The 142,500-nt window shown below is 43.8% G+C and overlaps 3 protein-coding genes across 4 annotated transcripts; 2 read left to right on the plus strand and 1 right to left on the minus strand.

The window, feature by feature from the left end:
- Positions 1-16,128: 16,128 nt before the first annotated feature.
- Positions 16,129-18,150, plus strand: LOC139417408 (G-protein coupled receptor 61-like). Its single transcript, XM_071166682.1, has 2 exons — positions 16,129-16,303; positions 16,594-18,150. The coding sequence occupies exons 1-2, from the start codon at positions 16,234-16,236 to the stop codon at positions 18,099-18,101; spliced, it is 1,578 nt and encodes a 525-aa protein (XP_071022783.1). The 5' UTR covers positions 16,129-16,233; the 3' UTR covers positions 18,102-18,150.
- Positions 18,151-37,627: 19,477 nt separating this feature from the next.
- LOC139416941 (guanine nucleotide-binding protein G(i) subunit alpha-3-like) lies at positions 37,628-101,108 on the plus strand. 2 transcript variants are annotated; one of them, XM_071166128.1, is made up of 9 exons: positions 37,628-38,194; positions 54,934-54,976; positions 68,595-68,736; positions 72,826-72,983; positions 87,462-87,590; positions 90,313-90,442; positions 91,128-91,281; positions 97,504-97,712; positions 100,143-101,108. In XM_071166128.1, the coding sequence occupies exons 1-8, from the start codon at positions 38,077-38,079 to the stop codon at positions 97,692-97,694; spliced, it is 1,065 nt and encodes a 354-aa protein (XP_071022229.1). In that variant the 5' UTR covers positions 37,628-38,076; the 3' UTR covers positions 97,695-97,712; positions 100,143-101,108. The 2 variants fall into 2 exon arrangements, with proteins under 2 accessions (XP_071022229.1, XP_071022230.1); XM_071166129.1 differs by having other exon boundaries at positions 37,639-38,194; positions 97,504-97,695.
- Positions 101,109-102,440: 1,332 nt separating this feature from the next.
- On the minus strand, positions 102,441-117,073 carry LOC139417409 (guanine nucleotide-binding protein G(t) subunit alpha-2-like). Its single transcript, XM_071166683.1, has 9 exons — positions 116,726-117,073; positions 108,607-108,649; positions 108,276-108,417; positions 107,982-108,142; positions 107,560-107,688; positions 106,432-106,561; positions 105,592-105,745; positions 103,438-103,643; positions 102,441-102,811 (listed from the first exon to the last, which is right to left on the minus strand). The coding sequence occupies exons 1-8, from the start codon at positions 116,835-116,837 to the stop codon at positions 103,456-103,458; spliced, it is 1,059 nt and encodes a 352-aa protein (XP_071022784.1). The 5' UTR covers positions 116,838-117,073; the 3' UTR covers positions 102,441-102,811; positions 103,438-103,455.
- Positions 117,074-142,500: the final 25,427 nt, after the last annotated feature.

A 142,500-nucleotide genomic window follows, 5' to 3' on the forward strand; every position in this document is an offset into this window, starting at 1 on the left:
ATTGGTCACATACACATGTTTAGCAGATGGTACTGTGGGTGTAGCGAAATGCTTGTGTTCCTAGTTCCAACAGTATACAGGTGAAGTTTACTTACACCTTAGCCAAATACATTTAAACTCAGTTTTTCACAATTCCTGACATTTAATCCTAGTAAAAATTCCCTGTCTTAAGTCATTTAGGATCACCACTTTATTTTAAGAATGTGAAATAAATATTTTCAGAATGTCAGAATAATAGTAGAGAGAATTATATTTATTTCAGCTTTAATTTCTTTCATCATATTCCCAGTGGGTCAGAAGTTTACATACACTCAATTAGTATTTGGTAGCATTGCCTTTAAATTGTTTAACTTGGGTCAAACGTTTCAGGTAGCCTTCCACAAGTTTTCCACAAGAAGTTGGGTGAATTTTGGCCCATTCCTCCTGACAGAGCTGGTGTAACTGAGTCAGGTTTGTAGGCCTCCTTGCTTGCACACGCTTTATCAGTTCTGCCCACAAATGTTTGATAGGATTGAGGTTAAGGTTTTGTGATGGCCACTCCAATTCCTTGACTTTATTGTCTTGAAGCCATTTTGCCACAACTGGAAGTATGCTTGGGGTCATTGTCCATTTGGAAGACCCATTTGCAACCAAGCTTTAACGTCCTGACTGATGTCTTGAGATGTTGCTTCAATATATTCACATAATGTTCCTGCCTCATGATGCCATCTATTTTGTGAAGTGCACCAGTCCCTCCTGCAGCAAAGCACCCCCACAACATGATGCTGCCACCCCCGTGCTTCACGGTTGGGATGGTGTTCTTCGGCTTGCAAGCCTCCACCTTTTTCCTCCAAACATAACAATGGTCATTATGGCCAAACAGTTCTATTTTTGTTTCATCAGACCAGAGGACATTTCTCCAAAAAGTATGATCTTTGTCCCCATGTGCAGTTGCAAACCGTGGTAAAAAAAATGCTGTTTTTATGGAGGTTTTGGAGCAGTGGCTTCTTCCTTTGCTGAGTGGCCTTTCAGGTTATGTCGATATAGGACTCGTTTTACTGTGGATAAAGATACTTTTGTACCTGTTTCCTCCAGCATCTTCACAAGGTCCTGGGATTGTTCTGGGATTGATTTGCACTTATCGCACCACAGTACGTTCATCTCTAGGAGGCAGAACGCGTCTCCTTCCTGAGCGGTATGACGGCTGCGTGGTCCCATGGTGTTTATACTTATGTACTAATGTTTGTTCAGATGAACGTGGTACCTTCAGGCGTTTGGAAATTGCTCTCAAGGACGAACCAGACTTGTGGAGGTCTACAATTATTTTCTGAGGTGTTGGCTGATTTCTTTTGATTTTCCCATATTTTGATTTTCTCATGATGTCAAATTTTTTTTCCCCGTTGCTTGACATCATGGGAAAATCAAAATAGGCACTCGGTTTGAAGGTAGGCCTTGAAATACATCCACAGTTACACCTCTAATTGACTCAAATTTTGTCAATTAGCCTATCAGAAGCTTCTAAAGCCATGACATAATTTTCTGTTATTTTCCAAGCTGTTTAAAGGCACAGTCAACTTAGTGTATGTAAACTTCTGACCCACTGGAATTGTGATACAGTGAATTATAAGTGAAATAATCTGTCTGTAAACAATGTTAAATTACTTGTGTCATACACAAAGCAGATATCCAAACCGATTTGCCAAAACTATAGATTGTTAACAAGAAATTTGTGGAGTGGTTGAAAAACAAGTTTTTATGACTCCATCCTAAGTGTATGTAAACTTCAAACTTCAACTGTACATATCTATTCTACAGTATTACTGTATCTATACTACAGTATAACTGCATCTATACTACAGTATTACTGTATCTATTCTACATGTAAACTTCCGACTTCAACTGTATACACAGTACCAGTCAAAAGTTTAGACACACCTACTCATTCAATGGCTTTTCTTTATTTGTACTATTTTCTAGATTGTAGAATAATAGTAAAGACATCAAAACTATGGAATAACACACATGGAATCATGTAGTAAGTTAAATAAATCAAACTATATTTTATATTTGAGATGCTTCAAAGTTGCCACCCTTTGCCTTTGACAGCTTTGCATACTCTTGGCATTATCTCAACCAGCTTCATGAGGTAGTCACCTGGAATGAATTTCAATTAACAAGTGTGTCTTGTTAAAAGGTAATTTGTTGAATTTCTTTCTTTCTTAATGCGTTTGAGCCAATCAGATGTGTTGTGACGAGGTAGGGGTGGTATAAAGAAGATAGCCCTATTTGGTGAAAGACCACGTCCATATTAAGGCAAAAATCGCTCAAATAAGCAAAGAAAAACAACAGTCCATCATTACTTTAAGGCATGAAGGTCAGTCAATGCGGAACATTTCAAGACGTTTTCAAGTTTCTTCAAGTGCAGTCGCAAAAACCACCAAGCGCTATGATGAAACTGACTCTCATGAGGACCGCCACAGGAAAGGAAGACCCGGAGTTACCTCTGCTGCAGAGGATAAGTTCATTAGAGTTAACTGGCTCTCAGGAGGACCGCCACAGGAAAGGAAGACCCAGAGTTACCTCTGCTGCATAGGATAAGTTCATTAGAGTTAACTGCACCTCAGAAATTGCAGCCCAAATAAATGCTTCACAGAGTTCAAGTAACAAGAAACATCTCAACATCAACTGTTCAAAGGAGACTGCGTGAATCAGGCCTTCATGGTCGAATTGCTGCAAAGAAACCACAACTAAAGGATATGAAATGGGTAAAACAGTATGGAAGATTTTTAAAGTGACCCTTTTTCCATGTACATGGTGCAAGATTGAGTAACCGGATGGTAGCCGGTTAGTGACAGTGACTAAATTCAGGGCAGGGTATTGGGTGGAGGCCGGCAAATGATGGCTATTTAACAGTCTGATGGCCTTGAGATAGAAGCTGTTTTTCAGTCTCTCGGTCCCAGCTTTGATGCACCTGTACTGACCTCGCCTTCTGGATGATAGCGGGGTGAACAGGCCATGGCACGGGTGGTTGATGTCCTTGATGATCTTTTTTGTCATTCCATTCCAAAGACATATGGGATACATTATATGTATATGTGTTATACATGTCATTCAGATGACACCCTTCACCCAATGGATGAGAGGCAATGTAATGACAGTTTGTTTAGATGTTTAAAACAGCAATGTACCACATAATCTCGGTCATTATCTCGGTCAGTTCTGCGTGCCGTAGTCGTATGTTGTATAGAAGTCAGTAATGTAATTGTGACTAGGGTGGGCATTCTAGTTTCTTTATTTTTATGTTTTCTATTTATTTGTTTTTTGGCCGAGTGTGGTTCCCAATCAGAGGCAGCTGTCCATCGTTGTCTCTGATTGGGAATCATACTTAGGCAGTCCTTTTTCCCTCTTTCATTTGTGGGATCTTATTTTTTGCATTGGTTGTTATTTTGCCCTGCAGAACGTCACGTTCGCATTTGTTTTGTTGTTGTCGGTGTTCATTAAAGAAATAAATAGAATGAACACGTACCATGCTGCGATTTGGTCCACTTCTTCCCATGACGATCGTGACAGAAGATCCCACCACAAAAGGACCAAGCAGCGTGGCCAGGAGGAGAAGGGATCCTGGGCACGGGAAAGAAGGGTGTTTAGGACATCGTGGACATGGGAGGAGATCATGGCAGGCGACAAAAGCCTGCCATGGAAACAGGTAGAGGCATATAGAGAAGAGTGGAGAGATCAGGAGTTACAGCAGAGACGGGAGCACGAGAGGCACGGGGGGGGGCACACGGGTTGGCGAGCGGGGCTAGCGGCGTTGGTTACGGTTCCAGTGCCATGTTTTCCGGTTTTGTGTGCAGTACATGCTCGCCGTACCTGCTGCCTAAAGAGGGGTATCCAGCCCTAAAGAGGGGTATCCAGCCCTAAGGAGGGGTATCCAGCCCTAAAGAGGGGTATCCAGCCAGGAAGGTTGGTACCGGCTCAGCGCTCCTGGTCTCCAGTGCGCCTCCTCGGACCAGGATATCCTGCACCGCTCTGCACAAGGTGTCTCCAGTGCGCCTGCACAGCCCAGTGCGTCCTGTGTCAGCGCCTCGAATGTGCCGGGCTAAAGTGGTGATTCAGCCACGGGGGGTTGTGCTAGCTCTAAGCTCCAGACCTCCAGTGTGCTTTCACAGCCCAGTGCGTCCTGTGCTGGTGCCCAGCACTTGCTGGATTGAAGTGGGTATCCAGCAAGGACGGGTTGTGCCTGCTCCACGAACCAGGCCTCCAGTGTGTCTCTCCAGCCCGGTGAGTCCTGTACCTGCTCCACGAACCAGGCCTCCAGTGTGTCTCTCCAGCCCGGTGAGTCCTGTACCTGCTCCACGAACCAGGCCTCCAGTGTGTCTCTCCAGCCCGGTGAGTCCTGTGCCTGCTCCACGAACCAGGCCTCCAGTCCGGAGCTCCAGCGACGGTCCCCAGTCCGGAGCCTCCAGCGACGGTTCCCAGCCCGGAGCCTCCGGCGATGATCTGCGGCCCGGTTCCTCCAGTGAAGGTCCATGCACCAGGGCTGCCACCAAAGCGGAGGGATCTGCGGGCGAAGTGGGTTCTACGTCCCGCAACGGAGCCGCCGCCGTGAAGGGATGCCCACCCGGACCCTCCCCTTTAGAGTCAGGTTTTGCCAGACACCTAGGTATTTGTAGTTGTCCACATATTCTAAGTCAGAACCGTCCAGAGTAGTGATGCTTGACGGGCGGGCAGCGATCGGTTGAAGAGCATGCATTTATTTTTACTTGCATTTAAGAGCAGTTGGAGGCCATGTAAGGAGAGTTGTATGGCATTGAAGCTCGTCTGGAGGTTTGTTAACACAGTGTCCAAAGAAGGGCCAGAAGTATACAGAATGGTGTCGTCTGCGTAGAGGTGGATCAGAGAATCACCAGCAGCAAGAGCGACGTCATTGATATATACAGAGAAAAGAGTCGGCCCGAGAATTGAACCCTGTGGCACTCCCATAGAGACTCCCAGAGGTCCTGACAACAGGCCCTCTGATTTGACACGCTGAACTCTGTCTGAGAAGTAGTTGGTGAACCAGTCATTTGAGAAACCAAGGCTGTTGAGTTTGCCGATAATATTTTTTAAATTTTACCTTTATTTAACTTGGCAAGTCAGTTAAAGAACAAATTCTTATTTTCAGTGACGGCCTAGGAACAGTGGGTTAACTGCTTTGAATAAGATAGAATGTGTTGATTGACGGAGTCAAAAGCCTTGTCCAGGTCAATGAATACAGCTGTACAGTATTGTCTCTTATCGATGGCAGTTATGATATCGTTTAGGACCTTAAGCGTGGCTGTGGTGCATCCATGACCAGCTCGGAAACCAGATTGCATAACGGTGAAGGTGCGGTGGGATTCGAAATGGTCAGTGATCTGTTGGATCTAACTTGGCTTTCGAAGAGCTTAGAAAGTTCTGTAGCAGTTTGGGTCTAGAACATCTCCCCCTTTGAAGAGGGGGATGACCGCGGCAGCTTTCCAATCTTTTGGAATTAGACGATATGAAAGAGAGGTTGAACAGGCTAGTAATAGGGGTTGCAACAATATTGGCAGATTATTTTAGAAAGAGAGGGTCCAGATTGTCTAGCCCGGCTGGTTTGTAGGGCTCCCGTTTTTACATCTCTTTCAGAACATCAGCTATCTGGATTTGGATGAAGGAGAAATGGGGTTTGTCTTGGGTGAGTTGCTGTGGGGGGTGCAGGGCTGTTGACCGGGGTAGGGGTAGCCAGGTGGAAAGCATGGCCAGTCGTAGAAAAATGCTTATTGGAATTCTCAATTATCGTGGATTTATCGGTTGTGACAGTGTTTCCTAGCCTCAGTGCAGTGGGCAGCTGGGAGGAGGTGCTCTTATTCTCCATGGACTTTACAGTGTCTCAGAACTTTTTGGAGTTTGTGTTACAGGATGCAAATTTCTGTTTGAAAAAGCTAGCCTTTGCTTTCCTAACTGCCTGTCTATATTGGTTCCTAACTTCCCTGAAAAGTTGTATATCGCGGGGGCTATTCGATGCTAATGCAGTATGCCACAAGATGTTTTTTGTGCTGGTCAAGGGCAGTCAGGTCTGGAGTGAACCAAGGGCTATATCTGTTCCAGGTTCAAATTTTTTAAATGGGGCATGCTTATTTAAGATGGTGAGGGAAGAACTTTTAAAGAATAACCGTATAGTACTGTACTGTACTAGACAGTACGGCAGTCTGGGATTTAGTACAAATGTATCTCACTTTCACTTTTATTGTTCTGCATGAAATAATGAATTAAAGAGCCAGATATATGTACTGTAGCTGATCTACTACTATGGTCTGTAGACTATGTGCTATGTACTGGGTTTAGTCAACAATAATCTCATCTCATTACCATTAACCATTGTCATTTTGGCCTCACCAGCAGTTCAATAATCCTCCCCCCATCAGATCCCTAATCCTCTCCCCATCAGATCACTAATCCTCCCCCCATCAGATCTCTAATCCTCCCCCCATCAGATCTCTAATCCTCCCCCCATCAGATCACTAATCCTCCCCCCATCAGATCCCTAATCCTCTCCCCATCAGATCCCTAATCCTCTCCCCATCAGATCACTAATCCTCCCCCCATCAGATCACTAATCCTCCCCCCATCAGATCACTAATCCTCCCCCCATCAGATCCCTAATCCTCTCCCCATCAGATCACTAATCCTCCCCCCATCAGATCCCTAATCCTCCCCCCATCAGATCACTAAACCTCCCCCCATCAGATCACTAATCCTCCCCCCATCAGATCACTAATCCTCCCCCATCAGATCTCTAATCCTCCCCCCATCAGATCACTAATCCTCTCCCCATCAGATCACTAATCCTCCCCCCATCAGATCCCTAATCCTCTCCCCATCAGATCCCTAATCCTCCCCCCATCAGATCACTAATCCTCCCCCCATCAGATCCCTAATCCTCTCCCCATCAGATCCCTAATCCTCCCCCCATCAGATCACTAATCCTCTCCCCATCAGATCCCTAATCCTCTCCCCATCAGATCACTAATTCTCCCTTCATCAGATCAATAATTCTCATGAGAAGGATTGTAATGAACCAGGGAGATTTTCAGAGGGCTTTCCTTGGTTTGCAATGAAGTAGCGGGAGATCTTCAGAGGGCTTTCCTGTGATTTTAATGAACCAAGGAGATCATCTGAGGGATTTCCTGGGATTGTAATGAACCCGGGAGCTCTTCAGAGGGCTTTCCTGGGATTGTAATGAAGTAGCGGGAGAGATCTTGCCAACAAGCCCCCGTAAGGCGATGGAGAGAGAAAAAATTGAGAGCGATAAAAGAGAAACAGGTGATTTTTTTTTGCTCTGAGGTGACCTTTACTAAGGCTAGAGAAAAAGACTGTGTCCCAAAAGACTCCCTATTCCCTTCATTGTCTTTTGTCCCAGGTCAACGGTAGTGCACTACATAGGAAATAGGGTGCTATTTGGAACTCCACCAAACACAATAATCCCAATTCAACCCCTATAGCCTCTCTCCTCTACCCTCTCATGTATTTATTTACACCATGCGCTAAAATGTGAGTTTCATGATATGATCAATATGATCCAATCACTATCTGCTCAAGGTTTGTCACATCTTCATATTGTATTAAAATGTCTCTAAATCCTTCATTCTGTGTCCGCATTGTGACCAGATCAGCTGGTCAAATTACGTGACAGACGTTCTTTCAAAAATCATGTGAATTTATTTACTTTAAGACAACTACTGAAGCCGTAAGTCTATGGTTTGACCATCCAGATGTGTTTACAGGTGATTGATAACCAGACACAATGCGTGCCTGACCACATCCCGAGGTGGTCAGAAGGATCTGATCACAATCTGATCACAATGTGTATTTTAATCTTCTACGCCTGTCTGAAAATGTGGGCATAATTAGAATGTGGACAAGATCAAGACAAAAGGTGCATGTTAGCACCAGGTATAAACAGGGTTCAATGATAGGTTGAAGCCATATGGAAACTAATTAACCTTGCCTTTTGATAGGCTGGGTGGAATTTGGACCATATTGCTTCCTATCATCAATCACCCATCCTTTCAGATATACGCAAGAGCTTACCCACTGGGAACACACTGGTGTGGAATAGATGTTGAATTGACGTCTGTGCCCGGTGGGTAGTGGGTAGGGGCTAGGGGCTAGGAGTTTGTTTTGGACATTCAGGCAGATAGAGAGAGATAGGGAAACATCTAGAAGGAGCCAGTCATCCATCCAGCCATAACAGGATGTGAGCACTAAGACCCAGCGGAGAAGCACCGAGGCTGGGTGCTGCCTGCCTCCCTACCCCTCACTGCCTCACTGCTCTGCAGTTACCCTGAGCCCTGAACGCATGCCGGAGTGAGCGCATGTGTGTGAGTGTGGTGTGGTTTGGTGTGTTAGTGTGTGTGTGTGTGTGTGTGTGTGTGTGTGTGTGTGTGTGTGTGTGTGTGTGTGTGTGTGTGTGTGTGTGTGTGTGTGTGTGTGTGTGCGTGGTGTGTGTGTGTGTGTGTGTGTGTGTGTGTGTGTGTGTGTGTGTGTGTGTGTGTGTGTGTGTGTGTGTGTGTGTGTGTGTGTGTGTGTGTGTGTGTGTGGAGTGTGTGTGTGCGTGTCCTGCTCTCGCTTTTTCTTCCATTCTGCTGTTGCTCTGCCGTGGACACCTGAACAAGACAAGAACTGAGGGGAGTGGAGTGTGTGTGTGTGTTGTGGGGGTGGGTGGGTCAGGCAGGGAAAGATGAGATCAAAGAGCCAGGTGAGGAGGAGACACAGGAACGTCTGTTTCTTTCTCTCTCTCTCTCTCTCTCTCTCTCTCTCTCTCTCTCTTCTCTCTCTCTCTCTCTCTCTCTCTCTCTCTCTGACGCGCTGTAGCTGTGAGTGAGTGTTTGTGTGAGGGAGAGATCCAGCCAAATCGGTCCACTTCCCTCATCCAAGCAGACAGTGAACCTGGAGTGGAAGGAGCAGCCCGTCTCCACACTAACTATTTAAGGTATGTTGTTCTCACCGCTCTGCTTTTTATTTTTTTACAAGTCTGCACACTACTAAGTCTGTAGAGTCTGTATCACAACGTGACTATAGGTCATGACGACATTTATACTTACCAGTGCTTGAGCGCTAGGCTACTTACCTCTCCTCTAGTGTCAAACAACATATCCACTGAACGCTAGAATCTGTCTGTGCATGACAGAGGAGTCACTGAGAGAGCAGGGGGTCAGGAGAAGTTCAAAAAGAAGACAATTGGAGTGGGACATATTGTATTAGGAGTCAGGTGTGATCAGAGAGAGGAGGTTGACATGGGGGGTGTAAAGGTGCTGGACAGGGCAGTTCTAGCTGGCTAGCTGAGGGACCATTTATATATCTATACAGTAGGGTAGATAAATATGTTATGGGCATCCAACTTTAACATTCATCTCTACATTCTACCTATGGTTCTCATTTGGTTTTCAAACCTCTACTCCTTTTGGTGCAGCAGGTAGCCTAGTGGTCAGAGCATTGGGTCAGTAACTGAAAGGTTGCTGGATTGAATCCCGAGCTGACGAGGTAAAAATCTGTCGTTCTCCCCCTGAACAAGGCAGTTAACCCCACTGTTCCACGGTAGCCTGTGATTGTAAATAATAATTTGTTCTTTAACTGACTTGCCTGGTTACATTTTTTAATAAATGTTTAATGGCCCAGCGTCGTCTGAGTTAGGGGAGAGTTTGGCCGGGGTAGACCGTCATTGTAAAATAAGAATTTGTTCTTAACTGACTTGCCTAGTTAAATAAAGGTTAAAAAAAATAATAATAATTTACATTGGGATGGTGAAACCATCTAGAGTTTACTTTTAGACCTCTCTCAATGGACAAACAAGCTGAGCTGTTGCTAAAACAATAAACAACTATTGTTTAGTTCTCCTTCTAGCAGTAAACACACAGATAGTCATGCGTTGGGAGGGTCATATGGTTCTCAATTAGCCATGGCCTGAAGGCAAATTCTTATTTCTTTCACATGAATGCTTGGAGCTCCTTGCTGGGACAGTGAGGTAGTGTTTCAAGACTATTTTAACTTTTAATTTTACAGTACTCCTGATCTTATTAAAAATGGGAGATTCGGCCTCCCGGGTGGCGCAGTGGTTAAGGGCGCTGTACTGCAGCGCCAGCTGTGCCATCAGAGTCCCTGGGTTCTGTGCCTAGCGTCGTCCGGGTTAGGGAGGGCTTGGTCGGTAGGGATGTCCTTGTCTCATCGCGCACCAGCGACTCCTGTGGCGGGCCGGGCGCAGTGTCCGCTAACCAAGGTTGCCAGGTGCACGGTGTAGCCTCCGACACATTGGTGCGGCTGACTTCCGGGTTGGAGGCGCACTGTGTTAAGAAGCAGTGCGGCTTGGTTGGGTTGTGTATCGGAGGACGCATGACTTTCAACCTTCGGGTTGTAGCGATGAGACAAGATAGTAGCTACTACAACAATTGGATACCACGGAATTGGGGAGAAAAAAGGGGTAAAAAAAAAATTATAATAAAAAAAAAATGGGAGATTCTGTTCTGTAAAAATACAAGCAAAAATACAATATAGAGAAAAAAAACATATTTTACTAAATTATATTGCTAATTCTATACAATGCTTTCAACAAGTATTCATGTTTGTTGTGTTACAGAGTGGGACTAAAATGGATTCAATTGTCTTTTTGTTTGATCTACACAAAATACTCTGTAATGTCAACGTGGATTTGTAAAATGTTTTATGAAAAATAAAACACTAATATATCTTGATTAGATAAGTATTCAACTCCCTGAGTCAATACATGTTAGTATCACCTTTGGCAACAATTACAGCTGTGAGTCTTTCTGGTTAAGTCTTTAAGAGCTTTATACACCTGGATTTTGCAACATTTTTCAATCATTATTTTCAGAATTCTATGCTTGAAAATATATAATGTATATAATGTGTAGGATATACAGTATACAAAGGCTTCCTAGTTTTCACTCTGTCAGTTAGGTCAGTATGTGTATGGAGTGACTACAATGTGGTTGATCCATCCTCAGTTTTCTCCTATCAAAGCCATTCAACTCCATAAACTGTTTTAAAGTCACCACTGGCCTCCTGATGAAATCCCTGAGCGGTTTCCTTCCTCTCCGGCAACTGAGTTAGGAAGGAGGCCTGTATCTTTGTAGTGACTGGGTGTATTGATACACCACCTGAAGGGTAATAAATAACTTCACCATGCTCAAAGGGGGTATTCAATGCCAGCTATTTTTTTTTTTTACCCATCTACCAATAGGTGCCCTTCTTCGCAAGCCTGTATTCAAACCAGGGACTGTAGTGATGCCTCTTGCACTGAGACGTGGTGCTGATGCATTTCGAACCATACTTCCTTCAGATTGATATATTATTACAAATCAGTCCAAAAAAAACTTTTTTTCACATGGTGGGGTCACAATTTTTTATTATATCAAAATGGGGTCACAGGACAAACAGTTTGATAACCCCTGCTGTAGGAGAACCCTTTTTGGTTCCAGGTAGAACCCTTTTTGGTTCCAGGTAGAACCCTTTTTGGTTCCAGGTAGAACCCTTTTTATTTATTTATTTTGTTACATTTTTTTATTTAACTTTTTTTTTTTTTTACTAGGAAGAACTATTTTGGGTTCCATGTAGAACCCTCTGTGAAAAGGGTTTTTACATGGAACTCAAAAGGGTTCTACCTGGAACCTAAAAGGGTTCCTTAAAGGGTTCTCCTATAGCTCCAACTAGCGGTCCAACCAACTTCTCCAACTAGCGGTCCGACATTTTTGCCCAAGGGTGATTTTATTTGGCCCGCCAAGTTTTCTGAACAACATTTGTGTGTGTGTGTGTGTGTGTGTGTGTGTGTGTGTGTGTGTGTGTGTGTGTGTGTGTGCGAGTGTGTGTGTGTGTGTGTGTGTGTGTGCGTGTGTGTGTGTTGGACATAAAAGATTGTAAAAACACCAGCAAATCAGCTCCAAGTGATTTCAATTTAGGAGACCTGTTCCAATGTATTCCCACACATAATAGAGAGATAGAAACTGAGTGTACAATACACTCTCTTTCTATGACATAGACTGACCAGGTGAAACTGAGTGTACAAAACACTCTCTTTCTATAACATAGACTGACCAGGTGAAACTGAGTGTACAAAACACTCTCTTTCTATGACATAGACTGACCAGGTGAAACCAGGAGAAGCCATGATCCCTTATTGATGTCACTTGTTAAATTCACTTAATTCAGTGTAGATTAAGGGGAGGAGACAGGTGGTTAAATAATGATTTTTAAGCCTTGAGACAATTGAGAAATGGATTGTGTATGTGTGCCATTCAGAGGATGAATGGGCAAGACAAAAGATTTAAGTGTCGTTGAACGGGGTTTGGTAGTAGGTGCCAGAGGCACCGGTTTGTGTCAAGAACTGCAACGCTGCTGGGTTTTTCACGCTCAACAGTTTCCCTTGTGCATCAAGAATGGCCCACCACCCAGAGGACATCCAACCAACTTGACACAACTGTGGGAAGCATTGGAGTCAACGTGGGCCAGCATCCCTGTGGAACGCTTTCGACACCTTGTAGAGTCCATGCCCTGACAAATTGAGACTGTTCTGAGGGCAAATGGGGGAGGTGCAACTCAATGTTTTGTACACTCAGTGTATGTGATTGTATACAAATGTAAGCAAGGTTTGCAATTGTTATGTTTTAATCAAATGTTATATCTGGATTGGCCTTCGATCAATTTTACAGTCTACAAATGATTTGTAATTATGTTCCAGCCCCCTGACCATCCACTCAAAAAAAATCTTCCTGCGGCTGAATTTAGTCGATGATCCCTGTCCTATCGGGACAGCCGAAGAACCCTTTAAGGATCAAGAAAGCACTTTTACATTTAAAAAAATATAGATATAAGAGCGTAGAGTGTCGGTTTCTGAGGAAGCCTGTGTTTTTTACAGGCTGTAAACCTATTGATGCTGATAGGTTATGCTGATAGGTTATGCTGATAGGTTGTGCTGATGGGTTATGCTGATAGGTTGTGCTGATGGGTTATGCTGATAGGTTGTGCTGATAGGTTGTGCTGATAGGATAGTGTCTCTGAGGGGTTGCGTATCCATTGGACGACAGTAAGACATCACAGCTAAGAAAGACCACGTTAATTATTTTCAAAATTATCCGGTGGAAAGTTATACTGACACAAAGACCCCAGGAGCAAAAGTCAGATAGTGTACCAAAATGGCACCATGTTCCCTGTATAGGTACTACTTTCGACAAGAGCCCTATGACAATTGAGATACATCCGCAGTCAGTGATTCGTCCGTGATGTGAATGCGTGGCGGCCATTGGTGACGAGCTGGAAAAGAATCAGCTATATGAGTGAAACAAAGTTTTTGTTCGTCACAACTTGCGACATGGAAGAATTGCACATGCAGGTGTGAACAAGTAGCAACAGCCTGTGCGGTTGGTTGTTTTCTTTCTCGTGATGCTGTGTGTGTTCCATCACTGTGACACTGTGTGTGATGCTGTGTGTGTTCCATCACTGTGACAGTGTGTGTGATGCTGTGTGTGTTCCATCACTGTGACAGTGTGTGTGTGATGCTGTGTGTGTTCCATCACTGTGACACTGTGTGTGATGCTGTGTGTGTTCCATCACTGTGACACTGTGTGTGATGCTGTGTGTGTTCCATCACTGTGACACTGTGTGTGATGCTGTGTGTGTTCCATCACTGTGACACTGTGTGTGATGCTGTGTGTGTTCCATCACTGTGACACTGTGTGTGATGGTGTGAGTGGGGTTGACAGTAAACATCAGAACAGGCCTCACAGTTTTGCACACACACACACACACACACACACACATGCACACACAAACCCCCACACACATAAGAACACAGATACACCCTCAGAGGGCTGGAGAGAAAGAAAGGGCTTTGACAACACTACTCCTCCTAGACTAGCATTACAACACCATGTTTCATTACAGCTACTCCTCCTAGACTAGCATTACAACACCATGTTTCATTACAGCTACTCCTCCCTAGACTAGCATTACAACACCATGTTTCATTACAGCTACTCCTCCTAGACTAGCATTACAACACCATGTTTCATTACAGCTACTCCCCCTAGACTATCATTACAACACCATGTTTCATTACAGCTACTCCTCTTAGACTATCATTACAACACCATGTTTCATTACAGCTACTCCTCCCTAGACTAGCATTACAACACCATGTTTCATTACAGCTACTCCTCCCTAGACTAGCATTACAACAACATGTTTCATTACAGCTACTCCTCCTAGACTAGCATTACAACACCATGTTTCATTACAGCTACACCTCCTAGACTAGCATTACAACACCATGTTTCATGACAGCTACTCCTCCCTAGACTAGCATTACAACACCATGTTTCACTACTCATTGGCCCACTTTAATAGTATTAGCTTTAATAACCCAGAATGACACAGTTCGTATTTATAGTACATAAACATTTGCTTACTGATTCTGTGATACTAGATAGTGTGGCCTGACATTTCCAAATAGCCTAGTTTGAATCCACAAAACTCCCATGGATAGATGCTCCTGTCCATGCAGTGACTCAGTAATCTCTCTATATTTCATACTTTTACAGATACCATTAATCATTTCTGCTTAATTTCACATTACTGTAAATGATGAATTCAGTTATATGACCACAGCTGACACATTCTCTTAACACTATGTATTTTCTGTCTCTGAAGACATATGGTGGACTGCATCCTCCGTGTCTTTAGCTTCTCCCCGGCAGGGCTGGCTGTTCTGGAAAAACAAGCTGTGGAAAACGCAGATGTCACATTATGGGACAAATTAAGAAATGGCTGTATATATGTGACTGTACATGAGGACTGTGGCCTAATTATAAACACAGGGGTGAAATGAACCGCTGCCCCAGATGAGGATTACTACTATGACAGCCATAATAACATGCGTATGTGTATATGTTATACATGATCTACAATAACACAACGAGTGTTAAAATGTGAGTTTTTAAGTTTTTAAATTCAAGTGTTTGAATTTGAGTGTTGTTCTACATTTTATAATTACAAACAGAAAAGGAGGAAGTTGTATTTTGCCCCTGCTTCGTAGGAGAATCCTTCTCTTTGATTTCTTAGAAGGCTGTTGATGTTGATTTGTAGCTTTGTAATGTTTAAATTACATTATTTGAAGTAGGTCAGAACAGTGAAGTGAATCACATTCAAAACTTTATTGTAGTGAAGCTCTTTCTTCGTGCAGATGCAGACATAGTGGATTTCAACAAAGGCTTAACCTCGCAGTTCATAACAGCTGTGTTTTTTAATGCCTGCATTTAAAACGCCTATTTATTTATTTTTACCAGTAATGTTTCTTCTCCTTCGTTTCAGAGTCCAACCCCTCCAACCAGAAACCTCTCAACATCATTAAGAATGCATCATTCTGTGGGAGGAGAAAGATAAAGTGTTGTACCTTCACCTGGATCGTCATCGAGTGAGGCCTTCTCTTACCACTCCAGAGACCCATTCCATCCCTTCTCCTACCACTCCAGAGGTCCATCCCATCCCTTCTCCTACCACTCCAGAGACCCATTCCATCCCTTCTCCTACCACTCCAGAGGTCCATTCCATCCCTTCTCCTACCACTACAGAGGTCCATCCCATCCCGTCTCCTACCACTCCAGAGGTCCATCCCATCCCTTCTCCTACCACTCCAGAGACCCATTCCATCCCTTCTCCTACCACTCCAGAGGTCCATTCCATCCCTTCTCCTACCACTCCAGAGACCCATTCCATCCCTTCTCCTACCACTCCAGAGGCCTATCTCATCCACAGTCCAGACTTCCACCATCTAGTCTGGTTACCAGGTGCACGACCAGACTTCATCTCTAGAATGATAGTGGGATTTTGCCAGACCTCCACCTGTCCAGGGTGACCTGTCCATGACCTGTCCAGCTCTACCTGCCCTGATAGACAGTACCCCCGCCACCTGAGCCTCTGTTCCTCATCCCTAGCCCACCCCCCAAACCCACCAGTCCCCGGGTTCCTTAGCCCCAACCCACCCCCCAAACACTCCCAGTCCCCTGGTTCCTCATCCCAACCCACCCCCCAAATCCCCCCGGTCCCCCGGTTCCTCAGCCCCAACCCACCCCCCAAACCCCTCCATTCCCCCTGTTCCTCAGCAACCAGCCCGAAGCAGGGGAGGATGGGTGATGGGCCTGTGAGTCTCCTTGGTCTCACTCCTTCCTTCTCTCTCATCCTCTCATGGAGCCTCCTGTTGACAGCTCCACTTCCCCCTGGAACTCTTCCCAGTCCTCTCTCTCCGGACTTCCAGGTCGGTACCAACTAAGGTTGTAAAATTCTGGTAACTTTCTATCTTTTAGAAGATTAATAATCAGGAAAACTGGAATCCTCAAACCAGGATTTCTGGAAAACCCGTGAGTTTTGGGACAGTTACCCTAATTTTGCTGCCTGAGTACTGACTTTAACTTAACTTAACTTGGTTAAAGACAATACTTTGGACTTTAATGTGTTCATGAGCTTTGATAATTTTGTATGTATTTATAGGCAACTCTATATGTATTTTAAATGTGTGTAATACAATGCATTCATTATTTCATTTAGGTCCCTGGCTCCCAGCCTTCCCAGCCTCGCTGCACCCCAATGCCTCTAAAGTGAGTCTTCCCGTGGACACCGGCGCCAGCAGAGCCCCCCTGGCCCAGTCCCTGGCCCTGTGTGTGATGCTTCTCATGGACCTCTTAGCGGTCGTAGGCAACCTAGCCGTCATGGCTGTCATCACCAAGACGCCGCAGCTGAGGAAGTTCGCCTTCGTGTTCCACCTGTGTCTGGTTGACCTGCTGGCGGCTCTGGTCCTGATGCCTCTGGGCATGCTGCCGGACCGGGTTTTGGCGCACGACGAGGCACTGTGCCGGAGCTACCTCTGTCTTAGCGTGGGTCTGGTCAGTGCCGCCATCTTATCTATCTCTGCCATCAACGTGGAGAGGTACTATTATATTGTCCACCCCATGCGCCATGAGGTCAAGATGACCGTGGGGGTGGTTGTGACGGTGTTGGTCGGGATCTGGATCAAAGCTATTGTAACGTCAGCAATGCCACTCCTGGGCTGGGTCTTCCAGGGGAGCCAGGGGGTAGGGGTCGAACTCGGAGGGGGACTAGAGGATCCCATGATCCCGAGTCATCCAAGCCAGAGACGTTGCTCCCTACACTGGACCGGAGGAGGAGGGACCACACGGTTAATATTCATGCTCTTCTTCACCTTTGTCTACTTCCTGTGTCCAGTGCTGATCATCCTTGTTGTGTACTGTAACATGTTTAAAGTAGCCAGGGTGGCAGCCATGCAGCATGGCCCCTTACCTACCGGGATGGACACACCTGGGCCCCGCCCTCACCGCTCTGAGTCCCTCAGCAGCCAATCCACCATGGCTGCCAGCCTGGGAGGCCCCGGAGGTGGCCCTGGGGGCCCATGTCCTCCACTCCGCACCCCCAGTCAGAGGACCTTCAACGGGGGTAAAGCTGCGGCAGTCCTGGTGGCGGTTGGAGGCCAGTTCCTATGCTGCTGGCTGCCTTACTTCTCCTTTCACCTGTATGCCGCCCTGGTCTCCACCCCCCCGGCCTCCCTGGCTTCGGACCAGATGGAGGAAGTCGTGACCTGGATCGGTTACTTCTGCTTCACCTCTAACCCCTTATTCTACGGCTGTCTGAACCGGCAGATCCGCACGGAGCTGGGCCGAAGCCTGGCCTGTATCTTTAAGCGGGCGGGGCCGGGCAACGGGGATCAGCTGGCCAGCCGAGAGGCCTCCATCGAGGAGAACTTCCTCCAGTTCCTCCAGGGGACAGGGTGCAATCTGGAGCCCTGCGAATCTCAGGCACACAGCAGGGCTAGCAGGCCAGAGGAGCTGGAGGAGGCGGGGGAGAGGGGCCCTCTTCAAGATGGACCTTGTCAGGAGAACACGCTGGTCCAGGAACACACGCCTGTTGACTTCCACATCCCTGGACAGATTATCGAGGAGACCTCTGAGTTCTTGGAGCAGCAGCATCTGAATCTGAACAATGACATCAACCTAGCAGACAACTGCTGCAGGGTACACAGAACATTGCTGGACAGCGCCTGAGCTGTAGCTGACACCGGCCACTCATGTGTACAGTAGGCCTTTTTTTGGGGGGGGGGGGGGGGGGGGGGGGGCAGGCCTCAGAGGTGGAAACACTAAAGTCTTAGTCTGTAGAACAAACACCGGTGTAGAGTCCTATGGTGGAAACGGCAGATAGATGCCATGTTCTTTAGTATGTCTGAGGATTCCATCTGATGCTGGACTTGTTGGTGTTGTGTCCACATTTGCTACAGTGTGATTATGGAACATGACGTGTACATAGCAAGTAGTTACTACTACAACTCTAATGTACAGAGTTGCTATCTTCTTTTGAAGATATCATGTTGTTATTATCAGTCTAAATCTCTATGTTCATTCTTCTGTCACTAGAATCAGGGTTCCTTTACGGGAAGGTTAGGAGGTATGATACAGGGTGGGAGGAAATTCCATTTAAATTCAGTAAACTCCAGGAATAAACAGACATTTTAATTCCAATCAATCCTCCATGCTTTTCTATGAGGTTTAGTTCCTGAATTGACTGAATGGAATTGTAATTTACCCTAACCCTGGTATGATGACATTGCTACCCATTTTCTATTAAGACCAAAACTCCTTACATTAAATATATTTACTGCCAGTCTACCTCCCATGTGTCCTTCAGTCAATCAATGTCTTTTTTGGTACTGAATTATTATTTTGGTCTGGGAAAGAGTGGGAGAACATCTCACATATTAGCAATCTTTGTTTTGGTGTGAATCGCACAAATCATTTTTGTCAAAGTCTGAAAGAATACCCTAAGACAACCAGTTAGACAAATGTAAAATGACAATCCTATAGACATATACAGTACACACAGTAGCAGGCGAAAGGTTAATAACCAGATCAACACACTGATCACAGCAGAGAACAGGATAGTGCTGATCCCCCATTCCAGTCCCATAATTCAACCAAGAAATGAATGCAGATTTAGATGTTTTTCTCGGGTAGGACATTAAAAAAATAAACAATTTCAGAGCCATTTCTGATTGCACTCAGTCTGAAACACTATGTGCCCTGGTCAAAAGTAGTGCATTATGTAGGGAATAGGGAGCAATTTGGGATGTAGCCAACGTGTTAACAGGATCATTTCACAACTGATCCTTGCCAATGGTATTTATAGCTAGCATATACATATACATGAGCATATCCACTAGGTTATTTATTTGACTCCACACTGAATACATGATGTTATTATTTGACTCCACACTGAATGAGGTTATTATTTGACTCCACACTGAATACATGATGTTATTATTTGACTCCACACTGAATGAGGTTATTATTTGACTCCACACTGAATACATGATGTTATTATTTGACTCCACACTGAATACATGAGGTTATTATTTGACTCCACACTGAATGAGGTTATTATTTGACTCCACACTGAATGAGGTTATTATTTGACTCCACACTGAATGAGGTTATTTATTTGACGCCACCCCGAATGAGGTTATTATTTGACTCCACACTGAATGAGGTTATTATTTGACTACACACTGAATGAGGTTATTATTTGACCCACCCTGAATGGGGTTATTATTTGACTCCACACTGAATACATGATGTTATTATTTGACTCCACACTGAATGAGGTTATTATTTGACTTGACATGATGTTATTATTTGACTCCACACTGAATACATGATGTTATTATTTGACTGAATACCACACTGAATAAGGTTATTATTTTTGACTGAATGGGGTTATTATTTGACTCCACACTGAATACATGATGTTATTATTTGACTCCACACTGAATGAGGTTATTATTTGACTCCACACTGAATACATGATGTTATTATTTGACTCCACACTGAATACATGATGTTATTATTTGACTCCACACTGAATAAGGTTATTATTTGACTCCACACTGAATGGTGTTATTATTTGACTACACACTGAATGGGGTTATTATTTGACTCCACACTGAATGAGGTTATTATTTGACTACACACTGAATGAGGTCATTATTTGACTACACACTGAATGAGGTCATTATTTGACTCCACACTGAATGGGGTTATTATTTTACTCCACACTGAATGAGGTCATTATTTGACTCCACACTGAATGGGGTTATTATTTGACTCCACACTGAATACATGAGGTTATTATTTGACTCCACACTGAATGAGGTTATTATTTGACTCCACACTGAATGAGGTTATTTATTTGACTCCACCCCGAATGAGGTTATTATTTGACTCCACACTGAATGAGGTTATTATTTGACCCACCCTGAATGGGGTTATTATTTGACTCCACACTGAATACATTATGTTATTATTTGACTCCACACTGAATGAGGTTATTATTTGACTCCACAATGAATACATGATGTTATTATTTGACTCCACACTGAATGAGGTTATTATTTGACTCCACACTGAATGAGGTTATTATTTGACTCCACACTGAATGAGGTTATTTATTTGACGCCACCCCGAATGAGGTTATTATTTGACTCCACACTGAATGAGGTTATTATTTGACTACACACTGAATGAGGTTATTATTTGACTCCACACTGAATGAATGGGGTTATTATTTGACTCCACACTGAATACATGATGTTATTATTTGACTCCACACTGAATGAGGTTATTATTTGACTCCACACTGAATGGTGTTATTATTTGACTACACACTGAATGGGGTTATTATTTGACTCCACACTGAATGAGGTTATTATTTGACTACACACTGAATGAGGTCATTATTTGACTACACACTGAATGAGGTCATTATTTGACTCCACACTGAATGGGGTTATTATTTTACTCCACACTGAATGAGGTCATTATTTGACTCCACACTGAATGGGGTTATTATTTGACTCCACACTGAATACATGAGGTCATTATTTGACTCCACACTGAATACATGAGGTCATTATTTGACTCCACACTAAATACATGAGGTCATTATTTGACTCCACACTGAATGAGGTCATTATTTGACTCCACACTGAATGGGGTTATTATTTTACTCCACACTGAATGAGGTCATTATTTGACTACACACTGAATGGGGTTATTATTTTACTCCACACTGAATGAGGTCATTATTTGACTCCACACTGAATGAGTTCATTATTTGACTCCACACTGAATGAGGTTATTATTTGACTCCACACTGAATACATGAGGTCATTATTTGACTCCACACTGAATGAGGTTATTATTTGACTCCACACTGAATGAGGTTATTATTTGACTCCACACTGAATACATGAGGTTATTATTTGGTGTATTTATTTTAGCATGTACCTGTCATATCACACAGAGACCACTTCTTAATCACATTTTGACTCATTTGGGAGTCATCTCACCATCCCATATTTATTTTATGTGAAACAAATGCTAGAAATTGAAACAGCCGAACTTAAAAACAACAGTCAGCACTGACGTCATTACACAAGATCAGCAATGAGAGAGAGAGAGAGAGAGAGAGAGAGAGAGAGACAGACAGAGAGAGACAGACATAGAGAGACAGAGACAGAGAGACAGAGAGAGAGACAGAGACAGAGACAGAGAGAGCGAGAGAGACAGAGAGAGAGAGAGGGGGGGAGACAGAGACACAGAGAGAGGGAGAGACAGAGAGAGACAGAGATAGAGAGAGGGGGAGACAGAGACAGAGAGAGAGACAGAGATAGAGAGAGGGAGAGACAGAGAGAGAAGGAGACAGAGAGAGACAGACATAGAGAGACAGAGACAGAGAGACAGAGACAGAGACAGAGAGACAGAGAGAGAGACAAAGACAGAGAGAGCGAGAGAGACAGAGAGAAAGACAGAGAGAGAGAGAGAGAGAGAGAGACAGAGAGACAGAGAGAGAAGGAGAAAAAATGCAGTTTATGAGGAGAAAAGATGGCAAAGCGTGCCATGTGCCATGTGTCAGCATCATTCATCACACCTGTCTGTCTATCACCTGTGTTGTGTAGCCACAACAAGCCGTGGTTGTTTCTGGGTAAACACCACAGAACACTTAGCCTGTACTGTCTGGCACTCGCCAGCGTTTACCTGTAAACACAAGGGACATTGGTGGAGGCTGGCAATTGGTGCTCGGATATTCCTCATAGGGCTCTGGTCAAAAGTAGTGCACTATACAGGGAATAGGGTTGTATTTGGCAGGGACACCTAATATTTAGAATCTGTCCCTATTACCCCTGATTCTAAGCGACTTCAACAGCTGTCCGATGACATCTTTGCACACTTTTGGCATTCTCTCAACCAGCTTCATGAGGTAGTCACCCGGAATGCATTTCAATTAACAGGTCTGCCTTGTTAAAAGTTAATTTGTGGAATGTCTTTCCTTCTTAAAGCATTTTAGGCAATAAGTTGTGATGTGATGAGGTAGGGGTGGTATAAAGAAGATAGCCCTATTTGGTTAAAGACCAAGTCCATATTATGGCATGAACAGCTCAAATAAGCAAAGAGAAATGACAGTCCATCACTACTTTAAGACATAAAGGTCAGTCAATGCGTAAAATGTCAAGAACTTTGAACATTTCTTCAAGTGCAGTCGCAAAAACCATTAAGCGCTATGATGAAACTGGCTCTTACGAGGACCGCCACAGGAAAGGAAGACCCAGAGTTACCTCTGCTGCAAAGGATAAGTTCATTAGAGTTACCAGCCTCAGAAATCGCAGCCCAAATAAATGCTTCACAGAGTTCAAGTAACAGAAGCATCTCAACATCTACTGTTCAGAGGAGACTGCATGAATCAGGCCTTCATGGTCGAATTGCTGCAAAGAAACCACTACTAAAGGACACCAATAAGAAGAAGACTTGCTTGGGCCAAGAAACATGAGCAATGGACATTAGACCGGTGGAAATCTGTTCCAACCGTTGTGTCTTTGTGAGACGCGGAGTAGGTGAACGGATGATCTCTGCATGTGTGGTTCCCACCGTGAAGCATGGAGGAGGAGGTGTGATGGTGTGGGGGTGCTTAGCTGGTGACACTGTCAATGATTTATTTAGAATTCAAGGCACACTTTACCAGCATGGCTACCACAGCATTCTGCAGCGATATGCCATCCCATCTGGTTTGCACTTAGTGGGACTATCCTTTGTTTCTCAACAGGACAATGACCCAACACCTCCAGGCTGTGTAAGGGCTATTTGACCAAGAAGGGGAGTGATAGAGTGCTTCATCAGATGACCTGGCCTCCACAACCACCTGACCTCAACCCAATTGAGATGGCTTGGGATGAGTTGGACCGCAGAGTGAAGAAAAAGCAGCCAACAAGTGCTCAGCATATGTGGGAACTCCTTCAAGACTTTTGGAAAAGCTGTCATCAAGACTGTAACGTTTGTCGCTACTTTGAAGAATCTCAAATATAAAATATATTTTGATTTGTTTAGCACTTTTTTGAATACTACATGATTCGGGGCGGCAGGGTAGCCTAGTGGTTAGAGTATTGGACAAGTAACCGGAAGGTTGCAAGTTCAAACCCCCGAGCTGTCAAGGTACAAATCTGTCGTTCTGCCCCTGAACAGGCAGTTAACCCACTGTTCCTAGGCCGTCATTGAAAATAAGAATTTGTTCTTAACTGACTTGCCTAGTTAAATAAATGTCATAGCTTTGATGTCTTCACTATTATTTTACAATGTAGAGTAAAAATAAAGAAAAACCCTGGAATGAGTAGGTGTGTCCAAACCTTTGACTGGTACTGTACATACACTTGAAGTCAGAAGTTTACATACACTTATGTTGGAGTCATTAAAACTCGAATTTCAACCACTACACACATTTCTTGATAATAAACTATAGTTTTAGCAAGTCGGTTAGGACATCTACTTTGTGCATGACACAAGTAATTCTTCCAACAATTGTTTACAGACAGATTCACTAATTCACTGTATCACAATTCCAGTGGGTCAGAAGTTTACATACACTAAGTTGACTGTGCCTTTAAACAGCTTGGAAAATTCCAGAAATGATGTTATGGCTTTAGAAGCTTCTGATAGGCTAATTGGCATCATTTGAGTCAATTGGAGGTGTACCTGTGGATGTATTTCAAGGCCTATCTTCAAACTCAGTGCCTCTTTGCTTGACATCATGGGAAAATCAAAAGAAATCAGCCAAAATTGTAGACCACCACAAGTCTGGTTCATCCTAGGCAGCAATTTCCAAACGCCTGAAGGTACCACATTCATCTGTACAAACAATAGTAGGCAAGTATAAACACCATGGGACCACGCAGCCGTCATATCGCTCAGGAAGGAGACAGGTTCTGTCTCCTAGAGATGAGCGTACCTTGGTGTGAAAATTGCATATCTATCCCAGAACAACAGCAAAGGACCTTGTGAAGATACTGGAGGAAACAGGTACAAAGTATCTATATCCACAGTAAAACGGGTCCTATATCAACATAACCTGAAAGGCCGCTCAGCAAGGAAGAAGCCACTGCTCTAAAACCATTGTAATGACCATTGTTTTGTTTGGAGGAAAAAGGGGGAGGCTTGGAAGCCGAAGAACACCATCCCAACCGTGAAGCATGGGGGTGGCAGCATCGTGTTGTGGGGGTGATTTGCTGCAGGAGGGACTGGTGCACTTCACAAAATAGATGGCATCATGAGGCAGAAAAATTCTGTGGATATATCTGTCACTCTCCTTGGTTCTTTCCTCAGGTGTTATTGACTCTGTCTCATGACACTCACCTGGACTCCATCACCTCCTTGATTGTCTTCCCTATATCTGTCACTCCCTTTGGTTCTTTCCTCAGGTGTTATTGACTCTGTTTTCATGTCGGTGCGTTGTTTGTGTTTCGTGTTTATTGTTTTGTTTATTGTTTTGTTTATTGTTTTGTTTATTTTATTAAAACACTCACTGCCTGTACTTGCTTCCCAACTCTCAGCGCACATCGTTACAAAAGCAGTATTTAAACATTATTTAAACATTACTTAAACATTATTAAAGTGGCCAGTGACTCCAAGTCGATGTATATAGGGAACAAGCCTCTAAGGTGCAGGGTTGCGTAACTGGGTGGAAACTGCCTAGTGATGGCTATTTAACAGTCTGATGGCCTCGAGATAGAATTTGTTTTTCAGTCTCTCAGTCCCCGCTTTGATGCACCTGTACTGAACTCGCCTTCTGGATGATAGCGGGGTAAAGAAGCCGTAGCTTGAGTGGTTGATGTTCTTGATGATCTTTTTGGCCTTCCTGTGACATCGGGTGCGGTAGGTGTCCTGGAGGGCAGGTAGTTTGACCCCGGTGATGCATTGGGCAAACCGCACCACCCTCTGGAGAGCCCTGTTGTTGAGGGCAGTGCAGTTGCCGTACCAGGCGTGATACAGCCCGACAGGATATTCTCAATTGTACATTTGTAAAAGTTTGTGAGGGTTTTAGTGGACAAGACAAATTTCTTCAGCCTCCTGAGGTTGAAGAGGCTCTGTTACGCCTTCTTCACCACACTGTCTATGAGGATGGACCACTTCAGATCGTCAGTGATGTGTACGCCGAGGAACTTGAAGCACAAAAAATATTCTGGGCTAATAATGGAAGAAATAACACACACACACAAAAAAAAATACTGCAAAGTTGATCTAGAAGCAGAGCGGCCATATCTGTCGGCCTCATCTTTTTGGGGGCTCCTGAGTGGCGCAGCGGTCTAAGGCACTGCATCTCAGTGCCCTGGTTTGATTCCAGGTTGTATCACAACCGTCTGTGATTGGGAGTCCCAAGGGGTGGCGCTCAATTGACCCAGCGTCATCTGGGTTAGGGTTTGGCCCGGGTAGGCCGTCATTGTAAATAAGAATTTGTTCTTAACTGAATTGCCTAGTTAAATAAAGGTGAACACAATATATAGTCATCTTTTTTTTTACCCAACCCCTCTGCATCAGAGGACAAATACTTCGAAACCTTTCTACTTCTAATTTTAAAAAGTGACTCTCTCTTTTGCCATTTATGAATGTGTTATTCAAAGCATTTCTATGGCCTATATTCAATATAAATTCAATATTTTAACATGTAAAGGGGTCCTAAAATTCCAAATAAATTACCTAAATGATCCATGGCATGACCATCTTAAAACAATTCCATGTGTTAGCTTAGTATCCCCCCCCCCCTCCCCAAATGGACATGGAAAAAATATATTAAAAAAATCTCTATTTTTGCTATTCAAATTATAACAAATTATAACGGTGACCGCAGTCATTTGGCTGACCAATAGCCGTCATCCAAAATTCCATGACCGTCACAGCCCAAACTCTGACCAATGGCTGATCGCTCGCTCGGAACCTATAGGAATCCCCACCCCGTTGACTACTTTAAATGGTGGAAGCCCTCAATGGCATTGTCCGTGCTAAAAAACTGGTTATATCTATCTAGAACCCTCTTTCTACCTCTATGAACCTATAACCTCCACCCTCACTGACCTTAACCATTTTGTCCTGTCAACAGACAGCGGTTGTATCTCTTAGGTGTAGTTCTCCTCTCCCTCTATCAGTCAATTGATTACTTTCTCTCCCCCTTTTTCCCTGTCTAGTTTCTCTCTCTCTCTTGTGCTGCAGCTTAATAAAAGGGCCAATCTGTGACATGTACAGCTGTTTTTGATCGTCAGCTTCATAGCAAACCAAGTTGGGCGGCTGCCGTTTTGTGTTCCTTTCAAATTATGGATGGATCCTTTATCAACGAGTGACTCAGTGCTTTAATGTTGGGCTGGAGGGAGGGAGGGAGGGAGGGAGAGAGAGAGAGAGAGAGAGAGAGAGAGAGAGAGAGAGAGAGAGAGAGAGAGAGAGAGAGAGAGAGAGAGAGAGAGAGAGAGAGAGAGAGAGAGAGAGGGAGAGAGAGAGAGAGAGAGAGAGAGAGAGAGAGAGAGAGAGAGAGAGAGAGAGAGAGAGAGAGAGAGAGAGAGAGAGAGAGAGAGAGAGGGAGGGAGGGAGGGAGGGAGGGAGGGAGGGAGGGAGGGAGAGAGCCTCCTGAAGGTTGGTGCAGCAGTTCAAACGCTCTCTGACCTTTCAACTGCAGTGGGATCAAAAAGCTGTGAAGTGACTTCTGTCTCCATTTAGGAGTCTGTTGAATAGAAGGAGGCATAGTACCATTATACCTGGTTATCAGGTAAGGAATGATGTCAGTATGGCTGATACCTGGTTGTCAGGTAAGGAATGATGTCAGTATGGCTGATACCTGGTTATCAGGTAAGGAATGATGTCAGTGTGACTGATACCTGGTTATCAGGTAAGTAATGATATCAGTGTGGCTTAAACCTGGTTATCAGGTAAGGAATGATGTCAGTGTGGCTTATACCTGGTTATCGGGTAAGGAATGATGTCAGTGTGGCTGATACCTGGTAATCAAGTAAGGAATGATATCAGTATGGCTTAAACCTGGTTATCAGGAAAGGAATGATGTCAGTATGGCTGATACCTGGTTGTCAGGAAAGGAATGATGTCAGTATGGCAAGAATTATGTCAGTATGGCTGATACCTGGTTCCCAGGTAAGGAATGATGTCAGTATGGCTTATACCTGGTTTCCAGGTAAGTATTTGCAAGCAATACAAATGTTTCCTATTGTAGTTGCAAGGTCCAAACAAGGTCACCATCTGCAGAAGGTTCCATTTCAAGTTCTAGGATGGAGGAGGCACATTTACCTGACCTCTGAGTGTCTTACTCTGTATATACAGTGGGGCAAAAAAGTATTTAGTCAGCCACCAATTGTGCAAGTTCTCCCACTTAAAAAGATGAGAGAGGCCTGTAATTTTCATTATAGGTACACTTCAACTATGACAGACAAAATGAAAAATAAAAATCCAGAAAATCACATTGTAGGATTTTTTATTAATTTATTTGCAAATTATGGTGGAAAATAAGTATTTGGTCAATAACAAAAGTTTATCTCAATACTTTGTTATATACCCTTTGTTGGCAATGACAGAGGTCAAACATTTTATGTAAGTCTTCACAAGGTTTTCACAAACTGTTGCTGGTATTTTGGCCCATTCCTCCATGCAGATCTCCTCTAGAGCAGTGATGTTTTGGGGTTGTTGCTGGGCAACATGGACTTTCAACTCCCTCCAAAGATTTCCTATGGGGTTGAGATCTGGAGACTGGCTAGGCCACTCCAGGACCTTGAAATGCTTCTTACGAAGCCCCTCCTTCGTTGCCCGAGTGGTGTGTTTGGGATCATTGTCATGCTGAAAGTTTCATTTTCAATGCCCTTGCTGATGGAAGGAGGTTTTCACTCAAAATCTCACGATACATGGCCCCATTCATTCTTTCCTTTACACGGATCAGTCGTCCTGGTCCCTTTGCAGAAAAACAGCCACAAAGCATGATGTTTCCACCCCCATGCTTCACAGTAGGTATGGTGTTCTTTGGATGCAACTCAGCATTCTTTGTCCTCCAAACACGACGAGTTTGAGTTTTTACCAAAAAGTTATATTTTGGTTTCATCTGACCATATGACATTCTCCCAATCTTCTTCTGGATCATCCAAATGCTCTCTAGCTAACTTCAGATGGGCCTGGACATGTACTGGCTTAAGCAGGATTTGAGTCCCTGGTGGCGTAGTGTGTTACTGATGGTAGGCTTTGTTACTTTGGTCCCAGCTCTCTGCAGGTCATTCACTAGGTCCCCCCGTGTGGTTCTGGGATTTTTGCTCACCGTTCTTGTGATCATTTTGACCCCACGGAGTGAGATCTTGCGTGGAGCCCCAGATCGAGGGAGATTATCAGTGGTCTTGTATGTCTTCCATTTCCTAATAATTGCTCCCACAGTGGATTTCTTCAAACCTCTGACTGTCTTTCTCTGTATATAACTGACCTCTGACTGTCTTTCTCTGTATGTGCATACTAGTAGGACAATGTTGTATCTTGTACTGTAGGCTGAGTTTACCTCACTGGTTGGGTGAATCCAGTCCTCACTGGCTGAGGTGAATCCAGTCCTCACTGACTGGGGTGAATCTAGTCCTCACTGACTGGGGTGAATCTAGTCCTCACTGACTGGGGTGAATCCAGTCCTCACTGGCTGGGGTGAATCTAGTCCTCACTGACTGGGGTGAATCCAGTCCTCACTGGCTGGGGTGAATCTAGTCCTCACTGACTGGGGTGAATACAGTACTCACTGACTGGGGTGAGTCCAGTCCTCACTGGCTGGGGTGAATCTAGTCCTCACTGGCTGGGGTGAATCCAGTCCTCACTGGCTGGGGTGAATCTAGTCCTCACTGACTGGGGTGAATCCAGTCCTCACTGGCTGGGGTGAATCTAGTCCTCACTGACTGGGGTGAATCCAGTCCTCACTGGCTGGGGTGAATCTAGTCCTCACTGACTGGGGTGAATCCAGTCCTCACTGACTGGGGTGAATCTAGTCCTCACTGGCTGGGGTGAATCTAGTCCTCACTGACTGGGGTGAATACAGTACTCACTGACTGGGGTGAGTCCAGTCCTCACTGGCAGGGGTGAATCAAGTCCTCACTGGCTGGGGTGAATCCAGTCCTCACTGGCTGGGGTGAATCCAGTCCCCACTGACTGGGGTGAATCCAGTCCTCACTGACTGGGGTGAATCCAGTCCTCACTGACTGGGGTGAATCCAGTCCTCACTGACTGGGGTGAATCCAGTCCACACTGACTGGGGTGAATCCAGTCCTCACTGACTGGGGTGAATCCAGTCCTCACTGGTTGGGGTGAATCCAGTCCTCACTGGTTGGGGTGAATCAAGTCCACACTGACTGGGGTGAATCCAGTCCTCACTGGCTGGGGTGAATCCAGTCCTCACTGGTTGGGTGAATCCAGTCCTCACTGACTGGGGTGAATCCAGTCCTCACTGGTTGGGGTGAATCCAGGCCTCACTGGTTGGGGTGAATCCAGTCCTCACTGGTTGGGGTGAATCTAGTCCTCACTGGCTGGGGTGAATCCAGTCAACATGGGCTTCCTCACTTAATTTTTGACTTATTTGCGCATATCCACCCACTGTTTCCATGGCAACCTGTCACCAATGACAGCTCAGAGGGAGCGGGTAGGAGGAGCAAGAGGACGAGAGGACGAGAGGATCCTGATATGCTCTCTCTCTCCTCTCTCATCCCATCAGTTCATCCCACCACCCCCCTCTACAGAGGATCAATTGAGTCAGCCTCTCTTATTCTCAATAGACATCTACAGCTCATCTACAGTCTGTGTAGACATGTTATAACATCTACAGCTCAGGTCTGTGTAGACATGATATAACATCTTCTAAAAAATGACAATACATAGGAATTCATTTCTTGTTTTTGTAAGGAGATAGTAATTTTTGTTCATTTCAAATTAAATGTTTATTTTAATGTTTTATTTTAGAAGGGAGCCCTGCACACAATCGTACGAATTCACAATATTTAAAATTCAAACGGAATAAAAACATACAATATTTACAAGCAATTTAAGATTTAAAAAAAAAAGTAGCTTATAGTACAAAACACAATCATGAAAAACAAACAGATTATTTTTGTTCTGGAGATCATTCCACAAGTAAGGTGCAAATAAACTTAACGCAGATGTAGCTATCTGTAGGTGCCCTTCTCTGTGTGTTACACCCTGATCTGTTTCACCTGTCTTTCTGATTGTCTCCACCCCGCTCCAGGTGTCGCACGTCTTCCCCATTATCCCCTGTGTATTTATACCTGTGCTCTCTGTTTGTCTGTTTTCAGTTTGTCAGATGATGCAATCTCAATCGCACTCCACACTGCCCTTTCTGACCTGGACAAAAGGAACACCTATGTGAGAATGCTGTTCATTGACTACAGCTCAGCATTCAACACCATAGTGCCCACAAAGCACATCACTAAGCTAAGGACTCTGGGACTAATCACTTCCCTCTGCAACAGGATCCTGGACTTCCTGACGGGCCGCCCCCAGGTGGTAAGAGTAGGCAAGATCTGCCACGCTGATCCTTAACACTGGGGACCCTCAGGGGTGTGTACTTAGTCCCCACTTGTATTTCCTGTTCACCCACGACTGCGTGGCCAAACACGACTCCAACACAATCATTAAGTTTGCTGACGAAACAACAGTGGTAGGCCTGATCGAGACGGCATACAGGGAGGAGGTCAGAGAACTAGCAGTGTGGTGCCAGGACAACAACCTCTCCCTCAATGTGAGCAAGACAAAGGAGCTGATCGTGGACTACAGGAAAAGGTGGGCAGAACAGGTCCCCATTAACCTCGACGGGGCTGTAGTGGAGCGGGCCGAGAGTTTCAAGTTCTTTGGTGTCCACATCCCCAACGAACTATTATGGTCCAAACACACCAAGACAGTCGTGAAGAGGGCACAACAACACCTTTTCCCCCTCAGGAGACTGGATTCATCCTCAAAAGGTTCTACAGCTGCACCATCGAGAACATGTTGCATCACCGCCTGGTATGGCAACTGCTCGGCATCTGACTGTAAGGTTCTACAGAGGGTAGCGCGAACGGCCCAGTACATCACTGAGGCCAAGCTTCCTGCAATCCAGAGCCTCTATACCAGGCGGTGTCAGAGGAAAGCCCATAAAATTGTCAGAGACTCTGTCTAGTCTAAGGCCAAAAGACTCCTCAACAGCTTCCACCCCCAAGCCATAAGACTGTTGAACAATTCATAAAATCGCCACCGGATTATTTACATTGACCCCCCCCCCCCCCCCCCCCGCCCCCTCCCTTTTGTACACTGCTGCTACTTGCAGTTTGTGTGTTTGTTACCTATGCATAGTCACTTCGCCCCCACCTACATGTACAGATGACCTCAACTAGCCTGTCCCCCTGCACACTGACTCGGTACTGGTGTCCCCTGTATATAGCCTCGTTATTGTTATTCTTATTATGTTACTTTTTATAATTACTTTTTATTTGAGTCTACTTAGTAAATATTTTCTTCTTCTTGAACTGCACTGTTGGTTAAGGGCTTGTAAGAAGCATTTCACGGTAAAGTCTACACTTGTATTCGGAACATGCAACAAATAAATTTTTATTTGATTTTATTTGTTTGTTTAAGTCAACCAGCGTTTTGTGTCTCAGCTCCTGCTTTTTCCAGTCTCTCTTTTCTCGCCCTACCGGTTTTGACCCTTTCCTGTCCTGACTCCGAGCCTGCCTGCCTGCCTGACCACTCTGCCTGCCCCTGACCCTGAGCCTTCCTGCCAACCTGTACCTTTGCCCTACCTCTGGTTTACTGACCGCTGCCTGCCTTGACCTGTCTATTGCCTGCCCCTGTTTTAATATTAAACTATTGTTTATTTGACGTGGTCTGCATCTGGGTCTTACCTTCATACCTGATACTGTGAGTCATTGGAAAACCTCGCTGGTCTTTGTGGTTGAATCTGTGTTTGAAATGTACTGCTTGACTGAGGGACATTACAGATAATTGAATGTGTTGGGTACAGAGTTGAGGTAGTCATTCAAAAACACACAGCTTATTATGCGATCTGTTAAGCACATTTTTACTCTGGAACTTAGATACAACGATAGACAGCTGTCCCTGATTGAGAACCATACCCGGCCAAAAGATAGAAACACAAAACATAGAAATCAGAACATAGAATGCCCACCCAAATCACACCCTGACCAAACCAAAATAGAGACATCAAAATACTCTCTAAGGTCAGGGCGTGACAATTATTAAGATTCAACATTTCAACAAAATAATTTTCAGCTTTTCATTTATAATTAATTTGTAAAAAAAAAAAAAAAAAAAAAAAACATAATTCCACGTTGCATTTTACAATGTCATTTAACACCAAAAAAGCACAGGGGCAGCCTTCCAGACCCTGGGGATGGCACCCCAGTTAATTGTCAGGTTAAAAATATGTGTCAGTGATTCCACAATTAGGATAGCAGAAAGCTGCGGCAAGAGAGGATCAAGCAAATCAGTCCCAGTGGACTTTTTTCTATATCAATCTTAAGCAGGGCATCTAGCACATCACAAGTAGAAAGTTGTTGAAGTGAAAACAAAGATTCACTAGAAATTGACTGATCAGTAGTGCTGAGCGATTAATCATCATTTTGTTATTTCCTCGGTTGCACCTTGTCTATTCTACTATTCTATTCTATTCTATTCTATTCTATTCTATTCTAACTTGCAACAGACAGTGAGTTAAAAAAAACATCATAATTAACAACAATTACTCATCCATGCTCGAGAAATCAAGTCAGGAACTATGTGGGACGCTGGGCCGAAGGGAGTTGTAGTTTTCATTAAGCAAATATTCAACCTAGTTCAGCGCAGAAACGTGGTAAATAACTAAAAGAAAGAATGTGTGGTATCGGTGGAGAGGGTTGTGTGTGTTGCGGGGATGATCATGGGGCTGTAGATGGGAGGGGTCTGGTGAGAGAAAGGCAGATTGAGGTTGCAGGGGTTACAGTAGTACAGAAAGCGTTGTATGCCGAAGCAGTGAAGAGAGTGATAGAGGAAGATGGGTACAGGGTGAGGAATCCTGAGAGGATTCCTGTGAGTAGCAGAGACCAAGAGAGAGTGATGGGAAGAGTATGTGCTTCAGTAAGGCAGACTTTGTAGCATTCATAGCCATGGTTGTCAGTTGTACTGTAGAAATGTATTGAAAGTCACAGAAAATAGAGGTTGTGGAGGCAGCGGCAGAGAAATACTTGGAATTGCGAGGATTTACTGCAGAACAGCTTCAGGTGGTGTTGAGTGGTAATGATATGTCCTCTCAGAATGTTGATCTGGAATAGGACTAGGTAGGGTTAAATAGCGGAATGGGTGGTGGGTTTATAGAGGGCTAATAGGTGGTAGGGTTAAATAGTGGAATGGGTGGTGGGTTTATAGAGGGCTAATAGGTGGTAGGGTTAAATAGTGGAATGGGTGGTGGGTTTATAGAGGGCTAATAGGTGGTAGGGTTAAATTGTGGAATGGGTGGAGGTTTATAGAGGGCTAATAGGTGGTAGGGTTAAATTGTGGAATGGGTGGAGGTTTATAGAGGGCTAATAGGTGGTAGGGTTAAATAGTGGACTGGGTGGTGGGTTTATAGAGGGCTAATAGGTGGTAGGGTTAAATTGTGGAATGGGTGGAGGTTTATAGAGGGCTAATAGGTGGTAGGGTTAAATTGTGGAATGGGTGGAGGTTTATAGAGGGCTAATAGGTGGTAGGGTTAAATAGTGGACTGGGTGGTGGGTTTATAGAGGGCTAATAGGTGGTAGGGTTAAATAGTGGAATGGGTGGAGGTTTATAGAGGGCTAATAGGTGGTAGGGTTAAATAGTGGACTGGGTGGAGGTTTATAGAGGGCTAATAGGTGGTAGGGTTAAATAGTGGACTGGGTGGTGGGTTTATAGAGGGCTAATAGGTGGTAGGGTTAAATAGTGGACTGGGTGGAGGTTTATAGAGGGCTAATAGGTGGTAGGGTTAAATTGTGGAATGGGTGGAGGTTTATAGAGGGCTAATAGGTGGTAGGGTTAAATTGTGGAATGGGTGGAGGTTTATAGAGGGCTAATAGGTGGTAGGGTTAAATAGTGGACTGGGTGGAGGTTTATAGAGGGCTAATAGGTGGTAGGGTTAAATAGTGGACTGGGTGGTGGGTTTATAGAGGGCTAATAGGTGGTAGGGTTAAATAGTGGACTGGGTGGAGGTTTATAGAGGGCTAATAGGTGGTAGGGTTAAATTGTGGAATGGGTGGAGGTTTATAGAGGGCTAATAGGTGGTAGGGTTAAATTGTGGAATGGGTGGAGGTTTATAGAGGGCTAATAGGTGGTAGGGTTAAATAGTGGAATGGGTGGTGGGTTTATAGAGGGCTAATAGGTGGTAGGGTTAAATAGTGGACTGGGTGGAGGTTTATAGAGGGCTAATAGGTGGTAGGGTTAAATAGTGGACTGGGTGGTGGGTTTATAGAGGGCTAATAGGTGGTAGGGTTAAATAGTGGAATGGGTGGTGGGTTTATAGAGGGCTAATAGGTGGTAGGGTTAAATAGTGGACTGGGTGGAGGTTTATAGAGGGCTAATAGGTGGTAGGGTTAAATAGTGGAATGGGTGGTGGGTTTATAGAGGGCTAATAGGTGGTAAATTTAAGTAAGGGAATGAAGAATATTTTCTCGGTCCAGACACAGATCTCTGGACAGATACACCTGCTATCTTCGATTAGATACACATACACAGACCGCATGAGAGAGTAATGTGCACATCACAATGACAAGAGGGACAGAGACAGTTTGTGAAAGTACGCCTTATCTATTTTGAAAAACTAGTAAAAAAGATTTTGTCAGACAGCATATTCAGGCAGGCTAGTATCATGACTCTCCCGGTCGAGGATCCAAGGGCCTCAAATCAGCTTGGCAAATGGCTGACAGATAGCCAGACCCCCCCCCCCCCCCCCCCTCTCTAACCACAGGAGAGGAGAGGGGGGCCTTGGCTGGTTTTATGACACCTCACGCCTATCGTAAATATTATGCAGCAGAGAACCCTCTCTTCCTCTTCAGTTCCAACCAAAGGAATGCCTTTGTCCTCCAGGAAACCTTTGCCGCCAAAACTATAACGTTCAAAAAAAGTGAATATTGGAACAATATTTGTAAGATAGGAATGGTCAGTGGGGATCTAAAGAATAATCATGTCATATTGCTTTTTAATTGTGTGATATTAGAATCTGTATGAACAAAAACTGTAACTTGTTAAAGTTTCCATCCAATACAATGTTAATACAATATGAAGAACAATGAAACTATTTTTGTTAAGATAAGAATATACTTTTTGTTTTCTAACGAGATCATAGTTTTCATGTCCCTTGCACATTAACTAAGTGCGATGGAACCACCCTTTTTTACCAGAGTGCTTAAAAGGACTTGCTAAGAATTAACATGCAGACCAGCAGACGTGAAGCCGTGGCCACACATCGAAATGGTTGGAAACTCTGAAACTCAACATGAAGTGAAGAAAAACTCACTAGACCAAAACATTGACAGTCTGCAGCCGTGCATGTAAAGGGATCTAGAACTTTGACTAAAGACACAAGGTGGGAAGGAAGGAATTCCCATCTCAGAAAATCACTGAGTATCTGTTCTATTTGAACACTCCACTACAAGACCAAAATTAAGAAGGGCATTGTGACCTCTGGTGGACAACTAGAGCCTTACACCCATCGAGACATTCCCCAGAGAAGGATCGATTGGTTTCAACAGAGACACGGCAGATAAAGACATCTACATGTAAATACATGGCATTTCTTTTCCCACCCCCTTCTCCATCTCTATCTCTGTGTAATAAGCCGTCAGTCCACTAGGGACTTTTGTCTCACGTAAGTGTGTATGTATATTAGGTGTAATTATTTAGTTAGTTAGTAAATAATTAAATCAATTTGTGTAGAACTGAATGACCAGAAAAGGCTGGGGTTCTTGCGGATTCAAGAGGTCTGCAATGTTCAGAATGAGACTGATATGCAGTAATGATTAGTAAGGGAAAGGGGGATGCACACTTGGCATTTTATGGTAGAAATTGATTGCAGTGTCTTTCAGTGCTAAACCACACTTGGTTTGCTGGCGTTAGTTTACCAGCATCTCTGTCTGTTTGTTGTCGAGACAAGAGGAGTGCCAACGCCTTTTTCTGTCTTTCTGCCTGGGCGAAAATTATCTTGAAAGCACCCGAACGTTTTGTCCCCCCCCCAAATTTGGACTCATCAGACCAAAGGAAAACTTTCCACCGGTCTAACGTCCATTGCTTGTGTTTCTTGGCCCAAGCAAGTCTCTTCCTCTTATTGGTGTTTTTTAGTAGTGGTTTAGTAGTAATTTTCTGCACTGACTGACCTTCGTGTCTTAAAGTAATGATGGACTGTCGTTTCTCTTTGCTTATTTGAGCTGTTCTTGCCATAATATGGGCTTGGTCTTTTATGAAATAGGGCTATCTTCTGTATACCACCCCTACCTTGACACAACACAACTGATTGGCTCAAACGCATTAAGAAATTCCACAAATGACCTTTTATCAAGGCACACCTGTTAATTGACATCCATTCCAGGTGGATACATCATGAAGCTGGTTGAGAAAATGCCAAGTGTGCAAAACTGTGGCTGCTTTGAAGAATCTCAAGTGTAAAATATATTTTGATTTGTTTAACACTTTTGGTTATTACATGATTCCAAATGTGTTATTTCATAGTTTTGATGTCTTCACTATTATTCTACAATGTAGATAATAGTACAAATAAAGAAAAACCCCGGATTGAGTCGGTGTGTCCAAACTTTTGACTGGTAACGTATGTATGAAGATACCTGTCATCATGTTTACGGCATGCAGATGTGATCTCTCATAAATCTGAGCTGCCTCTGATATAATTCCACTGGTGGGCGCTCATTCCAAAGAAAAAGTTCCTCTGACCCCCAAAACTAAATGATTTTTAGTATTCTCTCAGAGGCTCCCGGATTGCTGCAAAAAATATTTGTCAAAAGTGAGCATTAAGCTCTTCTGAGCATATGCTTATGAGAGTTGAAGAATTTAGGCCGATGTTATTTACATTTCAGAGAAGCAATAGCAAATGTACTGTGGGTTTAGACTACATTTCCCATCCATCCACAAAATATAGATTACATTTTTTTCTTTGCGTTCCAGCGTGTGGTGACGTGAATGACAGTTCCGATGCGTATTTTACACGTGCCTTCATGCAACAACAAGCAACATCAAGACGAATTGATAGTTAAATTGATATTCTATGCCCCAATTCCTCGGTAGCTTTGAGTTTTAATAAGAGATAGTGAATTGCTTTTTTTTTTTTTTAATTGGAGGACTGCGACAACATTTATAATAGAAAAGTAATATTGTGTTACTTTCTTTGCAAGCTAGCCTAGCTTGGTAGAAATTGATTGCAGTGTCTTTCAGTGCTAAACCACACTTGGTTTGTTGGCGTGAGTTTACCAGCATCTCTGTCTGTTTGTTGTCGTGACAAGAGGAGTGCCAACGCCTTTTTCTGTCTTTCTGCCTGGGTGAAAATTATCTTGAAAGCACCCCCCCCCCAACAACTTATGAACGGTAGCTGCCATTCAAACCAGATCTTGAAGAAACCTCAAGTAAGTGGTTAAAAATGGGTTGCACGATCAGCCAAGAGGACAAAGCGGCGATGGAAAGGAGTAAAATGATTGATCGGAACCTACGAGAAGACAGAGACAAAGCGTCCAGGGAAGTGAAACTTCTGCTACTTGGTAAGTCATAGCTATTGTTACATTGTTGGAAAACTTTTATTTTCTCCTACTAAAAAGGAGTGACAATATAGCATCAGAATCTACAGGGAGAAAATGCTTTGTTTGCTCTTTCATAAGTGTTGCAATTGTAACTAGACATCACTTGATGCTACGTTGGTTAATTTGATCTTGCTTTGCTTGCTTTTGTTTGATCGGATCTCTGATTACCTCCTACAACATTATTTATTTTAGGTAACATCTGAATTAGATGTAGCTGAGGATATTTCTCCACTTGTTCAATAAACTCTCTTATGTAGCCCTATATTAACTTGTTTTCTATTGATTAGGCTCTAGTCTTTATTGGCATTGCTAATCCTATAACTAACACACACACACACAGTTAAATACAGATGTTGTATTATGATCATTGCCTAAGCTTAGACATGCTGCTGTGTTTGTATCAATCGTAAAATAACGCTCTTGGCAGTTTCCGTTGGCACAACGTGTGGGTCTTTGCGTGTCAAAAAAATATACACTTAAAACAAAAAAACATTATTTGACCCGTTAAATAAGCTTGTAATTTGACGCGTCAAATAACACAATTATATTAAAGAATGGTGTATGTGCGGAATTTGAATGTCCAAGCCAAGCGCCACCACTACGACCAATAGCACTGTCAAAGTTGTACAACAAAAATAAAGCGCAAACACTGGCCATGATCTGTTTACAATACTGCGTTGGTAATAAGGTATTATTTGTTCGACCGAATGGGAAAACGTCTATGTGAGGATTTGAAATAAAAGCAGGATGAAAAATGTTTGCAAATATCGTTGATACAAGATGTTTATTCGAAACTTCTGGGGTATCTAGCGTGGTACGGTCCTAGCACCAATGCAAGCAGCCTGAAAACAAATACCAGTATTAACTGCAGGCATTTTCAATATTCTTAGCAAAATATTTAGGAATAAATGTGAGTAAGTATTAGCTAGGTAGCCACTTGTTGTTCTCCTATGGAAATCGAACTTAAGTTCGTGAAAATATCTATTTAGCCACCTACTAAAACCCTGTTGCCCAAAGCTAACGTTATAAGCAGCCAGGTGGCTTCAGTGACGCTTGACCGGACCGGGTTATGTGTTGTGAAGGCAGCCACAAGAGTAGAATTTCCTGTTCGCCTTCAAAATAGAGGTCCTTATTTGAAAGTGACGCAAATGGTTACTATTGGTGGAATCAAATCAAACGTTATTTGTCACATGCGCCGAATTCAACCGCGGTAGGACCTTACCGTGAAATGCTTACAAGCCCTTAACCAACATTGCAGTTCAAGAAACAAGAGTTAAAAAAACATTGACTAAATAACCGGAAGTAAAAAGTAACAATAAAATAACAATTATTTATTTATACAGGGGGGTCCTGGTACTGAGTCAATGTGTGGGGGTACAGGTTAGTTGAGGTAATTTGTACATGTAGGTAGGGGTGAAGGTACTATGCAGACTCCAGTCAACCAAGTCATAGACTGTTCTCTCAGCTACCGTACGGCAAGCAGTACCGGAGCGCCAAGTCTAGGACCAAAAGGCTCCTTTACAGCTTCTATCGTCAAGCCATAAGACTGCTGAACAATTAATCAAATGGCCACCCGGACTATTTACATTGACCCCCCCCCCCTTTGTTTTTAATAAACAGAGAGTAGCAGCAGTGTAAAAACAAAGGGGGGGGGGGGGTCAATGTAAATAGTCCGGGTGGCCATTTGATTAATTGTTCAGCAGTCTTATGGCTTGACGATAGAAGCTGTTAAGGAGCCTTTTGGTCCTAGACTTGGCGCTCCGGTACTGCTTGCCGTACGGTAGCAGAGAGAACAGTCTATGACTTGGTTGACTGGAGTCTGTGACAACCTCAGGGAGCAGTTATTTTATACCTTTACGGTTTGCCGGGGATCAGGTAAACAGGTGACAGGTTTTACTTTAATCTTCAAAACATAATACCTGCTAAGGAAGACATGATGTCAAGAAGAAACATGTTGTTGCCAATTGGTGCCATTATAGTAGAAATATAGCTAGGATATCACACTAGATCCCATATGAGAGAACGACTTCTCTGTTTTATTAAATAGTGTGAAACGTTATACAGTAAATGGTGTGAAACGTTATACAGTACAGTCTATGGTTACAGTCTAGGCACAATGCAGTTAGGGGTTAAATAGGCCTGCTACACATCTAGTGTAAACTTTTATCATTTTATTTGGAGCTCTCTCTACTGACCAACCACACAGCTACTCTCCACTGACCAACCACACAGCTCTTTCTACTGACCAACCACACAGCTACTCTCTACTGACCAACCACGCAGCTCTCTCTACTGACCAACCACACAGCTCTCTCTACTGACCAACCACACAGCTCTCTCTACTGACCAACCACACAGCTCTCTCTACTGACCAACCACACAGCTACTCTCTACTGACCAACCACACAGCTACTCTCTACTGACCAACCACACAGCTACTCTCTACTGACCAACCACACAGCTACTCTCTACTGACCAACCACACAGCTACTCTCTACTGACCAACCACACAGCTACTCTCTACTGACCAACCACACAGCTCTTTCTACTGACCAACCACACAGCTACTCTCTACTAACTAGGGTTGAATATTTCCCCAGTATTTTACACATGTTCCATCCCGAGAATAAACCACTTCTCCCGGGTAACCTGGTATTTCCCGCCAAAACCGGAAATGTCATTCAAAAGCGTCATTATAAAGCATATAAATAGGCTCATGTTTGGATTTGATTAGAGCTTTGATCCAAAGTTCTAGTGTGATATCCTAACGCAAAGATAATTACATAACAGTATCGAGGCTTTATTCAGGTGTACCGGTACCTAGTCAATGTGCACCTGTTAGTTGAGGTCATTTGTAAAGTGACTGCGTAGATAGTAAACGGCGAGTAGCAGCAGTGTAAAAACAAAGGGAAGGGGTGTCAACGTAAGTAGTCCCGGTAGACAATTGATGAATTGTTCAGCAGTCTTATGGCTTGGGGGGGGTAGAAGCTGTTAAGGAGCCTTTTGGTCCTAGACTTGGTGCCCCAGTACCGCTTGCTGTGCGGTAGCAGAGAGAACAGTCTATACTCTCTGAGATGGGCTGTCTGTCCCTACCCTCAGCGTTAATGATTCATCATGCAGAGGTCGTGGAGAAGACAGATTTAGACATTGCATATAATTTAACAGTTAACATTTCACGCCATGCTGGTCATATAAATAATGTATTATAATTTACCCGTTTCTCGCAGTTATTTATCCCTTGAAAAGGGAGTGGTTTTGGATGGTAAATCTCGGTAACCGGGTTCCCACCATTCAACCCTAGTACTGACTAACCGCACAGCTCTCTCTAAAGACCAACCACACAGCTCTCTCTACTGACCAACCACACAGCTCTCTCTACTGACCAACCACACAGCTCTCTCTACTGACCAACCACACAGCTCTCTCTACTGACCAACCACACAGCTCTCTCTACTGACCAACCACACAGCTCTCTCTACTGACGAAAACCCCCAGCTCTCTCTACTGACGAAACCGCCCAGCTCTCTCTACTGACGAAACCGCCCAGCTCTCTCTACTGACGAAACCGCCCAGCTCTCTCTACTGACGAAACCGCCCAGCTCTCTCTACTGACGAAACCGCCCAGCTCTCTCTACTGACGAAACCGCCCAGCTCTCTCTACTGACGAAACCGCCCAGCTCTCTCTACTGACGAAACCGCACAGCTCTCTCTACTGGCCAACCGCACAGCTCTCTCTACTGACCAACCGCACAGCTCTCTCTACTGACCAACCGCACAGCTCTCTCTACTGACCAACCGCACAGCTCTCTCTACTGACCAACCGCACAGCTCTCTCTACTGACCAACCGCACACTGCCGACCAACCGCACAGCTCTCTCTGCCGACCAACCGCACAGCTCTCTCTGCCGACCAACCGCACAGCTCTCTCTGCCGACCAACCGCACAGCTCTCTCTGCCGACCAACCGCACAGCTCTCTCTGCCGACCAACCGCACAGCTCTCTCTGCCGACCAACCGCACAGCTCTCTCTGCCGACCAACCGCACAGCTGCCGACCAACCGCACAGCTCTCTCTGCCGACCAACCGCACAGCTCTCTCTGCCGACCAACCGCACAGCTCTCTCTGCCGACCAACCGCACAGCTCTCTCTGCCGACCAACCGCACAGCTCTCTCTGCCGACCAACCGCACAGCTCTCTTTGCCGACCAACCGCACAGAAAAGTGGTTTTCCATGTCCAGACTCAGCCCTCATTTCTCTCTCCCAGGCCTGGCATGGAATAAAGGGAATTTATTGTGGGGGGGGGGGGGGGCTGTTAGAATTTATAGCGTGGTCCCAGATCTGTTTGTGTGATCTTGCCAAACGACCATGGAAGTTGGCTATACAGTATTAGGCCTTGGCTAATAACTGATCTGGGACCAGGCAATTAGGATTATAGTGCACTGCATCCCTCGGGTGCCATTTTGGTGTCCAGTTAAATTCATCCTTGTATATACCACATGAATGTGAGTCATGAATAAATTCCTCCGTTCAAAAGTCCTACTAACTGAGTCTCAGGCCTACAAGTGAAATGATGTTGCATGTGAAAAGTCTCCTAGATTCTGTAGGTTTGGATGTAGTGCACTGCATCCCTAGGGTGTCATTTTGGTTTGGATGGTGAAGGCTACAACTTCTCTGCGTTGGAATCCTTTGTGTTTAAAAAAAAAAAAATTAAATGTCGTCTTGTTATTGCACGTTGAAAACTCCTGCTAACTGAGGCTTGTTCTGAGACTGAGGTTTTTCTTGGGAACATGTGAAAGGTCCCCTAGAGACTGTGTAAGTATAGATGGTGAAGTCTGAAATGCACTGGAGAATCCATACATTTTAATGTGATCACGTAGTCCTGACAGCGGAAGCACTTTGCAGTCCAAATAGAATTCTGTCACACACACACACACACACACACACACACGCACGCCATGTCTAATCTGGCGAATGTTGCTATTTCAAGGGAAGCCATTTTGTTTGGAGGCAAATTTGTTATAATATTAGAAGGTTAGTGAATGAGAAAGTTTAGGAAAAGAGGATTCATCAAAACCAAGCGTCTATCTTTTCCTGTCTAATAATCTCCGTGACGGACTAAAATTGTTTTTTGTTGTTGTTGGTTTACATCCACCGTCTGAGTTGTCCTGACTCGCATCAAAGATGTCCTCAGTAGCTGGTATAAGACCTTCATTCTTTAAACTGTTTTGGAAGGAAACATATCATAAACAGATTGTTTAGATGTTGATTCCTTAGCTGAAAGACGAGCGGTTGTTATTATTATTATTATTGATTTCCCATTCCCAACCTTTTTTAAATGGTAGCCAGTCTAACCACTGTAGTTCTGTCGACTTCCACTGTGCCGTGCCTCCCTGTCTAAGGAAAGCTACTCTAATTAGTGTCGTTCTCTAGTAGAAACGCTTTCAAACTATGCTCTACCCACACTGATTTAATCCTCCATGCATGTTTATGGAAATGAATGTCTCCCTGTGGTGATTTGTGCTCTGTTTAGGAGTCGCGTGTGGTCATGTTCTTCTATCCTCATGGGTTAGGGTTAGGGTTATTTCCATTCAAAATCCTATTTTCCCTAACCCCTAACCCCTAAACCTAATCTTAACACTAACCATAAACCTAACCCCTAATGCTAACCCTAATTCTAACCCTAACCACTAAGCTTAAAATAGCCTTTTTTCGTTAACCCGTAACCCTAACACACCATCTAAACCCTAACCTGTAACCCTAACACACCACCTGAACCCTAACCCTAACACATCATCTAAACCCTAACCCTAACCCTAACACACAACCTAAACCCTAACCCTAACACACAACCTAAACCCTAACCCTAACACACAACCTAAACCCTAACCCTAACACACAACCTTAACCCTAACACACAACCTAAACCCTAACCCTAACACACAACCTAAACCCTAACCCTAACACACAACCTAAACCCTAACCCTAACCCTAACACACAACCTAAACCCTAACACACAACCTAAACCATAACCCTAACACACCCTAACCTGTAACCCTAACACACCACTTGAACCCTAACCCTAACACACAACCTGAACCCTAACCTTTAACCCTAACACACAACCTGTAACCCTAACCCTAATTTTAACCCAAAACCCTAAGATTAAAATAGCCTTTGGGAAATGTCCCCACCATGGATAATTTCTTATTTGACTGTCCTTGAAGGGATTTTTGGGGATTTTAGGTCTCTAAGAGCATAGAAGAACAAGATCATACACACGAGCACTCACACGCAACACACACACATTTTGTTAACAATATAGTTAGTTCTACAGTAGTGGGCTCGGTCAGCTAATCCTCGTGTCAATATAGTTAGTTCTATGGTAGTTGGCTCGGACAGCTAATCCTCGTGTCAATATAGTTAGTTCTACAGTAGTGGGCTCGGACAGCTAATCCTTGTGTCAATATAGTTAGTTCTATGGTAGTGGGCTCGGACAGCTAATCCTCGTGTCAATATAGTTAGTTCTACAGTAGTGGGCTCGGACAGCTAATCCTCATGTCAATATAGTTAGTTCTATGGTAGTGGGCTCGGACAGCTAATCCTCATGTCAATATAGTTAGTTCTACATTAGTGGGCTCGGACAGCTAATCCTCCTGTCAATATAGTTAGTTCTATGGTAGTTGCATCGGACAGCTAATCCTCGTGTCAATATAGTTAGTTCTACGGTAGTTGCATCGGACAGCTAATCCTCGTGTCAATATAGTTAGTTCTATGGTAGTTGCCTCGGACAGCTAATCCTCATGTCAATATAGTTCTACAGTAGTTGCCTCGGACAGCTAATCCTCATGTCAATATAGTTAGTTCTACAGTAGTGGGCTCGGACAGCTAATCCTCATGTCAATATAGTTAGTTCTACAGTAGTGGGCTCGGACAGCTAATCCTCGTGTCAATATAGTTCTACAGTAGTGGGCTCGGACAGCTAATCCTCGTGTCAATATAGTTAGTTCTACAGTAGTGGGCTCGGACAGCTAATCCTCGTGTCAATATAGTTAGTTCTACAGTAGTGGGCTCGGACAGCTAATCCTCGTGTCAATATATAGTTCTACAGTAGTTCTACAGTAGTAGTTCTACATTAGTGGGCTCGGACAGCTAATCCTCATGTCAATATAGTTAGTTCTACAGTAGTGGGCTCGGACAGCTAATCCTCATGTCAATATAGTTAGTTCTACATTAGTGGGCTCGGACAGCTAATCCTCCTGTCAATATAGTTAGTTCTATGGTAGTTGCATCGGACAGCTAATCCTCGTGTCAATATAGTTAGTTCTACGGTAGTTGCATCGGACAGTTAATCCTCGTGTCAATATAGTTAGTTCTATGGTAGTTGCATCGGACAGCTAATCCTCATGTCAATATAGTTAGTTCTACGGTAGTTGCATCGGACAGCTAATCCTCGTGTCAATATAGTTAGTTCTATGGTAGTTGCATCGGACAGCTAATTCTCGTGTCAATATAGTTAGTTCTATGGTAGTTGCATCGGACAGCTAATCCTCGTGTCAATATAGTTAGTTCTATGGTAGTTGCCTCGGACAGCTAATTCTCGTGTCAATATAGTTAGTTCTATGGTAGTTGCCTCGGACAGCTAATCCTCGTTCTACAGTACAGCTAATCCTCATGTCAATATAGTTAGTTCTACAGTTCTTAGTGGGCTCGGACAGCTAATCCTCGTGTCAATATAGTTAGTTCTACAGTAGTGGGCTCGGACAGCTAATCCTCGTGTCAATATAGTTAGTTCTACATTAGTGGGCTCGGACAGCTAATCCTCATGTCAATATAGTTAGTTCTACAGTAGTGGGCTCGGACAGCTAATCCTCATGTCAATATAGTTAGTTCTACAGTAGTGGGCTCGGACAGCTAATCCTCATGTCAATATAGTTAGTTCTATCCTCGTGTCAATATAGTTAGTTCTACAGTAGTGGGCTCGGATCCTCGTGTCAATATAGTTAGCTAATCCTCATGTCAATATAGTTAGTTCTATGGTAGTTGCCTCGGATAGCTAATCCTCATGTCAATATAGTTAGTTCTACGGTAGTTGCCTCGGACAGCTAATCCTCATGTCAATATAGTTAGTTCTATGGTAGTTGCCTCGGATAGCTAATCCTCATGTCAATATAGTTAGTTCTATGGTAGTTGCCTCGGATAGCTAATCCTCATGTCAATATAGTTAGTTCTACAGTAGTTGCCTCGGACAGCTAATCCTCATGTCAATATAGTTAGTTCTACAGTAGTGGGCTCGGACAGCTAATCCTCATGTCAATATAGTTAGTTCTACAGTAGTTGCCTCGGACAGCTAATCCTCATGTCAATATAGTTAGTTCTACAGTAGTGGGCTCGGACAGCTAATCCTCATGTCAATATAGTTAGTTCTACTAATCCTCGTGTAGTTAGTTCTACCTCGGACAGCTAATCCTCATGTCAATATAGTTAGTTCTACATCCTCGTGTAGTTGCCTCGGACAGCTAATCCTCATGTCAATATAGTTAGTTCTACGGTAGTTGCCTCGGACAGCTAATCCTCATGTCAATATAGTTAGTTCTACGGTAGTTGCCTCAGACAGCTAATCCTCATGTCAATATAGTTCTACTGTATGTTTCCTCTATCAGGGTTTGTTTACATTTCAAACAGACCTTTGATAGTATGGTTGAGTTGTTTTTGTGTCCTCTGTACTTTGTAATTCCCATGCAGTACAACATGACATCTGGGATTGTCTCTTGTGTGGCAATGAATGGAGAAAATAGCATTTCCTTTTCATAAATAATATTCTTGGCTAGATATTTTACTGTTGTTCATGGAAGGAATACAATATTGGAGTACTCAACTAATGTTGTTTTTCTTGTCGTGATGTGTGTTTTGTTCTGTATTTTTAATTAATTATTTTTAATTTATTTAATCCCAGCCCCCGTCCCTGCAAATAGGCCTTATACCTTTTGGTAGGCCGTCATTGTAAATAAGAATTTGTTCTTAACGGACTTGCCTAGTTTTTAAATAAAGGTTAAATAAAATAAACCTGACATGTACACAGTATTGATATGTCCTATACTACCTCAGTGAAGTGATTTTCATTAGGCCATTCCTATTATACTGTAGGGCCAGGATGATACCAGCATGACCATTTATTTATACTTTGATTTTTTATTCCATGGCAAAAATGAAAACACAAAGCAGACCAAACTCTTTGGTCCTTTTTAAAAAAACCTGCTGTGTGTAAAACATTGCTTATAGCTTGGAAAATAAATACGTGACTCTGAATGACAACATAATGATGGTTTGTTTCCAACATTAAGGTTGTATTCTTAAAGAAGTGAAATCATCTTTGTGTTTTGTTTCCTTGCTGCAATACTGATATGGTCCTTGCCCTAGTGTACAGAAAGGCTCCACTTCTGACTCCTCTTTTAATGGATGTTCCTCGTTGATATCTAACTGACACTACCCAACCTTTCCCTTAGTGCCTGGCAACTTTTACTGCAGTGTCCCATCCCAGGCTGCATCGTACTATTGTACTGTCTATGAGGATTCTGCTATATGATACTTAGTAGCCTGTGTCTTTTCTTATAGCCCACACACACTGCGCCGCTATAAATATGGGCCAATGAGAGAGAGTCTGATTTCACAGGCAGAATATAGCTAGCTACCGTCTCCTCCTAGCAGCACACATCTCTGCCCAGCTGGTGGCATCAAATACACCATCCGTGTCTCTGCTAGATGATACACCCTCATTCTGCTTTAACACAAACAACTGCATAAATACATTTCACGGGCCTCCCGGGTGGCGCAAGGGTCTACGGCACTGCATCGCAGTTCTAGCTGTGCCACCAGAGACTCGCAGTCGGCCGCGACCGGGAGGTCCATGGGGCGACGCACAATTGGCCTAGCGTCGTCCGGGTTAGGGAGGGTTTGGCCGGTAGGAAATCCTTGTCTCATCGCGCACTGGCGACTCCTGTGGCGGGTCGGGCGCAGTGCACGCTGACCAGGTCGCTAGGTGTACGGTGTTTACTCCGACACATTGGTGTGGCTGGCTTCCGGGTTGGAAGCGCGCTGTGTTAAGAAGCAGTGCGGCTTGGTTGGGTTGTGTTTCGGAGGACACATGGCTCTCGACCTTCGTCTCTCCCGAGCCCGTATGGGATTTGTAGCGATGAGACAAGATAGTAACTACTAAAAACAATTGGATACTAAAAAAAATGTTTAAAAAATAATTGTTGTTTTATATACATTTCTTTGTCATATAAACCCCAGCTCAGTGTCCAGATATGAAAATGTAGATTAGCCTAAAACAAATTATTCTTGGACTATTGCTATTTTTCAGTCCAATAGAAAGTTTGACTATGCTAAAACATCATCACATTGAGCTCATTGGCTGTGCTTCACAAGACCCTCCATCCTCCCATTCACCATCACCTTGGCTGTGCCGAACCATATAATTAAGAATTAGAATGTCATTTTAATAGGATCTCCATGTACAGAGCACCCAGACAGGTTGATGACAGCATCATCTTTCATTTGTATTTAATCTCTCTTCAGAAGTCTTAAAATAGACACACAGCATGCTCCAATCAGAGATGGAGAGAATCACACGCTCCTATCAGAGAGGGAGACAGACAGCACGCTCCTGTCAGAGAGAGCGAGAGACATGAGGTGGAAACTGACCTGCACTTCCTAACCTCCTGCCAAATGTGTGAACATATTAGAGACACATATTTCCCTCAGATTGCACAGATCCACAAAGAATTTGAAAACAAAAAAACTCCCATATCTACTGGGTGGCGTCACAGCAGCAAGATATGTGACCTGTTGCCACAAGAAAAGGGCAACCAGTGAAGAACAAACACCATTGTAAATACAACCCATTTTTATGCTTATTAATTTTATCCGTATTTGTTTATTTATTTTTGTACATAATAGGACATTTGAAATGTCTTTATTCTTTTGGAACTTTTGTGAGTGTAATGTTTAACGTTAATTTTTATTGTTTAGTTCTCTTTTGTTTATTATCTACTTCACTTGCAAATTTAACACGTTTGCCATGCCAAAAAATCAAATCAAGTTGTATTGGTAACATACACGTGATTAGCAGATGTTATTGGTCACATACACGTGATTAGCGAAATGCTTGTGCTTCTAGCTCCGACAGTGCAGTAATATCTAACAAATTACACAACATATACCCAGGTTTGCACATTTTGGGGAATATTTAAGAGGTGGAAACTTTCCATGGGAATATATGGGAATTAACGGGAATATATGGGAATTAACGGGAATATATGGGAATTAACGGGAATATATGGGAATTAACGTGAATATATGGGAATTAACGTGAATATATGGGAATTAACGGGAATATATGGGAATTAACGGGAATATATGGGAATTAACGTGAATATATGGGAATTAACGTGAATATATGGGAATTAACGGGAATATATGGGAATTAACGGGAATATATGGGAATTAACGGGAATATATGGGAATTAACGTGAATATATGGGAATTAACGGGAATATATGGGAATTAACGTGAATATATGGGAATTAACGGGAATATATGGGAATTAACGTGAATATATGGGAATTAACGGGAATATATGGGAATTAACAGGAATCCTTCCAATATAAATACAAAAAAAAACATTTTAGTTACGAATTGACTCTCCACATGGAAGGATTTCACAGAAAAACAAAAGAAATTAAATGATCCCCAATGATCCATCGCATCTCCCAAAAACGTTTTCAACATACATCTGTAAAATGATAGTCTAGAAACTAAAGCTAAAGGTTGTCTTCCTCTCAGGTGTCCATATCTTCTCCCTGGACCTCCTCAATGTCCACCTCTTGAACATCAGACTCTGAGGCCTCATCTTCACTGTCACTTTCCAACCTTGTTGAGGATGGCTTTGTTTGTCTCAAAAAGCCTCACATTTTCCCGGATGGCCACCAATTTTTCAACCTTTTGTATTGGTCAGCCTGTTGCGTGCTTTGGTGTGTGTGTTCCCAAACAAGGACCAGTTGCGCTCTGAGGCAGCTGATGTTGATGGGATTTCCTTGGCTCTCTTGTAGAGTGTATCTAGTGTTTTCAGTGCCATGATGTCCTTGAGGAGCAGATTCAATGCATGAGCAGCACAGCCAATGGGTGTGATGTGAGGGTAGGACTCCACTTTAGACCAAGCAGCCTTCATGTTTGCAGCATTGTCTGTCACCAGCGCAAATACCTTCTGTTATCCAAGGTCATTGACTGCCTTCAGCTCATCTGCAATGTAGAGACTGGTGTGTCTGTTGTCCCTTGTGTCTGTGCTTTTGTGGAGATGATGTAGTTAATTATACCTTGCCCACGAACATTCGACCACCCATCAGAGAGGATTGCAATACAGTCTGCTTTCTCTATGATTTGCTTGTCCTTCACTTGAACTCTGAACTCTGCATCCAGCAAATGAGTAGATAAAGCATGTCTGGTTGGATGGGTGTATGCTGGGCAAAGAACATTCAGAAATCTCTTCCAATACACATTGCCTGTGAGCATCAGAGGGGAATCAGTTGCATACGCAGCTCAAGCAAGACATTCATCAGCATTTCTCTGACTATGTTCCTCCATTGAGTCAAAAAAACTTCTGATTCCAGGAGGACCATGAGCTGTGGCTATCGATAAGGTGTCTGATTCATCATTTTCACCTAGAATAGAAGTAGAGGGACATTTGTCAGAGGTTGCTTGTTGTGAGCGCTGAGGGAACTTTATGCACTTGGACAGATGATTCTGCATCTTTGTTGAATTCTTCACATGATTTGGCACAGTATTTGCAAATGTACACAGCTTTTCCTTCTACATTAGCTGCAGTGAAATGTCTCAACTCATCAGATAGTGCCTGTGCCATTTTCCTGTAAAGATTAGAAAACATTTGTAAAATAAAATACAATTCCATGTACAGAGAAGTAGTTAAGCAGTTAGATTAAACAACTCCTTTGTAAGGTACATGTTTTAAAATGAAACCGCGATGGAAACGGCTGAATTAACACTCAGTTAGCAGGCTCAAGCAAGCTAAAACCCACATGGTAGCAAAAACTAACTAGCAGTAATTGTTTAAAAGTTAGAAATGATTAAATGCACTTTGATGTAGGCTACTATTTACTAATTAACAAAAAATCATGTATGTCATATAAAATATATTCATCTCATTAGTGTGCCCAGCTGTACATGTGATGGAAGAATACAGTATTTTAATCAAAATTTATGCCACACCGAGAATTGCCTTAAAGAAAATAAGGTTCACTGTCATAAGCTAACTTTTTGGATGAATTTAAGCAATATTCCCAAAATTGCAACCCTAGTCAGGACATAAGTATACCCCGACATAAAGTCTCATAACATTGCTGAAAATGTTCCTATCGACACTTTTTATCAAAGTATTCTCTATCCCCTAAATACATGCGTTTGGCCTATAGTGTATAGCCCTTAGTCTATAGTGTAGAGCCTAGAGCAGTCTATAGTGTATAGCCCTTATAGTCTATAGTGTATAGCCTACAGCAGTCTATAGTGTATAGCCTACAGCAGTCTATAGTGTATAGCCTACAGCAGTCTATAGTGTAGAGCCTACAGCAGTCTATAGAGTAGAGCCTACAGCAGTCTATAGAGTAGAGCCTACAGCAGTCTATAGAGTAGAGCCTACAGCAGTCTATAGTGTAGAGCCTACAGCAGTCTATAGTGTAGAGCCTACAGCAGTCTATAGTGTAGAGCCTACAGCAGTCTATAGTGTAGAGCCTACAGCAGTCTATAGTGTAGAGCCTACAGCAGTCTATAGTGTAGAGCCTACAGCAGTCTATAGTGTAGAGCCTACAGCAGTCTATAGTGTAGAGCCTACAGCAGTCTATAGTGTAGAGCCTACAGCAGTCTATAGTGTAGAGCCTACAGCAGTCTATATACATATATGGACGAGCGGTGTCAGAGCGGAACGGACTAAGATACCGTAGAATAGTATTCAGTATATACATAAACTCAGCAAAAAAAAGAAACGTCCTCTCACTGCATTTATTTTCAGCAAACTTAACATGTAAATATTTGTATGAACATAAGATTCAACTGAGACACAAACTGAACAAGTTCCACAGACATGTGACTAACAGAAATGGAATAATGTGTCCCTATACAAAGTGGAGGTCAAAAACAAAATAAGTCAGTATCTCGTGTGGCCACCAGCTGCATTAAGTACTGCAGTGCATCTCCTCCTCATGGACTGCACCAGATTTGCCAGTTCTTGCTGTGAGATGTTACCCCACTCTTCCACCAAGGCACCTGCAAGTTCCCGAACATTTCTGGGGGGGAATGGCCCTAGCCCTCACCCTCCGATCCAACAGGTCCCATACGTGCTCAATGGGATTAAGATCCGGGCTCTTCGCTGGCCATGACAGAACACTGACATTCCTGTCTTGCAGGAAATCACGCACAGAACGAGCAGTATGGCTGGTGGCATTGTCATACTGGAGGGTCATGTCAGGATGAGCCTGCAGGAAGGGTACCACATGAGGGAGGGGGATGTCTTCCCTGTAACGCACAGCGTTGCGATTGCCTGCAATGACAACAAGCTCAGTCCGATGATGCTGTGACACACCGCCCCGGACCATGACTCCACCATGAAGGACCATGACTCCACCATGACTCCACCATGACTCCACCAAATCGATCCCGCTCCAGAGTACAGGCCTCGGTGTAATGCTCATTCCTTCGACGATAAATGCAAATCCGACCATCACCCCATGTGAGACAAAACCCCAACTTGTCAGTAAAGAGTCCAGTCACGGTTAGTTTGTGCACCTAGGAAACGTTGTTGCCGGTGAGGACCTTGCTTACAACAGGCCTACAAGCCCTCAGTCCAGCCTCTCTCAGCCTATTGCGTTTATACAAGCCCTTGTCAGCCTATTGCGTTTATACAAGAGTCCAGTCAGCCTACGTTTATACAAGCCCTTCCAGCCTTTCAGCCTATTGCGTTTATACACCTCCAGCCTCTCTCAGCCTAAACGTTGTTCAGCCTATTGGTGAGGCCTCTCTCAGCCTATTGCGTTTATACAACAGGCCTACAAGCCCTCAGTCCAGCCTCTCTCAGCCTATTGCGTTTATACAAGCCCTCAGTCCAGCCTCTCTCAGCCTATTATTACAAGCCCTCAGTCCAGCCTCTCTCAGCCTAGTCTGTCCAGCAGCCTATTGCGTTTATACAAGCCCTGTCCAGAGGGATTGTCCGTTCCTGGTGTAACTCCTGGTGTAACTCTGGCAGTTGTTGTTGCCATCCTGTACCTGTCCCGCAGGTGTGATGTTCGGATGTACCGATCCTGTGCAGGTGTTGTTACACGTGGTCTGCCACTGCGAGGACAATCAGCTGTCCGTCCTGTCTCCCTGTAGCACTGTCTTAGATGTCTCACAGCACTGACATTGTAATGTATTACTCGGTACCGGAGCCCTGGCGACATCTGCAGTCCTCATACCTCCTTGCAGCATGCCTAAGGCATGTTCACGTAGATGAACAGGGACCCTGGGCATCTTTCTTTTGGTGTTTTTCAGAGTCCGTAGAAAGGCCTCTTTTAGTGTCCTAGTTTTTCCTAACTGTGACCTTAATTGCCTACTGTCTGTAAGCTGTTAGTGTCTTAACGACCGTTCCACAGGTGCATGTTCATTAATTGTTTATGGTTCATTGAATGAGCATGGGAAACAGTGTTTAAACCCTTTACAATGAAGATCTGTGAAGTTATTTGGATTTTTACGAATTATCTTTGAATGACAGGGTCCTGAAAAGGGACGTTTCTTTTTTTTGCTGAGTTTGTGATGAGTAATGCCAGATTTGTAAACTTTATTAAAGTGACTAGTGTTCTATTCCTTAAAGTGGCCAGTGATTTATAGTCTATGCCTATAGGCAGCATCCTCTAATGTGCTAGTGATGGCTGTTTAACAGTCTGATGGCCTTGAGATAGAAGCTGTTTTCAGTCTCTCTGTCCCAGCTTTGATGCACCTGTACTGACCTCTCTTTCTGCATGATGGCATGGTAAACAGGCAGTGGCTCGGGTGGTTGATGTCCTTGATGATATTTTTGGCCTTCCTGTGACATCGGGTTCTGTAGGTGTCCTGGAGGGTGGGTAGTTTGCCCCTGGTAATGCGTTGGGCAGACCGCTCCACCCTCTGGAGAGCCTTGCGGTTGCGGGCTGTGCAGTTGCCGTACCAGGCAGTGATACAGCCCGACAGGATACTTTCAATTGTGCATCTGTAAAAGTTTGTGAGGGTTTCAGGTGACAAGCCACATTTCTTTAGCTCTTGAGGTTTGAAGAGGCGCTGTTGCCAAAAGTCCACGTTCATCTCCTCTGCTGTTTCCAGAAGTCCACATTCATCTCCTTTGTTTTGTTGACGTTGAGTGAGAGGTTGTTTTCCAGGCACCACACTCCCAGAGCCCTCACCTCCTCCTTGTAGGCCGTCTCGTCATCGTTGGTAATCAAGCCTACTACTGTTGTGTCGTCTGCAAACTTGATGATTGAGTTGGAGGCGTGCTTGGCCACGCAGTCATAGGTGAACAGGGAGTACAGGAGGGGGCTGAGAGTGAGTGAGAGAGAGAACCAACTGTTGTAGGCTAACAAATGTAGGCCTAGTTCTCCTGTAATTGATGTCTCTTTTCTTATTTTCAGGTGCTGGGGAGTCTGGGAAAAGTACAATAGTGAAACAGATGAAGTAAGTTCAACCACTTCACGATGTGAGCACTTTGCAGTCCAAACTGCATTCTATGACACGCTCACTCTCTTTGATGGAAGCAGCACAGAACTAGAATGAGATGGTGATGAGATTCCAAGCCTGTTCTATTCATTATGTTTTCATGGGTAGAATGTTGCAGCGATTAGTGCTTTTTGAGGTAGATTTTTTTTGTAAACAATTTTTTTAATGATCATGTTTTATTTTACTAGATGGGCGTTATGAAATATGAACTTGAAATTATTAGAGCTTTTTAGTTGAGATCCCAAAGCCAAATATTGCTAACAATCAGCTGGCAAAACATTGAAAACATTCCATTGTCTCTATAAAGAGCCCCATGACGGTAGTGACTGCTAATTACTGGTTATCACTTATTAACCATAATTTATTCGGCTTAAATAAAATATTTCAGTTGTGTGTGTGTGTGTGTGTGTATACACGGGCCAGTTTATTAGGTACACCACCCCTTTCATGAAAATGGATTGCTCTTAGAGACAGTGAGTCATGTGGCCGTGTCTTGCCACAGTTGAAGTCGGAAGTTTACATACACTTAGGTTGGAGTCATTAAAACTCGTTTTTCAACCACTTCACAAATTTCTTGTTAACAAACTATGGTTTTGGCAAGTCGGTTAGGACATCTACTTTGTGCATGACACAAGTAATTTTTCCAACAATTGTTTACAGACAGATTATTTCACTTATAATTCACTGTATCACAATTCCAGTGGATCAGAAGTTTACATACACTAAGTTGACTGCCTTTAAACAGATTGGAAAATTCCAGAAAATGATGTAATGGCTTTAGAAGCTTCTGATAGGCTAATTAACATAAATTGGAGGTGTACCTGTGGATGTATTTCAAGGCCTACCTTCAAACTCCCTGCCTCTTTGCTTAACATCCTGGGAAAATCAAAAGAAATCAGCGAAGACCTCAGGAAAAAAATTGTAGTCTGGTTCTTCCTTGGGAGCAATTCCCAAATGCCTGAAGGTACCACGTTCATCTGTGCAAACAAAAGTACCCAAGTATAAACACCATGGGACCACGCAGTTGTCATACTGCTCAGGAAGGAGGATGCTTGCAAGCTGAAGAACACCATCCCAAACATGAAGCACGTGGGTGCCAGCCTCATGTTGTGGGGGTGCTTTGCTGCAGGAGGGACTGGTGCACTTCACAAAATAGATGGCATCATGAGGCAGGAACATTATGTGGATATATTGAAGCAACATCTCAAGACATCAGTCAGGAAGTTAAAGCTTGGTCGGAAATGGGTCTTCCAAATGGACAATGACCCCAAGCATACTTCTAAAGTTGTGGCAAAATGGCTTAAGGACAAGAAAGTCAAGGTATTGGAGTGGCCATCACAAAGCCCTGACCTCAATCCTGTCACATTTGTGGGAAGAACCGAAAAAGTGTAGGCCTCCTTGCTCGCACACAAACCTGACTCAGATGCACCAGCTCTGTCAGGAGGAATATGCCAAAATTATTTGGCTTATTGTGGGAAGCTTGTGGAAGGCTTCCCGAAACGTTTGACCCAAGTTAAACAATTTAAAGGCAATGCTACCAAATACTAATTGAGTGTATGTAAACTTCTGACCCACTGGGAATGTGATGAAAATAAATAAAAGTTGAAATAAATCCTTCTCTCTGCTATTATTCTGACATTTCACATTCTTAAAATAGTGGTGATCCTAACTGACCTAAGACAGGGAATTTTTATTTAGATTCAATGTCAGGAATTGTGAAAAACTGAATTTAAATGTTTTTTGGCTAAGGTGTATGTAAACTTCCGACTTCAACTGTATATAAATCAGGCAGACAGGCATCGAGGCATTCAGTTACTGTTTGTTTGAACATTAGAATGGGCAAAACTAGTTACCTAAGCGTCTTTGAGCGTGGAATTATCGTCGGTGCCAGTAGTTTAGAAATATCCGGCCTCCTGGGCTCTTCATGCACGACTGTCTAGGGTGAATGTGTGAATGGTGCAACAAACAAAAAAGCATCCAGTCAGCGGCAGTCCTGTGGGCGAAAACAGCTCATTGATGGGAGGTCGAAGGAGATATGGCAAGAATCGTACAAGCTAACAGGCATGCACACAAATAACGGCGCAGTACCACAGTGGTGTGCAGAACGGCATCCCGGAAGCCACAACTAGTCGATCCTTGTCATGGATGGGCTTTTGCAGCAGACGACCACACCGGGTTCCACTCCCATCAGCTAAAAACAAGAAGCAGCAGTTCCAGTGGGTACACGAGTGGGAGTGGGAAAAACATTGCCTTGTTTGACGAATTCCAGTTCCTGTTGTGTCATGCTGATGACAGGATTTGGAATAAACAGCATGAGTCCATGGCCCCATCCTGTCTAGTGTCTGCGGTACAGGCTGTTTGTGTAATGGTGTGGGGAATGTTTTCCTGGCACACGAGAGGTCCCTTGATACAAATTGAGCTACGTTTCCATGTTGTTCTGGAGGTTAAAGTGGGGGGGTCCGACCTGTTACTGGATGGATGTACCTAATATATTCGCCACTGAGTGTGTATATTTTGTTTGACTTTACTATTCAATATCTTAGACAACCATCTAATACAGTGGTATTTAAACTTTTTCAGCGGTGACCCCATTTTTTTTCCCGCCAGAATTTCTTAGGACCCCATTTTGTTTTTACCCCTTAAATGTCTTGCGATCCCACCCCAAATCTAATGACACAAACCTTAAAATCGCTACATTTTAAGATATTTACATAAACAAATGAACTTTAATTCATTCGTTTCTCAATATATATATATATATATATATTTATGTTTAAAAATATCTTTCTCAAAAACGTTTGTGCGCTAGGAACACCGTCTCTATCCTACTGTATAATGAACAAAAATATAAATATAAACACAACATGCAACTATTTCAAGTATTTGATTGGTTTACAGTTCATATAAGGAAATCAGTTCATTTAAATGCATTCATTAGGCGTAATCTATGGATTTCACATGACTGGGAATGCAGATATGCTTCTGTCGGTCACAGATAACTGTTTAAAAAAAAGGGGAAAAAAAGGTAGGGTCGTGGATCAGAAAACCAGTCAGTATCTGGTGTTGCCACCATTTGCCTCATACAGCGTGACACATCTCCTTCACATGGAGTTGATCAGCCTGTTGATTGTGGCCTGTGGAATGTTGCCCCACTCCTCACATATCTGGTGAGTATGCAGGCCATGGAAGAACTGTGACATTTTCAGCTTCCAGGAATTGGGGCTGTGCGTTATCGTGCTGAAACATGAGGTGATGGCGGCGGATGAATGGCAGGACAATGGGCCTCAGGATCTTGTCACTGTATATCTGTGCATTCAAATAGCCATCAATAAAATTCAATTGTGTTTGTTGTTCATAGCTTATGCCTGCCCATACCATAACCCCACCACCACCATGGGGCATGATCATGCTGTTTAATCGCCTGTCAGGTGGATGATTATCTTGGCATAGGAGAAACGTGAACTAACAGGAATGTAAAAACATGTTTGAGAAATAAGCTTTTTGTGCATATGGAACATTTCTGGGATCTTTTATTTCAGTTCATGAAACATGGGACCAACACCTGTTGTTCAGTGTAATATTAAGTTGCACCCCCGTTTGCCCTCAGAACAGCTTCAATTGGTCGGTGCATGGGACTCGACAAGGTTTCTCGAGCATCCCTGTGAAATGCTTACCCAAAGCTTCCCACAGTTGTCTGGATGTACAGGACCTGTCAACAGTTTGGACACGTACTCATTCAAGGTTTTTTCTTTCTTTTGAAGATTTCCTACGTTGTGGAATAATAGTGAAGACATAAACTATGAAATAACACATGGATTCAGTCAGTAACCATTTTTTTTTTTAAACAAATCAATATATATTTTATATCTGATATTCTTCAAAGTAGGCACCTTTGGCCTTAATGACAGCTTTGCACATTCTTGGAATTTTCTCAACGAGCTTGATCTGGAATGCTTTTACAACAGTCTTGAAGGAGTTCCCACATATGCTGAACTTGTTGGCTTCTTTTTCTTCACTCAAACTCATCCTGAACCATCTCAATTGGGTTGAGGTTGATTGTGGAGGCCAGGTGATCAGGTCATCTGATGCAGCACTCGATTTTCCTTCTTGGTCAAATAGCCTTTACACAGCCCTTACACAGCCTGGAGGTGTGTTGGGTCATTGTCCTGTTGAAAAACAAATGATTGTTCCACTAAGCGCAAACCAGATGGGATGGCGTATCGCTGCAAAATGTTTTGGTAGCCTTGCTGGTTAAGTGTGTCTTGAATTCTAAATAAATCACTGACAGTGTCACCAGCAAAGCACCATCACACCACCTCCTCCATGCTTCATGGTGGGAACCACACATACATCCATTCACCTACTCTGTGTCTCACAAAGACGGTTGGAACCAAAAATCTCAAATTTGGACAGATTTCCACTGGTCGTGTTTCTTGGTCCAAGCAAGTCTCTTATTATTATTGGTGTCCTTTAGTAGTGGTTTCTTTGCAGCAATTCGACCATGAAGGCCTGATTCACGCAGTCTCCTCTGAGTGGATTTTGAAATGTGTTTGTTACTTGAACTCTGAAGCATTTATTTGGGCTGCAATTTCTGAGGCTGGTAACTCTAATGAACTTACCCTCTGCAGCACAGGTAACTCTGGGTCTTCCTTTCCTGTGGCAGTCCTCATGAGAGCCAGTTCCATCATAGTGCTTGATGGTTCTTGTGACTGCACTTGAAGAAACTTTCAAAGTTCTTGAAATTTTCCGCATTGACTGACCTTCATGTCTTAAAGTAATGATGGACTGTAATTTCTCTTTGCTTATTTGAGCTGTTCTTGCCATAATATGGACTTGGTCTTTTACCAGATAGGGCTATCTTCTGTATACCACCCCTACCTTGTCACAACACAACGGATTGGCTCAAACACTTTAAGAAAGAAAGAAATTCCACAAATTTACTTTTAACAAGGCACACCTGTTAATTGATATGCATTCCATGTAACTACCTCATGAAGCTGGTTGAGAGAATGCAAAGTGTGTGCAAAGCTGTCATCAAGGCAAAGGGTGGCTACTTTGAAGAATCTTAAACTTATTTTGTTACTACATGATTCCATATGTGTTATTTCCTCGTTTTGATGGTTTCACTATTATTCTACTATTTAGAGATTAGTAAAAACAAAACCCTTTTTATTTTTTTAAACATTTGTTTATTTCACCTTTATTTAACCAGGTAGGCCAGTTGAGAACAAGTTCTCATTTACAACTGTGACCTGGCCAAGATAAAGCAAAGCAGTGTGACAAAAACAACGACACATAGTTACATATCAACAAATGTACAGTCAATAACACAATTTGTGCAAATGTAGAAGAGTAGGGAGGTATGGCAATAAGTAGGCCATAGAGGCGGAATAATTACAATTTAGCATTAACACTGGAGTGATGGATGTGCAGATGATGATGTGCAAGTAGAGTTACTTGGGTGCAAAAGAGCAAGAGGATAAATAACAATATGGGGATGAGGTAGTTGGGTGTGCTATTTACAGATTGGCTGTGTACAGGTACAGTGATCGGTAAGCTGCTCTGACAGCTGAGGCTTAAAGTTAGAGAGGGAGATATAAGACTCCGGCTTCAGTGATTTTTGCAATTCGTTCCAGTCATTGGCAGCACTGGAAGGAAAGGCGACCAAAGGCAGTGTTGGCTTTAGGGATGACCAGTAAAATATACCTGCTGGAGCGCGTGCTACGTGTGGGTGTTGCTATGGTGATCAGTGAGCTGAGATAAGGCGGGGCTTTACCTAGCAAAGACTTGTAGATGACCTGGAGCCAGTGGGTTTGGCGATAAATATGTAGTGAGGGTCAGCTAATGAGAGCATACAGGTTGCAGTGGTGAGTAGTATATGGGGATTTGGTGACAAAACAGATGACATTGTGATAGACTACATCCAGTTTGCTGAGTAGAGTGTTGGAGGCTATTTTGTAAATGGCATCGCCAAAGTCGAGGATCGGTAGGATAGTAAGTTTTACGAGGGTATGTTTGGCAGCATGAGTGAAGGATGCTTTGTTGCAAAATAGGAATCCGATTCTAGATTTAATTTTGGATTGGATGTTTAATGTGAGTCTGGAAGGAGAGTTTACAGTCTGACCAGACACCTAGGTATTTGTGGTTGTCCACATATTCCAAGTCAGAACCGTCCAGAGTAGTGATGCTGGACGGGCGGGCGGGTGCGGGCGACAATCGGTTGATGAGCATACATTTTAGTTTTACTAGCATTTTAAAGCAGTTGGAAGCCACCGAAGGATAATTGTATGGCGTTGAAGCTCGTCTGGAGGTTTGTTAACAGTGTCCAAAGAAGGGCCAGATGTATACAGAATGTCGTCTGTGTGGAGGTGGATCAGAGAATCACCAGCAGCAAGAGCAACATCATTGATATATACAGAGAAAAGAGTCGGCCCGAGAATTGAACCCTGTGGCACCCCCATAGAGACTGCCAGAAGTCCGGACAACAGGCCCTCCGATTTGACACGCTGAAGTCTATCTGATAATTAATTGGTGAACCAGGCGAGGCAGTCACTTGAGAAACCAAGGCTATTGAGTCTGCGGATATGAATGCAGTGATTGACATAGTCGAAAGCCTTGGCCAGGTCGATGAATACAGCTGCACAGTATTGTCTCTTATCAATGGCAGTTATGATATCGTTTAGGACATTGAGCGTTGAGGTGCACCCATGACCAACTCGGAAACCAGAGTCCATAGTGGAGAAGGTACAGTGGGATTTGAAATGGTTGATTGTTGTTTGTTAACTTGGCTTTCGAAGATTTTAGAAATACAGGGCAGGATGGATGTAGGTCTATAACAGATTGGGTCTAGAGTGTCTCCCCCTTTGAAGAGGGGGTTGACCGCTGCAGCTTTCCAATCGTCGGATCTCAGACGATACAAAAGAGTGGTTGAATAGGCTAGTAATAGGGGTTGCAACAATTCCGGCGGATAATTTTAGAAAGAGAGGGTCCAGATTGTCTAGCCCAGCTGATTTGTAGGGATACAGATTTTGCAGCTCTTTCAGGTCATCAGCTGTCTGGTTTTGGGTGAAAGAGAAGCGGGGAGGGCTTGGGCAAGTTGCTGCAGGGGTTGCTGATGATGTTGGCTGGGGTAGCCAGGTTGAAAGCGTGGCCAGCCATAGAAAAATGCTTATTGAAATGACCGATTATTGTAGATCTATTGGTGGTGACAGTGTTTCCTAGCCTCAGTGCAGTGGGCAGCTGGGAGGAGGTGCTCTTATCTTCCATGGACTTGAGTGTCCAAAAACTTTTTAGAATTAGTGCTACAGGATGCAAATTTCTGTTTGATCTAACTGACTGAGTATATTGGTTCCTGACTTCCCTGAAAAGTTGCATATCGCGGGGGCTATTCGACGTGAATGCAGAACGCCACAGGATGTTTTTGTGCTGGTCAAGGGCAGTCAAGTCTGGGGTGAACCAAGGTTTATATCTGTTCTCAGTTCTTCACATTTTGAACGGGGCATGCTTATTTAAGATGGTGAGGAAAGCACTTTTGAAGAGCAAACAGGAATCCTCAACTGACGGGATGAGGTCAATATCCTTCCAGGATTCCCGGGCCAAGTCGATTAGAAAGGCCTGCTCGCTGAAGTGTTTTAGGGAGCGTTTGACAGTGATGAGAGGTGGCCGTTTGACTGTGGACCCATCACGCAGGCAGGCAATGAGGCAGTGATCGCTGAGATCCTGGTTGAAGACAGCAGAGGTGTATTTAAAGGGCAAGTTGGTCAGGATGATATCTAAGAGGGTGCCCATGGTTACGGATTTAGGGTTGTACCTGGTAGGTTCCTTAATAATTTGTGTGAGATTGAGGGCATCTAGCTTAGATTGTAGAATGGCCGGGGTGTTAAGCATATCCCAGTTTAGGTCACCTAACAGAACGAACTCTGCCCCCCATCTTTCTTCAATCAATTCACATCTGGTGTCCAGGGCACAGCTGTAGGCTGAAGGGGGTCTATAACAAGCGGCAACAGTGAGCGACTTGTTTCTGGAAAGTAGTTTTTTTTTTAAGTAGAAGCTCGAATTGTTTGGGCACAAAACTGGATAGTGTGACAGAACTCTGCACGCTATCTCTGTAGTAGATTGCAACTCTGCCCCCTTTGGCAGTTCTATCTTGTCGAAGAAGTTGTATTTGGGGATGGACATTTTTAGTGGCCTTCCTAAGCCAGGATTCAGACATGGCTAGGACATCAAGGTTGATGGAGTGTGCTAAAGCAGTGAATAAAACAAACTTAGGGAGGAGGCTTCTGATGTTAACATGCATAAAACCAAGGCTTTTATGTTTACAGAAGTCAACAAATGAGAGCGTCTGGGGAATGGGAGTGGTGCTGGGGGCTGCAAGGCCTGTGTTAACCTCTACATCACAAGAGGAACAGAGGAGGAGTAGGATAAGGGTATGGCTAAAGCAGTGGTTCTTAACCTGGGTTCGATCGAACCCCAGGGGTTCAGTGAGTCAGTCTCAGGGGTTCGGCGGAGGTCAAGACACACATCCGACTCATATGATTCGTGATGACACACCTTGCCTCCAAAACTGGTAGAATTATTACAAATTGTAGTGGAATGCGTGAACTATGTGCCAACTAGTGCTCTGAGGCACCGCATCTTCAGTGAGCTGTGTAAAGAAATGGGCTCTGAATTCGAGGTACTTCTGTACCATTCTAACATTCGGTGGTTATCCCGGGGACAGGTGCTGAATCGTGTTTTTGCCGTGCGTGTGGAATTAGCCCTGTTTTTGCAAGAGCACCAACATTGTCATGCATATTGCTTCAAAGATTCTGAGGTCATTCTCATTTTAGCGTACATGGCTGATACCTTCGCAGCTCTCAATCAAAAGATGGCGATGGAGTCAACATCATCGAAGCGGAGGAAAAGCTGAAGGCTTTTTAAAAAAAAGCTACCGTTATGGAAACGACGAACAGAGAACGATAACTTCGCAAACTTTCCCCTGCTGGACGACTGTAAGTAAGATCGAAGATGTATCTGGAATCGGAGACATTTCTGTACCCGCGGAACTGAAGCAAGCAATTGCCACGCACTCGACTGATACTTCCCTACGAGAGTCATATCCAGCATGGGTGAGACAGCCGTTCACGTTTAGTGTTGAGACAACAGATGTCAATGATGAATACCTCGATAAAATCATTGAAATTCAGCAGAGCCAGGTTCAACAGCAACTCTTCAGAACAACAACACTTTCAACGTTTTGGTGTCAACAAATGGTAACGTACCCTGTTATTGCTAAGAAAGCTCTGGAGATTTTCATACCGTTTGTTACAACATATCTTTGCGAGCAATCCTTTTCGAGGATGCTGGACATAAAAACGAAGAAAAGGAACAGACTTTGTTGCGAAAATGACATGAGAGAGGCACTTGCCAAGGTGAAGCCGCGCATTTCTGAACTGGTCTCTGAAAGGCAACAGCAGAAGTCACACTGATTTGCAGTAAATATTCATTATTATGTTTTTGTTTTTGTGTGAAAATCATGTTTTGATGATTTTGTTCTTTGAACACAGTGATGTTGATGCACGGTTCATTTTGTGCACCAGTAAAATATATACCTATGTTTTGAATTAGAAAAAATCATATTTTATTTTTCCAATTTAAGAAGGGTTCGGTGAATGCGCATATGAAACTGGTGGGGTTCAGTACCTCCAACAAGGTTAAGAACCACTGGGCTAAAGGCTATAAGAACTGGTCGTCTTGTGCGTTCGGAACAGAGCGTAAAGGAGCAGATTTCTGGGCGCGGAAGAATAGATTCAAGGCATAATGTACAGACAAGGGTATGGTAGGATGTGAATACAGCGGAGGTAAACCTAGGCATTGAGTGACGATGAGAGGTTTTGTCTCTAGAGGCACCGGTTAAGCCAGGTGAGGTCACCGTGTAGGTGTGTCCACATTTTTGACTGGTACTGTACTTTGGGTGGTAGACCATTCTTGATACATTCTTGATACACACAGGAATCTGTTGAGCGTGAAAAAACCCAGTAGCGTTGCAGTTCTTGACTCAAACCCCTGTGTCTGACACCTACATACTACCATTCCCCGTTCAAAGGCAACTTACATTTTTTTTGTCTTGCCCATTTACTCTCTTAATAGTATTTACCTGGATTCACCTGGTCAGTCTGTCATGGAAGTAGTAGATAATGGTCAGTCTGTCACGGAAGTAGTAGATGATGGTCAGTCTGTCATGGAAGTAGTAGATAATGGCCAGTCTGTCACGGAAGTAGTAGATGATGGCCAGTCTGTCATGGAAGTAGTAGATAATGGCCAGTCTGTCACGGAAGTAGTAGATGATGGTCAGTCTGTCACGGAAGTAGTAGATAATGGCCAGTCTGTCACGGAAGTAGTAGATGATGGTCAGTCTGTCACGGAAGTAGTAGATGATGGCCAGTCTGTCACGGAAGTAGTAGATGATGGTCAGTCTGTCACGGAAGTAGTAGATGATGGTCAGTCTGTCACGGAAGTAGTAGATGATGGTCAGTCTGTCATGGAAGTAGTAGATGATGGTCAGTCTGTCATGGAAGTAGTAGATGATGGTCAGTCTGTCACGGAAGTAGTAGATGATGGTCAGTCTGTCATGGATGTGTTCTTAATGTTTTTCCCCATTTCAATAATCTGTTCTCATAATGTTTAATACTGGTCAAACTTTCTCTGTGGTCCCCAACTATCCAAGCTCATCTTGGCTAGTGAAAAGGCTAGCCCGTGATCTTTGGGTTGTCACAGCGGCCCGTGATCTTTGGGTTGTCACAGCGGCCCGTGATCTTTGGGTTGTCACAGCGGCCCTGTGATCTTTGGGTTGTCACAGCGGCCCTGTGATCTTTGGGTTGTCACAGCGGCCCGTGATCATTGGGTTGTCACAGCGGTCCTGTGATCTTTGGATTGTCACAGCGGCCCGTGATCGTTGGGTTGTCACAGCGGCCCGTGATCGTTGGGTTGTCACAGCGGCCCGTGATCGTTGGGTTGTCACAGCGGCCCGTGATCGTTGGGTTGTCACAGCGGCCCGTGATCGTTGGGTTGTCACAGCGGCCCGTGATCGTTGGGTTGTCACAGCGGCCCGTGATCGTTGGGTTGTCACAGCGGCCCGTGATCGTTGGGTTGTCACAGCGGCCCGTGATCGTTGGGTTGTCACAGCGGCCCGTGATCGTTGGGTTGTCACAGCGGCCCGTGATCTTTGGGTTGTCACAGCGGCCCGTGATCTTTGGGTTGTCACAGCGGCCCGTGATCTTTGGGTTGTCACAGCGGCCCGTGATCTTTGGGTTGTCACAGCGGCCCGTGATCATTGGGTTGTCACAGCGGCCCGTGATCATTGGGTTGTCACAGCGGCCCATGCTGCAGACCTGTTTGATGAAATCACCATTTTAATAGTTCTTAAAAGTAGGTTAGACATAGTTTCAAGACTGCTACAACTATCAATCGGTTAGTAGAGCTATACCTCCTGAACTGTCTCTATCCCTCTCGTTTGCTGGGTTGTGTACATTCCTCTCTCATGTGGTCTTTGTGCTGTGCCGGGAAGAATAAGCGCAATGGATCCTGCTCATTGTTGTTAATTACAATGTTTTCTGCGCTGAACTAGGTTGAGTATTTTGCCTATTGAAAACTACAACTCCCTACAACGTCCCACAGTTCATTCTTGATGTGATGTCTCTCGTGCTTGATAGGATTTGCCTTTAGAGAAACGGTGCGTTGAGCTCACACAAAAATGAACTAAATGGAATTCAACTAATTGAATCGGTCACTTAATTAAACAACTATCAGGGAGGGAGGGGGGGGGGATATTGTTAATCGTTCAGCTCTAGTTGCAGCCCAAATGGAATTCTATCAAACTCACATACACCAGGATGGTTGGTGGTATGTTTCAGTCCAAACTGGATTCTGACAAACTCACATACACCAGGATGGTTGGTGGTATGTTTCAGTCCAAACTGGGTTCTGACAAACTCACATACACCAGGATGGTTGGTGGTATGTTTCAGTCCAAACTGGGTTCTGACAAACTCACATACACCAGGATGGTTGGTGGTATGTTTCAGTCCAAACTGGGTTCTGACAAACTCACATACACCAGGATGGTTGGTGGTATGTTTCAGTCCAAACTGGATTCTGACAAACTCACATACACCAGGATGGTTGGTGGTATGTTTCAGTCCAAACTGGGTTCTGACAAACTCACATACACCAGGATGGTTGGTGGTATGTTTCAGTCCAAACTGGGTTCTGACAAACTCACATACACCAGGATGGTTGGTGGTATGTTTCAGTCCAAACTGGGTTCTGACAAACTTGTATGAACAAAATCAAAGGTTACTGTTACCATTTCTGGTGATGACATTTTAATAAGTTGTGTAATTGATCATTTTAACTTATCAAACAGTTGACTGATAAAAAAAAAATGGCATTCGGAATATGTTGTACAGTATTTTCTAAGGGCTTAATGGTTCAGGGAGAATCGGCATCGACAGCTGAGTTCAGCTCTGTCAGTCTGTGTGTTTTGTGTGTGCGTGTTTGTGCGTGCGCGTGACCGTGTTTTGTGTATGCATATAGAGACGCTAGCCTCATTTTAGCATGGCACTGCTCAGGCAGAGCGAGGATGGAGGAAGCACCCATTACATAACAAACTAAACAATGGCCACAGATGCTGGCCTGGAATGGCCTGAATAGACTCCCAACCCTGGATTCCCACATTAAGAAAGCCCACGCCTCGTCACTCATGCACAATTCACCATGCTATTAAAAGTTGATTGGTTTTTGCAATGTCTTGTCCTAAATGTCCACACATCCAGGAACATTTCAGTTAGCCCTTAGACTAGAGACTTCTGTGAAGCCAAATCATGTAGCTTTATTTCCAGAAACCTTCCCTAAAATGACTAGGTTTATTTCCAGAAACCTTCCCTAAAATGACTAGGTTTATTTCCAGAAACCTTCCCTAAAATGACTAGCTTTATTTCCAGAAACCTTCCCTAAAATGACTAGCTTTATTTCCAGAAACCTTCCCTAAAATGACTAGGTTTTATTTCCAGATATCCCAGTTGAAGAATTACTGGAATAAGAAGAGAATTCACCAACCAAGATTTCCGTAAACCAGGAACTTTGGAAAAGTCTCTACCTGTCTACTTGTTTTGATCTGAAATCTAAAAGATCATCCTGAGTGTTGTCCTGTTCTTGATCAGCCTTATTAGAGATGGGCTGTGATCCAACGTCCTCACCACATAGTGTGAGCGCCTAATACATTGCTTCATGCTAAGTGGATATTGACATTGGAAAACACCCAGTGACTTCTGTGAAGCATTACATGTTACTTGGGTTGATCTGAAACAGATCTGAGCTCAAATATTTGAAAAATATCCTTTCAAATACTTTAAGTGTTTTCTTGAGTCTGCCAGATGGGAAGTTTTTGCAGTTTTGAGACTTTTTCTATTGGTTTATTAAGCCAACTCAACAGAGGCGGGGGGGGAGTATTTAAAAATATATATATATTTCATGTTTTAGAAACCCGGGTCTGATCTGAAAATGTAAAAAAGATCAACCTCTATGTTCTCCCATTCAGGATCATCCATGAGGCCGGCTACTCTGAGGAGGAGTGTAAACAGTACAGAGTGGTGGTGTACAGCAACACAATCCAGTCTATCATCGCCATCATCAGAGCCATGGGACGCCTAAAGATAGACTTTGGGGACGCCACACGAGCGGTAGGCATATTGTTCTGTCTATGTTCTATGTATTCTAGACTAGCTGATAGAACTAATCAAGGGGTTGGGTTTGTTCACTGGACATGGGTGAGCTGGTGCTAGCATAAGAACTGGGCAGGTCTGCGTCTGAGCTCGTGCTAGGCAGGGCTGGAATGGTGCTGGTGCCTGGCAGGGCTGCAATGGTGCTGGGGCCTGGCAGGGCTGGAATGGTGCTGGGGCCTGGCAGGGCTGGAATGGTGCTGGGGCCTGGCAGGGCTGGAATGGTGCTGGGGCCTGGCAGGCTGGAATGGTGCTGGGGCCTGGCAGGGCTGGAATGGTGCCGGGGCCTGGCAGGGCTGGAATGGTGCCGGGGCCTGGCAGGGCTGGAATGGTGCCGGGGCCTGGCAGGGCTGGAATGGTGCCGGGGCCTGGCAGGGCTGGAATGGTGCCGGGGCCTGGCAGGGCTGGAATGGTGCCGGGGCCTGGCAGGGCTGGAATGGTGCTGGGGCCTGGCAGGGCTGGAATGGTGCCGGGGCCTGGCAGGGCTGGAATGGTGCCGGGCCCTGGCAGGGCTGGAATGGTGCCGGGCCCTGGCAGGGCTGGAATGGTGCCTGGCAGAGCTGGAATTGTGCCTGGCAAGGCTGGAATGGTGCCGGTGCCTGGCAGGGCTGGAATGGTGCCGGGGCCTGGCAGGGCTGGAATGGTGCCGGGGCCTGGCAGGGCTGGAATGGTGCCGGGGCCTGGCAGGGCTGGAATGGTGCCGGGGCCTGGCAGGGCTGGAATGGTGCCGGGGCCTGGCAGGGCTGGAATGGTGCCGGGGCCTGGCAGGGCTGGAATGGTGCCGGGGCCTGGCAGGGCTGGAATGGTGTCGGGCCCTGGCAGGGCTGGAATGGTGCCTGGCAGAGCTGGACTGGTGCTGGTGCCTGGCAGAGCTGGACTGGTGCTGGTGCCTGGCAGAGCTGGAATTGTGCCTGGCAGGGCTGGAATGGTGCTGGTGCCTGGCAGGGCTGGAATTGTGCCTGGCAGGGCTGGACTGGTGCTGGCAGGGCTGGAATGGTGCTGGCAGGGCTGGACTGGTGCTGGCAGGGCTGGAATCACTGTGTTGATGTGCCTCTAGCGTCCCGTAGACAGACCTGTCTAAGGGTTGAAGCCGATGAGAGCAATGGGGTGGGAATGACAGCATAATTACGCCATTTTCTTTGGCATAATTGAGTCCATCAATGGACAGATGAGACTCGTGGTTTTGTCTAAAAGGAGTAAAACGGGGCTTCTCCTTTGAGTACTTCGTATGCTCGACAAAATGTTTCAGGAAGTCAACAAAGTGCACATCTTTCATCCACCCGGAGGGATTTTCCCTTCCTTTTTGGGCCAGGTGTCCCGTTGATCAGGAAATGATTGTGAACGTTGACACGGGAATATAAAATATGGAGGTATACTATTCCTTGTGGCTGAGACGGCACAGACCAGTGTGACGAAGGTTCCCCTTTCAGCGGAGGTCAGTGACCCTGCTTGTTTGAATCCACGTCTGCCCACCACTCTGTCAGGTTTATGTACAGCGGTCACCCCAGTTTCACCGACATTCCGTATGTCTCCTGGTCCAAAATGATATCTCTGTATCACTTATGCTACATTGTCGAAGAAGCTACTTGTCCTGCCAAGGCTAGTTGCCTCCTTCTTTCTCAGCGACAGCATTGGGTGCTGCTTTAAGAAGCCTGTAAGCCACTCTGAGCTGGCCTTTCACTGCCCACTTTGGCGCCAACTACAGTTGGTGTGCCACAGCAAACTGGTAGGCAAGTCTTCTGCCTCACTTGGCAACAGACCAAAGTAAATGTCAGCTGACCTAGTCATATACAAGCTGCATCTCTATATCAGGTGGAAGAAACCTGCTGAGTTTTTGTATAGCCAAACGTTGTTGGCTTGGCTGTCTGACTTTCAACTGCTTCTCTGGTAACCGTTTGACAATACCGAGTCAGAGTACGGTAATTTATGTCAAAATCCTATGCTGTAATCCTGATTTAGATTTTGTTCTGCAACTTCACCTGCCTCACTGCTTTTAACATTATGCCCTTCCTTCCTTCCTTCCTTCCTTCCTTACTTCCTTTCTTTATTTCTACATACATACATACATACATACATACATACATACATACATACATACATACATACATACATACATACATACATACATACATACATACATACATACATACATACAGTGCCTTGCGAAAGTATTCGGCCCCCTTGAACTTTGCGACCTTTTGCCACATTTCAGGCTTCAAACATAAAGATATAAAACTGTATTTTTTTGTGAAGAATCAACAACAAGTGGGACACATTCATGAAGTGGAACGACATTTATTGGATATTTCAAACTTTTTTAACAAATCAAAAACTGAAGAATTGGGCGTGCAAAATTATTCAGCCCCCTTAAGTTAATACTTTGTAGCGCCACCTTTTGCTGCGATTACAGCTGTAAGTCGCTTGGGGTATGTCTCTATCAGTTTTGCACATCGAGAGACTGAACATTTTTCCCATTCCTCCTTGCAAAACAGCTCGAGCTCAGTGAGGTTGGATGGAGAGCATTTGTGAACAGCAGTTTTCAGTTCTTTCCACAGATTCTCGATTGGATTCAGGTCTGGACTTTGACTTGGCCATTCTAACACCTGGATATGTTTATTTTTGAACCATTCCATTGTAGATTTTGCTTTATGTTTTGGATCATTGTCTTGTTGGAAGACAAAACTCCGTCCCAGTCTCAGGTCTTTTGCAGACTACATCAGGTTTTCTTCCAGAATGGTCCTGTATTTGGCTCCATCCATCTTCCCATCAATTTTAACCATCTTCCCTGTCCCTGCTGAAGAAAAGCAGGCCCAAACCATGATGCTGCCACCACCATGTTTGACAGTGGGGATGGTGTGTTCAGCTGTGTTGCTTTTACGCCAAACATAACGTTTTGCATTGTTGCCAAAAAGTTCAATTTTGGTTTCATCTGACCAGAGCACCTTCTTCCACATGTTTGGTGTGTCTCCCAGGTGGCTTGTGGCAAACTTTAAACAACACTTTTTATGGATATCTTTAAGAAATGGCTTTCTTCTTGCCACTCTTCCATAAAGGCCAGATTTGTGCAATATACGACTGATTGTTGTCCTATGGACAGAGTCTCCCACCTCAGCTGTAGATCTCTGCAGTTCATCCAGAGTGATCATGGGCCTCTTGGCTGCATCTCTGATCAGTCTTCTCCTTGTATGAGCTGAAAGTTTAGAGGGACGGCCAGGTCTTGGTAGATTTGCAGTGGTCTGATACTCCTTCCATTTCAATATTATCGCTTGCACAGTGCTCCTTGGGATGTTTAAAGCTTGGGAAATCTTTTTGTATCCAAATCCGGCTTTAAACTTCTTCACAACAGTATTTCGGACCTGCCTGGTGTGTTCCTTGTTCTTCATGATGCTCTCTGCGCTTTTAACGGACCTCTGAGACTATCACAGTGCAGGTGCATTTATACGGAGACTTGATTACACACAGGTGGATTGTATTTATCATCATTAGTCATTTAGGTCAACATTGGATCATTCAGAGATCCTCACTGAACTTCTGGAGAGAGTTTGCTGCACTGAAAGTAAAGGGGCTGAATAATTTTGCACGCCCAATTTTTCAGTTTTTGATTTGTTAAAAAAGTTTGAAATATCCAATAAATGTCGTTCCACTTCATGATTGTGTCCCACTTGTTGTTGATTCTTCACAAAAAAATACAGTTTTATATCTTTATGTTTGAAGCCTGAAATGTGGCAAAAGGTCGCAAAGTTCAAGGGGGCCGAATACTTTTGCAAGGCACTGTACATACATACATACATACATACATACATACATACATACATACATACATACATACATACATACATACATACATACATAATCATCATCATCATCATCATCACTCCGGTATCCCTGTTTTTTCCTATTCTTATTTCTCGTGTGTTTTTTTTCTAGTAGTACATTGTTATTGATTATTTAATGTTTTAGTTTGCAAGAGGCATTTCACTGTACTTGTGCACGTGACATTAAAACTTAATCAACCAATCAGTGTTCTAATGGGGATGTGTCTGTTGCCAGGACGATGCCCGTCAGCTGTTTGTATTGGCTGGTACAACGGCAGAGGGTGTGATCTCATCAGATCTGACCGGCGTGATACGGAGACTGTGGACGGACAGCGGTGTCCAGACCTGCTTCCTGCGCTCCAGAGAGTACCAGCTCAACGACTCTGCCTCCTAGTAAGACACACACGGACAGACAGACAGAGTACACACACATTTTAAAAAAAATAAAACATTTTAGTCAATTAGCAGACGCTCTTATCCGGAGTGCATTTATTAGTGCATTTATCGTAACATAGCTATGTGAGACAAGCAATCGTATGTTGTACATTTTCCCTCAACAAAGGTATTTATCAGCAAAGTCCCTTCTTGTAGGGAGGAGAGTCGAGGTGACCTGAGAGTTATTTTAAGAAACTCTTCAAAGTGGTAGGGGTATGAGACGTTTTTCGAAAGATGGGTCAAGGGACTCCGCTGTCCCGACTTTAGGGGGAAACTTGTTCCACCAACATTGGGGTGGCAGGACAGAGAAGAGCTTTGGCTGGGCTAAGCGGGAGCTGCCTTACCGTAGGGGTGGAAGGGCCAAGAGACCAGAGGTGGTGGAAAGGAATGCTAATGTTGGGATGTAGGGTTTTAACACACACACACATACACACATACACATACACATACACACGCTCACACATACACATACACACACACACACACCTCTTCCACTTGTCATGCCTATAAACTGGTTTAATGTACACATAATCAAAGATACACACTGGCAGTTTACAATGCAGGAAGTAGGAACTGAATTGCAGCTTGTTCTTTACACAGAGGGAGAGAGCGAGCATGATGCGGGTGAATTTGCACGTCCCATGTAATGTAAGTGGTAAGGATGAGTCAAAAATCCACTTAGCCAAATAATTTTTTCTGGGACATTAATTTATTTTCTCTCACGTGTTTCACATAGCCAGCCACGTGGAGTCGTAGCGCATAGGCTATTTACTTTGATTGACAACTGAACAGCAAGTGTTGACTACTTTTATAAAATGTGTCGAACTGACTGAATAATGTCGATCTCCTGTATCCCTTTGCCATTCGTAAATCAATGCAACGTGGTCATCTGTCCATGGTATCCAATGGATTTCCTAGGTTTTCTTTCCTAGGATGCCGGGGCTTGCTAGACAGTGACTCTGAAGTGAGTGTGTCCTCACCTCGTCAGTCAGTGTAGTCTACCGAATCGCACCGGTGAGAGTAGTTCAAGTTGGCTCCCTCAATTTCATAGGCTTCTGGTTGGCCTAGGCTTTTTGACGACTATCTGCAGATAAATGAAAACATTTGAGGTAGATGGTAGTGGATAATATTATAATTAGGGCCCTCGGAATTCAGGCATTAAAACGCAGTTCCACAATATAAGAAAAGGTAGTGACCTTTTATTTTAGTAGGGAATCAACTAAATTCATTTGTTCAAGTTCATGACAAGTGATTTGTATGTCCTGCAACTTTTCTGAAGAGGCAACGAGTGTGTGTGTGTGTGTGTGTGTGTGTGTGTGTGTGTGTGTGTGTGTGTGTGTGTGTGTGTGTGTGTGTGTGTGTGTGTGTGTGTGTGTGTGTGTGTGTGTGTGTGTGTACCACTTTGTGTAGCTGTTAGCATTGATGCTAATGAAGACCGGCTTCTAGTAGATGGAAAGGCTTTCCTAAAAACCTTCTCAATTAAATGTTAACTACAAAGTAGCCTATGCTTACCTGGAGAATGAAATCGTGATAATTTGAGTCAATCCATTATTATTTATGTATTTATTTATTATATCATTATTATCTTTAGCAAACTAAAAAAAAAAAAACGCATGCGCTGAACAACGGTCTCTCTCACTATAATAAAAAATAAAAAAAACACCTAAAAATCTAAATTTCGCGGATTTTTTCCCCCCAGACCTCAAATGTGGTCTCTAATGTGTTTTTAAGCATTGTTGTGGACTTACAACATCCAATTAAGTTGTTTTTCAATAATAATAAAAAACAAGGTGGTTTCTGAGTGTGATAACCTGAAATAAATGGGATAAACGGAAACTTGGAAAATCTGAAGGGAATTTGGGAAGGAACAAAATAACATGTTATAGAGCCCTACCTAATGGTCATTTTGGATTAATTTAGGCTATGTAAAATCTGAACGATATAATAGTTCATATTGATATAACCTTTTTTATTTATTCAATTGAACCTTTTTTCAATTAATTTTTCTATTTTAATAAAATAATTACAAGGCCTTCAGAAAGCACTGTCCCCTTTTACATTAGTCTTATTCTAAAATTGATTAAATAGCTTTTTCCCTCATCAATCTACTCACAATACCCCATAATGACAAGGCAAAAACAGGTTTATAGAAATGTTTGCAAATGTAGTGATTTTTTGGGGGACATTTCACATTAACATAAGTATTCAGACCCTTTACTCAGTACTTTGTTGAAGCACCTTTGGCAGCGATTACAGCCTAGAGTCTTGGGTATGACGATACAAGCTTGCCACACCTGTATTTGGGGAGTTTCTCCCATCCTTCTCTGCAGATCCTCTCAAGCTCTATCACATTGGATAGGGAGCGTCGCTGCGCAGCTATTTTCAGGTCTCTCCAGAAATGTTAGATCAGGTTCAAGTCCGGGCTCTGGCTGGGCCACTCAACAACATTCAGAGACTTGTCCCAGAACCACTCCTGTGTTGTCTTGGCTGTGTGCTTAGGGTTGTTGTCCTGTTGGAAGGTGAACCTTCGCTCCAGTCTGAGGTCCTGAGCGCTCTGGAGCAGGTTTTCATCAAGGATTTCTCTGTACTTTTCTCTGTTCATCTTTCCCTCGATCCTTTCCCTCGATCCTGACTAGTCTCCCAGTCACTGTTGCTGAAAAACATCCCCATAGCATGATGCTGCTACCCCCATGCTTCACCGTAAGGATGGTGCCAGGATTCCTCCAATCGTCACGATTGGCATTCAGGCCAAAGAGTTTAATCTTGGTTTAATCAGCCCAATCCAAGTGGGCTGTCATGTGTCTTTTACTGAGGAGTGGCTTCCATCTGGCCACTCTATCATAAAGGCCTGATTTGTGGAGTGTTGCAGAGATGGTTGTCCTTCTGGAAGGTTCTCCCCTCTCCACAGAGGAGCTCTGTCAGAGTGACCATTGGGTTCTTGGCCCTTCTCCCCTGATTGCTCAGTTTGGCCGGGTGGCCAGCTCTAGGAAGAGTCTTGGTGGTTCCAAACCTCTTCCATTTCAAAATGGAGGCCACTATGTTCTTGGGGACCTTCATTGCTGCGGACATTTTTTGCTGCCCTACCCCAGATTTGTGCCTCGACACAATCCTGTCTCTGAGCTCTACAGACAATTCCTTCGACCTCATGGCTTGTTTTGCTCTGACATGCACTGTCAACTGTGACCTTATACAGACTGGTGTGTTGCCTTTCCAAATCATGTCCAATCAACCTGTTTTCTTTGTCATAATGGGGTATTGTGTGTAAATAGATGAGGGGGGAAATATTGTTTTTTTTAATAGATTTTAGAAGGCTGTAACGTAACACTGTGGAAAAAGTCAATGGGTCTGAATACATTCCGAATGCACTTTGTAATTTGAAGAACAAACATCTTGCAGTTAAACTGTCAATAAAACTTTTATAATCTCAAGAGAAGACCGGTTTAATGTTCTCTTACTTGAAAATGGTCCTTGTCATATAGTCTTAGACCAATGTTACCCAACCTCGGGACGCCTAGGGACCCTGGGGGCACCTCAACTACTACTTTTACTATTTGGCTGGCCACTCTACGTACTTGTGGACAACACGGTCTCCGAGAGGTTAAATTGTGTTTATTTCTAAACCTCAGAGGAGGGACAGAAACAGGTTCGGAAGAGAGAGACGAGATGTGTCTTGTTCTCCTCTGTCTTGTACGAGCTTGTTTACGATGCAGCTTTTTTTTTGAGAATACAAGCCTAGCTACCTGATAGCTGATTTGCATTCCACAATGCAGTGGGAGATAAACAATGATAAATAATAAACAATGTCAACACTAACATTTACTCAGCTGTTATCATTTCAGTTATGAAATATCAGTTGGTCTATTGTGTACATTTAATTTATTACACTGTGGATTGACGAGTTAAGGTATTGTAATTTATACACCGAGTCGGTATTCATATCATAAGAAGAAATTCCCCTCGACCACTCCCACAAATTGGGGAAACCAAACATTATTTTCCATTGACCCCCATTGTAAAATAGCCAACTTTGTTGTTATGCAAAACATGCCTAAAAGCTGCTGTGTTTTTCAATGAAAGTACCCCTCACACCCCTTGACTTTTTCCACATTTTGTTGTGTTACAGCCTCAATTTAAAATGTATTAAATTGAGTTTTTTTGTTGTTACTGGTCTACTACACACAATACCCATAATGTATATCGAATTTATCATAATTAATGAAAAGCTGGAATGTCTTCAGTTGATAAATAGTTAACCTAAATAAATTCAGGAGTAAAAAAAAATGTGCTTAAGTCACAATAAGTTGCATGGACTCACTCTGCAATAATAATGTTTAATGTGATTTTTGAATGACTATCTCGTCTCTGTACCCCACATATACAAATATCTGTAAGGTCCCTCAGTCGAACAGTGAATTTCAAACACATATTCAACCACAAAGACCAGGGAGGTTTTCCAATGGTTTGCAGAGAAAGGAACCTATTGCTAGATGGGCAAAAATTTATAAAAGCAGTCATTGAATATCCCTTTGAGCACGGTGAAGTAATTTATTACACTTCAGATGGTGTATCAATACACCCAGTCACTACAAAGATACAGGCGTCCATCCTAACTCAGTTGCCGGAGAGGAAGGAAACCGCTCAGGGATTTCACCGTGAAGCCAATGGTGACTTTAAAACAGTTTATAGAGTTGAATGGCTGTGATAGGAGGAAACTGAGGATGGATCAACAACATTGTACTTACTCCACAATACTAACTGAATTGACAGAATGAAAAGATGGAAGCTTGTACATTTTATAAAAAATATTCCAAAACATGCATCCTGTTAATGACCTGGAGCCAGTGAGTCTGGCCTAGTGGTTAGAGTGTAGGGGCAGCAGGGTAGCCTAGTGGTTAGAGTGTAGAGGGGGCAGGTAGCCTAGTGGTTAGAGTGTAGGGGCAGCAGGGTAGCCTAGTGGTTAGAGTGTAGGGGCAGCAGGGTAGCCTAGTGGTTAGAGTGTAGGGGCAGCAGGGTAGCCTAGTGGTTAGAGTGTAGGGGCAGCAGGGTAGCTTAGTGGTTAGAGTGTAGGGGCAGCAGGGTAGCCTAGTGGTTAGAGTGTAGGGGCAGCAGGGTAGCCTAGTGGTTAGAGTGTAGGGGCAGCAGGGTAGCCTAGTGGTTAGAGTGTAGGGGCAGCAGGGTAGCCTAGTGGTTAGTGTGTTGGGGCAGCAGGGTAGCCTAGTGGTTAGAGTGTAGGGGCAGCAGGGTAGCCTAGTGGTTAGTGTGTTGGGGCAGCAGGTAGCCTAGTGGTTAGTGTGTTGGGGCAGCAGGTAGCCTAGTGGTTAGAGCGTTGGACTAGTAACCGAAAGGTTGCAAGATCAAATCCCTGAGCTGACAAGGTAAAAATCTGTCGTTCTGCCCCTGAACAAGGCAGTTAAGTCACTGTAGGCCGTCATTGTAAATAATTGTAAATAATAATTTATTCTTAACCGACTTGCCTAGTTAAAGGTAAAATAAATAAAACAAATAAGATGGAGAGTTTCAAAGTGTCTGAAGTTGAGGGACCTAAAAGGAGTCGTGTGGAATAAGGGGTAGCTAGAGATGGTTGGCTGTGGAATAAACAGCCGCAGTAGGAGCAAGGACCGGGCCAGGGACCGGGAGAGAGACCGAGACCGCAGTAGCAGGAGTCACAGCATGAGCCACTCCAAGAGCAGAGGTGAGAGGGGAGACCGACAGAACAACTCTGGTTGTGTGCAGGTTTATGTTCCTGGTTTAGACAGAAGACTTATGATTGGTTGATTTGCTTCTGCATCCCTTTTTAGGTCGTTGTCACAAATATCTGGCCCATGTCCAGTCACACTCGGGGTCTCCACGTGTGTCCTTCGATGTCATTCTGTCTCAGTTGCAGCAGTCACATTGTGGTCATCATGTGTCTGTGAATCACATCATTAAAGTGAACACAGCATTTCCACAATTTGAGCCATAGACAATACAACTTAAGCGTTGAGGACAGTGGTTTGTTGACAACATGGTGTTTTTATTCTATGTCTATTGTGTGTGAATGATGGAAGAATCTAATATATATATCTAAAATGTTTATTTAATCTAGCCAAGTCAGTAAAAAAAATATTATTTACAATGACGGCCTACACCGGCCATACCCGGACGACGCTGGGCCTATTGTGCGCAAGCCCCTATCGGACTCCCAATCACGGCCGGGTTGTGATACAGCCTGGATTCGAACCAGGGTGTCACCTGGACACCTCAAGCACTGAGATGCAGTGCCTTAGACCGCTGCTCCACTTGGGAGGTCCAATCTCACCTCAGCTGTAGGTCCATTTGAGTGTGTGGTCACTTAGGCCTGCACATCAACCAGTACTGGGACCATTGGAGACGTGGGATACTAGGTCTCAAAGAGCTGCTTGAATGTCTTCTGATCTGTGTCTAGAGATATATAAGCTGTTTTTTCAATCTCAAGGCCATCAGATTGCTTAACAACAATCACTAACTCAGAGAGGCTGCTGCCTACATTGAGACCCAATCACTGGACACTTTAATAAATATATCACTCGTCACTTTAAACAATTCCACTTTTAAATAATACCACTTTAATAATGTTTACATTCTTATTTTACTCATATCATCTGTCTATACTGTATTTTATACCATCTACTGCACCTTGTCTATGCCTCTCGGCCATCCCTCATCCATATACTTACATGTACATATTCTCATTCACCCTTTAGATTTGTGTGTATTAGGTAGTTGGGGAATTGTTAGATATTACTGCACTGTCGGAACTAGAAGCACAAGCATTTCCATGTGTATGTGACCAATAAAATTTGATTTGATTAGATTTTTAAAAAGGTCAATTACAAAATCGAGGAAATTAATCTGTGGTTTAGATCGAATTCAAAGTTGGCACAAATGATAAACTAAGCAATACGATACAACAAACTACTACACATATGAAAGTCTGTACCACACAAGCCAGTACAATAGCTTACGTATGGAGAGGAACCTAAAGGCACATACATAACCAACCAATACTACTCACCTGACAGACAGGGCAGGTGTTGACCAGTGCTGCCTTCTGCTTCTCAGCTTGGCCCTTCTTCTTAGCAGCCGCCACCATGGCATCAGTCAACAACTTCAACTTGAGAGTGGAGCATTGCGTTCTATATCAAAGCATAGCCTATCACCGTGATTCAGTATGTTGATTATTTAAGTCAGGTGTTCGAGCTGGGCTCTTCTGGACACACCTGCTCTTCCAGGTTGAACCAGCTGACCTAGTTGAGAGGTGACGAGTCTCAGAATAGTGTTCCAGATTGAACCAGCTGACCTAGTTGAGAGGTGACGAGTCTCAGAATAGTGTTCCAGGTTGAACCAGCTGACCTAGTTGAGAGGTGATGAGACTCAGAATAGTGTTCCAGGTTGAACCAGCTGACCTAGTTGAGAGGTGATGAGACTCAGAATAGTGTTCCAGGTTGAACCAGCTGACCTAGTTGAGAGGTGATGAGACTCAGAATAGTGTTCCAGGTTGAACCAGCTGACCTAGTTGAGAGGTGATGAGACTCAGAATAGTGTTCCAGGTTGAACCAACTGACCTAGTTGAGAGGTGATGAGTCTCAGGCACGTCCATTGGTTCTGGAATAGAGAGTCCAATTTTGGCAACATGACAGTAGTTCTACCTCAAAAACAAATGTGCGAATACCAATTAATTTAAAACATAGCAGGTAGGACTAAATGAGGTTACATAACCTTACCTACTAGCTATAAACTCAGCAAAAAAGAAACATCCCTTTTTCAGGACCCTGTCTTTCAAAGAAACTTGATAAAAAGCCAAATAACTTCACAGATCTTCATTGTAAAGGGTTTAAACACTGTTTCCCATGCTTGTTCAATGAACCATAAACAATTAATGAACATGCACCTGTGGAACGGTCATTAAGACACTAACAGCTTACAGACATTAGGCAATTAAGGTCACAGTTATGAAAACTTAGGACACTAAAGAGGCCTTTCTACTGACTCTGAAAAACACCAACAGAAGATGCCCAGGGCAACTAAAACCCCTGGAATTATAGATTTGCAGTTGGTGAATGTGCAAAGTAGAAATACTGGGGTGCAAGGGAGCAAAAATTAATAAATACAGTAGGAGATGAGGTAATTGTTTGGGCTATTTATAGATGGGCTGTGTGCAGTGATCAGTGAGCTGCTCTGACATCTGGTGCTTACAGCTGGTGAGGGAGATAAGTGTTTCCAGTTTCAGAGATTTTTGTAGTTCGTTCCAGTCATTGGCAGCAGAGAACTTGAAGGAGAGGCAGCCAAAGGAGGAATTGGCCCTGGGGGTGACCAGTGAAATACACCTGCTGGAGCGTGTGCTACGGGTGAGTGCTGCTATGGTGACCAGTGAACTGAGATAAGGCGGGGCTTTATCTAGCAGAGACTTGTAGATGACCTGTAACCAGTGGGTTTGGCGACGAGTATGAAGCGAAGGCCAGCCAACGAGAGCGTACAGGTCGCAGTGGTGGGCTTTGGTGACAAAACGGATGGCACTGTGATAGACTGCATCCAATTTGTTGAGTAGGGTGTTGGAGGCTATTTTGTAAATGACATCGCCGAAGTCGAGGATCGGTAGGATGGTCAGTTTTACGAGGGTATATTTGGCAGCATGAGTGAAGGATGCTTTGTTGCGAAATAGGAAGCCAATTCTAGATTTAACTTTGGATTGGAGATGCTTAATGTGAGTCTGTTAGGAGAGTTTACAGTCTAACCAGACACCTAGGTATTTGTAGTTGTCCACATATTCTAAGTCAGAACCGTCCAGAGTAGTGATGTTGGACGCGCGGGCAGGTGTAGGCAGCGATCGGTTGAAGAGCATGCATTTAGTTTTACTTGTATTTAAGAGCAATTGGAGGCCACGGAGGGAGAGTTGTATGACATTGAAGCTCATCTGGAGGGTAGTGTCCACAGTGTCCAAAGAAGGGCCAGAAGTATACAGAATGGTGTCGTCTGCGTAGAGGTGGATCAGAGACTCACCAGCAGCAAGAGCGACATCATTGATGTATACAGAGAAAAGAGTTGGCCCGAGAATTGAACCCTGTGGCAAATAGAGCCGAATATGTTGATAAAAGTCACCATGTCCGAGACAGATTTACACGATTATCAAAACGTCAGGGTAAGCCTACATAAAACATCCCTTATTTGAAGTGTTTCTAAAATACACAATGGATAAGATAAATGATGGAAAAACGATTGGAACCATTTCCGTGTTTTGACCTGCTAGGTTTTATGGGTATTATGACTCATAAACCACAGGGTAGCCCTAGTGGTTAAAGAGTTGGACTAGTAACCAAAAGGTTGCAAGTTCAAATCCCTGAGCTGACAAGGTACAAATCTGTCGTTCTGAACCCTGAACAGGCAGTTAACCCACTGTTCCTAGGCCGTCATTGAAAATAAGAATGTGTTCTTAACTGACTTGCCTCGTTAAATAAAGGTAAAAAAAAGATATATAAAAAAAATCTGTGGCAGACTATGGCAATGAAGTTCATTCCAACATATTCCATGTTTGAGCAGCATTTGAAAGCAAAAGAGCGATTGAAAACATTATTGGCATTGTTGAATTTGATTTTCATAATAGCAAGCTACTGTAAGAGAACTGATGGTTTGGTTATCTAAACTGTTTGTTTGGTTACCAAGGCAACTACTGTAGATATCTAGTAAAGGTTCTAGCTACTTCAATGAATGTTGAACACATTTCTAGTTGCAAATTAACACATTTCTTAGCGGCAAAAATAGCCTTGGTATAAGCGGCATTATCAATTTTTCAGAGTACGCATAACCCCTCGTTGATTACCCCTTACGTAATGTAGCCTACACACAGTGTATTACACTGTGCTGTAGTGTAAGTAACTTACAATATACTGTAATTGTACACCAGTAGCTAAATGAGGGGACTATCTATACATGTACTGAATATTTAGACAATGTTTACAATAGGAGAAAGTTCACTAAGACCAAAAACAATGGTGTATTATTTTGTCACAGTGAGTTTATTTACAGTTATGATAGATGCGAAGTTATGGCTACCTTTGGCGCCTATATCCCACACACCCTAAGCTAGGGTAAGGTAGGTTCGTGTGAAGGATACTTCGACTTTGTTTTGGAAACAGGAAGTGTAGTGGTTGTTGGAGGTCGGAGCTGCCTGTCCACATAAGACCTGGGTTCAAATAGTATTTAAATTCATTTAAATATGTTATCTGTGCTTGATTGAGATTGCCTGGCTTAATGGACTAATATAATAGTCCCGGAAGTTCAAAAATCCACCCTCCTGGGACTACAGGCAGGCTAGAGAAAAGGCTCAAAGTATTTGAAAGATTTTAAATATTCTTTGAACCCAGGTCTGGTTGTATCTAGCTGCTCTCTGTCTGCATAGCTGCTTGGCTGGAGAGACCAGTAGTGAGTCAGTCTATCCCTAGCCTACCCTCTCTGTTTTCACTCAAACCTCTAGCAACCAATGTTTATCATTTATCAACATATGAAACCGTATTCAGCCTGAATTCACATGGATCACATAGATTTTACAGTCCTCGGCTGTCTTTGTCTGTTTCTGTCTCTGTCCAGAGAACATGTCCTTCAGTCCAGTTCACTAGACTGTTGTTCTACTGTTGTTTAGTTTTTTTAAAAGGGCTTTACATAAATGGTTCTGGCCAACTACTCCAATATTGACACCATCGTCAGTCACGTAGGTTTAACGACACTTCGTTTTAGGTGATCTGAGGGAGGACAACGAAACGTTTGCCCTAAACGAGTACATGAAGAATCTTTGCAACGACAGGAATGTCTCCTTTTGTGACAACTTTGATTTGCTGTGGGAGCAACGAGCAGGATTCACACTAACTGCATGGAGTTCCTGGATTATTTCCAGCGACATCAAACTGTTTTTAGAGACTGACGACAGACAGGGCCTGGTAGTGCTCCAGTTCTCCCTGTCAGAATAAGCAACCGGAGGACTTGGAAAGCATATTGACTCCTGTAGAAATGGCACTTTGGTTAGTGTGAGTAAACTAATGTATGTTCCTTTAACTCTGCCTTCTATTGAGTTTATATAAACTGTCATATCCTACCATTTCCCCCAGACTACAGCTTTTCATACTCTGAAAAGGGGAAACGGGTGGGGGGACAGCCTCTATTTTTACTAATGCTCTCAGCTCTAAGGACATTTCCTTTGGCAACTTTGGGTATTTTGAGCATCATGCTATACTGACTGTAACCCTGTATAGGACAACAAAGCACTGCCCCACTTTCTTTACTGGTTTCTCTGAACTATTGTCTGTTGTCCTTGAGAACTATGATAAAAATCATTGTGTTGGGTGATTTTAATATTCATGTTGACAGACTGACTCCAAGGCCATTGAATTTATGTTTTGTTTTTGGCTCTATGGACTTTATCCAAAATGTTACTGGGCCCAGCCATAATCACAGCCATACTCTGGACCTGGTTATTACCAAGGGGCTTTCTACTGGACCCTGCCATAACCACAGCCATACTCTGGACCTGGTTATTACCAAGGGGCTTTCTACTGGACCTGGTTATTACCAAGGGGCTTTCTACTGGGCCCAGCCATAACCACAGCCATACTCTGGACCTGGTTATTACCAAGGGGCTTTCTACTGGACCTGGTTATTACCAAGGGGCTTTCTACTGGGCCCTGCCATAACCACAGCCATACTCTGGACCTGGTTATTACCAAGGGGCTTTCGACTGGGCCCTGCCATAACTACAGTCATACTCTGGACCTGGTTATTACCAAGGGGCTTTCTACTGGGCCCTGCCATAACTACAGTCATACTCTGGACCTGGTTATTACCAATGGGCTTTCTACTGGGCCCAGCCATAACCACAGCCATACTCTGGACCTGGTTATTACCAAGGGGCTTTCTACTGGACCTGGTTATTACCAAGGGGCTTTCTACTGGGCCCAGCCATAACCACAGCCATACTCTGGACCTGGTTATTACCAAGGGGCTTTCTACTGGACCTGGTTATTACCAAGGGGCTTTCTACTGGGCCCAGCCATAACTGCAGCCATACTCTGGACCTGGTTATTACCAAGGGGCTTTCTACTGGACCTGGTTATTACCAAGGGGCTTTCTACTGGACCTGGTTATTACCAAGAGGCTTTCTACTGGGCCCAGCCATAACTACAGTCATACTCTGGACCTGGTTATTACCAAGGGGCTTTCTACTGGACCTGGTTATTACCAAGAGGCTTTCTACTGGGCCCAGCCATAACTACAGTCATACTCTGGACCTGGTTATTACCAAGGGGCTTTCTACTGGGCCAACCTATAACCACAGCCATACTCTGGACCTGGTTATTACCAAGGGGCTTTCTACTGGACCTGGTTATTACCAAGGGGCTTTCTACTGGGCCCTGCCATAACTGCAGCCATACTCTGGACCTGGTTATTACCAAGGGGCTTTCTACTGGACCTGGTTATTACCAAGGGGCTTTCTACTGGGCCCAGCCATAACCACAGCCATACTCTGGACCTGGTTATTACCAAGGGGCTTTCTACTGGGCCCAGCCATAACCACAGTCATACTCTGGACCTGGTTATTACCAAGGGGCTTTCTATTGACATATCCTCTATTGTTGATGATGTTTTATCTGATCAACACTGTATTTTTTACAAACTTTTTTACGTACTTGAACGCATTATTAAGAAGCACTATCTGACCTCTGAAGTTGCTACAGATTTTATTATTGTGTCTGAACAATACACCATCACCTATTCTGCCTTCCTCTTGTGAGGATTTAGTTGATAACTTTTAATAACAAATGAAGGGAAACCACCGATGCCAGATCTCCAGTAAGGTTGAAAATGGCCACATCCAAACAGAGAGCCTCTTGGATGAGGTGAGGAAACGAATGCACTAAAGAGAGATTGTAGAGCAGAAGTGGAGAAAGTCAAAGTTGAAGGTCCATTATGATATTCTGACAGAGCAACGTGGCATATACAGTGGGGCAAAAAAGTATTTAGTCAGCCACCAATTGTGCAAGTTCTCCCACATAAAAAGATGAGAGAGGCCTGTAATTTTCATCATAGGTACACTTCAACTATGACAGACAAAATGAGGGGAGAAAATCCAGAAAATCACATTGTAGGATTTCTTATGAATTTATTTGCCAATTATGGTGGAAAATAAGTATTTGGTCAATAACAAAAGTGTATCTCAATACTTTGTTATATACCCTTAATTTGGCAATGACAGAGGTCAAATGTTTTCTGCAAGTCTTCACAAGGTTTTCACACACTGTTGCTGGTATTTTGGCCCATTCCTCCATGCAGATCTCCTCTAGAGCAGTGATGTTTGGGGGTGTTGATGGGCAACACGGACTTTCAACTCCCTCCAAAGATTTTCTATGGGGTTGAGACCTGGAGACTGGCCAGGGATTCATTCATTGATTAGCTAGAAAAGGCTACTTGACCAAGAAAAAACAAAAGACTTCACTTCACCAGATGATTACATGACCCATCAAGTTAGACAGATGTGTCTGGGGGTGATTACGTGTATTTCATGAACATGTGTACGTGTCTAGACAATAGTAACCCATCCACTTAGCTAGATGTGGTTATAGTTTTCTTTCACATGACCCATCAATTTAGACAAGTGTGTCGGGTAAGCGTAGTCTAATAATTGTACAAATATTTATGTTTTGGATATTGCTACTATTCAAGTAATCATTTCACTGTACCGTTTACACCTTCTGTATCCTGTGCATGTGACAAATATAGTGTGTGTTTACCAGAGAAGGTAATGTGAAGAACATGACCTGCACAAAAGTCAGATTAGGCCAAGGACTAGATTAAATGTATTTTTACCGAGAGCTTTTCCTTATTGTAGGCTACTACTTTTACCACTTTTAGTCTTGAAATCTTTGGTCGTTTACTAAACTACTCACTCTGTTTAGCACATGGCCTCATTTGAATCCTTAAAGAGATGGGTCGGGCTAAAGCTTAAGATGGTGTGAACGATGCTGAATGGGTGTAGACAATGAAGAGCTTTCCAGTGGGTGTACCAAAACATTCAAGGGACATTTTCTCAAATGTCGAAAAATCGAGACTGTAATCGCGGCCAAAGGTGCTTCAACAAAGTACTGAGTAAAGGGTCTGAATACTTATGTAAATGTTATATTTCAGTTTTTTTGCAAAAATGTCTCAAATTGATGAAGATAAATAACGACTTTATCAATTTTAGAATAAGGCTGCAACGTAACAAAATGTGGAAAAAGTCAAGGGGTCTGAATGCTTTCCGGAGGCACTGTATGCAACACCTTGGCATGGTTATCAGAAAGCACGGCATTGATTTCATGATTACATGTATGAAAGAATTATGTATGCAATTGTTTTTTTTTCATTGATTTCTCTCTCTCCGTCTCTCTCCCTCAGTTATCTGAATGACCTGGACCGTATCACCCAACAGAGTTATGTCCCCACCCAGCAAGACGTGCTGAGGACCAGAGTCAAGACTACTGGCATCGTGGAGACACACTTTACCTTCAAAGAGCTCTACTTCAAGTCAGTACACCCACTGCTAGCTACACACACTTTTAATGGAGACAGATCTTGGTCGTTTGAGAATAATCAGCTCAGTGCCAAGCCAGAGCCTCATGAGGCTGTTTCACAATGTCAACATGATGAATGAATTAGATCACTTTATTAATCTGACTTAATTAATTAGTTTAGACAAACATAAACCCATTAGTTGTTAATTAATTGCCAACCAGGTAACGGCTAGCAAATATATAGTATAATCAGTCAGCCCTTATACACCAGCTGGTTTACAGTAAGCAGACAGTCAAAGAGTAGGCAAAGCATATTCCCTATTATAGAAGTCATTTCTGTATTTGTATTTATTATGGAGGCCGGCAAAATGAAGGCATTATTATATGTTTGTGTTGCTTCACACTCCCTGCTGTTCCATAAGGTGTATTTTTACCTGCTTTTTAAATCTGATTCTACTGTTTGCATCAGTTACCTGATCTGGAATAGAGTTCCATGTAGTCGTGGCTCTATGTAGTACTGTGCGCCTCCCATAGTCTGTTCTGAACTTGGGGACTGTGAAGAGACCTCTGGTGGCATGTCTTGTGGGGTATGCATGGGTGTCCGAGCTGTGTGCTAGTATTTTAAAACAGACAGTTTTTCCTACTTCTGTAATCTCTCTTCCACTTTAAGCCATGAGAGATTGACATGCATGTCATTAATGTTAACTCTCTGTGTACTTTTAAGAGCCAGCCGTGCTGCCTTGTTCTGAGCCAACTGCAATTTTCCTAAGTCCCTCTTTGTGGCACCTGGCCACACTACTGAACAGTAGTCTAGGTGTGACAAAACCAGGGCCTCTAGGACCTGCCTTGTTGATAGTGTTGTTAAGAAGGTAGAAACTAGGGCCTGTAGGACCTGCCTTGTTGATAGTGTTGTTGAGAAGGTAGAAACTAGGGCCTGTAGGACCTGCCTTGTTGATAGTGTTGTTGAGAAGGTAGAAACCAGGGCCTGTAGGACCTGCCTTGTTGATAGTGTTGTTTAAAAGGTAGATACCAGGGCCTGTAGGACCTGCCTTGTTGATAGTGTTGTTTAAAAGCTAGAAACCAGGGCCTGTAGGACCTGCCTTTTTGATAGTGTTGTTAAGAAGGCAGAGCTGCGCTTTATTATGGACAGACCTCTCCCCATCTTAGCTACTGTTGTATCAATATGTTTTGACCATGACAGTTTACAATCCAGGCTTACTCCAAGCAGTTTAGTCACCGCGACTTGATGAATGTCCACATTGTTCATTACGAGAATTAGTTGAGGTTTAGGGATTAGCGAATGATTTGTCCCAAATAAAATGCTTTTAGTTTTGGAAATATTTAGGGCTAACTTATAACTTGATAACCATTCTGAAAGTAACTGCAGCTCTTTGTGAAGTATTGCAGTCATTTCAGTCGCTGTAGTAGCTGACGTGTTGAGTCATCCGCATACATAGATGAAAAAGTCATTAAAATAGTTGGCCATATCAGTGGGTTTTGTTATGAAGGAACCATCTGATTCAATAAATGATGGCGCCGATTTGTTTTTTTTCTCCGCAAAATTTCATTTTAAGGTGCTCCATAGCTTTTTACTATCTTTCTTTTATATATAATTTATCTTTGTTTCGTTGTCTAGTTTATTTTTATTTAGCTTAGTCACATGATTTCTTAATTTGCAGTACGTTAGCCAATCAGCTGGGCTGCCAGTTACAAAGTGGTGAGGACAAAGTCTGTTCATGTGGATGATATGCTCAGCAACGTTTTATTTCCTAGAAATGTCTCGGACGACTGCATTTTCTGGGCTAATGCAGGCAGGGGCATATGTTGTCTGTCGGTCTGTGTGTTATTTCAGTTGAGTTGCTCAGTGTAAACTTGTCCTCTACTGTCTGGGACCATGGTGGGGTACAGGTGCAGATGTTAGCCTGAATGAGCTAAACTGACTGTCTGGGACCTTGGTGGGGTACAGGTGCAGAAGTTAACCTGAATGAGCTAAACTGACTGTCTGGGACCTTGGTTGGGTACAGGTGCAGATGTTAGCCTGAATGAGCTAAACTGACTGTCTGGGACCGTGGTGCATGGTGGGGTACAGGTGCAGATGTTAGCTAGAATTAGTTAAACTGACTGTCTGGGACCGTGGTACATGGTGGGGTACAGGTGCAGATGTTAGCCTGAATGAGCTAAACTGACTGTCTGGGACCGTGGTGCATGGTGGGGTACAGGTGCAGATGTTAGCCTGAATGAGCTAAACTGACTGTCTGGGACCGTGGTGCATGGTGGGGTACAGGCGCAGATGTTAGCCTGAATGAGCTAAACTGACTGTCTGGGACCGTGGTGCATGGTGGGGTACAGGTACAGATGTTAGCCTGAATGAGCTAAACTGACTGTCTGGGACCGTGGTGCATGGTGGGGTACAGGTGCAGATGTTAGCCTGAATGAGCTAAACTGACTGTCTGGGACCGTGGTGCATGGTGGGGTACAGGTGCAGATGTTAGCCTGAATGAGCTAAACTGACTGTCTGGGACCGTGGTGCATGGTTGGGTACAGGCGCAGATGTTAGCCTGAATTAGTTCAAGTGAAACTAGTGAAAAGTGCATGCAATCTTGGTCATCCAATCCAATCTTGTCAAATCTATCAATTGTTATAATGTATGTTTCCCTTCACACTGCGCTACCTCCCCTCCTGAACCTTACGTTGACCTGATCTTGCTGGGTGTCTTTGTCACTGTTTCACCCCAGAATGTTTGACGTGGGCGGACAGCGGTCGGAGAGGAAGAAGTGGATCCACTGCTTTGAGGGAGTGACCTCCATTATCTTCTGTGTGGCGCTCAGCGACTATGACCTGGTGTTGGCAGAGGACGAAGAGATGGTAAGGAGAGAAGAGGTGGAGAGGGGTGAGAGAGCGGGGAGAGAGTGAGATGTGAGGAGGGAGGGTGTGATGGACATAATCTTCTGTGTGGCGCTCAGCGACTATGACCTGGTGTTGGCAGAGGACGAAGAGATGGTAAGGAGAGAAGAGGTGGAGAGGGGTGAGAGAGCGGGGAGAGAGTGAGATGTGAGGAGGGAGGGTGTGATGGACATAATCTTCTGTGTGGCGCTCAGCGACTATGACCTGGTGTTGGCAGAGGACGAAGAGATGGTAAGGAGAGAAGAGGTGGAGAGGGGTGAGAGAGAAGGGAGAGCGGGGAGAGAGTGAGGGGTGAGTAGGGAGGGTGTGATGGACATAATCTTCTGTGTGGCGCTCAGCGACTATGACCTGGTGTTGGCAGAGGACGAAGAGGGGTGAGGAAGGGTGATGGGGTTCAATTCAGGCAGAAGAAGGTGGTGAAGGGGGAGGTAGAGGAGGGGAGGGGGATGGGCGGTGTCAGTTCAGTCTCCAGAGGAAGTGTGAGGGAGCTGTCCCTTACTCAAATCTCTCACCTCCTTTTCAAAACGTCTCGGTGCTACCCGGCTCAGGATGCTTAGTATTTTTCATTAGTTTATAGCATTAGCATTTACGTAACTTACCACCCGGCCCGGGTCCTATTAATGAACCGTCCTGTCCTCCCCTACAGAACCGTATGCATGAGAGCATGAAGCTGTTTGACTCCATCTGCAACAACAAGTGGTTCACAGACACCTCCGTCATCCTGTTCCTCAACAAGAAGGATCTGTTTGAGGAGAAGATCGGCAGGAGTCCACTCACCATCTGTTACCCCGAGTACGCAGGTGAGGATCAGACACGTTGAGTAGTACACACACACACACACACACACCAAATACATGATGTAAAATATTTGGAAGTGTTGTAGGGGTTCCTGATTTTAAATAGGAGTTTGTGTACTTTTTTAAAAGCCAAAGGCATTGTTGTTTTTGTTAGTTATTTTGGGGTCATTCCATTAGCAACCTAAATAAAGCATACAGTGCCTTGCGAAAGTATTCGGCCCCCTTGAACTTTGCGACCTTTTGCCACATTTCAGGCTTCAAACATAAAGATATAAAACTGTATTTTTTTGTGAAGAATCAACAACAAGTGGGACACAATCATGAAGTGGAACGACATTTATTGGATATTTAAAACTTTTTTAACAAATTAAAAACTGAAAAATTGGGCGTGCAAAATTATTCAGCCCCTTTACTTTCAGTGCAGCAAACTCTCTCCAGAAATTCAGTGAGGATCTCTGAATGATCCAATGTTGACCTAAATGACTAATGATGATAAATACAATCCACCTGTGTGTAATCAAGTCTCCGTATAAATGCACCTGCACTGTGATAGTCTCAGAGGTCCGTTAAAAGCGCAGAGAGCATCATGAAGAACAAGGAACACACCAGGCAGGTCCGAGATACTGTTGTGAAGAAGTTTAAAGCCGGATTTGGATACAAAAAGATTTCCCAAGCTTTAAACATCCCAAGGAGCACTGTGCAAGCGATAATATTGAAATGGAAGGAGTATCAGACCACTGCAAATCTACCAAGACCTGGCCGTCCCTCTAAACTTTCAGCTCATACAAGGAGAAGACTGATCAGAGATGCAGCCAAGAGGCCCATGATCACTCTGGATGAACTGCAGAGATCTACAGCTGAGGTGGGAGACTCTGTCCATAGGACAACAATCAGTTGTATATTGCACAAATCTGGCCTTTATGGAGGGGTGGCAAGAAGAAAGCCATTTCTTAAAGATATCCATAAAAAGTGTTGTTTAAAGTTTGCCACAAGCCACCTGGGAGACACACCAAACATGTGGAAGAAGGTGCTCTGGCCAGATGAAACCAAAATTGAACTTTTTGGCAACAATGCAAAACGTTATGTTTGGCGTAAAAGCAACACAGCTGAACACACCATCCCCACTGTCAAACATGGTGGTGGCAGCATCATGGTTTGGGCCTGCTTTTCTTCAGCAGGGACAGGGAAGATGGTTAAAATTGATGGGAAGATGGATGGAGCCAAATACAGGACCATTCTGGAAGAAAACCTGATGGAGTCTGCAAAAGACCTGAGACTGGGACGGAGATTTGTCTTCCAACAAGACAATGATCCAAAACATAAAGCAAAATCTACAATGGAATGGTTCAAAAATAAACATATCCAGGTGTTAGAATGGCCAAGTCAAAGTCCAGACCTGAATCCAATCGAGAATCTGTGGAAAGAACTGAAAACTGCTGTTCACAAATGCTCTCCATCCAACCTCACTGAGCTCGAGCTGTTTTGCAAGGAGGAATGGGAAAAATGTTCAGTCTCTCGATGTGCAAAACTGATAGAGACATACCCCAAGCGACTTACAGCTGTAATCGCAGCAAAAGGTGGCGCTACAAAGTATTAACTTAAGGGGGCTGAATAATTTTGCACGCCCAATTTTTCAGTTTTTGATCTGTTAAAAAAGTTTGAAATATCCAATAAATGTCGTTCCACTTCATGATTGTGTCCCACTTGTTGTTGATTCTTCACAAAAAAATACAGTTTTATATCTTTATGTTTGAAGCCTGAAATGTGGCAAAAGGTCGCAAAGTTCAAGGGGGCCGAATACTTTCGCAAGGCACTGTATTTAGATAGCCACTGTTAGCTTTTTTCTGAACTTTGCTTTGGCTTGCGTTTCTACTACCGGCGGCAGGGTAGCCTAGTGGTTAAGATCGTTAGTTCAAGTTCAAACCCCCGAGCTGACAAGGTACAAATCTGTCGTTCTGCCCCTGAACAGGCAGTTAACCCACTGAAATTGAAAATAAGAATTTGTTCTTAACTGACTTGCCTAAAGGTTAAATTAAATATAGGTAACTGCCTAAATAAAGGAAACGGCAACATAAAGTGTCTTAATGGGGCGTTGGGTTCATCACAAGCCAGAACAGCTTCACCGTGGCATGGATTCTACAAGCGTCTGGAACTCTATTGGAGTGGGGCGACACCCATTCCCCACAAGAAATTCCATCATTTGGGTGTTTTGTTAATGGTGGTGGAAAACGTCGTCTCAGACACCGCTCCAGAATCTCCCCTAAGTGTTCAATCGGGTTGAGATCTGGTGACTGAGAAACGGCCACGGCATATGGTTTACATCGTTTTCATGCTCATCAAACCATTCAGTGATCACTGCCCTGTAGATGGGGGCATTGTCATTCTATGGGGGCATAGCCATATTAGCAAAAATAATGGCCCTAAGCATGATGGGATGTTAATTACTTCATTAACTCAGGAACCACATCTGTGTGGAAGCACCTGCTTTCAATATATACTGAACAAAAATATAAACGCAACATGTAAAGTGTTGGTTTCATGATTTGAAATAAAATCTACCAGAAATGTTCCAGGGGCCTCCCGGGTGGCGCAGTGGTTAAGGGCACTGTACTGCAGCACCAGCTGGGTTCGCGCCCAGGCTCTGTCGTAACCGGCCGCGACCGGGAGGTCCATGGGGCGACGCACAATTGGCCTAGCGTCGTCCGGGTTAGGGAGGGTTTGGCAGGTAAGGATGTCCTTGTCTCATCGCGTACCAGCGACTCCTGTGGCGGGCCAGGCGCAGTGCGCGCTAACCAAGGTTGCCAGGTGCACGGTGTTTCCTCCGACACATTGGTGCGGCTGGCTTCCGGGTTGGATGCGCGCTGTGTTAAGAAGCAGTGCGGCTGGCTGGGTTGTGTATCGGAGGACGCATGACTTTCAACCTTCGTCTCTCCCGAGCCCGTACGGGAGTTGTAGCGATGAGACAAGATAGTAGCTACTAAACAATTGGTTACCATGAAATTGGGGAGAAAAGGGGGTATAATTAAAATAAAATAAAAATTAGGGCCGATTTCAAGTTTTCGGTAATCTGCATTTTTGGACGCCGATTGCATTGCATTCCACGTGGAGACTGGGTGGCAGGCTGTCCACCTGTTACATGAGTGCAGCAAGGAGACAAGGTAAGTTGCTAGCTAGCATTACATTTATCTTATAAAAAACAATCAATCTTTACATAATCACTAGTTAACTACACATGGTTGATGATATTACTAGTTTAGTTTGTCCTGCGTTGCAAATAATCAATGCGGAGCCTGTTAAATTATCATCGAATCACAGCCTAGTTCGACAAACGGGTGATGATTTAACAAGCACATTCACGAAAAAAGCACGGTCTTAGCACCAATGAACACCAATGCCTTTCTTAAAATCAATACATAAGCTAAAATAAATTCATGTTAGCAGGCAATACTAACTAGGGAAATTGTGTCACTTCTCTTGTGTTCTGTGCAAGCAGAGTCAGGGTATATGCAACAGTTTGGGCCGCCTGGCTCGTTGCGAACTGTGTGAAGACCATTTCTTCCTAACAAAGCCTGTAATTAATTTGCCAGAATTTTACATAATTATGACATAACATTGAAGGTTGTGCAATGTAACAGGAATATTTAGACTTATGGATGCCACCCGTTAGATAAAATACGGAATGGTTCCGTATTTCACTGAAAGAATAAACGTTTTGTTTTAGAAAGGATAGTTTCCGGATTTGACCATATTAATGACCTAAGGCTCGTATTTCTGTGTTTATTATATTATAATTAAGTCTATGATTTGATATGTGATAGAGCAGTCTGACTGAGCGGTGGTAGGCAGCAGCAGGCTCGTAAGCATTCATTCAAACAACACTTTCCTGCGTTTGCCAGCAGCTCTTAGCAATGCTTGAAGCACAGCGCTGTTTATGACTTCAAGCCTATCAACACCCGAGATTAGGCTGGCAATACTATAGTGCCTATAAGAACATCCAATAGTCAAAGGTATATGAAATACAAATGGTATAGAGAGAAATGGTCCTGTAATAACTACAACCTAAAACTTCTTACCTGGGAATATTGAAGACTCATGTTAAAAGGAACCAGCAGTTTTCATATGTTCTCATGTTCTGAGCAAGGAACTTCAACTTTAGCTTTCTTACATGGCACATGTTGTACTTTTACTTTCTTCTCCATCACTGTTTTTGCATTATTTAAACCAAATTGAACATGTTTCATTATTTATTTGAGACTACATTTATTTTTTATGTATGTATTATATTAAGTTAAAATAAGTGTACATTCAGTGTTGTATTTGTCATTATTACAAATATATATATATATATATATATATATATATATATATATATATATATATATATATATATATATATATATATATATATAAATTGGCCAATTTAAATCAGTATCGGCTTTTTTTGGTCCTCCAATCGATATCGAAAAATCATAATCGGTCGACCTCTATACCATACGCACAAAAAGCAAATTTTTCTCAAATGTTGTGCACCAATGTGTTTACACATGATTTATTTAATTTGCAGTACGTTTACCAATCAGTTGGGCTTGCCAGTTACATCCGGCTTCTTCACCTGCGGGATCGTCTGAGGGGGGGGAAAATTCATTCAGATTGGCTGCGCCCCCCTGCCCAGTCAGGTGAAATCCATAGATTAGGTCCTAATGAATTTATTCAAAATTGATTTCCTTATATGAACTGTAACTCAGTAAAATCTTTGAAATTGTTGCATGTTGCGTTTATATTTTTTTGTTCAATGTACTTTTTTAAATAATTTACTCCAGTGTTTCTATTATGTTGGCAGATACCTGTATTTTTGTTGACATTGGATCAGTGACAGTCTTCAAAAAGCCTTTTTATGGTCTATATATAAGGCGTTTTTTTCTTACCTTTCGTATAGCATGTGTTCATTTTTGGATGTCAATCACTCATTTCGTATGACATGTTACGAATTTACAGTTCGTATTATATGTTACGAATTTGCAAAACGTAGCTGGCTAGCGTTAGTTAGGTTAGGGTTAGGGGTCAAGGTTTCGTTTGGGAGTTAGGTTAAAGGGTTCAGGGAAAGGTTAGCTACAAGGGTTAGGGAAGGGTTAGATAACATGCTAAGTAGTTGAAAAGTTGCTAATTGGCTAAAATGCTAAAGTTGTCTGTGATGAGATTCAAACTCACAACCTTTGAGTTGTGGGTTATAGCTAAAAGGCATTAAGTAGTTGAAAAGTTGTTAATTAGTTATAATGCTAAAGTTGTCCGTTTAGTATGTTACTTGTAGTCTGAGACCAGGCTGCTAATACTAACCATACAGACAGAGAGAGACGGCAACAGAGCTTAATACCTCTAATACTAACCAGACAAACATACCATACAGACAGGATTTTTTTTCAGCAATTGCGCAGTTTTAGAGGCTACCCTCTTGGCTGCAGAGACTAAATTTGGCTGTTTTTAAGCTAATTTACTGCAATTCTACACATTTGTCATGGTGCTGACAGAAAAATTGCAGTTTCAAACACAGAGACACAGACACAGAGTTTATTACTTCTAATACTAACCGGATATGGATATAACCCTTAGTCTCTGAATAATTTAATCCAACTCTATTAGATCACTACAGAATAGGTGTTTTAAATATGTATGTATCCCTCCTTTCTGAGGCGTGTCAGTTTGGATAAGCCAGACTTCTCTCTTAGTCCTGATCCACTCTGACGAGTCGTCCTGTTTATAGGATTTAAGGAGACAAGGGAATGCCCTGTAGAATAGAGTAGGTTGATTAGTTAGGGAGTTGTACTGAATGAGGTTTCTCCTCGCTATTAGTTGTAGAGTAGTAGTAAACGTTGAAAATATATGTATAATGCACAGAATTGGTAACTATTGTTATGTCTTTGTTTTTTTTGTTTATGTTGATTTAGAGGTTCATGGTGTCCCATTTCCTCACCAATGCTGCCTTGTGCCAGTACATATGAGGAGGGTGGCAGCCTACATCCAGTGCACTGCAGTACCCATAATGCACTATTATTATTACAGGTGCCAGTACATATGAGAGTGTAGCCTACATCCAGTGTAGTACATTACCCATAATTCTCTTGTTCTGATATGTCTCCTCACCAACCCAAGTACCAGTACATATGAGGAGGCAGCAGCCTATATCTAGTGTACTACACTACCCATAATGCATTATTATTATTATTACAGGTGCCAGTACATATGAGGAGGCAGCAGCCTATATCCAGTGTCAGTTTGAGGATCTCAACAGGAGGAAGGGCACTAAAGAGATCTACACTCACTTCACATGCGCCACCGACACCAAGAACGTTCAGTTCGTGTTTGACGCCGTCACAGACGTCATCATCAAGATCAACCTCAAGGAGTGTGGACTCTACTGAGGTGACAGGGATCTTCAAGTCAGTGACCTTTTGATCTTTCTAGTTACTGAATCCCTGTAAAAAATATCCTAGACTTGGTATTGGTTGAAGATGCAGGTCCTAGACCTGGTGTTGGTTGAAGGTGCAGATCCTAGACCTGGTATTGGTTGAAGGTGCAGATCCTAGACCTGGTATTGGTTAAAGGTGCAGATCCTAGACCTGGTATTGGTTAAAGGTGCAGATCCTAGACCTGGTATTGGTTAAAGGTGCAGATCCTAGACTTGGTATTGGTTAAAGGTGCAGATCCTAGACCTGGTATTCAAATAAAATAAAATCTAACTTTATTTGTCACATGCGCCGAATACAACAACTGTAGACCTTACCGGGAAATGCGTACTTACAAGCCCTTAACCAAAAATGCAGTAAAAGAAATGGAGTAAAGAAAATATTTACTAAATAAACTAATGTCAAAAATAATAAAAAGTGACACAATAAAATAACAATAACGAGGCTATATACAGGGGGGTATGGGTACCGAGTCAGTGTGCGGGGGTACAGGTTAGTTGAGGTTAAAGCTGTTGGTCTTAGACCTGGTGTTGGTTAAAGGTGCAGGTCCTAGACCTGGTATTGGTTGAAGGTGCAGGTCCTAGACCTGGTATTGGTTAATGGTGTACAGATGTTTATTTTTAAACCCTCTTAGGCCTCACTCACCCCTATCTGAGATATCTTAGGCCTCACTCACCCCTATCTGAGATATCTTAGGCCTCACTCACCCCTATCTGAGATATCTTAGGCCTCACTCACCCCTATCTGAGATATCTTAGGCCTCACTCACCCCTATCTGAGATATCTTAGGCCTCACTCCCCCCTATCTGAGATATCTTAGGACTCACTCCCCCCTATCTGAGATATCTTAGGCCTCACTCACCCCTATCTGAGATATCTTAGGTCTCACTCACCCCTATCTGAGATATCTTAGGTCTCACTCACCCCGATCTGAGATATCTTAGGCCTCACTCACCCCTATCTGAGATATCTTAGGCCTCACTCACCCCTATCTGAGATATCTTAGGCCTCACTCACCCCTATCTGAGATATCTTAGGCCTCACTCACCCCGATCTGAGATATCTTAGGCCTCACTCCCCCGATCTGAGATATCTTAGGCCTCACTCCCCCCGATCTGAGATATCTTAGGCCTCACTCCCCCCGATCTGAGATATCTTAGGCCTCACTCCCCCCGATCTGAGATATCTTAGGCCTCACTCCCCCCTATCTGAGATATCTTAGGCCTCACTCCCCCCTATCTGAGATATCTTAGGCCTCACTCCCACCTATCTGAGATATCTACCGCAGCCCTCATCCTCCACATACAACACCCGTTCTGCCAGTCACATTCTGTTAAAAGTCCCCAAAGCACACACATCCCTGGGTCGCTCGTCTTTTCAGTTTCCTGCAGCTAGAGACTGGAACGAGCTGCAACAAACACTCAACACTTGACAGTTTTATCGCTCTTAATTCAATGACTCAATCATGGACACTCTTACTGACAGTTGTGGCTGCTTTGTGTGATTGTTGTTGTCGTCTCTACCTTCTTGCCCTTTGTGCTGTTGTCTGTGCCCAATAATGTTTGTACCCTGTTTTGTGCTGTGACTATGTTGTGCTGCTACCATGTTGTTGTCATGTTGTGTTGCTAACTTACTGTGATGTTGTCTTAGATATCTCTCTATGTAGTGTTGTCTCTTGCAGTGATGTGTGTTTTGTCCTATATCTTTTATTTTATTTTTATTTTTAATCCCAGCCCCCGTCCCCGCAGGAGGCCTTTTGTTAGGCCGTCATTATAAATAAGAATTTGTTCTTCACTGAGGTTCGAGGCTATCAGAGTGTTATAATGGGGCTTTGGCAGAGTTTTATAATGAGGCTTTGGCAGAGTTTTATAATGGGGCTTTGGCAGAGTTTTATAATGGGGCTTTGGCAGAGTTTTATAATGGGGCTTTGGCAGAGTTTTGTAATGGGGCTTTGGCAGAGTTTTATAATGGGGCTTTGGCAGAGTTTCATAATGGGGCTTTGGCAGAGTTTTATAATGGGGCTTTGGCAGAGTTTTATAATGGGGCTTTGGCAGAGTTTTGTAATGGGGCTTTGGCAGAGTTTTGTAATGGGGCTTTGGCAGAGTTTTATAATGGGGCTTTGGCAGAGTTTTATAATGGGGCTTTGGCAGAGTTTTATAATGGGGCTTTGGCAGAGTTTTAGAATGGGGCTTGGGCAGAGTTTTAGAATGGGGCTTGGGCAGAGTTTTAGAATGGGGCTTTGGCAGAGTTTTAGAATGGGGCTTGGGCAGAGTTTTAGAATGGGGCTTGGGCAGAGTTTTATAATGGGGCTTTGGCAGAGTTTTAGAATGGGGCTTGGGCAGAGTTTTAGAATGGGGCTTTGGCAGAGTTTTTATCCTGTTCCTCTCTCTTCATCCTTTGTAGGTGTCTGGTGAGCCTCATGGGAGGGGATGATGATTTGGGATGTTTGCATTAGATGATCGTAGAAGATTCTAGAAAGTAGAACCGGAGACTGAGACTGTTCGTTACCACACTGCATGCAGTACCTGATGAATGCTGCATTTTGGGATTTGGTTCCTGTTTTTCTTTTTCTCCGAGAGGATTTTCCTCCATGTTCAACACTCTGATGCACACAGAGGAGCAGGACAGAACTGAACTGTGGATAAAACCTTCACTAGTGAACCACTCCCTGTGACGTCTATGGGAACTGCCAAGTCCGACTACAGAGCACTTCTGTTTTTAGTTCCAGATCATGTATATGGAGTGATGTGATGTTTTAATGACATTTAGTTGGTGATTAACCTACAAATCACACAGATAGAAAAATAATCATTGGCTAGTTCCCAAATGGCAACCTAATTCCTTATGTAGTGCACTATTTCTGACCATCCCTACTCTCCATTCCAGTGCTCACATCTATAGATTGACACACTACTGGTATATATGAAACAAAAAGGACCCAACCACCAAGCTGAATATCTCTCATCGTAATATTTCACGATTCGTTATGTTTATTTTTTTCACCAATCTGTTGCATTCGTTCACTGAGTCATATGCCTCGCCTCATTTCATTTCCCATTAAAAAAATAACCATGTATTTTATAGCATTTTATTTGTATAAAGTAGTTGAAATAGTTTATTTTTCATTTTGGTATTTCTTTAGATTATCTGATTGCATTTATTTCTATCTATGAGTTTGGTTAATGGTCTGAAGTTGGCGTATGGATCAGGAATTCATGTGATAGATTTGACCTGCACCTACTCTTCACAGTTTTGAGATTTTTATCAGCCATCTTTTCATGAATTCAATAGTCTTGTGTAGACTTTAACATGAGGTTTCACTTAGGCTACAATCCTTATTTCTGATTCTTAAAAATAAAATAAAATAAATGTAGAAAATGGACCACTTTGTATTGAACAACATTTTTATATTTAGGACTCTTGTTCACTACCGCACATTATTGTACATTTATTGATCATTGATTATTGTCAAGTGAGATTAATAACTGTATCACAACACTTTAAAAGACAATCATTATTGATTACCTGCATGAAAGAGAATTTTGGAATTCACAGCTTGATATTTTATGGCCTTTTATAATTAATTCTGATATTTTTTTTTATCCTGTGAATTTCAGTGAAAGAATGAACTGACCGAGGATCAAGATCAAGTGTGTAACAAAATGTCTTGTTACAGAGGGGGAAGATACGCTCAGACACCACTTGCAGAATGGAGTTTTCCTTGTTCTAATGGCAACTCTGCCTCCGAGGGCAGAAACAAATGTGATTTGGTTAAGTTTAGGCAAGAAGTGAGACACTAAGTATGTAATTCCACGTAATAAAAGGTTATGGCTTGGGTTAAGTTTTAAGTAAGAAATATGATTGGTTCGGAACCAAAAAGATCTCCACTGAGCGTTAATTCTGTCCAGAAAACGGTTGCCAAATAGCCACTACCTACTGTATCTGGGATAGACTGTCACCACTTCCCCAAACAATACTATACCTTCCAGGGTCATATTCACCATTAGGCCCCAAAACAGAAGAAAATACACTGAAACAGGGAGGGAATACCTGGAATTGTCCAATAAGACTTTAATAAGAACTTTTTTGCTACATTTTGAAACGGTGTGCACTAATGAATATGACCCTGGAGACTGATCAGATGTGGTAACTACATTATGTTTCTGGGTCAGTTTGACTTTGTACAGATGATGTTGTTGATCTTAACACCATTAAATTATGGCACTAAAGCTCTCCGCTCATCTCCATATTTTGTATTTTTTGTATTTCGCAATCCAGCCAATGGCAAAGCAGTGCTTGAAGTGGGCCGGTGTTATATATCCGAACCTGTCATTTTCTACTACTTGAGTACTGGCACCTCATAGAATATTTCCTCTAAAATATTATGAGTACCGGGATCCAAAATGTGTACCGGCACTGTGGGAAAGGGTTAATGTTCCCTACTATGTCATAATAGTATTGTGTATCGTTCAACGATCAGAAACCGAACAGGGAAGTATATGCATCTTTATTTTATGTGTCCACACATCACAAAAACAAAAATACAAGATCCCTTCTTTCTCACAGTACTTCAGATGTCTTTCTTAAAATAAATAGTGGTCTATTATTTACAAAGTGTAAAGATTATTATTCTATTAAAATAGATTAAAATATAATTTTGAAATATTGAAATTTCAACTGTTTACTTTATAACTTTAAAAAAAAAGTTAAAATGGAGACCACAGGAGACTACTGAAGGTAAGACAAAAACACTAGCTTCAGGGATTTAAAGATACATCCCACAATTTAAGTCCTGTCCAATGCCTCAACTCAAAGAAGAGCTTATGGCTGCTGCCTTATGGCATTTTCCTTTTTTTACATTTAATTTGTTTACAAATGTTTTCATACTCTTTCAATCCAATGGCCTTGATGTTAAGGCCTTGATGATGTCGATGTAGAGGAAGCGTCCGAGGAACCAGGGTTCGGAGGTGGTGATGGTGACAGCCAATAAGCAGTTGTCCACCGACTGTCCACCTCCTTCAGCACAGTGGCCAAATAAAACCAAGGGGTTGGCTGATGGATGGAAGGAAGTTCTGGAGAAGGGAAGAAAATAGGAATTTCAATTGAATGCATGTTTTTACATTTATACGTAATCTTTCTGAGAATCTGTTGTGCCTATGTGAATGCTACTTGTGTCATAGATCATGCCTGCAAATTCAGCTCGTTTTGGTCACCCAAATTGGAACAAAAGCCTACACTCTCGCTCCAAGACTACAGCTTCAATGCCCACCCCTGCTCTAATGTATATTTGACCACATTTATTTAGAGAAAAGTATAGTTTAATTAGGTCTGTCTAATGGCCCTTATGGAGACTGTAATAGTGTTGAGGTGATGTGAGAGGGAGGGACAGAGATGGTATTGAGTCAATGTTAGCTTTTTTTTTCATCCTCACCTTCAGCCGTCCCAAACGGTCTGAACCATAGAAACAAAATGTACTAGAAGGGACAAAGCGCCTCAGACCATGGCAATATTAATGGCATGTCAAGGCAAATACAGTATGTCATTGTGTGTTATAAGTGAATTGCCGATAGTTTGGCCACAGCTGGCCCTTATTACAGTGTGTCAGTGAGGCGACAGGACTGATGTCGGTTCTCAGACAGGGATTTCCTGCTGGGAATTGAAGTGTGTGCGCATCAGGCAGTAATATAGACGGTCATACCTTCAATCGGGAGCTGCCTCAGAACAGCCCGGCGTCTTTTAGATTGATTTTGATGATGTCTGTGATGGTGTCAAAGGCCTGGTTCACATCCTGTGTGTCTACAGCGCAGGTGACGTGGGTATAGATGGGTTTCTCCGCCTGCCTCAAGTTCAGAGACTCAAACTGCATCTTCACGTGGTTACTGGCATCTTCGTATGTATTTGGCCCTATAAGGGAGAGAAGAGTTTAGAGGTTGAAAATCTGACAGAGGAGTTGCTGTTCTCTTTGTATGGGTCTGGCCCTACAGAGGGAATACGAGGGGATTTATACTTCATTCAAAGTGATTTTTCTTAATCCTGTGAATTTCAGTGAAAGAATGAACTGACCGAGGATCAAGATCAAGTGTGTAACAAAATGTCTTGTTACCGAGGGGGAAGATACGCTCAGACACCACTTGCAGAATGGAGTTTTCCTTGTTCTAATGGCAACTCTGCCTCCGAGGGCAGAAACAAATGTGATTTGGTTAAGTTTAGGCAAGAAATGAGACACTATGTATGTAATTACACGTGGTAAAGGGATATGGGTTGGGTTTAAGTAAGAAATATGACTGGTTTGGAACCAAGGAGAACTACAGTTGAAGTCAGAAGTTTACATACACTAAGGTTGGAGTCATTAAAACTAGTTTTTCAACCACTCCATACATTTCTTGTAAACAAACTATAGTTTTGTCGGTTAGGACATCTACTTTGTGCATGACACAAGTCATTTTTCCAACAATTGTTTACAGACAGATTATTTCACTTATAATTAATTCACTGTATCACAATTCCAGTGGGTCAGAAGTTTACATACACTAAGTTGACTGTGCCTTTAAACAGCTTGGAAAATTCCAGAAAATGATGTCATGGCTTTAGAAGCTTCTGATAGGCTAATTGACATCATTTGAGTCAATTGGATGTGTACCTGTGGATGTATTTTAAGGCCTAACTTCAAACTCAGTGCCTCTTTGCTTGACATGATGGGAAAATCAAAAGAAATCAGCCAAGACCTCAGAAAACAAATTGTAGACCTCCACAAGTCTGGTTCATCCTTGTGAGCAATTTCCAAATGCCTGACGCTAGCGCGTTCATCTGGACAAACATTAGTATGCAAGTATAAACACCATGGGATCACGCAGCCATCATACCGCTCAGGAAGAAGATGCGTTCTGTCTCCTAGAGATGAACGTACTTTGGTGCGAAAAGTGCAAATCAATCCCAGAACAACAGCAAAGGATCTTGTGAAGATGCTGGAAGAAACCGGTACAAAAGTATCTATATCCACAGTAAAACGAGTCCTATATAGACATAACCTGAAAGGCTGCTCAGCAAGGAAGAAGCCACTGCTCCAAAACCGCCATTAAAAAGCCAGACTACGGTTTGCAACTACACCTGGGGACAAAGATCGTACTTTTGGGGGAAATGTCCTCTGGTCTGATGAAACGAAAATAGAACTGTTTAGCCATAATGACCATCATTATGTTTGGAGAAAAAAGTGGGAGGCTTGCAAGCCAAAGAACACCATCCCAACCGTGAAGTATGGGGGTGGCAGCATCATGTTGTGGGGGTGCTTTGCTGCAGGAGGGACTGGTGCACTTCACAAAATAGATGGCGTCATGAGGAAGGAAAATTATGTGAATATATTGAATCAACATCTCAAGACATCAGTCAGGAAGTTAAAGCTTGGTCGCAAATGGGTCTTCCAAATGGACAATGACCCCAAGCATACTTCCAAAGTTGTAAGGACAACAAAGTCAAGGTATTGGAGTGGCCATTGATGTCGTCACTATTATTATACAATGTAGATATATATATTAAAATATTAAAAAGAAAGAAAAACCCTTGAATGAGTAGGCGTATCCAAACTTTTGACTGGTACATTCTCATGTTTTTGTTCTACTTGACATTTTTTCTGACTGTTTTTTTGTACTACTGATATTGATAGCTACATTGATGGGAAAAAGCAGGCAAGAAAGGCATTTCGCTGTACTTGTGCATGTGACAATAACTTGAAACTAATCAGTGAGAGATTTACGCTATTTTAATTCGTTCGCCGCGTGGTAAATAAGCTCCAAACGAAAGGCCAAAAGCTCAGGAAAACAACGTTTTGCCATTAGGGACTCAGAGTAGGACTCACCATCGTAGTCAGGGAAGCAGACATTGAGGTGGACATGCTTGATTTTCTCTTGGAAGACGTCCTTCTTGTTGAGGAAGAGCACGTGGATGGTGTCCTCAAAGAACCTGTGGTTGCAGATACTGTTGAATAGGTGGAGAGACTCGTGCATGCGGTTCTGAAAACAGGAGAGGAGGGTATAGGAATGATGTATCATTATCATCATGATCATCGTTGGGCTACAAAACCGCCAACAACCTTAGCTGGCTGCAGTCACTAGCCATGTGAGGTTTGGTTGATTCATATCAGCATCTCCTGTGGTGTGGTTGATTCATATCGGCATCTCCTGTGGTGTGGTTGATTCATATCAGCATCTCCTGTGGTGTGGTTGATTCATATCGGCATCTCCTGTGGTGTGGTTGATTCATATCAGCATCTCCTGTGGTGTGGTTGATTCATATCAGCATCTCCTGTGGTGTGGTTGATTCATATCGGCATCTCCTGTGGTGTGGTTGATTCAAATCAGCATCTCCTGTGGTGTTGTTGATTCATATCAGCATCTCCTGTGGTGTTGTTGATTCATATCAGCATCTCCTGTGGTGTTGTTGATTCATATCAGCATCTCCTGTGGTGTGGTTGATTCATATCAGCATCTCCTGTGGTGTGGTTGATTCATATCGGCATCTTCTGTGGTGTGGTTGAATCATCTCCCTCTCAACTGTCCCAAGTGAGGTAGAGTCTCCTGTAGTTTCACTTTGAAGTGTGTGTGTGTGTGTGTGTGTGTGTGTGTGTGTGTGTGTGTGTGTGTGTGTGTGTGTGTGTGTGTGTGTGTGTGTGTGTGTGTGTGTGTGTATAATCACTCACCATTTCCTCGTCCTCCAGCAGCACCAGGTCATACGCGCTGAGGGCACTACAGAACAGGACGCAATGGACGCCCTGGAAACAGTGGATCCACTTCTTCCTCTCTTCTCTTCTACCGCTCATATCAAACATCCTGTCCGTCAGAGAGACACAACAATCACATCAATTAACCCAATCAATTATAAAGCCCTTGTTTCATTTTACAGGAGAGGAGCGTTCAGCAACTACAGTACTTAATCATCATGAGTGTGTGTTAGGAAAACATCCCAGCTCCTCCAGTGTGTACTTAGTTGGTGTATATGGTGAGAGCGTGGCACTTGCTAAGGTTGGTGGTTCAATTCTAGCAGCGATCACATACAAATACAAAATAAATACTTAATTTCTCTATAAGTTGCTGGTGTAATAGAGGTGATTTGAAATCACACTCTCATTAAGACATAGCCCTTACTGGCTACGTTTACACAGGCAGCCCAATTCTGAGTTATTGGCAATGGCAAAAGAGCTTATGTGATTGTTATTATTATTATTTTTTATTATTATTATTTTTTTTTTTCATTATTTTTTATTTCTACTTTGCACATTCTTCCACTGCAAATCTACCATTCCAGTGTTTTACTTGCTATATTGTATTTACTTTGCCACCATGGCCTTTTTTTAGCCTTTACCTCCCTTATCTCAGCTCATTTGCTCACATTGTATATAGACTTGTTTCTACTGTATTATTGACTGTATGTTTGTTTTACTCCACGTGTAACTCTGTGTCGTTGTATGTGTCGCACTGCTTTGCTTTATCTTGGCCAGGTCGCAATTGTAAATGAGAACTTGTTCTCAACTTGCCTACCTGGTTAAATAAAAAAAAATAAAAAAATTGGTCAAAAGACCAATTGGTGAGGGGGGAAAAAAAGGTCAGAATTGGGCTGTCTGTGTAAACACAACCGTGGAGTTGTAAAACCCAAATGCTGCTCTCAGATCACAAGGTTTCTCTTTACTGGTTACGACGTTCGGTTGTTGTGCAAGAGGTCTATGGTTCGATCGCACCAATTACACTACCTTACCTGAATTTGACCTCTTTGCAGGTGTACTATACTGTACTGGACAAGGCAGTCCGGTAGTTAGCTACTGTAGCATCACCTGAATTGGATGTCTCTGCAGGTGAACCTCTCCTCGTTAACCCCGCCGGTCGTGATCCTGCACCGTAGGATGTCTTGGTCATTGGGGGTCAAGTCAGCCACGGTGATGCGGTCAAGGTCACTAAGGAAGCTGTCGGCGAATGGCACAATCAATCAATCCAAGAATCAGATCACTAAGGTAGGCTGTAAATGTCAGAACTGTTTGTATTCATCAAACGTCTCCAAGTAGAAGTGCTGATCTAGGATCAGTTTAGCCTTTTAGATCATAATGAATAGGGATGACATGGACAAGGGGGGAACCTGATCCTAGATTAGCACCCTACTCTGAGGCAATTCATGGATACAGGCTCTGATCCTAGATCAGCACTCTGAAACGCTAGTGAATACGGGTCCTGAGTAATAACGGCAGACAGATTAACCCACTAGTGAGCGGAGTCGAGGAGCTGGTAGCCTTCAGCTGCTCTCTCAAAGCACTCCTGGATGCCAGGGTCCAGCCACAACTTCTTGATGCACTCAGCCAGCTCAGGAGGCATGGTGCCCTCTTCAGTAGAGTTGGAAAGGTTCTCCAGCTTCGTGCCCTCATCCTGGCCACACAGAAAACAACACATATATGTCAGTATAGTTTAGTATAACAGGTTCATACAGTGTAATATAATATACTGTAGTATGGTATATTATAGTATAGTTCTACACACACACCCAGCCTGCAGTACCCACCTCTGCGGCTGGTGATCCGTACTTGATCCCCAGGATGCCCATGCCTCTGACGATGGACAGAGCTGACTGCAGGATGTTACCAAAGATCACCTCTCTGTACATCACCTTCTCCTCCTTATTAAAACCACCCAGGTGGAGGATTCTGTGCAGGAGAGAAGAAGAAGAAGGGGTTGGTGTTGCTCACTTATCCAAACTGCCACCTAGTGGTATATTTGTAACACTGCGGCTCACTTTCTCACAGCTGCCCCTAGTGGTATATATTTGACACTGCGGCTCATTTCTCTCAGCTGCCCCACATTCAGTGAGAGGCTTCAGTTTTAAATGAACTCACTTCATTTGTTTTACGATGGTGCTTTTCCCCGACTCCTCAGCACCTGAAAGAAAACAAAAAAAGACACCATTTATTGACAGTTAAATGTCGTCCATTTCACGTTTCGTTACAGGGCTTTCATCAGTGACACAGACAGATAATGTATTAGAAGAAAAGTATGTGTCCTCCTTGTGGTAAAATGGCCAAACAAAAGCCTTGTCATTACATATCTGTTGACCTTTATCAGTCACATAATATGTAACATAATTACAGTTAAGTAGAAGTCCCTCAGGCCAATAATACTCTTGGACCTTGTGGCCAGAGAAACATATGCTACTTCCAAAACTGCATCCTATTCCCTATACAGTCCACTACTGAAACATAACAAACACCCCTTACTAATGTGACCCAGTTAGATTATGAGGAAGAGTGACCATAGAGCAAGAGGACAGTCTGAGGAGATCACTGACGTCTCTGGGCCTCAGTGGGCCTCACTGTGGCTCAATGGGACTCACTGAGTCTCAGACTCTTCAGGACAAAGGACTTGAAGTCACTTAAAATCTTTATTCAAAACATGTATTTGAAAACCTTTAAAACCCAAATACAATGGCACCGACCCCAACCTGTAACCTAGACCGGTGCTGTATGGCTCAAATAGCACCCTATTCCCTATATATAGTGCAGTATGGCTCAAATAGCACCCTATTTCCTGAATAGTGCAGTACGGCTTAAATAGTACCCTATTCCCTATATAGTGCAGTTCGGCTCAAATAGCACCCTATTCCCTATATAGTGCAGTTCGGCTCAAATAGCACCCTATTTCCTGAATAGTGCAGTACGGCTCAAATAGTACCCTATTCCCTATATAGTGCAGTACGGCTCAAATAGTACCCTATTCCCTATATAGTGCAGTACGGCTCAAATAGCACCCGATTCCCTATATATTCTAGTACGGCTCAAATTGCACCGTATTCCCTATATAGTGCAGTACGGCTCAAATTGCACCGTATTCCCTATATAGTGCAGTACGGCTCAAATAGCACCCTATTCCCTATATAGTGCAGTTCGGCTCAAATAGCACCCCATTTCCTATATAGTGCAGTACGGCTCAAATAGCACCCTATTCCCTATATAGTGCAGTGCGGCTCAAATAGCACCCTAATCCCTATATAGTGCACTACTTTTGACTAGGGTCTAATAGGGTGCCATTTGGGATGCTCATGGTTCTCTCAGGCAGATCAGGACAAAGGCCTTGGTGTCACTTATTTAAAACCTTATACCTTCTACTTAAACCTTTAAACTCCATACTACTACTGCTACTCAGAGAGGACCATAATGGAACGATGCTTCTCAGAGAGGACCAGGCCAGTCAGTATATAATGTCATTCTGTAACCAGGCCAGTCAGTATATAATGTCATTCTGTAACCAGGCCAGTCAGTATATAATGTCATCCTTTAACCAGGCCAGTCAGTATATAATCTCATCCTTTAACCAGGCCAGTCAGTATATAATCTCATCCTGTAACCAGGCCAGTCAGTATATAATGTCATCCTGTAACCAGGCCAGTTAGTATATAATGTCATCCTGTAACCAGGCCAGGCCAGTCAGTATATAAAGTAATCCTGTAACCAGGCCAGTCAGTATATAATATCATCCTGTAACCAGGCCAGTCAGTATATAATGTCATTCTGTAACCAGGCCAGTCAGTATATAATCTCATCCTTTAACCAGGCCAGTCAGTATATAATCTCATCCTGTAACCAGGCCAGTCAGTATATAATGTCATCCTGTAACCAGGCCAGTTAGTATATAATGTCATCCTGTAACCAGGCCAGGCCAGTCAGTATATAAAGTAATCCTGTAACCAGGCCAGTCAGTGTATAATATCATCCTGTAACCAGGCCAGTCAGTATATAATGTCATCCTGTAACCAGGCCAGTCAGTATATAATGTTATCCTGTAACCAGGCCAGTCAGTATATAGTATCATCCTGTAACCAGGCCAGTCAGTATATAATGTCCTCCTGTAACCAGGCCAGTCAGTATATAATAGTATCCTTTAACCAGGCCAGTCAGTATATAATGTCATCCTGTAACCGAGCCAGTCAGTATATAATGTCATCCTGTAACCAGGCCAGGCCAGTCAGTATATAAGTCTCAGCTCATTTTAGCTCTAGCCTGGATCCAGATCTGTTTGTGCTGTCTTGCCAACTTCTATGGTGGCATGTTAATTTACATAGATAGGAGTTCGCTATACAGCTGGCTGTTCAACTAAAACAATCTCAGCTTAGTTTAGTAGTTAAATGGGTAATTGTAGTGAAGTTGATTAGATTATTCAACAACACAGCAGTTATAAAGACCATAGACAGACATCATCCAATAGATGCCTCGTATGGAGAAGTGGTCTCCATTTAATCTACTCTAATTGGTTGAGCCCTGCGCCACTCATAGCCACAGACTCATAGCCACAGACAGGACCAGGTTACATAATGACACCCATTGACTCAGTGCCCTTCCAGATTAAGCCGATCCTCCTCTTCATGTACCCCCTTGCTGAGTGTTATGGATGGGTTTCATGTTTCCTGTGTCTTAACACAACAAGCATTATGTAACCTGGTCCTGTGTCTTAACACAACAAGCATTATGTAACCTGGTCCTGTGTCTTAACACAACAAGCATTATGTAACCTGGTCCTGTGTCTTAACACAACAAGCATTATGTAACCTGGTCCTGTGTCTTAACACAACAAGCATTATGTAACCTGGTCCTGTGTCTTAACACAACAAGCATTATGTAACCTGGTCCTGTGTCTTAACACAACAAGCATTATGTAACCTGGTCCTGTGTCTTAACACAACAAGCATTATGTAACCTGGTCCTGTGTCTTAACACAACAAGCATTATGTAACCTGGTCCTGTGTCTTAACACAACAAGCATTATGTAACCTGGTCCTGTGTCTTAACACAACAAGCATTATGTAACCTGGTCCTGTGTCTTAACACAACAAGCATTATGTAACCTGGTCCTGTGTCTTAACACAACAAGCATTATGTAACCTGGTCCTGTGTCTTAACACAACAAGCATTATGTAACCTGGTCCTGTGTCTTAACACAACAAGCAGTATGTAACCTGGTCCTGTGTCTTAACACAACAAGCATTATGTAACCTGGTCCTGTGTCTTAACACATCAAGCATTATGTAACCTGGTCCTGTCTTAACACAACAAGCATTATGTAACCTGGTCCTGTGTCTTAACACAACAAGCATTATGTAACCTGGTCCTGTGTCTTAACACAACAAGCATTATGTAACCTGGTCCTGTGTCTTAACACAACAAGCATTATGTAACCTGGTCCTGTGTCTTAACACAACAAGCATTATGTAACCTGGTCCTGTGTCTTAACACAACAAGCATTATGTAACCTGGTCCTGTGTCTTAACACAACAAGCATTATGTAACCTGGTCCTGTGTCTTAACACAACAAGCATTATGTAACCTGGTCCTGTGTCTTACAACAAGCATTATGTAACCTGGTCCTGTGTCTTAACACAACAAGCATTATGTAACCTGGAAACAGGTCATCTTACCACTTTGTATCAAGACAAGAGCTAAAGTAACAGAAGTCGTTCATTGAACTACGCTTGCCTGCTCCAGCCACCTGAGACCTTAAAACTTGTGTTTGCTCACCATCAAAGGGATAGCACAGGATTCGAACCCCGGTCAGTCGGTCACACTAACACTGTCTGCTAAAGAACACAACACTATTTCTACGGTACCACTGGTAGGAGTGAGAACACTGTGTCTCACACACACACACCTTTCCAACAGGTCAAATCAGAAGTACAGCTCAGCTTTACTCAGTAGTGTGAAAAGGGTACCGGATGCTAAAACAGTTTGTGGAGACCTCAGCGTTAGCTATTTGGCCTGGTTAGGTGTATGGAAATAGATCTGTCTATTCCAGTATCTGGATATATACCGAGACCTGTTTTTTGGATTTGATCATTAGCATTGACTGAGACTTTAAGTGGCCACATGCAGAGAGGCCAAGTGGATTACCCTTTTCACACTACTAAGCCACAGCCCAACTAAATCCTGCTGAGCCCAGAACCAATCTGAACCCACACATCATAGGTTCTGGAAGAGTGTTGTGTTGTAAAAGGGACTATGTAAAAAAATATACTTTAAGTCTGAGCCAGCACAGTACAGTTTGAATTGGGTCGTCACGGTAGTGTGAAAGGGTGAATGCTGTCAGAGGAGAGAATGAGTACACATTTCTTGACTGGGCCTGGAGTATGAGCTAAACTCGTCAGTGTAATCGGCTTGGCACCTCATCGGCAGGGTTCCATAATTCACTTGGACCTTTAGTAGTGATTATTTAAACACCTCACTGTGTCCTGCCTTTCCACTGGACTGGACTCACTGGGAGGGAGCAATGGACCTCAGGGAGCGATGGAACTCAGGGAGCAATGAACCTCAGGGAGCGATGGACCTCAGGGAGCGATGGACCTCAGGGAGCGATGGACCTCAGGGAGCGATGGACCTCAGGGAGCGATGGAACTCAGGGAGCGGTGGACCTCAGGGAGCGGTGGAACTCAGGGAGAGATGGAGCGCAGGGAGCGATGAACCTCGGGGAGCGATGGACCTCAGGGAGCGATGGAGCGATGGAACTCAGGGAGCGATGGAGCGATGGAGAGATGGAACTCAGGGAGCGATGGAGCGATGGAACTCAGGGAGCGATGGAACTCAGGGAGCGATGGAGCGCAGGGAGCGATGGAACTCAGGGAGCGATGGAACTCAGGGAGCGATGGAACTCGGGGAGCGATGGAACTTGGGGAGCGATGGACCTCGGGGAGCGATGGACCTCGGGGAGCGATGGACCTCGGGGAGCGATGGACCTCGGGGAGCGATGGACCTCGGGGAGCGATGGAGCTCGGGGAGCGATGGGGCACGGGGAGCGATGGAACTCAGGGAGCGATTGACCTCGGGGAGCGGTGGACCTCGGGGAGCGATGGACCACGGGGAGCGATGGACCTCGGGGAGCGGTGGACCTCGGGGAGCGATGGACCTCGGGGAGCGATGGACCTCGGGGAGCGATGGAGCTCGGGGAGCGATGGGGCACGGGGAGCGATGGAACTCAATGTACCTCAGGGTCTGAATCTGTACTTTAACAAACCACAAAAATCTCTTCCTTCTTTTCTAGGTTCAGTTACATATAGCTGAAACATTCTGAGAGAAAGAATATTATGCCTTGATCTTTGTGTGTTGGTTCTTAACTGTCAATGTTCAGACAAAGTGCATATTCACAGACAGAATCAGTACTCGGGGCCAGTTTCAATCAGATCAGTTTCTGCCAACATCTGCATAGCGGTTGTTTTGATGGTGTCGGAGGTGGAACTGAGCTGTCAAATCCACATGCAGCTCCGTTGTGGTAATAATGAGGATTTGTTTACATAGCAGGTTAGCATAATTAATGTGGCAGGTTAGGGTAATTCATGTGGCAGGTTAGGATAGTTAATGTAGCAGGTTAGGATAATTCATGTAGCAGGTTAGGATAATTCATGTAGCAGGTTAGGATAATTCATGTAGCAGGTTAGGATAATTCATGTAGCAGGTTAGGATAATTCATGTAGCAGGTTAGGATAATTCATGTAGCAGGTTAGGATAATTCATGTAGCAGGTTAGGATAATTCATGTAGCAGGTTAGGAGAACTAATGCAGCAGGTTAGGTGAATTAATGCAGCAAATTAGGAGAATGAGGTAAAGGTTAGGAAAAGGATTAGGTTTAGGCTTAGCTACAACGCTAGTTGTCAACAACTGTTGTCTCCGGCACGGCCATTAAGTCGCAATAATAGAAATTCCATGCAGACTTGTTTACAAGTCATCTACACTTTGATTAGGCTGATAGAGGTCCTCATTATTTAGCCTGATAGAAGTCCTCATTATTTAGCCTGATAGACGTCCTCATTATTTAGCCTGATAGAAGTCCTCATTATTTAGCCTGATAGAAGTCCTCATTATTTAGTTGAATGATTTTCAATTTGAGTGTCATTATTTCTATATAGCGTACACTTTCTCATCCTGAACTTCTAATGCGAGTGGGAGCGAGTGATCAATCAGATCAAGCATTAAGCGATAGCCGACAACCGAATACCTGATGTTCTGGCGGTGTCAAAGGTGGAACTGCGTTGGTAGCTGCTCACCGATTTGACAACTCTGACACCGTCAAAACATCAGCTATGCGGGTGTTGGCTATCGCCGGTTGACGCTTTATCTGATTGAATCTAGGCCTTATTGTCTGTGTTTGATTAAAATGGGACCAGAGAAAGAGTATGATATCATTTGATGGAATATATTCAACACCAGAAAGATTAAATGTGAAAATTACAGATGTTATCTCAATTTCATTTGAAATATATTTTGTCCTATCTTGAGGCCAGGTTTTCAGAGGAACCAATCATGTCGTATTACATTATGCCCCTCCCCTTTCCGATGTGGTCCCTCCTTGCTTCTGGACGGCAGTTTAATACAAAACCTCAACCATTGGTGTAAAGTACTTATTAAGTAAAAATACTTTAAAGTACAACATAAGTCGTTTTTTGCTTATCTGTACTTTACATTACTATTTATATTTCTGAAAACTTTTACTTCACTACATTCCTGAAGAAAATGATGTACTTTTTACTCCATAAATTTTCCCTGACACAAAAGTACTCGGTACATGTTTAATGATTAGCAGGACAAGAAAATGGTACAATTTACACACTTATCCCTACTGCCTCTGACCTGGTGGACTCACTAAACAGAGAACATCCCTGGTCCTCCCTACTGCCTCTGATCTGGTGGACTCACTAAACAGAGAACATCCCTGGTCCCCCCTACTGCCTCTGATCTGGTGGACTCACTAAACAGAGAACATCCCTGGTCCCCCCTACTGCCTCTGATCTGGTGGACTCACTAAACAGAGAACATCCCTGGTCCCCCCTACTGCCTCTGATCTGGTGGACTCACTAAACAGAGAACATCCCTGGTCATCCCTACTGCCTCTGATCTGGAGGACTGACTAAACAGAGAACATCCCTGGTCATCTCTACTGCCTCTGATCTAGAGGACTCACTAAACAGAGAACATCCCTGGTCATCCCTACTGCCTCTGATCTGGTGGACTCACTAAACAGAGAACATCCCTGGTCCCCCCTACTGCCTCTGATCTGGTGGACTCACTAAACAGAGAACATCCCTGGTCATCCCTACTGCCTCTGATCTGGTGGACTCACTAAACATAGAACATCCCTGGTCATCCCTACTGCCTCTGATCTGGTGGACTCACTAAACAGAGAACATCCCTGGTCATCCCTACTGCCTCTGATCTGGTGGACTCACTAAACAGAGAACATCCCTGGTCATCCCTACTGCCTCTGATCTGGTGGACTCACTAAACAGAGAACATCCCTGGTCATCCCTACTGCCTCTGATCTGGTGGACTCACTAAACAGAGAACATCCCTGGTCATCCCTACTGCCTCTGATCTGGTGGACTCACTAAACAGAGAACATCCCTGGTCATCTCTACTGTCTCTGATCTGGTGGACTCACTAAACATAGAACATCCCTGGTCATCCCTACTGCCTCTGACCTGGTGGACTCACTAAACAGAGAACATAACTCATCCCTACTGCCTCTGATCTGGTGGACTCACTAAACACGACATGCTTCCTTTGTAAATTATGTGTTAGTGTTAGAATGTGCCCCCTGGCTAAAACCAAATACTTTTAGACTTTTATTCAAGTAGTATTTTACTGGGTGACTTTCACTTTTACTTTAGTCATTTTCTATTAAGGTATCTTTACTTTGAATTAAGTATGACAATTGGGTACTTTTTCCACCACTGACCTCAACCAAATCTCTGAAATCACATCATATGTCACAACAAATATTCTGTTTATGATTCCACGGTAATTTAGCTGAAATATTGCCTTTCGGTTCCTTTATGAAGAGGAAACCAAAACTCATGGGGGATTCCAACGTTTCAGCCATTCGGCCAAAACGACCTTACGAGTTCCAGACAGGGCTACCTCATCACAAGAGCATATTTCCTGAAGCATCTCCGATACATTCACACCAATGGGTTGATTCACTTACCCAGCATCAGCACTTTAACTGCCTTGGACTCAGCCAGCTCCTTCTTCAGCTCCTTGGCGTCTATCCCCTCCTCTCCCTCCATCTCCAGATCCTCAGGCTCGTCCATCGACATCTTGGTGGTTCGTTGTCCTGGGTGCCTCGCTACACAGAAACAGGTTTGTAGTCACTAAACGTGCTACAACAAAACAAGAAAATCTCCTACGGGACGAATGATTGACAGGTCGTTGAGGTGATTGAAGACCCGTTAGATTATCAATAGATGTCCTGATAGAAAGACAATGAGTTGTTAGGTAGTAGGTAGACTACTGTTCAAGGGATACTAAGTCAAAGTGTCGCTCCTCTGCAGCTTCAGAGGCTAAATATCTCTGTGGTTTAAATCGCATGTCTTACAACATGGAAACACCAGAAGCCAAATCCTATTAACACAGCTAATTAGGAGTGAAAAGACCAACGCAGGCCCAGTTTGGTTACACTAGGGTCGGTTGGGGATTTGGGATGGAGAGATGCTCTGACTGTTGATCCATTGGAGCCAGGAAAGTAGTTGTTTACGGACACCAGAGAATGGCTCTTCAGGACTTTTGTTTAAGATTTATTAAAGGGGACTTGTACCTCCATTTGAGGACTTTAAAATGCATTATATATAGCCATTGAATCTCGAAGAGTATAACTTAATGCCTCATGAGCTTGTTGTTTAACTCCATTGATTGTTATCAATGTAACTGTAAACATATACAGAAGCCTCAAAACATGGCTCATCTCCTGGATGGTCAGTCCCATGCATCCATAGATGTGTCCATGATTTTAAGAGTGGTTACAATTCTCCAGCCCCATCCCTCAGCTGTTTACCCTGCAAAAGTGGGCGTTAACTGATTTTGTTATTGTTAGAACTGCAGATTTCCCCTTTAATATGATAAAAAAAAAGTGCAAACCCCTATTACGCTCATGCTTCCAGTACTGTAGTTTATATACACAAACCTAAAGAATCATGACTGAAATAGGTCAGGAAAAAGGTTGACCAAAAAAACAAAAGTATGTTCATGGGCTTTAATATGGAGTTGGTCCCCCCTCTGCTGCTATAACAGCCTCCACTCTTCTGGGAAGGCTTTCCACAAGATGTTGGAACATTGCTGCAGGGACTTGCTTCCATTCAGCCACAAGAGCATTAGTGAAGTCGGACACTGATATTGGGCGATTAGACCTGGCTTGCAGTCGGCGTTCCAATTCCTCCCAAAGGTGTTCGATGGGGGTTGAGGTCAGGGCCCTGTGCAGGACAGTCAAGTTATTCCACGCCGATCTCGACAAACCATTTCTGTAAGGATCTCGCTTTGTGCACGGGGCAGCAGGTAGCCTAGTGGTTAGTAACTCCTACGGGATCGGTGTCCCCCCCACGGGACGGTTAAGCTAATGTATGCTAATGTGATTAGCATGAGGTTGTAAGTAACAAACAAAAAATCCCGGGACATAGACATATCTGATATGGGCAGAAAGCTTAAATTCTTGTTAATCTAACTGCACTGTCCAATTTACAGTAGCTATTATAGTGAAGTAATACCATGCCATTGTTTGAGGAGAGTTCACAGTTATGAACTTCAAAATGTATTAATAAACCAATTAAGCACATTTGGGCAGTCTTGATACAACATTTTGATCAGAAATGCAATGGTTCATTGAATCAGTCTAAAACTTTGGGCATATGCTGCTGCCATCTAGTGGCCAAAATCTATGTTGCGCCTAGATTCCTAAGTCATATGCCAAAGGCCTAAGCCTTTCTCTTGCATTTCAAAGATGATTAAAAATATATATTTTAAAAACGCACGGGGTACAATCCTTAAGAGGTTTTTTAACTGTTGTGGTGCTGACAGACCTGGCAGTCTGTTGGAGTTGGAGTTATGAAGGTCAGAGGGCCTCAGTACTATTTTTGTGTTTTACTGTGTTTCAGACAAATATATAATTAGAAAATAACATGACTATGATCTCAAAGCATCCATCATGGTTGCTGGAACCGTCACAACTCCATCACAACTGTAGACCAGGGTTAATCTACCTCATCATGACCTTAGACCAGGGTTAATCTACCTCATCACAACCTTAGACCAGGGTTAATCTACCTCATCACGACCTTAGACCAGGGTTAATCTACCTCATCACGACCTTAGACCAGGGTTAATCTACCTCATCACAACCTTAGACCAGGGTTAATCTACCTCATCACAACCTTAGACCAGGGTTAATCTACCTCATCACAACCTTAGACCAGGGTTAAACTACTTCATCACAACCTTAGACCAGTGTTAATCTACCTCATCACAACCTTAGACCAGGGTTAATCTACCTCATCACAACCTTAGACCAGTGTTAATCTAACTCATCATCATTGCTGAAACCATGCTGGGAAGGACAATGTGAAAGGAAAATCTCCGCTCTAGCACAGTACTGTTCGGGTCGGCACAATAGTGTGAGAAGGGTATGGGGGTGCGCAGGCTTTTGATCCAGCCCTGCTTTATTTGACCTCATCACGACCTTAGAACATTAAAACAGGGTTAACCTACCTCATGACCTTAGACCATTAGAACAGGGTTAACGTACCTCATCACGACCTTAGACCAGGGTTAACCTACCTCAGCATGGCCTTAGACCATTAGAACAGGGTTAACGTACCTCATCACGACCTTAGACCAGGGTTAACCTACCTCATCATGACCTTAGACCATTAGACCAGGGTTAACCTACCTCAGCATGACCTTAGACCATTAAAACAGGGTTAACGTACCTCATCACGACCTTAGACCAGGGTTAACCTACCTCATCATGACCTTAGACCATTAGAACAGTGTTAACTAATAGGCAGGCTACAACTAGCTATACCTCGATCGGTGTGTAACTGTGTAGTCGCAAAACGCCAATGACAAGTGTTAGTGATCACGACGACCTTAGACCAGGGTTAACCTACCTCATCATGACCTTAGACCATTAGAACAGGGTTAACATACCTCATCACGACCTTAGCCCAGGGTTAACCTACCTCATCATGACCTTAGACCATTAGAACAGGGTTAACGTACTTCATCACGACCTTAGACCAGGGTTAACCTACCTCATCATGACCTTAGACCATTAGAACAGGGTTAATGTACCTCATCAAGACCTTAGACCATTAGACCAGGGTTAACCTACCTCATCATGACCTTAGACCATGGTTAACCTACCTCATCAGAACCTTAGACCAGGGTTAACATACCTCATCATGACCTTAGACCATTAGAACAGGCTTAACGTACCTCATCACGACCTTAGACCAGGGTTAACCTACCTCATCATGACCTTAGACCATTAGAACAGGGTTAACTAATAGGCAGGCTACAACTAGCTATACCTCGATCGGTGTGTAACTGTGTAGTCGCAAAACGCCAATGACAAGTGTTAGTGATCACGACGACCTTAGACCAGGGTTAACCTACCTCATCATGACCTTAGACCATTAGAACAGGGTTAACATACCTCATCACGACCTTAGCCCAGGGTTAACCTACCTCATCATGACCTTAGACCATTAGAACAGGGTTAACGTACTTCATCACGACCTTAGACCAGGGTTAACCTACCTCATCATGACCTTAGACCATTAGAACAGGGTTAATGTACCTCATCAAGACCTTAGACCATTAGACCAGGGTTAACCTACCTCATCATGACCTTAGACCATGGTTAACCTACCTCATCAGAACCTTAGACCAGGGTTAACATACCTCATCATGACCTTAGACCATTAGAACAGGCTTAACGTACCTCATCACGACCTTAGACCAGGGTTAACCTACCTCATCATGACCTTAGACCATTAGAACAGGGTTAACTAATAGGCAGGCTACAACTAGCTATACCTCGATCGGTGTGTAACTGTGTAGTCGCAAAACGCCAATGACAAGTGTTAGTGATCACGACGACCTTAGACCAGGGTTAACCTACCTCATCATGACCTTAGACCATTAGAACAGGGTTAACATACCTCATCACGACCTTAGCCCAGGGTTAACCTACCTCATCATGACCTTAGACCATTAGAACAGGGTTAACGTACTTCATCACGACCTTAGACCAGGGTTAACCTACCTCATCATGACCTTAGACCATTAGAACAGGGTTAATGTACCTCATCAAGACCTTAGACCATTAGACCAGGGTTAACCTACCTCATCATGACCTTAGACCATGGTTAACCTACCTCATCAGAACCTTAGACCAGGGTTAACATACCTCATCATGACCTTAGACCATTAGAACAGGCTTAACGTACCTCATCACGACCTTAGACCAGGGTTAACCTACCTCATCATGACCTTAGACCATTAGAACAGGGTTAACGTACCTCATAACGACCTTAGACCAGGGTTAACCTACCTCATCATGACCTTAGACCATTAGAACAGGGTTAACGTACCTCATAACGACCTTAGACCAGGGTTAACCTACCTCATCATGACCTTAGACCATTAGAACAGGGTTAACGTACCTCATCAAGACCTTAGACCATTAGACTAGGGTTAACCTACCTCATCATGACCTTAGACCATGGTTAACCTACCTCATCAGAACCTTAGACCAGGGTTAACATACCTCATCATGACCTTAGACCATGGTAACCTCTCCAATTCCTGTCCTGGAGAGCTAGTGGGTGTGCAGGGTTTTGATACAGCCCTGCAGTAACACACCTGATTCATCTAATCGTCATGGTCCAGATAAAGACAGTGATTAGTCGATCATTTGTATCGGGTGTGTTAAGTCCTTGGTTTCGTGCGCGCGAGACCAAGGTTCTGATCTTTTGAGGAGATTACCCCCACAGAGCCCATGTTCCACCCAGGGAGGGACAGGCTGGGCAGATGGCCATATGTGTGGGTGGAGTGTGGCTTGTTTTGGACAACTGGGTCACCCTGCTCAGCCATGTAACAACCCCAAAGCTTTGCATGTCAAGAGTTTAATACCAAGCGGGTGACCCAGTCCCAGACTTCCAGAGCCAATCCCAAGCGTGTTGCACCTTTTTAGGGTACTGTTGATTGTCACGTATGATCAAATGGTCTTTGAACCCAGGCCATCTGCGCACCACAACACCGTGAGTTTCCCCAATGAGTTACACCCTTTCCTCTGAGTTACACCCGTCCCGCTGAGTTACACCCTTCCCGCTGAGTTACACCCTTCCCCGCTGAGTTACACCCTTCCCCGCTGAGTTACACCCTTCCCCGCTGAGTTACACCCTTCCCCGCTGAGTTACACCCTTCCCCGTTGAGTTACACCCTTCCCCGTTGAGTTACACCCTTCCCCGTTGAGTTACACCCTTCCCCGTTGAGTTACACCCTTCCCCGTTGAGTTACACCCTTCCCCGGTGAGTTACACCTTCCCCGCTGAGTTACACCCTTCCCTGCTGAGTTCCTCATCACGCAAGCAACCAGATATATTTTACACATATTTTACACATGCTCCATACTTAGATCATGTTTATGGTCATTGAAGAACACTAACATAATCCTCCACACCATGTATACAGTATAAGGACCCATTCATAAGAGAGTTTTCTATACCTATCCCACTGTTATTCTACTAGCACTACCTGAAGCTTGTGAAAAGCTCCAAACGTTTGCATGTCAAGAGGTTAACTGTTTAATACGGAGCATGTGGCCCTGACTAAGATAAAGGAATGAGAGGCCTCCACTGCACCCAAATACAAGTAAATAGACTCCCAGCAGGGCCAATCCTATTGCCTCCTGGACCTTTTTGGATCTTGTTAGTTCACGCAACTATTTGCAGAGTCAGTGCCATGTGTGGCCAACTGGTCTTTGACCCCGCGTCGTCTGCCCAATCACTGCAAACCGCCTCCAACCAATTTAGTAATTTGTTAAATAACAATAGGTTGTTTTTGGAACACTGCCTTTAGCCGAAGCAAGGGCTTGTGAGGTAGAGGTCAGAAACAGTCTGGCCATAGGGCAGTGTAATCAAACGCCCATGATCATTATTTTGGCTAATAACGGGAGTGTGTTAGAAATGTCAAATCAATTCAAATGTTATTTGTCACATGCGCCAAATACAACAGGTGTAGTAGACCTTACCATGTAATGCTTACTTAACCAACAAGTAAGTAAGAAAATGTTTGCAAAAAAAAGTACAAATTAAGTCTCATAGCAAAGGGGCTGAATATGCCTAAAATGTCTAAAAAAAACTGTTTTTCTGCTTTGCATTATGGGGTATGTTGATGAGAAAAAAAAAATATTTAATCCATTTTAGAATAAGGCTGTAACGTAACAAAATGTTGAAAAGTCAAGGGGTCAGCAAGTAGCAGCAGTGTAAAAGAAAAGGGTCCCACTTCCTCCCTGGTAGAGCTCTCTCTCTCTCTCTCTCTCTCTCTCTCTCTCTCTCTCTCTCTCTCTCTCTCTCTCTCTCTGTGTGTGTGTCTCTCTCTCTCTCTCTCTCTCTCTCTCTCTCTCTCTCTCTCTCTCCACCTCTCTCTCTCTCTCTCTCTCTCTGTCTCTCTCTCTCTCTCTCTCTCTGTCTCTCTCTCTCTCTCTCTCTCTCTCTCTCTGTCTCTCTGTCTCTCTGTCTCTCTGTGTCTCTCTCTGTCTCTCTCTCTCTCTCTCTCTCTCTCTCTGTCTCTCTGTCTCTCTCTCTCTCTCTCTCTCTCTCTCTGTCTCTCTGTCTCTCTCTCTCTCTCTCTCTCTGTCTCTCTGTCTCTCTGTCTCTCTCTGTCTCTCTCTCTCTCTCTCTCTCTGTCTCTCTGTCTCTCTCTGTCTCTCTCTCTCTCGCTCGCTCGCTGTACAAATAAAAAATAAAAAAAACATAAAGAATACTGTATCTGTTGTCTCTCTGTGTTTCATAAATGTCCTTTAATTCGCAAGAGGCTGAATATATCTCACTGGAGAAAGCATCCAAGCGAATGAAACAGCGCCCCTCTGTCTGAGTAAGGTGGAAGGAGTATGACATTGTCACCTGCGAGCATTTGGAGAAAAAATATATATAAAATAATCAGCCAATCAGTGTTGAGCTAAACTGAGAGTGCTCAGCTGTGAATGGTTCAATGTCAAGGGAAGCCAGTTTGGATTTGGCTTCAGACCAACAACATCATAAGCCTGGTTCCTCTCTAGGTTTCTTCCTAGGTTTTGGCCTTTCTAGGGAGTTTTTCCTAGCCACCGTGCTTCTACACCTGCATTGCTTGCTGTTTGGGATTTTAGGCTGGGTTTCTGTACAGCACTTTGAGATATCAGCTGATGTACGAAGGGCTATATAAATACATTTGATTTGATTTGATAAGCCAAACGTCATTATTGACCGAAAATAAACTTGAACTGTTGCATCTCATTGTGTTGTTGTCCTCTACTGGCTAGATAGCTAAAATGGAGCCTTTCCAAAATTAGCCATGAATGGAGATAGGGATTTGTACTTGTGGTTTACTCCAGTCCCTAGACACAACACATACACCATAATGTATCCTATACAAGTGCCGTATATAGGGATACTCAGTAGTAAGCCACTACTCACAGTGATCCTTAAGGTACGAAAGCAACTACGCACACAACCTCACTAATTGTTTTGAATATCCTCTTAACGTACACAAAGAAAGTGAGGATGGTTGGGAGGTGGTCTAGTAGGGGTCCAGATGGGTGGTCCAGTAGGGGTCTAGATGGGTGGTCCAGTAGGGGTCTAGATGGGTGGTCCAGTAGGGGGTCTAGATGGGGGGTTTCAGTAGGGGGTCTAGATGGGTGGTTCAGATGGGTGGTCCAGTAGGGGGTCTAGATGGGTGGTTCAATAGGGGGTCTAGATGGGTGGTCCAGTAGGGGGTCTAGATGGGTGGTCCAGTAGGGGGTCCAGATGGGTGGTCCAGTAGGGGGTCCAGATGGGTGGTCCAGTAGGGGGTCTATATGGGTGGTTCAATAGGGGGTCTAGATGGGTGGTCCAGTAGGGGGTCCAGATGGGTGGTTCAGATGGGTCGTCCAGTCGGGGGTCTATATGGGTGGTTCAATAGGGGGTCTAGATGGGTGGTTCAGATGGGTGGTCCAGTAGGGGGTCTAGATGGGTGGTCCAGTAGGGGGTCCAGATGGGTGGTCCAGTAGGGGGTCCAGTAGGGGGTCTGGATGGGTGGTTCATTAGGGGTCTAGATGGGTGGTCCAGTAGGGGGTCCAGATGGGTGGTCCAGTAGGGGGTCTAGATGGGTGGTCTAGTAGGGGGTCTAGATGGGTGGTCCAGTGGGGGTCCAGATGGGTGGTCCAGTAGGGGGTCCAGATGGGTGGTCTAGTAGGGGTCCAGATGGGGGGTCTAGATGGGTGGTTCAGTAGGTGGTCTAGATGGGGGGGTCCAGATGGGTGGTCCAGTAGGGGGTCTAGATGGGTGGTCCAGTAGGGTGTCTAGATGGGTGGTCCAGTAGGGGTCTAGTAGGGGGTCCAGATGGGTGGTTCAGTAGGGGGTCCGGATAGGTGGTCCAGTAGGGGGTCCGGATGGGTGGTCCAGTAGGGGGTCCGGATAGGTGGTCCAGTAGGGGGTCCGGATAGGGGATCCAGTAGGGGGTCCGGATAGGTGGTCCAGTAGGGGGTCCGGATAGGGGATCCAGTAGGGGGTCCGGAAGTTGAAGAACAACTGTTCTTTAAAACATTAGCCCTTCTTTATTCAAGTTAACCGGAGCCGGTCAAGTATCTGCATTGAGTTGGGATCTCCGGCTCTCCCACTGCTGTGCGCAGGCTGCGCAACCCCTACTGTAAGTGGGCACGTGGCCTCCGATACAATATGCCACATCCCCCTTATCAAGACATGCCTTTCCCTTACAAGATAAAACAATAACAATTACAATAACAATTCTCTAAAAATCCTGGTTACAATTCTTTGCATAGTGAACACTGCATTTAAATAATACATTTCTACTTCCTCAATCAGCCTCTGAGGTGCTTTTCCTTCTCTACCTAATCGTCTCATTTCGACAGGCTGCCCTGGTGGATCTGACACAGGAGTGTCTGGGCTTCTCTACCTAATCGTCTCATTTCGACAGGCTGCCCTGGTGGATCTGACACAGGAGTGTCTGGGCTTCTCTACCTAATCGTCTCATTTCGACAGGCTGCCCTGGTGGATCTGACACAGGAGTGTCTAGGCTTGACGTTGTCTGACCTGTAATGTCACTCTCTCGCCTGTCTGTTTGCTCATGCTCAGGTAAGTGGAACAAGCGTATCCTATTTCTCCTGTACGTAACCCCTTCAGGTATCATTACATCATGTGACCTGGTTCAACGCTCCGGGTTTTCCCATCATGCATTTTCACTCGATCGTTTGGACTGATTTTACCGAGTACCTTGGATCCCTTTTGTCATAGTGTCTTTTCTGTTCACTATTTTCTCCCCGTTTGTTAAAAAGGGTCCTTGTCATCCTTCTGTTTCCAGGAGTACTGGCAGCCTAGTTTTGAGTTTCCTATTTTGAACAACAGCTCTGCAGGAAACAAGACCATGTTTTAGTGGAGTAGCCCTGTAGTTTAACAAAGCTAGATTCGAGTCTGTCTTTGAGTCGAGAGCTTCCTTAATAAACTGTTTTGACACCATTCTTTCGACTAACCCATTGCACTGCGGATACAGTGGGGTCAACGTGACACGCTTGAACATTTGCAGTGTAACAAAAATCAGCGAAAGTTAAACTGTGAGGTGTTGTCCGTACGAACTACCTCTGCGACCCCAATGGACGAGCAAAGAATGACTTCATGTGAGTAATCACTTGACTAACAGTAGTGTCCTTCAGCAAAGCTCTCTGGGTAATGAGAGTAATAGCCCATCAGTAGAACATAGTTCTTGCCCTCAACAGAAAAGAGATCTATTCTCCATGGTCTCAATATCTCTTTTTCCCCAACTCACATTGTCTCTTTGCTCTGTTTTGACCTGTATTTCTGGCATGTTCCACAGGCTCTGACTGTCTGCTCTATGTCTGCGTTCATCTTGGGTCAAAATAACACTGCTTCTGTACGTCTTTTTTTTTGGGGGGGGGGGGGGGGGGTCAGCATGTTTTTCTGTAGCACACTTCTTGAACCCTTAGACATAATTCCATCCAGTACAGATATCTCATTCCTGTATTGACCATAAGGGTAGAGTATAGCTTGTACAGACCACCTACACGTTATGGCTTCAATCACCTTTAACAAACATTTATCTTCTGCGGCAGTACGTGAAATAACAGTCCACACTTCATCCGCGACTGTGCAACTCTTTCTGATAAGGTTTTACATGTACGGTCTTGTCCTGCTCGTATATCCGGTTTGGTTGTGACCTTTCAAAAACTCTGGATAAATGTGTCTGCCACTAACACATTTTTTCCCCCTGGTCTGTACTCGAGTTGCAAGTCATATTTCAGAAGTTTTGGAAACAGTCTCTGTAGCCTTGGTGGTGTGAATGTTAGACATTTCTTTGCAATAGTAACCAAAGGTTTCTGATCTGTTTCGGGCCCACATTGTTTTTACCATAGATAAACACATGGAGTTTCCTCACATGCATATGACAGTGCCAATGTCTCTTTCTCAATCTGAGCATAATTACACTCAGAAGTTGCCAGAGCACTGGAGGCATTTGCTATTGGGAGCGCCATCTAGTGCCATACTGCTGTAACAACACTGCACCTAAACCTGCTTTTAGAGGCTTCTGATGAGATTTTCATCATTGAACCTCTGTACTGGAGCGTGCATGATTAATGCCTTGAGCTGCTCCAACTCTTCCTGGGGATTACTGTTCCAACACCACTCTGTAGTTTTTACACAGTACACTTCTCATCTGACTCGTTGTTAAGCGGGGCGACACCGGGGGAACCCAAGAGCAGACAGAACAGGGTAAACAGATCCTGAGGAGAATCCAAGATAGTGGTGATGAGTAAAATCCAGAGTAGTTGGGTGGTGAGATGTGGAACAGGAGACAGAGACAGAGCGGTAACTGCAATTATAGGATAACGGTGTCAGGCAGGGAAACAGGCACAGCAGCGTAACAGGATCTTGAATAATCATAAATAGCTAGATTATGAACTGACTGAGCAGAGATTACGATCTGGCAGAGTGGAAGTGGCAGGACTGAGTATTTGTTAGAGGTCTTGATTATGGAACGAGTTGCAGCTGGAAGGGATTTGCTCTGACTCTTGCACACCTGTCTCCAACCACACAATCACACAGAGATGGAGGAAGAGAGATAGTGAGAGTGTGTGTACTGGGGGAGTAACTGCAGGTTAAGAATACACCGGATGACCACCAGAGGGCGTAGCAGGAGCAGATGTGGTACAAATTTGCCCACATAGTTAACCATACTTACTAAGAACCTTCGTACACCCTCTTGATCGGTAGGCGGTGGCATGTTCGTGATGGCAGTCACTTAGCTCTGGTCTATCTGAACATCTTCACATGTTCGTTTTTCACCCAAGAAGGTTATTTCTGTATTTCTGAATTCCCGTTTGTCTGCGTTTAGGTTTCGCCCATTAGCTCTGGCCAGATCAAGTGCTGCTTTCAACGTTGTGTTGTGCTCTGACCCCGACTTACCCAGTTGCGGCCCACTTTTTGGAAGCAAACCACTCGATTTCGTCTCTGCGTTATATTGGCATCGAACATGTCACCCTCCCTAGGAGAGGGGGTGACCTTGATGATTTATTGTTAAAACGAGAGGCTGCCTGGATCTTTAATTTAAAGACCCTCGCTCCCTTCGGTCTCAACGTAGACTTTGATCTGAAGCCATTCTTGTGATTATTGTGACTTTGCCATTGTAATTGTTTGTAAGCTAGTGTAGTCTAAAATGAATCTATGATCGTATGCTATCCATTTGTTTTTTTGTATGCTGTTCTTTGTATGCCATTTTAATATTTGAGCATTAACCAATGATATTAGGCCATACTTGGTCATTTTTACAGACACCTGTGTGTGTCTTTTGACACTATATAAACGAGTCATCCCGCAGTGTTTGTGACTGTACCCTGATGAAGACAGCTTGCCTGTCCAAACGTTGGACATTTACATTTTTGCATCTGAGCTCCTAGAGTGAACGGCTTTCCTTTGTTTTCAAGTTTTCTGACCCCATAATACCACCACATCAATGGACACTGTGGTGCCTGGCACACTCTCAGATATCTGTCGGACTGGCCTATGAAAGACTTCTGGTAATGAATTGAGAACAAACTGGAGCCTTTTAAATGAGTACCTACAAAAAAAAAGTATTTGAAAGTACAAATCCTTGACCTCTCTTTGTCTAGACTGATCTGCCAAACCCCTGAGGAGGCGTCTAGCTTTGAGAAGTATTGAGCCCCTAATATGTCCCCGAATATCTCCCTGTCACACCTGCTCCCGCTCCCCCACTCTGGCGCACGAGGGCACCAGACTGGCCCATCATTACGCACACCTGTCACCATCATTACGCGTATCAGTGCTTCATGGGACTCACCTGGACTCTATTACCTTATAGATTGCCTCCCCTATATCTGTCACTTCCTCAGTTTCTTCCCTGTTTCTGCATTAATGTTGTTTTGTTTCCCCTGTCCAGACGCAGTCCTTGTTTTGTTTAATGTCGGTTATTTATTAAATATTCACTCCCTCTACTTGCTTCTCATCTCCCAGCGTCTGTCCTCACAGAATGCAGACTCCGATATTGGAGGTATCAGGGAGTTTTTTTGTTGGGGTTGGTGACGTCGGGTCCGGGTGTCGCTGCCGAAGGAACCGGGGATGCCTCAGCTGGGTCGTCGGGCTTCCATGCCTTAGCTGTCGGGCTTCCATGCCTTAGCTGATTTTCTTGCCTCGGTTGGCTCGGCAGGCTCCCATGCCACGTTATGCCTCAGCTGGCTCGTCAGGCTCCCACGCCCCAGCCGGCACCTCAGGCTCCCATGCCTCAGTCGGCTCGTCAGGCTCCCATGCCACGTTATGCCCCAGCCGGCTCGTCAGGCTCCCATGCCCCAGCCGGCTCGTCAGGCTCCCATGCCTCAGTCAACTCATCAGGCTCCCATGCCTCAGTCGGCTCGCCAGGCTCCCACACGTCAGGCTCCAACGCTTCAGCCGGCTCGTCAGGCTTCCACGCTTCAGCCGGCTTGTTGGGTTTCCACGCCTTAGCCTGCCCGTCAGGGGGTGAGGTACTGCTCCCGCTCCCCCTCTCTGCCGCTCGATGGCGCCAGGTGGCCCATCATTACGCATACCTGTCACCATCATTACGCGTATCAGTGCTTCATGGGACTCACCTGGACTCTATTACCTTATAGATTGCCTCCCCTATATCTGTCACTTCCTCAGTTTCTTCACTGTGTCTGCATTAATGTTGTTTTGTTTCACCTGTCCAAACGCTGTCCTTTTTTGTTTCCTGTCGGTTATTTATTAAATATTCACTTCCTGTACTTCTGTCCTCACATTCCCCACTGGTAGGCAGCTGAAAGTGTTCGCTTTTTACATACTTGTTTAGTTCTGTTAGCTCGCTCAGACTGTGTATGGATCCGTCTTCCTTCTCAACTATTACTAGTGAGTGGATCCATTCAGTAGGCTCATCTACTGGCCTCTAGCCTCAGTAGATCTGCTTTTAGCTTGTCTCTTAGTGATAATGGGACCTTTCTAGGTACATGGATCACTGGTCTATGTGGATGCTCTAACTCCATGTTGTTCTGCACCTTGAGTTTTCCTCTTCCCTGGAAAACATCAGCATATGCATCCCAACATTAGTCATTTCAGCATATGAACCTGTTTTACTAGACCCAGTAAGTTACATGACTTTAACCCAAAGATGGCTGTTTATTTCTCTCTTTACTATGACAAACGAAACCTTGTGAGATCATCTCCCTCCAGCACCAATGTTCATGTCCCTGAAGCGGCAATTGCTTCACCACTGTAATCTTCCAGTCTTCTCCTTTGTTTTGTGTTCACCACTGGTTTTACCTGAAACCGTAACAATTCAGTCTCTGGAACGATGTTGACCTGTGATCCAGGGTCACGTTTGAACACAATGTCAGGTCCATTAATCTGGTAGGTAGCAGTCCAGTCCTCCTCTGGTCCTGTAGGTGTGACTGGTCCATTAGTCTGGTAGGTAGCAGTCCAGTCCTCATCTGGTCCTGTAGGTGTGACTGGTCCATTAGTCTTGTAGGTAGCAGTCCAGTCCTCCTCTGGTCCTATAGGTGTGACTGGTCCATTAGTCTTGTAGGTAGCAGTTCAGTCCTCCTCTGGTCCTGTAGGTGTGACTGGTCCATTAGTCTGGTAGGTAGCAGTCCAGTCCTCCTCTGGTCCTGTAGGTGTGACAGGTCCATTAGTCTGGTAGGTAGCAGTCCAGTCCTCCTCTGGTCCTGCAAGTGTGACAGGTCCATTAGTCTGGTAGGTAGCAGTCCAGTCCTCATCTGGTCCTGTAGGTGTGACTGGTCAATTAGTCTTGTAGGTAGCAGTCCAGTCCTCCTCTGGTCCTGTAGGTGTGACTGGTCCATTAGTCTTGTAGGTAGCAGTCCAGTCCTCCTCTGGTCCTGTAGGTGTGACTGGTCCATTAGTCTGGTAGGTAGCAGCCCAGTCCTCCTCTGGTCCTGTAGGTGTGACAGGTCCATTAGTCTGGTAGGTAGCAGTCCAGTCCTTCTCTGGTCCTGTAGGTGTGTCTGGTCCATTAGTCTGGTAGGTAGCAGTCCAGTCCTCCTCTGGTCCTGCAGGTGTGATTGCTCCCACAAAGAGGTCACCCAAAGCACCCTCACCGTACAGTGTACTGTATTTTGCTGTCTCCGCAGCCTGCATTTGGTTATTCATGCCACAGTTGTGACACTCTTTTATAGATGCTGGGCACTGGAGAGGTCTGTGCTGTCCTCCGTAGTCGCCGCACGAGCGCTGGTCCCCTGAAGTGCGCTGACGGCTGCTGTCGGCTCTGTCCTTTGAAGTCGTTTAGCTCTTCCTTTTTTATTATGCTTTTTTATTATGCTGCAGCGAGCTGAAAAGACTAGCAACCCAGGGATGTGTGTGCTTTGGGGACCTTTAACCACATGTGACTGGCAGAATGGGTGTTGTATGTGGACGATGAGGGCTGTAGTAGATCTCTCAGATAGGGGGGAGTGAGGCCTAAGAGGGATTTAGAAATAAGGATCAACCAGTGGGTCTTGCAGCGGGTATACAGAGATGACCAGTTTACAGAAGAGTATGGAGTACAGTGATGTGTCCCTCTAGGATATGTGGGATGCTAGCGTCTCACCTGGCCAAAAGCCAGGGAAATTGCAGAGCGCCAAATTCAAATAAATTACTATAAAAATCAGACTTTCATTAAATCACACATGTAAGATAGCAAATTAAAGCTACACTTGTTGTGAATCCAGCCAACATGTCAGATTTCAAAAAGGCTTTTCGGTGAAAGCAAACTATGCTATTATCTGAGGATAGCACCTCCGTAAACAAAGAGAGATAAGCATATTTCAACCCTGCAGGCGTGACACTAAACGCAGAAATAAAAATATAAATCATGCCTTACCTTTGACGAGCGTCTTTTGTTGGCACTCCAATATGTCCCATAAACATCACAAATGGTCCTTTTGTTCGATTAATTCCGTCATTATATATCCAAAATGTCCATTTATTTGGCGCGTTTGATCCAGAATAACATCGGTTCCAACTTGCGCAACGTGACTACAAAATATCTGTTACCTGTAAACTTTGCCAAAACATTTGAAACTACTTTTGTAATACAACTTAAGTTTTTTTAACGTAAATAATCAATAAATTGAAGACGGGATGATCTGTGTTCAAAACAAGAGGAAAACAAACTGTAGCTAGCTTTCTGTTCACGCGCCTCTATCTATCAGTACACTTCAAGTAACCCTCGTTCAATATGGCCGTACTTCTTCATTACACAAAGGAAAAACCTCAACCAGTTTCTAAAGACTGTTGACATCCAGTGGAAGTGATAGGAACTGCAAGAAGGTCCCTTAGAAATCTGAATTCCCAATGAAAAGAGAGTGACCTCAAAATACTACCCCCTGTCACCAAGAAGTTGTTTAAGGAGCATCGGTGACAAATCTGATGGCCGAATGGTAAAGAACGAATCAAATTAATTTGTATTTGTCACATACACATGGTTAGCAGATGTTAATGAGAGTGTATCAAAATGCTTGTGCTTCTAGTTCCGACCATGCAGTAATATCTAACAAGTAATCCAACAATTTCCAACAATTTCACAACAACTACCTTATACACACATGTGTAAAGGAATGAATAAGAATATGTACATAAAAATATATGGATGAGCGATGGCCGAACGGCACAGGCAAGATGCAGTTGATGGTATAGAGTACATATGAGATGAGTTGTGTAGGGCATGTAAATATCATTCACAGTTGCGTTGTTCAAAGTGGCTAGCGATACATTTATTACATCCAATTTTCTATTATTAAAGTGGCTAGAGATGAGTCAGTGTGTTGGCAGCAGCCACTCAATGTTAGTGATGGCTGTTTAACAGTCTGATGGCCTTGAGATAGAAGCTGTTTTGTCTCTCTGTCCCAGCTTTGATGCACCTGTACTGACCTCGCCTTCTGGATGATAGCGGGGTGAACAGGCAGTGACTCGGGTGGTTGTTGTCCTTGATTATATTTTTGGCCTTCCTGTGACATCGGGTGGTGTAGGTGTCCTGGAGGGCAGGTAGTTTGCCCCCGGTGATGCGTTGTGCAGACCTCACTACCCTCTGGAGAGCCTTATGGTTGTGGGCGGAGCAGTTGCCGTACCAGGCGGTGAACATCTAGCCGCTCGAGAGCACCCTTACCTACCGATCTATTACGTCTTCATAATCTAGCATGGGTAGGATGGTCATCTGAATCAACACAAATCAAACTTTATTTTTCACATGCGCCAAATACAACAAGTTCCCACAAATAAATGGTTACTTTACAAGCCCTTAGCAGTGCAGTTCAAGAAGAGTTCAGAAAAGATTTACTAAATAAACTAAAGTAAAAAAATATTAAAAGTAACACAACAACATAACAGTAACGAGGCTGTATTACAGAGGGAACCGGTACCGAGTCAGTGTGCAGGGGTACAGGTTAGAGGTCATTTGTACATGTAGGTAGGGGTAAAGTGACTATGCATAAATAATAAACAGCGAGTAGCAGCAGTGTACATGTAGGTAAATGGAGGAAGTGGGTCGTTGTAAATAGTCCAGTGGCCATTTGATTAATTGTTCAGCAGTCTTATGGCTTGGGGGTAGAAGCTGATAAGGAGTCTTTTGGTCCTAGAATTGGCACTCCGGTACCGCTTGCCGTGCGGTAGCAGAGAAAAAGGTATTTGACTTGGGTGACTGGAGTCTCTGACATCTTTTAGGGCCTTCCTCTGACATCGCCTGGTATGTAGGTCCTGGATGTCAGGAAGCTTGGCCCCAGTGATGTACAGAGCCGTACGCATTACCCTCTGTAACGCCTTACGGTCGGATGCAGAACAGAACTTTTTGAGAATATTGGGACCCATGCCAAATCTTTTCAGTCTTCTGAGGAGGAAAGGTTTTGTCATTCCCTCTTCACGACTGTCTTGGTGTGTTTGGACCATGATAGATCGCTGGTGATGTGGACACCAGGGAACTTGAAACTCTCGACTGGCTCCGCTCCAGCCCCATTGATGTTAATGGGGATGTGTTCGGCCCGCCTTTCCCCATAGTCCACGATCAGCTCCTTTGTCCTTCTCACATTGAGGGAGAGGTTGTTGTCCTGACACCACACTGCCAGTTTCGTGGGTGAACAGGGAGTATAGGAGGGGACTAAGTACACACCCCTGATGGGCCCCGGTGTTGAGGATCAGCGTGGAAGATGCGTTGTTGACTACCCTTACCACCTGGTGCGGCCCGTCAGGAAGTCCAAGATCCAGTTGCAGAGGGAGGTGTTTAGTCCCAGGGTCCTTAGCTCAATGATGAGCTTCATGGGCACTATGGTGTTGAACGCTGAGCTGTAGTCAATGAACAGCATTCTCACATAGGTGTTCCCTTTGTCCAGGTGGGAAAGGGCAGTGTGGAGTGCGATTGCTATCGCGTCATCTGTGGATCTGTTGGGGCAGTATGCGAATTGGAGTGGGTCTAGGGTATCCGGGAGAAATCAGGGTTAGTTTGGCAGCTGGGGTGAAAGAGGAACGATTATGATAGAGGAAACCAAGTCTAGATTTAACTTTAGCCTGCAGCTTTGATGTGTGATGAGAGAAGGACAGTGTACCATCTAGCCATACTCTCAAGTACTTGTATGAGTTGACTACAAGCTCTAAATTCTCAGGGTAGTAATCACAGCTGTGGGGAGAGGGGCATTCATCTTACCAAACCACATGACCTTTGTTTTGGAGGTGTTCAGAACAAGGTTAAGTTAAGGGCAGAGAAAGCTTGTTGGACACTAAGAAAGCTTTGTTGTAGAACGTTTAACACAATATCCCGGGAGGGGCCAGTTGAGTAAAAGACTGTATCATCTGCATATAAATGGATGAGAGAGCTTCCTACTGCCTGAGCTATGTTGTTGATGTAAATTGAGAAGAGCGTGGGGCCTAGGACCGAACCTTGGGGTACACCCTTGGTGACAGGCAGTGGCTGAGACAGCAGTTGTTCTGACTTTATACACTGCACTCTTTGAGAGAGGTAGTTAGCAACCCAGGCCAAAAACCCCTCAGAGACACCAATACGTCTTAGCCGGCCCACAATGGAATGGTCTACAGTATCAAAAGCTTTGGCCAAGTCAATAAAAAAGCAGCACAATATTGCTTAGAATCAAGCGCAATGGTGACATCATTGAGGGCCTTTAAGTTTGCAGTGACACATCCATAACCTGAGCAGAAACCAGACTGCATACCAGAGTGAATACTATAGACATCAAGAAAGCCAGTCAGTTGATTATTGACACGTTTTTCCAACACTTTTGGTAAACAGAGCAAAAAAGAAATAGGCCTATAACAGTTAGGATCAGCTTGATCTCCCCCTTTCAATAAAGGACTAACCGTGGCTGCCTTACAAGCAATGGGAACTTCCCCAAAGAGGAGAGCCAGGTTAAAAAGGTCAGAAATAGGCTTGGCGATTGTAGGGGCAGCAACCTTAAAGAAGAAAGGGTCTAAACCATTTGACCCAGATGTTTTTTTGGGGGTCCAGTTTAAGGTGCTTCTTTAGCACCTCAGACTCAGTGACTACCAGCAGGAAGAAACTTTGTAGCGGGGCAGGGGAAAAGAGGGAGAAGCATCGGGGATAGTCGCATTAGAAGCGGTGGGAGAGGAGGAGGTGTTGGACAGGCAAGGAGGCATAGCTGAGTCAAATAGGAATCCTGACTTAATGAAGTGGTGATTAAAGAGCTCAGCCATGTGCTTCTTGTCAGTAACAACCACATCAACATTAAAGGACATGGGCAGCTGTGAGGAGGAGGGTTTATTATCCATACGGTGTCACTAAGAACACCACTGTCCATTGACCGTAACTGACTCTGAGTAACTGTAAGGAATTATATTAATATCTGTACATTATAGGAAGACGCTTGGGCGTGGAAAAGACATACTATGTGTTAACTGTTTCTTAGGAACACCTGTAATTACAAAAGTACAACGCTTTATGTTTTAGCTTGAGACTAAGGATCAGTGGTCGACACATAACAAGTGCATTAAGAGATCAATCGTACAAGTCATATGCCTGTGTCTTGAACTATACTGTTGGTAACAGATGGTTAAAGGGAACTAAGCCAGTTTCCTGTTGATGCTATGCTCCAGTCTTACTTCTGCAAGCACATGATAGCAAATAGAGGAAGAAGGATAGGGAAACTAACTGCCAATAACACAATAAGCTGAACTCTGCCTAGCAGAGACAACTTTGTATTAGTAACTGATAATTCTGAGTTTATATGGTATTAAGTTATGGGACATCATCCCTTACAATTACTCTCTCTAGCTTGACACATTTGCATTGATTGCTCTTTCTAGTGTCAATTCACTCTCACCATGTAACTTTTTCTCATCCCCTTGTCTCTCACTGTCACGCCCTGACCGTAGATTGCTTTGTATGTTTCTATTTTTTGTTTGGTCAGGGTGTGATGTGGGTGGGCATTCTATGTTTGTTTGTCTAGGTTTTGTATTTCTATGTTTTGCCCGGTTATGGTTCTCAATCAGGGACAGCTGTCTTCCGTTGTCTCTGATCGAGAACCATACTTAGGTAGCCTGTTTTCCCACTGTTAGTTGTGGGTGGTTGCTTTCTGTTTTTGGGTCTGCACCAGACAGAACTGTTTCGGTTGTGTTCTTTGTTGTTTTGCATTTTAGTGTTCAGTTTCGAATAAAAAACATGAACACGTTGCACCTTGGTCCTCACCTTCTTCCACCAACGTCCGTGACACTCACCCCCCATGAAAATTCTATCTCGTAACACTGAGTCTGCAATTTGACTGAAATTACACAACTGACATTTCAGTTTTAAGTCCATAATAACAACATTATTTGTTTCATTCTAACATCTACTGTTTAAAACATACAGTGCCTTGCGAAAGTATTCGGCCCCCTTGAAATTTGCGACCTTTTGCCACATTTCAGGCTTCAAACATAAAGATATAAAACTGTATTGTTTTGTGAAGAATCAACAACAAGTGGGACACAATCATGAAGTGGAACGACATTTATTGGATATTTCAAACTTTTTTAACAAATCAAAAACTGAAAAATTGGGCGTGCAAAATTATTCAGCCCCTTTACTTTCAGTGCAGCAAACTCTCTCCAGAAGTTCAGTGAGGATCTCTGAATGATCCAATGTTGACCTAAATGACTAATGATGATAAATACAATCCACCTGTGTGTAATCAAGTCTCCGTATAAATGCACCTGCACTGTGATAGTCTCAGAGGTCCGTTAAAAGCGCAGAGAGCATCATGAAGAACAAGGAACAAACCAGGCAGGTCCGAGATACTGTTGTGAAGAAGTTTAAAGCCGGATTTGGATACAAAAAGATTTCCCAAGCTTTAAACATCCCAAGGAGCACTGTGCAAGCGATAATATTGAAATGGAAGGAGTATCAGACCACTGCAAATCTACCAAGACCTGGCCGTCCCTCTAAACTTTCAGCTCATACAAGGAGAAGACTGATCAGAGATGCAGCCAAGAGGCCCATGATCACTCTGGATGAACTGCAGAGATCTACAGCTGAGGTGGGAGACTCTGTCCATAGGACAACAATCAGTCGTATATTGCACAAATCTGGCCTATGGAAGAGTGACAAGAAGAAAGCCATTTCTTAAAGATATCCATAAAAAGTGTTGTTTAAAGTTTGCCACAAGCCACCTGGGAGACACACCAAACATGTGGAAGAAGGTGCTCTGGTCAGATGAAACCAAAATTGAACTTTTTGGCAACAATGCAAAACGTTATGTTTGGCGTAAAAGCAACACAGCTCATCACCATGAACACACCATCCCCACTGTCAAACATGGTGGTGGCAGCATCATGGTTTGGGCCTGCTTTTCTTCAGCAGGGACAGGGAAGATGGTTAAAATTGATGGGAAGATGGATGGAGCCAAATACAGGACCATTCTGGAAGAAAACCTGATGGAGTCTGCAAAAGACCTGAGACTGGGACGGAGATTTGTCTTCCAACAAGACAATGATCCAAAATATAAAGCAAAATCTACAATGGAATGGTTCAAAAATAAACATATCCAGGTGTTAGAATGGCCAAGTCAAAGTCCAGACCTGAATCCAATCGAGAATCTGTGGAAATAACTGAAAACTGCTGTTCACAAATGCTCTCCATCCAACCTCACTGAGCTCGAGCTGTTTTGCAAGGAGGAATGGGAAAAAATTTCAGTTTCTCGATGTGCAAAACTGATAGAGACATACCCCAAGCGACTTACAGCTGTAATCGCAGCAAAAGCTGGCGCTACAAAGTATTAACTTAAGGGGGGCTGAATAATTTTGCACGCCCAATTTTTCAGTTTTTGATTTGTTAAAAAAGTTTGAAATATCCAATAAATGTCGTTCCACTTCATGATTGTGTCCCACTTGTTGTTGATTCTTCACAAAACAATACAGTTTTATATCTTTATGTTTGAAGCCTGAAATGTGGCAGAAGGTCGCAAAGTTCAAGGGGGCCGAATACTTTCGCAAGGCACTGTACCTCTCAAATGTTTAGTTTCTTCTGGGAGTACAAAAATAGAGACATTTGGCTAATCTGCTTGCTCCTGATCTGTTATCTGAAAGCTGTTGTAGACATTAATGGCGTCCAAGCCAGGTACTGTGAGAAATGGTGCGACCTTCTGTGCGTCGTCTTTTTCAGCTCGCCGTCAGATAGAGTGTGAAACGCTGCTTGAACCGCTTTTCCATTGTTCTTCAACGTTGTCGTTAAGTTTCAGATCTGTTCTTTAGCTGCTCCATGTCGTTAACCAGCTAACACTGCAAAACAACGATTCCTCGCGCCAATAGTCCTTGCAGTGGTTCTGCCGTGAAGTCTTGGAGCCCCAAAACTTCTCGACTGCAGATATAGCGAAGTCCAGCTTCTTGATGTCCAGACATTTGTGCTATACAATTAATCACTGTGGCTATAAATACCACGAAATCCACCTTCTTCACAATGAGGGTATCCAGATCACTCAATTGACTTAAAACACTAGCAAATGGTTGCAATGCCTCCACTGCCATATCTTCAACGCTGTTGTCTCTTGCCCCTTCGACTCTCTTCACTGCCTCCACGTAAGAGATCCGCTAAGCAGCCTTGATCCTTGACACCTCAACCTCCTTCACCCTAACACTTAAGGAAGTCCGGAGCACGATCAATTGCAACATTTTCCATTCACAGACTCTTCAATATCATACTTCTCTCGTCTGCAAACATTTGACACTTGTCAGAAACTATAGAAACTAGGACCTGGACTTGTCAGAATCTATAGAAACTAGGGCCTGGACTTGTCAGAATCTATAGAAACTAGGCCCTGGACTTGTCAGAATCTATAGAAACTAGGGCCTGGACTTGTCAGAATCTGTAGAAACTAGGGCCTGGACTTGTCAGAATCTATAGAAACTAGGGCCTGGACTTGTCAGAATCTATAGAAACTAGGGCCTGGACTTGTCAGAATCTGTAGAAACTAGGGCCTGGACTTGTCAGAATCTGTAGAAACTAGGGCCTGGACTTGTCAGAATCTGTAGAAACTAGGGCCTGGACTTGTCAGAATCTGTAGAAACTAGGGCCTGGACTTGTCAGAATCTATAGAAACTAGGGCCTGGACTTGTCAGAATCTATAGAAACTAGGGCCTGGACTTGTCAGAATCTGTAGAAACTAGGGCCTGGACTTGTCAGAATCTATAGAAACTAGGGCCTGGACTTGTCAGAATCGATAGAAACTAGGGCCTGGACTTGTCAGAATCTATAGAAACTAGGGCCTGGACTTGTCAGAATCTGTAGAAACTAGGGCCTGGACTTGTCAGAATCTATAGAAACTAGGGCCTGGACTTGTCAGAATCTATAGAAACTAGGGCCTGGACTTGTCAGAATCTGTAGAAACTAGGGCCTGGACTTGTCAGAATCTGTAGAAACTAGGGCCTGGACTTGTCAGAATCTATAGAAACTAGGGCCTGGACTTGTCAGAATCTATAGAAACTAGGGCCTGGACTTGTCAGAATCTATAGAAACTAGGGCCTGGACTTGTCAGAATCTGTAGAAACTAGGGCCTGGACTTGTCAGAATCTATAGAAACTAGGGCCTGGACTTGTCAGAATCGATAGAAACTAGGGCCTGGACTTGTCAGAATCTATAGAAACTAGGGCCTGGACTTGTCAGAATCTGTAGAAACTAGGGCCTGGACTTGTCAGAATCTATAGAAACTAGGGCCTGGACTTGTCAGAATTTGTAGAAACTAGGGCCTGGACTTGTCAGAATCTGTAGAAACTAGGGCCTGGACTTGTCAGAATTTATAGAAACTAGGGCCTGGACTTGTCAGAATCTGTAGAAACTAGGGCCTGGACTTGTCAGAATCTGTAGAAACTAGGGCCTGGACTTGTCAGAATCTATAGAAACTAGGGCCTGGACTTGTCAGAATCTATAGAAACTAGGGCCTGGACTTGTCAGAATTTGTAGAAACTAGGGCCTGGACTTGTCAGAATCTGTAGAAACTAGGGCCTGGACTTGTCAGAATTTATAGAAACTAGGGCCTGGACTTGTCAGAATCTGTAGAAACTAGGGCCTGGACTTGTCAGAATCTATAGAAACTAGGGCCTGGACTTGTCAGAATCTGTAGAAACTAGGGCCTGGACTTGTCAGAATCTGTAGAAACTAGGGCCTGGACTTGTCTACCCACTCACCAAGAAGGAGCTCGTTCACCACACACTCATTGACTGAGTGTGATGTAAGAGGCCCCCTCATTGTCAGAACACAACACTGCAATTCAAATCAAACTGTATTTGTCACATGCTTTGCTGAAAACAACAGGTGTGCGTCTCCCCTGGGTCAACTCCTCAGTTACTTCAGCCACTCAAATGCACCCGTTGTTGTTATTTTGGTGTGCAGGAGGTCTATCTGCGTTGGAGGAGCTGTCAAATCGGTTCAGCGGCTGCTCTTGTTGTGATTGTCACAAAACGTCCTTAAATCACACTCGCATTAGAAGTTCAGGACGAGAAAATGTAGGCTATATAGAAATAAATACACTCAATTTTTTTTTTTTATCGTTCAATTAAATAATGACGATCTCAGCCTAACCGAGGTTTAGATTACAACACACATTCTAGTGTACCAACATGTAGCAAGGCTGCATGGGATTTAAACTAATGCGACTCGGCGCATCCAATGGCAATGTCCGTGATAAGTATAACGCCGAGAACCGCTTGCTGATTTGACAGCTCCAACGCAGTTACTGTACACCTTCAACAACATTAATACAGCTATGCATTATGGGTTAAGGCAGATCAGAATCTAGCCTCTAGTTTTGATTTACATTTGGTTGAGTTGTTAACTTGAATGTGAATTCAACGTGAAATCAACAGAAAGTGTTATTGGATTTAGGTTGCAAGAAAAAAAAAAGGAAAATCCCCCAAAAATGGTGGAATTAACATTGTTCCGACTTGAATTGATGACATTTTGCAAATCCAATCAGTTTCCCAGCATTTTACTTTTTTTTTATCAATGTGGGAAACTGATTTGCAAAATGTCATCAACGCAAGTTGGAACCATGTTAATCCCACCATTTTTTTTTAACCCAGTGGGACACAAGTTCAATTCCCTAGACAGCGGAGACGTTTATATTCCAGTCTAATATTTTTTTTTATAGAATGTCACTAAATGTTCATCTGAGTCTGTGTCCCAAATGGAACCATGTTCCCTATATAATGCAATACTTTATAGGATTTAGGGTGCCATTCGGGACACAGATGAGAGCTTTTTGGAGGTATTCCATATGTGCTGCCATCTGTATTTCTGTCTGCTGAGGGACTGGACTAAAATGGACTGGATTAAGATGGACTGGACTATATGGGACCAAGACGGACTGGACTATATTCGACTAAGATGGACTGGACTATATGGGACTAAGATGGACTGGACTATATGGGACTAAGATGGACTGGACTAAGATGGACTGGACTATATGGGACTAAGATGGACTGGACTATATGGGACTAAGAGGGACTGGACTAAGATGGACTGGACTATATGGGACTAAGATGGACTGGACTAAGATGGACTGGACTATATGGGACTAAGATGGACTGGCCTACATGGGACTAAGATGGACTGGACTATATGGGACTAAGATGGACTGGACTATATGGGACTAAGATGGACTGGACTATATGGGACTAAGATGGACTGGACTATATGGGACAGAGGGACTGGACTATGCTGTGAATGTTGCTGAAAG

This window comes from Oncorhynchus clarkii, chromosome 9, assembly GCF_045791955.1.
Source record: "Oncorhynchus clarkii lewisi isolate Uvic-CL-2024 chromosome 9, UVic_Ocla_1.0, whole genome shotgun sequence".
Classification (NCBI taxonomy): domain Eukaryota; kingdom Metazoa; phylum Chordata; class Actinopteri; order Salmoniformes; family Salmonidae; genus Oncorhynchus; species Oncorhynchus clarkii.

Excerpts from the sequence above, each read along its gene's own strand:
- LOC139417408 (XM_071166682.1), top strand. The coding sequence starts at position 16,234 with ATGGAGCCTCCTGTTGACAGCTCCACTTCCCCCTGGAACTCTTCCCAG. Across the intron at positions 16,304-16,593 it reads CTCTCTCTCCGGACTTCCAG|GTCCCTGGCTCCCAGCCTTC; the intron begins GTCGGTACCAAC and ends TATTTCATTTAG.
- LOC139416941 (XM_071166128.1), top strand. The coding sequence starts at position 38,077 with ATGGGTTGCACGATCAGCCAAGAGGACAAAGCGGCGATGGAAAGGAGT. Across the intron at positions 54,977-68,594 it reads ACAATAGTGAAACAGATGAA|GATCATCCATGAGGCCGGCT; the intron begins GTAAGTTCAACC and ends TCTCCCATTCAG. Across the intron at positions 91,282-97,503 it reads CTGTTACCCCGAGTACGCAG|GTGCCAGTACATATGAGGAG; the intron begins GTGAGGATCAGA and ends TTATTATTACAG.
- LOC139417409 (XM_071166683.1), bottom strand. The coding sequence starts at position 116,837 with ATGTCGATGGACGAGCCTGAGGATCTGGAGATGGAGGGAGAGGAGGGG. Across the intron at positions 108,418-108,606 it reads ACCATCGTAAAACAAATGAA|AATCCTCCACCTGGGTGGTT; the intron begins GTGAGTTCATTT and ends TCTCCTGCACAG. Across the intron at positions 106,562-107,559 it reads TGCAGAGACATCCAATTCAG|GATGTTTGATATGAGCGGTA; the intron begins GTGATGCTACAG and ends TCTGACGGACAG.